General features: G+C 41.6%; 3 protein-coding genes across 5 annotated transcripts; 2 read left to right on the top strand and 1 right to left on the bottom strand.

Moving 5' to 3' along the window:
- Positions 1-35813: 35813 nt before the first annotated feature.
- Positions 35814-39481, top strand: LOC116223728 (E3 SUMO-protein ligase ZBED1-like). Of its 2 annotated transcripts, XM_031581543.2 has the most exons (3): positions 35820-36652; positions 38586-38795; positions 38998-39481. In XM_031581543.2, the coding sequence occupies exons 2-3, from the start codon at positions 38668-38670 to the stop codon at positions 39170-39172; spliced, it is 303 nt and encodes a 100-aa protein (XP_031437403.1). In that variant the 5' UTR covers positions 35820-36652; positions 38586-38667; the 3' UTR covers positions 39173-39481. The 2 variants fall into 2 exon arrangements, with proteins under 2 accessions (XP_031437348.1, XP_031437403.1); XM_031581488.1 differs by lacking the exon at positions 38998-39481 and having other exon boundaries at positions 35814-36652; positions 38586-38789.
- Positions 39482-45482: 6001 nt separating this feature from the next.
- Positions 45483-60130, bottom strand: LOC105899284 (interleukin-21 receptor). Of its 2 annotated transcripts, none has more exons than XM_031573322.1 (10): positions 59953-60130; positions 51759-51860; positions 51458-51566; positions 51146-51254; positions 50754-50929; positions 49739-49884; positions 49375-49555; positions 48671-48743; positions 48258-48345; positions 45483-47096 (listed from the first exon to the last, which is right to left on the bottom strand). In XM_031573322.1, exons 3-10 carry the CDS (start codon positions 51546-51548, stop codon positions 46491-46493), a joined length of 1470 nt encoding a protein of 489 aa, XP_031429182.1. In that variant the 5' UTR covers positions 51549-51566; positions 51759-51860; positions 59953-60130; the 3' UTR covers positions 45483-46490. The 2 variants fall into 2 exon arrangements, with proteins under 2 accessions (XP_031429182.1, XP_031429198.1); XM_031573338.1 differs by having other exon boundaries at positions 51464-51566.
- A 3655-nt stretch (positions 60131-63785) lies between these two features.
- baiap3 (BAI1 associated protein 3) lies at positions 63786-124690 on the top strand. The gene is made up of 34 exons (XM_031573309.2): positions 63786-65801; positions 76127-76289; positions 81973-82057; positions 83723-83805; positions 84044-84151; positions 84459-84518; positions 84739-84805; positions 89841-90054; positions 90178-90222; positions 90356-90433; positions 90551-90656; positions 90743-90850; positions 90926-91018; positions 91184-91287; positions 91612-91729; positions 91878-91999; positions 95406-95496; positions 96515-96571; positions 98957-99054; positions 100801-100852; positions 102713-102864; positions 102974-103097; positions 104925-105068; positions 106036-106131; positions 106361-106576; positions 113623-113691; positions 114681-114760; positions 115478-115586; positions 118397-118468; positions 118552-118635; positions 120488-120608; positions 120744-120867; positions 121009-121214; positions 121350-124690. The coding sequence occupies exons 5-34, from the start codon at positions 84125-84127 to the stop codon at positions 121451-121453; spliced, it is 3141 nt and encodes a 1046-aa protein (XP_031429169.1). The 5' UTR covers positions 63786-65801; positions 76127-76289; positions 81973-82057; positions 83723-83805; positions 84044-84124; the 3' UTR covers positions 121454-124690.
- Positions 124691-136501: the final 11811 nt, after the last annotated feature.

The raw sequence follows: 136501 nt of genomic DNA, 5'->3' as shown, positions 1-136501 counted from the left end.
CTAGCTAGCTTGCTAACACAGACGAATGCAGGGATTTGTAACTCGTGTTGGTCAGGTTGCAAACAAATGTCATGGGGTCATTTATTTGTGAATCACAAAATACATTTGTGAATCATAAAATACATTTGTGAATCGCGTTTCGTTCGTTTGAATCGCGTTTTGTTTGTTTGTGACTGGCGTTTCGTTTGTTTGTGAATTATGAAACAAATCTAACTCCATATGGATCAGCTGTGGATTTTTACAGACCAGAGTTCTACCGTGTCCTAGATACAGTAGATGCACAAATCACTGAGAGGTTTATGCAACCAGGCATTCAAACATTAAAAGAACTGGAAAACTCACTCCTGACTCCCAAGACTTACGATGCAGCAGTTCGCAAATATCCTGAACTGAATGAAGAAGACTTGAAAGTCCAACTGGCCTTGTTTTAAAAACAAGTACAGGGTCAACACAACTGCAGAGATGCTGTGCATGCTTTGAAAGAAATGCTCCCTGAAGTCCGTGGCCTGTTTGATCAGGTAGAGACACTAGTAAGGTTGCTGATGGTGGTGCCCATATCATCTGCGGAGGCAGAGCGCAGTTTCAGTGCATTACGCAGATTGAAAACATGGTTGTGATCAACCATGATTCAAAAAAGGCTATACTTATTTTTATTTATGTGAATCTGTTGTTTAAGTTTTTTATACTTCCGTTTTCATACACATTGTTATATTTGTAATAATTTACATGAAGGCACGAGTGTGAATCATTTACATTTTATTATTAATATTTGCACATAGGTACTTTGCTTTTTTGTCAGAATACAGTTTAAGTTTCTGTGCTGAGATTCTTCATCCTGCTGAGATCAGCAAATATTTCAATAAAACATTTGCAGAGGGCATGAAGTTTTGGCGAGTGATTGACATACTAATGGAGGGCAAAAGGCTGAGATTCAACCCACAACCTGTATACCTCGGAGTGACACTGGACCGCAGTCTGACGTTTGGTCCCCATCTCAAGAACGTGGCAGAGAAAACCTCTAAACGTGTCAACATAATCAGGAAGCTCACCGGAGTGAACTGGGGGGCAAACTTCACGACCCTCCGAACCTCGCCCTGGTATATTCGGCCGCTGAATATGCTGCCGCAGTCTGGGCCCACAGCACTCACACCAAGGCTGTTGATGTGGTCCTTAATGATGCCATGCGTCTCATCTCTGGCACCCTGAAACCCACCCCAAAGGAAATGCTTCCTGTAGTCTCAGGAATCCCACCTGCTAGCATCCGGCGTGAATACCAGGTCCTAAAGCTGGCAGAGAAGGCAGTCAAGGAGGATAGCCTGGTCCCTCCCGTACAGGACGACACCATGCCCCAGCGCATATCAAGGCAGCACTTTGCTACCAAAGCTGCAGCGCTCCGCAGGCAAGGCCCACTCTCCACCTCTTGGGTGGAGCAGAAATGGAAGGGAGAATGGAGAAGCTCACACACCACTCTGCACACCTTCTTCGAGTCCCCATCCACAGAGCCAAGCGGCCACCACCTAAGCCGCAAGGCCTGGACTCGCCTCAACCTCCTCCGCACTGGATGGAGAAGGACTCGGTCCTTTCTCAAGATGGTTGGCGCTTGTGAAAATGACCTATGTGAGTGTGGTGCCCCGCAGACTATCCCACACCTCCTTCAGGAATGCCCAATATTCAAGCCACCCAATGGGCTAGACTGTCTCCTCGCTCTCGACCACGCTACTATTAAGTGGTTGGAGAATGCAGACATCCCAGTCTAAATTGTGAAAGACAAAAAATTAAACGAACGACGACGACATACTAATGTTTATTGCAGCTTCAGTATATATATACACACACATATATATTACACATAATAACTAATTAAGTTGGAATCATTTGCTGACAGCTTGGTCCCATCTTTTTAGCATATGTCTTTGGGATTTGGTGGGGTCTGTCAACGTTGTCTGTGTGCTGGTATGGAAATGATGCAATTATTTTGTTCAAATTCAATTGATTGTTGTTTACTTTGCACATGAACATATTTGGGGCAAATAACCCACTATCTAGCTCTTTATATTCCTAGCCGCCAGCGCCAACACTGCAACTAAACTTGCTACTTGACAGCCAAAACGTGATTACTCAATTATAATTACAAAGAGGGATTGCTCCCGCAATTTTGTCGCAACAAACACCTAAAATACACCGCAACTTTCATCGCAATTATTCGGAAAAGCTCCCATAAAATCAGGAATTTTAGGCAGCAACTATCTCACAAAAGCCTGCGAAATCCTTGGGGGACTGATTAACGTTACCATAAGGGGAGTTGCCAAAGACGTTAGAGATCAGCTAACCGCACAATGAAAACGACTGAAAACCTTATAATTACCAGATAAGGACGCTTAGGGTTTACTAAAGTACACGATTACTAAAATATCAACTTTGGTCGACTCCTCTTCTACAGGAGAAATGTGCTTAAGAAGTCTAACTGATACTAAAAAATTATTAAGTCTGCCGTCTCCTTCTCTCATCACAAGATCTCCGCAATCGTGTTCTCTGATTCTGTTCTGAACTAGTCCTGCAAAGACGTTGATGACGTCAGACTTCATGTTTGAATGATCCTGAAAAAAAATATTAGTTATCAGGCAATGTTTACTCAATGTTTATTACCAGATTTAAAGTATTAAATACATAATGTTAATAAGTTAGTAGAACTGTTTGGGTTGAAAGTTTAGAGTATGAAAATCGACAGAGATTATTCAAGATAACCAATTCTCTGAACTAACTTAATGAGCAATGAAGTGGATGCAGTATGAAAGTGGAGATTGCAGGAGTCTGCAACCTGTTACAAATGCTAGCATAATACTCTATTACAATAAGCACGGCACAGCAGAGCACTGCATTAATGTGATGGAAGTATCCTCAATATACATACATGGAGGGTGGGTTCATTATGTATATTGCACCATTTTGTTTTGTGATATTAAATATGTGATGGACCACCATAAATAACTATATATGGGAAACACCATACAGTTACTGGAGTATCTATGCATCTTAAAGTGGCATTATGCAGTAATTGTACATTAGGGTTAGGATAAGCAGTTTTACCTTAAAATAACAGCTTTACATGGTTCCCGCGGGTCCTTTAAAAGTCTTAAATTAAAATCCGGGTAATTAAGGTCTTAAATTGTCTTAAATTTCATGTAAAGTTGCTGTAGGTATTAATTGTTTTGCCGGTGCGCTTAATGACGATGAGAAAGCACAGTGGCGCATCGTAAAACATCTAATAGTTGATTAATTTAGTATTGTGTGAAATGAGTCGCAATTTAATAGCTGTTTACAGTACGTCGGCTACAGACGCTGACGTCAGGCTGCGTGTCGCCGTTACGCGGTTGTCGATGTGAGGTTCGACACACACACACACACTTGGGTATCTCCAAGTAATCTGTGAACGCAAGCTGTCATGAATATTTCTTTCAAGCTTGTTTGTTTGGCCAACCAATGTCACCTTGACACGCTTTTTATTTCGAGTCTTCTGGTCTGTAATAGACAGGTGTATTACAAGACATGTCTTTCGGTGAAAGCGTTGGTTTCGAGCGGCCTTTTTAAGATGGAATTTACGGTAACGTTGGTACGCTGCAATAACGTTATGCTATCTAACGTAGGCTAACGTGCTAAAGTCAGACAGTTGGCTGACAGACGCCTCGCAAATCACATCAACCATTTTTGCTGGTTACAATAACGGTGCTATCGGATAGTACAGTGTCTTTTTCTCGGTAATTTTTGACAAATCTAAGCGTGAAAACGCCGAAAAATGTACATTTACTTAAAAGACATGGCCGTCAGGCGAGTTTGGTCCGGAGTTTAGCTGCTAAAGTTATCTTCTGTCCTGTGGTTTGAAGCAAACCTTTTAGCTCTGGCATTGGTCTCCCATTATGTATTTATCACTTCACTGGATTGGAAGACCATTTTCCAGGCTCTTGCATGCCCCGTTCATTGAGGCAGAGGTTAGGTTTGCCTCCCCTATGTGCTTTTTCACTGTGGTTTTATGACAGATCAGCAATACTAAATAGCTTCTTCACATACGTGAAATACATTACATTACCTATTCTATGGATACAAACGACATATAATGACAGTGTCTACAAATATTTCAGTGATGACAAACAATGAGAAAGCAAAAGCCATGCGCTCAACCCAGTGTGTGAGGGATTGCACAATCTGAGATGAGGCGCAGCTCGTTGCTGCCTCACCTCGCGAGTCGCCTCTGTTTGAACAGGACATGGTCAAATTCAGCTTTTTTGATTATAAAAATGATCGGAATCATACAGACATTTTATTTAAAGCACAGATCAGTTTACATATTAATATTTATTTTGTTTTTAACTTTTTATGAGGCTCTGCCTCCCCTGACCACACGTCCCTATGTAATCTGAAACACTGACCCGTTTTCTACTGCCGGGCGCTTCACTGCAACTGAACAAATTTACCACTCTCCTACTTCAGTTTGTTTTCAGAATGAGAGAATTTTAGGAGGAGGATGCCATTACTGTGGCTTAACTAGAGGCAGGTTGGGTTGGCCTGTGGCCCTGCAACATTCAACACAGGAATGTTTATGATTAAACTGTTACCAGAGCACAAAATTGTTTACAACAGCACAAAGCTCTTCATAGATTTAGCCTCATCATTTTGTTGTCAAAGTGCCCCAGATTGATGCATTGAACTTTAAAATGTGCAAAATGTTCTTATACTGTATATATAAAATATATTCCCCGGGGAGCATGCCCCGGACCCTCCTAAGGGGTTTGCATCGTTGTCACCTTTTTCATCCCTGATGAGTTTGCACCCCTGAATTGAGTATTCCAAAGAAATTGTGACATTTTTGGGTCTTAAATTATATTTGTTGAGGTCTTAAAAAGCATTACATTTTACTTTTGAAATGGTGCAAGAACCCTGCTTTAAAAAAAATTTAATATGGAGAATCGCCACCGTGCCATTGCCATACCAGGGTCCGTAGGCATATTACTGTTAAATGTAGGTTTGCCTGAAGCCGCCCCGTTTCTACTGTCTGCCGAACTAGTAAGTAGCTTATTTGCCGTCTTGCTTTGTCTTGTGTGTTGCACTTGCTTGATGTTTGACTGTGTTAGGACAGTTGTTGACTAACTAGTTTGTCATAATGTCAAAGTCAGCACATTTCAAGAGATTTCGTTAGCGATTAGCAATTGTTCCGTTATGCTACTTTAAGAGAGGCTGGAGAGGTTATGGCATTACAGTATCAACCTGTTGTGATCTTTAATTTCATTTTTCACTCTAACACAGGTACCGCTTGCATCTACTTACCAGTGGCTATAGTTTTAACTATTAAAACGATTTACATGCCACATCATGACAGATGAGTTGAACTCAGTGCATTACAATGTTTAGGATTAATGCAAATGTTGAAATACTCAGAAGGGAATTGTGAGATTACAATTTAGCTGAAAACAAACTGCTGCACTCTTCGAAATAATGTCTTTCCATTATTATGGTCATTTTTAGGGTTTACTGTAAGGGAAAGCTCCTGGAAATCCATTCTATGTAATGGGCTAAATGAATCACCTCCATGCATAAGAGCTGTGCTGAAAGCTCATTAGAGATATCTTCTAATGCAGTGTTTGGGTTGTGAGGGTTCTGCAGATGGCTGTCCAATGTGAAAAGCTGCAGAAGGGTTCAGTTTCCCTCTGAGGACATTGAATGATTATTAAACGCAGCTCCGAATTCATCTTATGTGCGATTTATTCTGGGGTTGTAAACATAATGAAGAGTAATTATGTCTGTCTCATTGTCCAAGTCTAGCACATTCATTGACTCCAGTTCATAAAAAATGGGTGAATAAACATGACTGCAATTCCTATTCAAGTCCCGGTTAAAACGTTCAATGCGCTGATTGTACAGAGCTTCCTGTTGAAACAGATTATTTTCTTCCCAAACAAGAACATTCTCTCCCCCCAGGTCAGTTCTAATATGCAAAGGTCTGCCAAACTGTCTTATCGCTGTACTGAAAAGCTGTTTAACGGTTTCAGACCGATTGTTGTTAGAGCACTGGAGAAACATGAGCATCCTACGGTAGCCGTCCATGTACCAACTAATTTCCATCTTATCAGTTTATGATTACCATCCAGGTGCCAGATGAAATTTGGACATGGCACAGATATCGTGGTTCTCAACCTAGACTCAATACCACCAGAATCAACACTTTTGATTGACTCTCTTAACCGCTTTCTTTGCACCACAATATCCCTGGAATGCAGATGTCCATTAAGCATGACCTCTCCCACATGGGGATGTTCTACTTTGATCTTAGATACTGCAAAATCCAGTTCCTCTAAACTCAATTGTAGAAACCTTGATCTTAACGGTGGGTGTCCACGGCACGCGTTATCGTGCTGCTCTCATTGGGATAGAATGGAAGCGATTTGCTGCCTGCTGAGGAAAAACTTGTCTTTGCTGCCTGCTGAAAGTTGGGCATTCTTTAACTTTATGCAAATAAGAGTGATTTGCTGCCTGCCGAGAGCCAATCAGTTCGGCGTGTGTGTGATTTGGAAGCCAATGTAGCTCATAGGGGCGGGAGTAATCAAAAATATCGAAACAAGATGGCGGAGTCTCGGGACTGTTACTGGGAAATATTTTATGTGAATAAAGGTTATCTACACAACGTCTGATCGACTCGACTTGTTGTTTAAATGCTACAAGAATGCTGTGAGGTCAAACAGAATATTGTAGGTCTTACCTGAAACTCTCGACTATTACTGTTAGCTTGCCGCTAACACTTCAACCGAAAACCCTTCGGAAACACATGGTAGCTAGCTGCTAAATAAGTTGCATATAACGTTTTCGTGATTTAACTGGCTGATATACATGAATTAGTGTTAAGTTATCTGACTTGCGCAGTCATAACTTGGTGTGAAAGTATAAGCGGAGCGTCTGTTTAATAAGTATTTATTCATTAACATGTGCACCGGCTATCTTCATCTGTCTCTGCACAGCATTCAACTGAACTAACGACATACATGTCATACACGCAGGTATGAAAAACCGTAACACCTCAAATATAATAGCCAATGCTCTTACCGTAATACATTGATAAGAGCGTCATCCATAATGATAATTTAACAATTAGATAGAATAAATGAACAAATTATAAATTAAATTAATCAGCCCTTGACTGACTGCCCCAACATCTATCATTATTTTTTTGGGAGTTCACAAGCTAATGTGCTACATTAGCGCAACACACCTTTGTAACTGAAAAATACGTCTGATAGGATTTTGCGAGGTGTGTGAGCACCCTACCTAATGTTAGCATGCTACTGCTTACAAGGTAAGCAGCTTGCTAGTGGCGTGATTGGTTTGTTGACCTGTCAATCTCACTATAACGTCTCTGGTATCAACAGAACCCCACGCGCCAGACTCCTCCTCCGCCATCCGTTGGCGCAACGCATTCCAACGCGTAGATTGTGAATGCTGCCTGATACCGCTCCATTGGGCTGTGATTATGAAGGCGTGTTTCAACCGAACCAGGAGAAAAAATGCCTCTTCGCTCAATTGGCCACTGTCTAGACACCCACCGCTTCTGAAATATGTAAGATTGATTGATTAAAGTTTTTTCGATCTATAAAGACGTATTTTTCAGTTACAATAAAGAGGTTTTTACATTGTACAGTGTCTATTTAACAACTTTTAGGTACAAATACGACCATCTACGGAGTTTGGTCGCCATCTCTTTTTTTTTTTAGCTTGCCGCTTTTTAGACGTGAGCATATACGGGATCTGATTGGCTAGCGCCTGTGCTGTCAGTTATGCATGAAAGGCAATTTAATTGGCTGACGCATGCATTGCCTCACGAAAAGTTGAACATTCTTCAACTCTTGCCGCAAGCAAAGCATGAAACGCAACGCACAGGAACCCAACGGAGCCACAATTCAGTTCGGCAGAGGATGACGTCACCCCATTCAAAGTGAATGGGGATCCGTCAACCCTGACGGATCAACGCATTCCAAAGCGTAGGTGTGAATGCTGTGTCAGACTCATATTCTGACCAGAATTATGAGTACGACATCTTCAGGCTATGGTGGATAGGCAGGTAAAGCTAATCTACAGGGAAGTAAATGTTGGAGAGGAGGAAAAAAAAACCTTCCCCTTTAAACCCTGCATACTTTACTCCAAAATGAAGTTGGAAAGCAGAGAACACACAAAGTGTAGCACTACACAAACTAATAGTCACGATGGAACCGAACAGAGAATAAAGTTTCAGATAACAACCGTCTTTGCCAAAATGCCAGGAAAACCAGCACTGTTTATTGTGTGTGTGTGTGTGAGAGAGTCTATGAGAGAGAAAAGAGAGATTGTTCTCCACATCACACGCTTCTGACACAGTCCTACCTGTTGATATTTTCTCTCAGGTCTTCACACCAACATGATGCGCAGATGTAGGAGCTGTACCTGTAAAATAATAATGATAATAATAATAAAATATAGCTGCAAGCAGCAATGGGGTGGCCAAGCAGGTCAGATGACCCAGAAGAAGACTTTCGACATCCCCAGAAGAGGGTTCCGAGTACACAGAGCAAGTTTGGCGTGAATCCATCAAAGATTTGCTGAGACACGACACAACTTTCTGTTTGGCGGCTCTGCTGCCGGTTTCGATTGGCTGTACCGGACAAACGGTTTAGAAAATCTAAAATGTTAGCAAATTAACTGGCTGGCTTGATAAAAAGGTAGATGACCAAGCACCGTATATTATTTAAGATGCTAGCAAATGAACTGGCTGGCTTGATAAAAAGGTAGATGAACAAGCACCATATATTATTTAAGATGTTATTAAATTAAATTAACTGGCTGGCTTGCTTAAAAGGTATATGAACAAGCACCGCAGGCCTACCGTATATTATTTAAGATGTTAGCAAATTAACTGGCTGGCTTGCTAAAAAAGGTAGATAAACAAGCACCGTATAGCCTATCACTATTTTCTCCTTTTTATAAAAAACGAATTTCTACTCTAAACAATTTCAATTGAAATGCAAATGATGATGTAAACGGCTAAAATGGAACACTTTATTTACCAGGGGAAAATTAGTTTAGTGTTGTGGCTGATCATTCCGTTCTTTTTCTATCAGAAGACTGGAGAGTGGTTGTAGAAATCTGAAGTATTTATTGTAATCAATAAGTCACAATAAGGAGATGTCCATGGATTCGCTTAATCTCAAAGTACAGATGTCTTGGTCACTGTTTTAAAGCCTCCACTTTGTGGGGTGGTGCCCTGTGTTAACTCCCCTAATCATCTTTATTTGGACGTGTATCTGCGCGCTTTGAGTGCCTATTTTCTGAGGCCACCTTTAACCTGTAATCTGTCTATGTGGGAGTCAAGACTGCTGTCTCTGTCTCCACCTGGTGTTGGATATTTTGAGGCTCTTTTAGGCCCTCATCATGTCCTTATCTGGCGCAAGCGTCCTGGTCTATTTCTGTGTGGTGCCTGCTTTTCAGAATGTCAGACTGTTGTACTAAGAGAAGCCAATCCACGTTCATCTTATCATAAAAATATCCCACATTAGCCACAATAAATAGCGATTCAAAAAGTAGTATTGACTGCAAATGTTAACGTACAGGATTACCGGCAGGTGTAGCTAAAATGGAATACTTCATAGTTTTAGGCACAATATTAAGCGACTAACAAGTAGCTGATGGCTTTCGAACGGCTCTTGAGACTGACCAAAAAGTGACCGGGTTACGTAGTGTCCGGGTTACATAATACCAGCGTTGGTATAGCAACTGTCACTCAAGAGTCGTATATACGTCACCCGGGCTCTTTTTGGCGCCCGGTCACTTTTTGCCATGACAGCTGCCTTAGTTGCTAACCTTGCAATGATCAATGTGGTCATTACTGTGTCAGGGATGTGGTTGAGGCGAGATGTTAAAGCAGCATATATTTTCACCAGGGTCTTCATAAAGGAGAGGGCTTGGGGGCTTGGTGAAAAAAAGGTGGGAAAACCTCGTTTACAAATATAAGGGGGCCAGGCCATCTGTGACCCCTCCAGTCCTCTTTGCCTCATCCAGCCGGGAAGTCCATCAGTGAGGTTCTGGCTAACAGCTGTCTGAAGCCCTCTTATTTACGTTGACACCTGAACACCAAGCATGCCAGTGAAAGTCAAAAGCCCCTTACATTTTTTAAATCAAAATTGGAGGAGTTACAAAACAGCCAAAACCAGATGCAGTCTCATTCATGTGTTGGGTCAACAAAAAACCCACTATGGGCTTCATATCGGGTCAGTTACATCATAGCAATAAAGGGGCTACCTCACACAATCGTTGAAGACGTGTGCTTGCCAGCTGCCAAAGAGATAGTGGAATGTATGATTGGAGAGAGAGAAGCGAATAAGTTGGACATGATCCCGGTGTTAAACAACACTGTGTCGTGCCGCATCGATGCTTTGTCCGAAGACATCTTGGCTACATTATTCGGTCGCGTGAAGAGGAGTGAGTTTTAGACCACATTTACACATACCCGGGTATTTACAGAAACGAATATTTCTGCCCCTCCGTTTTCAAAAATAACGTCGTACACACAAGATCATTTTAAAAAAAGTTTCTGTTTACATGAACCCGCATAAATACGCCCTTCTATGGAGGGATGCAGTAACTCCGAAAGAGTCAGTAGTGATGAGCGCGACATTCGGAAGTTCTCATGCCATTCGTCCGGGAGAACGTCTTCTTTCTCGAAGTTTTCCCACCAGACAGCAGTTCGCCCTGGTCGGATCCAAACCCGTTGGCAGGCAATGTAGCCTACGTCTTGGGAGTGAAAGCAGTAGAAAGACTGTTGACCTCCGTGCAGTTCTTCGCCTCTGCTCCTCCATATAGAAAAGCAGTTGTGTTTGTAAATACAAACAGGCGTTTGCATTAACGTATAAATGAGCACTACCTTAACAGCATCCATGATCAGGAAGCAAACTAACTGTAAACATAGCACGCTCACATGATGTGATGCATTTTTAGTCGCATACTGTGACGTTTGAGAACCTAAAACGGAGTTTTCAGAAATCTTCTCCACTTTGGCCGGAGTTTTTAGAAACTATCGTTTTCCGTGATAAAACCTCAGTTTTCGTGTAAATGAAAGGCCAAAACGCATGAAAATATATGCGTTTTCCCATCGTGTAAACGGGGTATTACTCTCTGCAAGTAGACGCGTCTACAGATCTTCTGGTGTACGTCCGTTACCTTTTTGAAGGCACAGTGCTGGAAGATTTTTGGTTTTGTCGGCCCCTTGCTACCCGAACAACAGGCCAAGAAATCTTTAATTTAATTGACAATTTTATGAGCACAAATGGGATTGACTGGACACACTGCGTGGGAATCTGCACTGACGGGGCAAAATCCATGACGGGGAAGCACACCGGGCTTATAGCTCACACAAGGAAAGTCTGTCCAACCATTGCAGCCAAAAGCATGCCGGCTGATCTGCTTGCAGTCCTAAATGATGCCGTGAAACTGGTCAACTTTATTAAATCACGCCCGCTTAATTCAAGGCGGTTCACCCTGTTGTGCAACGAGATGGGCAGCGAACACAAAGCACCGCTGCTGCATACCGAAGTGCGTTGGTTGTCCCGCGCCATGGTGCTGACAAGGCTGTTTGAACTGCGGCACTAACTGCAGCAGTTTTTTGAGGACAGCCAGTTTCATTTGGCCTCCAATCTACATGATGAGGACTTCCTTCAAAAGCTCGCCTATCTGGCCGACATATTTTCTGTTCTGAATTAACTTAATTTAAGTCGGCAGGGAGTCAGTGTTACTGTGTTTCACACACAAGACAAAATAGAAGCGATGATCAAGAAGCTACGGTTCTGGACAAGCTGTGTGAGTGGGAATACGCTCCTGTGTTTCCCTACGCGTCACGCGTTCTTGGAGGCAAACAGCGTGATCATGGGGGAACCTGTTAAAAGTCTTATAATTGAACACCTTAAACAACCTGCCGAGCAGCTACGGAAATACTTCCCCCCTATGGACACATCTCAGACGTGGATTCGCAACCCATTTGAAGTTTCCCTCCCTGTCCCAGTCATGGCAAAGCAAGCCTTGAGGGTTTTGATGCCCTTCGCCACAACTTATCTATTCGAGGCTGGTTTCTTATGGAGAGATATGTCTCAAAAGTATTCGTAAATGCAAGTACCATGATCCACAAATGTTTCACGATTTACAAATGTGTTTTGCGATCCACAAAAACAAAATTCTTATTCGTGATTTGTAAGTTGGCATTTACATAAATGTGCTATGATTTGTACACATAGATGTCCATTCGTAAATAAATCGTTTGTCATTTCTTAAAATACTTAACATTTCGTGTGTGCATTTCTCATGGTCTGTCATTTGTAAATCTACAATTCGCGTGTGAAGTGTTGAATCTGCATTTGTGGATCGCCCAATACACGCGTGCAATCCTTCTTCCTATGACATAATTTTGAGACATTCTTTTCGGTCTTTTGCGATCCACACACAAATAGCTTTCTGATCCACAAATACAAGCCTCCCCCTGTCACGAATTCCCCTGAATTCTAGTTTGTTTTCATCTGGGTTGTGTTCATGTCTTATCATCATCTCCTGTCATTTCAGATCTGGCCACGCCCACATGGCCGGCAATCTCCTCATCTCTCTCACCTGTTACTCTCCGCCCATCTCTGCACCTGCAGCTCATCTCCGCATTAGGTTCTGTGTATTTATACTTGTCCACTATCGTTTGTTCTTCGCCAGATTGTCTTGGGTGTTTTGCCAAGCTTTCCCACGATTGTATGTCTACCATAAACCTGATTACCCTGTGTTTAGACCTTGGACTGTATCTCGGATTCCGTATACCCTGCCTGCCCCTCGTCGGATTTGTCTGCTGTATTGTCTGATCTCCCGGTTTTGACCCTGCCTGCCTGTCCATCGATTACGGATTACTCTGCCTGCTCCTTGTCGGATGGTTTGCTGAACGGACTGATCTCCCGGTTTTGACCCTGCCTGCCTGTCCCTCGGATTCGGATTACTCTGCCTGCTCCCTTGTTGTATTATTGAAACACTGGGCTGATGTCCAGGGTTTGACTCTGTTGTGGTATAATGAAGTAAAATAATGCAATACTACATTCTGTGTCTGTCGTGCTTTTGGGTTCCTATTTTGTCTGTACCTGAAAACGTTACACCCCCCCCCTTTTCGACAGTGCCATCATATCCGGTAGGTGGCAGTGTTGTCCTGTGTCCTTAGCCGGACAACACTAGGATTGGCAGGTCCGCCATTGGCACCCTTTCTCTTCTATTTAGTCCATCGAGACCCGATGTGTGACTTCAGTGTTGTCTTAATTGTTATGAGCAATGTATATGATTACTTCTTTATAAATGTTACATGGAATAATGTTTTTCCCCACTTGTCAGATGGTCCTAGAGTCCATCACATGGCCCCCATCAAAACAAACATATGACATTGACGACAGTGATGATGAAATCTCAGATGGCACAGTCAGCCTCACCTCTGGATTTCTTCGAACCTTCGTTGAAGAGGGTACAAGTTCTAAAATATATAAATCTAAATATACAAATATCTAGCAGACAATCATCAAATCATATACATAAATACTATATGTAATAATCCTTGTTCTATTGCTTAAGCATCCCCAGACATTTTGCGGCAGCTTTTGAAGTTCTGGGTCGGTTGGGAGGTGCCATCCAATACCCTCAAGCTAGAAATTGTCAACTCACGTGGTCGTAACCACCTACCAACTTCAAGCACCTGCTATGAGCGTTTACGCATATCAAACCACTACACCAGGTACTCCGCTCTAAAAGCGGATCTAATTTTATGTCTTCAGTCTGTTGAGAGTGGGTTTGGCCTGGTGTAATAAGGTGAATGTGGCACAACTTCAAAAACATATTTTATTTTGCTTGTGTTATGTTAACCCAACATATAGCTTGGTTTTTCAACTTTTAAATCTGCTAAAGAAAATGTATTGTGTTTACCACCAAGACTTGGTGTATCCTCTTTCGTTTTTTAAATGAATGCAGTTGAACATAATTCAAGGTGTATATTGTAGTCTTTGTTTTAATTTTCTGTTTCAGAAAGCACAGGCCAAATATTGTCTATTGTAAGTGGTACAAAACTGATGCATACCATCTAGGTTACCATGTTCAAAAATATGTTATCTATTGCATATTCTATCTATCTAATGTAATTAAAGGAAGCAAACTAAAAAATAATCACTTGTGAGGATTTCGATTTTTACATGAAAGTAACATCTTAACGTTCCTGCAGCAAACCTTCAACATACTGCACAGTTGTCATATATATGTCAATACCATTGGATTCTGAAGGCTGCAGAGGCGGCAAAATCCTTGAACGCGCTGGCGTAAGAATCTGATAGCGCCCTAACAGCGTAAAAATCCTTGAATGCGCTGGCGTACAACCATCAAGGCAGAGGACCAGGGGTGCAAACTCGTCACCTTTCGGCGAAATTCGCCGTTTTTGATCGAAAATAGGTCATTTGTGTGATTCGTGTAGATCTGCAATAAAAATATTTTTAGGGGGGGGGATCTGCGAACGCGTGGGCCATCTTGTGGTTTTTTGAGGAATCGCATTTAAGAAAACGTTGGTGATTGCGTTTACATCAACTCTACAGACATCCTCAGATTAAAATAATTATAATAATTTACCTTGCTTAGTGTGCACACTGTTAGATCCAGTGGAGAACAATTCCACTGCTCATCTTGGTATGATGTTGTATGTGACAAATAAAACCTCTAACTTGCACTTGGACTTGAACATCATATAAATTCAACCAGGCCATCCAATTATCACTGATCACTCAAGCTATTTAAAGGGACGAGTGTGCACCATAGGCATACAATATGGCACAATTACTGTTGTCGAGCAAATTGCTGATCGTGCGCTGAGGAGGGAGCGCCTGTACCGCGACCATCTGGACCTTTTCGCAGAGAGCGATGAGTTTCTCATTGGGCGCTTTAGGCTGCCGAGACCTGTCCTCTTGGACCTATGCAACACACTGGAGCCAGCACTGAGGAGCCGGACCAGACGCTCCAACCCAGTGCCACCACACGTCCAGGTGCTGTCCGCATTGGGATTTTTAGCCACTGGGACATTTCAGAGGGAGCTGGGAGACAGGGTGGGCATTTCACAGCCATCAATCAACCGTAGCCTCCACAGGGTGGTTAATGGGATCGTCCAACTGGTCCCAGAATATATCCGCTTCCCGTATAGCGAGATGGAGCAGATCCCAGTGAAGAGGGCATTTTTGCTCTAGACTGCACTCACGTGCACATCACGGCACCCTCTCCAGATCCGTTCCCCTATTTAAATAGGAAACGGTATCATTCTATTAATGTGCAGATAATCTGCGATGGCCAGTACCACCTTCTGAATGTGGTCTCCCGCTTCCCAGGAGGTGCACATGATTCATACATTTTTGAAGGCAACAGTTTAGAAATTATGTTTCATTCATGCTCAAATTTTACAGCGTCCACCTCACCCTAATACAATCATATTTGTTGCATGTTAATTGTGGCAATTTTTTCATCGTTTCAGGTGTGTAGCATGATCATGGCCTGCTGCGTTCTTCATAATATCGCTCTGAAAAACGGTGTTCCTTTGCCTTGGAGCCACCTCACCAACAACCTGATGAGGGTCCTGAACCATTCCTGGGCCAGGAAAACCTGCACGCGGTCCAAATCCGACAGGAATTGGTTTTTAGAATGTAGGGCAAATAAAGCCTTTCAACATTCATTTGCTTGTCACTATTCTTTTATACAGTTTACAATTTATCTCAAGAACTAAACACAACACTTCAGTAATAATCAAACAAGGGTATCAGGGTTTCTGTGTGTTTATTATCAGGGTGTCGTGCATTTTGGCCATGGTTGAAACTAGGGCTTCCAGTGCCCCCGCGATTCTTTCCTGGCTGTTGGCCAATCTCTCCAGGCTGTCGGCCATTCGTTCCTGGCTGTCCAGCACCGCCTGTGTTATTACATTGCCACGGGCTGGGCTGGCGGGGCAGCGCTGGTCAGTTTCAGATGTGAATAAATAAGTGGGTGAATAATAGGGATGCACGATAATATTGGCACGACATCGGTATCGGCAGATAAAAGCTTTAAAACGTAATTATCGGCATCTGCAGGTATAAAAAAAATTCTGCCGATGTACCTGGCCGATAAGGTGAGCTAGTTAGCTTGCATGCTACGTGGCACCAGCGAAGTTGATGATCTCATTTGACGGATGTGAAAAGTTATGTCACGAGCCCACGCTATCTGTACATGGCTTACTTTTGCATATATGGAGTTTATATAGCTAACTTGACAATAACGTTACATAGATTAGTCTAGAAATTCTAGAAGGGATGTTATTAAACTGTAAGTCAGTTAACCAACATTAGCTTGCCAAGTTGCATTTCCAGAGTGTAGTTGTTCAAGTTCAGGGAGGTACTGTTCAAGTATGAAAATTGTGACGTGAAAATATAAATAAATCTGCCATATTTGAAATCATTTCAATAGTTTTCATGAGTGAATGTCAATTTCTAAAATGATACAAATCAAGTTTTTAATGTCGTGTATCTACAGCAATACCCTATCATAATAACAGATTAATTCTAGTACCGGAGAGACTTTTCAATAATTAAAAAGCAAAGGTGTATGTATCGGCATCGGCAATCGGCCAAAATGAGCTTGTAAATATTGGCATATCGGATATCGGCTAAAATTCAATATCGTGCATCCCTATTGAATAATTTATGGGGGTTGGGATCATACAATGCAATGGCACATGTTTAAATTGGATATCCATTCTGGGAGACACACTTACTGGCTGTATCCAAATGTTCAGCACCAGGCACCCCGGCGACTGCTGTGGTGCCTAAGATGGCCTGGATTCGCTGGTCCATCTCACCCAACCTTAAGCCCGCTGTTCCTCCTCCAGTGGCCATTATCTCTCTATTGACCTTGGCTATTATTTTTTTGGCCTCCGATTTCACATCGGCCCATTTCTTTTTTACTTCAGCCGATGTGCGCCCCTGCCCTGACACCACGTTAACCTCCCTAGTAATGTCCTCCCAAGCCTTGTTTTTTTGAGAGGGCTTGTACCCCTCGTTAACGCTGCTGAATAAAATTCCACATTTGGACTCCAGTCCTTGCAGCATCACCTCAACCTCTGCACCAGTGACGTTTGGTCTTCTCTTGCTCACCTGTGCACCGGTTGCTTTTTGCTTCGACATAACTTGCGTTCCTGTTGCTTTCCTAATTGAGTTGATTCTGACTGCTGCACACGTCACTGCTGTTGCGTGCCCTTATAAGGAGCTGTCGGGGCGTGTAAGTATGCAAATTCAGGGGCACGAGGACGCGCTTTCAATTTAAGAAAACTCTTCCGGGGGCCCGTAAGAAACATTTCAGAAGAAACTTCAGAAAATGTTCGAGAATGAGGCCCAATGATCATAACAACTAGCATCCAAACAAATCAGTAATTGATACAAATCTAGCCAGCCCGACTTGCATTTGGCTGGTGTCTTCGTGCCCTGCTTGCTAGCGTAGCTAACATTAGCTAGCTGGCTTGTCACTGATGTCAATAACGTTATCTAACAATATCTTTTGCTTGAGTAACATTATGCTCTTAAAATCCCGAAAATTGTTTATTTACACCTAACATTCACGATGTTACGTTAGCTAGTTGGCTTGCTTGCTAACTTTAGGTAACACACCTTTTGCTAGCTAACGTTAGATCTAGTTTTGCTATTACAGTAGCCTGTACACTATTGTCTTACCTTAAAATGCTGCCCAACATCTCTCCTTATTTTCATCACCCATTCTCGCCGAATTTCAGTATTGGCAGGGAAGCGGTGGAATGTTTTTCGTTTGCCAGACTCATTTCTTTTGAAGGAACTGCACTGGGCTATTACGCATATAACTTTTCCTAGGCAATATTTGTGAAATTAGCCTACTCTGGTTTTGAATACACTCGTGCGAAGGAAATCACCGGCAGATTGTCGCAGGACATTACGCAGATCTTGTCAAGCACTGACAAAGCATGCATGCGCAATGCACATCATAGGCCTGATTTTTTCAATCCAATGCCATTTTGGATAGTGTTATGTGTTCTGCTGGTAACAGGAGGTAGACTAATCAGCAAATGTTGCATTTGTTTCACCAACTTTATTAGGAGATGGGCAAATACCTGTCTCTGCGGGGTTTTTTTTGTGCAACCCCTGGCACAAATTTCAAAATCCGCCCATGGGCCCATGTGTTTATGTTGTGATGCCCAAAATAATAAAGGCTATACTATAAAACACACACATGTGATGTGGTCAGATAACTAAGGCCATTTGAGCGCCTAACTAATAGTGGACAATGCAAGGCTACCTTTCCATTCGGGATGTCAGTGGGCCGCACACGGCCAAACTTAACAAGATACTGTTTTAAGTGGCACAATTAAGGCCGAAATTGTAAGATAGGCCTAGCCTACTCTATGGCCCCATCTTCAAATCATTTTTAAATGTCAGACTCAAAGTTCAATGAGTGTGCACGCACACACAAGAGAAAGTGGAGGCGCCTGGAGAGCAGAATTGCGCGTCTCAAACACGACTAGAATCACGCATGCTGCCGGAATACTGGGCAGCAGTTCAGTTGTTGGTCCACAACTTTGTTTTACTTTTTTGACGTAGGCCTATTATTATGATTATTATTATTATTATTAACCTAGGCTGTTTAGAATGATGCAGGTTTTTTGCTCTGAAAGTTGGCTCTCATTAAGTTTTTTTTTTATCGCGATGCAAATGCCATGTTTGTAATATTCTGAATTAAAGTTCATAGTTGTGAAACAAATGCATTTATATGTTTATGATTGTGTAATCAATTAATTGGGAGCTATAATTGTTCACGTTGTTGTGCTCACAATTTCAGAACAGCGGACTGTCGGGGTAATGCCCAATTTATGGTCGTCCGTTTGGACGGAGACGGACACATAGCCACGCCTTGGCAACACCCTTCCCCGTGGTGGAACGCCCATCCGAGCCCTTCGGAGAGCTGGACGGACACCGACGTGCACCTCTCAATTTTTGTAACTTTTTCGGATAGCAACGGCTGTGATTGGTCCGCTAATGAAAACCATTTCCAAACGACATAATTTCCGGAATCTCACATTTCCTGTTTCATGCCCTATATCACAACACCGCCATTTTTAAAACTCATACACATTCGAAAAAAATGGAGAAGAGCACTATTGAAGAGCGAATCCTGAAAGAAGTGGAGAGATATGAAAACCTCTACAACCCAACTTTACGCGAATATAAAGACGCACAGATGACCAACAACTCGTGGAGGGAGATTTCGGCGGCGGTTGGTGTGGAGGCAAAGGAGTGTATTAAAATATGGAGGAGGCTTCGCGACAGGTTTGTCAGAGACAAGAAGGCCACCAAAGGCAGGAGTGGCGATGCAGGAGGAAAGAAGGTGTCGGCATTATATAACCGCATGTTGTGGTTAGATGGACACGTGAAACACCGTGAGACCACGTCGAACTTCGACAATAAGGTAAATATTTCCCGGTTTTTGAACAGCCTCTTTGTGCTCGAGCTAGAAGTGTAATCAGAGTGAGAGAGCCACACTGCAGCTAGACATTGCCATTGTATGCTTCAACATTTTCAAAACGGAAAACGGGATCAATGCTGGCGAGTGAGCCTGCATTGTAGATGTTATGCAATCGCTAAAAGACCAAACTGGCACACTAGCACTGCTATTAGAATAGAAAATATATATAGGCAAAAGCCGCCAGCTCGGTCAGGCATCTGGTCATAAACACCAACTGCACCAAACAAAGACCAACGGCATGCTCTTAAAGTGCCTACATTGTTGATGTCATGAATGCAGTTATGTTACTTTCATCACTGTAGCCAAATGCGAGTTTCATATTTGCTAACAGAGCAACTGCCTGTTCTAAACGTGCTTACATTGTTGATGTCATTAATGTAGTTATGTTACTTTCAACACTGTAGCCAAATGCGAGTTTCATATTTGCTAACAGAGCAACTGCCTGTTCTTTTATTATTGTGAACAGCAGACGGAGCCGTTATGCGGTGAAGGGATCCATCCATCCACCCCCGAGTCATCCACCTCAGCACCTGAGGCCTCCCCTGAGTCAACATCAACTGAGGCCTCCCCTGAGTCAGACACATCACCTGAGGCCTCCGTTGAGCCGTCCACCAGTTTTCGGACTCCGGCCACCCCTCCAGCCTCCAGGATACCCCCATCTCCTCGTTTGCTGACTGCCACCCCTCCAGCCTCCATGGTGCCGCCATCATCTCCTCGTCCACCCAAGAGGAGAAGACTTCTAGAGCAAGAACATGGTTACCTCGCAGAAGTGCTCTATGCGCTCGCGGAGCACAGGCAGAGCGTAGTTAGTTCCTGTCCTGTGGAACCTTCTGCTCCACAAACTGAATGTACTCTATGGGCGCAGAGCATGGCTTTTCTGGCCCAAGAGCTGCTGCCCATAGGAAGGCGACGGGCAGTCATGAACCGTTTAACGAGCCTGTTACAGGAGGAGCACGCAGACCACGTGCCTACTCTAAGTTACTGTAATTTGTAAATAGTTTTAGTTTGTATTTTGCATGCACCTTGTTGTTTTATTACTTATTCTGCACCTTGTTTTTTATATCACTTAACCTTGTTTGTTTATAGTACTTTATTTGCACCTTGTTATATCACTTATTTGCACCTTGTTTTTTATATCACTTATTTGCACCTTGTTTGGTTATAGTACTTATTTTGCACCATGTTCTATTACTTATTCTGTATGTTTCTTTGTTCAGTGTATTACTGTTTGTGTGTATATACATTCTAAGTTCTAAGTAAAACACTTAATTCAACAGTTGGGGATGTTTTTATTTACAACACCTATAGGAGTTCATACAGCCTGCAGTTTAACCAACTGTTTCTTTGCACTTTGTAGATAGTTATTTACATGGCTAAAAGTCAGCGTAACAGGTCATCAGGTATGAAAGAATATGCTGTTTGATGCTTGAACAGGGCCATATGGATGCAAATACCTTTGCCTTCAACCATCTTGTCGTGGCTGTAGACAAAAGCCATTTATCAGGTTAATAGCTCTAGCTCTGAGACACACAAAAGCCAGGAACCATGTCTGATGACTCTACATAGACAAAAGGCCAGGAGATATGTGAGATTAGGGTCTGATGTATGAAATTCACCGGAATGTAACAGGTAAGATCATCAGGTCTTCTGGGGTCAAGTGCCACAGGGCCGCTCCCCCTGGCGTCAAATAATTGCATCCAATCATTCCTCACACCTATAGCAGCTGCATAGGTGTCCATACAGCCTGCAGTTTAAACAACTGGGCTAATCATATGCCATGACACTATGCTGCTTCTTTGCACTTTGTAGATAGTACTCTAGTATTATAACTTACAAGAGAATGGTTGGACCAAGGCACTGTTCAAGAAAAAGCTTTAATGATGATGCTAGTTCATATTAGAACTCTACAAACAGCTGCATAGATGTCCATACAGCCTGCAGTTTAAACAACAGGGCTGATCATATGACACTATTGTTACGACTGGTGGGTGTTGTGCAGGACTCAAATGCACGACTCAGCACAGGAGTTGAATGAAAGGGTTAAACGTTTTACTAGCCGGGTTCGGTACACAGGTAGGCAGTCCAAGAATAGCAAACAAAACCAAACAGGGAATAGGCAGGATAATAGTTGTAGGACAGGCAGAGGTCAGAAGCACGAGTAATCACTTTAACAAGGCGGAAGCGCTAATCGCTAGGAACACGAGGCACAGCGGAAAAAAACAAGGAACATACCACATAACAACAATTTACGAAGACGCAACGAGAAACAAGAAAACAAGGACTATATATACACACAGGCAACAGATAACGAGGGACAGGTGAGAACAATCAAGGCGGGCCGGACAAAGACACAGGTGGACTAATCAAGGGGAATTAACAGGACACAGGTGAAACCAATAATACAAACAAACCGGGAGATTGGGAACAGGTGAGGGGTGGAGACACGGACAACAAGAGGGCACATGGCATAGACAAACAAACATAGGAAAGCACATGGTGGGAACAAGGAAGCACGAGGACAAGACAAGGGAACAAACATGTGACAACACAAGGGAGACAAACTCAGAAATAACACACAGACAGAACACAGACCTTACAACTATACTTTGTTAATAGTACTCTAGTATTGTTTGAATAGTTTGTGTTGTGCCCCTTGTTTGTATGCAAAGTGAGGAAAAAATAACACACCAAACAGGTTTTGAGACAGTTGAGACTTTTTATTTACAATTCTAAAAGCCAGCGTATCAGGTAAGATCAACTGGGGTCAAGTGTGCCACGTGACATTATGTCATTCTGCCATGCAACCGCTCCCTCGGGTGTCTGAAAGAACTGCATGAAGTCATTCCTCACACCCTGTGCAGCTCTGGTGGCACGGCTCCTTGACATCTGTGGCGTCTGTAACAGATTGGCGTCGCCAACCACCTCTCTGCGCCACTCTCCAGGCTGTACCGTTCCCCCAAGTCTGTATCTGAGAAACTGGGCATTATGTATCGGCTCTCAGGTGTGGTCGCCGCATCTGTGTAGGCCAGGTAGTTGTGGAGAACTACACAAGCCTTGACCACATCCTCAGCCTTTTCTGGCAAGAACTCAATCGACCTCCCAAGAATTCTCCACCGTGCCACCATGATACCAAAGGCATTTTCAATTACCCTCCTGGCTCTGGAGAGGCGGTAATTGAAAATCCTCTTCTCCCTGCTCAGATTTGCCCCTGATAATACCAAAAAGAAATACATGCAAAGTGTTAATGAATAGAACATGGTTGCACCACCATCACAAATAAAATACTATGTTCTGTCAAATATCTATGCAACTTGCAATGCACTTCGTTATTATGGTTTATGACATACCTGGAAATGGACGCATGATGTTGTTGTGCAGGGGAAAGGCAGCATCCGCAACTATCACGTGCGGGGCATCGGTCCTGGACCCGGGAAGAAACGCCGAAGGTGGGAGGTTGAGTTTGTTCTCGAGCAGCTGCGCTCCGAATGTGCTCTCCTTCAGAACGCCACCGTCGCTCTCCCGCCCGTAACCTCCAACGTCCACCATAGTGAACCGATACCTTACATCGCCATCAGAACGATGGAGTGAGCTCCTTTATAATTAAAAAAATCACTCCCGGCATGAGGTGGTGCCCTGATGTTAACGTGCTTCCCGTCAAGGCTTCCCACGCAGTTAGGAAAGTTCCAGAGCCGCCAAAAGTCCACTGCTATCGCTGTCCAGTCGCTGGCTGAGGGACAGGGTAGGTAATCTGGCTGTAGAGCTGTCCACAGCGCCTTACATACCTCGGACACAATGCCGGACACCGTGGTGGATGACAGCTTGTAGCTCACCGCTACAGCCTGTTGGCTTCCGCCAGAGGCTAAAATCCGTAAAACCACAGCGAGTCTCTGGGCGGCATTAACCGGCATGCTGTGTGTGCCCTGGTGCCGTATGTGTGGTTCCACACTACTTAAAAGGTCGTTGAATCGGCCAGCTGACATACGCATAGTGCATTTCTTCGTCAACATCCCTCAGAGGTCGAACAAGAGATGCATATTCTCCCGTCCTCAACCTCGATTGATTCAGTGGACGTACATCCCACCTCTGCCTCCGTCTCCTGTTCAGTTGTTGTTGTCGTCTAAAGAAACCCACTAAAAGCAAGTCCTCTGCAAAGTCAATCAGGTCCAGCTCCATCCTTTGTTGCCATCGTTAACTGTGAGTGAGGAAAGCCGGGAGGAGGTATTTATACAGTAGACGACTACCATACACAAAATACGGTTTCACTAAGGTCGTCTTCTTGAAAGCCATCGTTTTCGCAGGTGCTTAGCCTCTGGCCCAGTTTGTCGGTTTTGACGTTCATCTCCCTCCCCCAACCATCCAGGTTTAATCCGTAGAATCCGCATTGACTACTAAGCAGAAATATCTCCATACAGTAGATTCCCCCTCGTTTTGTATTGTTTTAAACTCTCCATATTTTTTACTTCTTCCCTGATACCAGTTTGCCTCCTGTAATCGCGTTGTCACAGCTAGGACATAAAAAAATCCCCGCACACAAGAAGAAGGCTATTATCCTAAATGTGATTTATTTTACTCTCAAAAACGAACTTCTCCATCACGTGAAGCAGACACGTTGACTTGACTACTTTTTAAGATATTTAAATATGGAATGTTCAATGCCTTATCACGCTTATGTTTGAAAGCCATTGTTTTCGGCTTGCAGGTGTGCTTTGCCCCTGGCCCAGTTTGTCGGTCTTGACGTTCATCTCTCTCCCCCAACCATCCAGGTTTAATCCATAGAATCCGCGTTGACTACTAAGCAGAAATATCTCCATACAGTAGATTCCCCCTCGTTTTGTATTGTTTTAAACTCTCCAGATGACAGTTTATTTTTAACTTCTTCCCTGATACCAGTTTGCCTCCTGTAATCGCGTTGTCAGATATTTATTTGCTCAGTCAGCTTGTTGGTCTTGACGTTTAGATGTTGCGCCTAAACTATCATATCGTCTCGTCACATAATCAAATAGAGACTTGACATTGGACAACAGCATACATATTACCCAGCAATCATCATTGCAAATCTGAATATGACAAAAATACCAAAGAAAATAAGATAGTATTCATTTCATTGAATCGTTTTTAATAGTTTCTATAGTGTATGTAAGATAAGCATATCATTTTGTTGTAGATTGCTACTATTTTTCACACAAATAATAACTACCATTATGGAGATAAGTTTGCCTTTTCAAGTGAATATATAGCGTTAGACATACTACCCATTGTAATGCAGCGTGTCTCAAAGACCCATCTGACTACACCTGTTGCTCTAAATCACGTGTCTTGCTAGTGACACCTGGGAGGTGGGAGATAAACAATCGACGAATTCTATCACTCAAAGAGGTCGCGGATTAGCTCGTCTGCGACAAAAAACCACTGCTCCACCTACTGTTCTGGCGGTGAATTGTTTTCAACACCCACAGCCGTCGGAGAAGTATAAATCAAAAACAGTACGTCCGAATCGGTTTCCCCTCCCATCCGTAAAGAGGACAGACACCGACGCAGAAGTATAATTCGGCCTTAATGAGTTGTGTGTTGTCGGGGTATAGGGCTACCATCATAGGTGGAGATCCCGGTGGAGACGTGTCCCCCCCTCTACCATAAAGTTGTCCCCCCCCAACAATCATTGGAAACAAAAACATTTTTTGGGAAAATATAGTAATATGAAATAAATGCACAACGACACAATCGGTGCTAATTATAAACGTAAAGCAATGTGTTTTTTAAGTGTTGAAAAATCATGATCCCCCTATTCCTCAAAGTGGTTTGTTTCACATGCTGTTTCCAACGGGCGGGACTCCGTGTTTCAGTCAATTAGCCAAGTACACGGTCAGACAGTGAGACTGTAGGGTCTTTTATACTCGTTTTTTACGCATAAACGTAAGCACGTAAGATACATAAGCGCAGTTGTTTTGATTTATAGTTCCTTTAGGTTCCCCAAGGGTTGTGCGTGTTGCAAAGCGATTCAACGCCAGAACAGTAGGTGGAGCAACGAACGAAGACGACCTTAGAGAAGTCGACTATCCCATGCCACCTGTGGGCGTGGAAGTCGGTCGTTGGCTTGTTTATTTACCCGGTCTTGTTGTCAACACACTCACTGAACGATGGCAACCTGGAGTCGAAAACAGTTGAGGGAGCTGCAGCTGATTAACATTGAAGAGCAAATGATCATATTGCGAAGGAGGATTCGGAGACGAGAAGAACTGCTTGCTCAAAGAGGGAGACGGAGATGGGATGTGCGTCCATTGAATCAATCAAGGTTGAGGACGGGCGAATATGCATCACATGTACTACCTCTGAGGGATATGGACGAAGAAATGCACTTCCAGTATTTTCGAATATCGTCATACAGGTTTTGATGACCTTCTTCGTCGTGTGCGACCTCACATACTGCATCGTCGCACACACAGCATGCCAATTGATGTCGCCCAGAGACTGGCTGTGACGTTAAGAGTTTTAGCCTCTGGTGGAAGCCAGCAGGCTGTTGCAGCAAGCTACAAGCTGGCTTCATGCACTGTGTCCAGCATTGTGTCCGAGGTATCCAAGGCATTGTGGAAAGCTCTGCAGCCAGAATACCTGTGTGGGATATTTTCATATGAATAAGGGATAGTTTTACCAGATACCTGTTGAATGAGTGTAAAGATTAGCTTTGGGTTACATTTCAGATGAGGTAGAGATTTAAAATAAGAGGGCGTAGCTTGGAGTGACCTAAAGTAAAAATGGGTGTGATATTATATACCATGGAAGTCTTTGATTTGGGTGGGGTCAGAATGGAGAGGTCAGGTTTAATTGGCTGGATTGGTCAACCAAGCAAAACATAGATGGGAGGTGCTAATTACAGGTTTAAAGATGTTGGCGCGAGTGTAATGTGGCAGATCTATTTCCGGAATACATCTCTTTGCTGTGGCTTAATGTACTACAGTAAATCCGTTGGAACAACACGTCCTTTGTCTTGACTTTCTGATTGTGAAAATAGTTTAAGACTTAGTATTGGCCACCACACCTGCCCAGTCCTTCAACCCGCAAGTGGGAAGCAATAGCAGAGGATTTCTGGCAAATGTGGAACTTCCCAAACTGTGTCGGAAGCCTCGATGGGAAGCACGTTACCATCAAGGCTCCACCTCATGTCGGGAGTGACCACTTCAATTATAAAGGTAGTCATTTCATTGTCCTGATGGCGACGTGCGATGCTCGTTATCGGTTCACTATGGTGGACGTCGGGGGATATGGACGGGAGAGCGACGGCGGTGTTTTTAAGGAGAGCGCATTTGGGTCGCAGCTGCTCGAAAACGAGCTGAACCTGCCGCCGCCAGCTTTTCTTCCCGGGACCATGATCGATGCCCCCCACGTAATTGTTGCGGATGCTGCCTTTCCCCTGCACACGAACATCATGCGTCCATTTTCAGGTATGTCACAAACCATAAGAATGAATTGCATAGATATTTGACAGAACGTAGTATCTTCTCCATGACTGTGGTGCCACCGTGTTCTATTCAGTAACACTCTGCATGTTTTTTTGTTTTGTTATCAGGGGCGAACCTGAGCAGGGAAAAGCAGATTTTCAATTACAGACTCTCCAGAGCCAGGAGGGTCATCGAAAATGCCTTTGGCATCTTGGCAGCACGGTGGAGGATTATGGGCAGGACAATGGAGTTTCAGCCAGGCAAAGCTGTTGGCTGTTGTCAAGGCCTGTGTTGTTTTGCACAATTTCCTGGCCTGTGCGGATGTGTCATCTGGGGGCCGCTACATACCAGACTCGGATGCAGAGTCAGGAGGATCGGTAACGCCTGGTGAGTGGCGCAGAGTGGTGGCTGGTGACCTCAACCTAGCACAGACACCACATATCTCCAGGAGTCGTGCCACCAGAGCTGCCCAGGTTGTGAGGAACGACATGATGCAGTTCTTCCAGACGCCTGGGGGAGCGGTTCAATGGCAGGATGAAATAGTGTCCCGTGGCACACTTCGCCCCTGATGACCTTACCTTATACACTGACTTAAGGAATTGTTAATAAAAAAAACTGTTTCTATACCTATTTGTTGTGTTGTTTTATCTTGACTCTGCAAACAAACAAGGTGCCAAACACATGCTATTCAAATAATACTAGAAAACAAAGTGCAAAGAAGCAGCATAGTGTCTTTAGGCATATGATCAGTCATGTATTTTATAAAAGCAGTCCGTATGAACACTTATACAAAAGCCAAAGTAGCTTTGTCAATTACTTTGCATGTCAAGACATACAAAGGAATTGATAGGATGTTTCCCACTCTCCCACGGTGAAACAAAGTGCACAGGCACAACAGATAAGACAAGACATTTTCTACATATAGATATAAACATACACGTACAGCAGCATACATTTTTTTAAAGTGAGGTTATGGTAGTGCAAGAGGCAATTTGGTAATGGCAGCAAAAAAACATCCTGTAAGATGTATTTGCTACATTAACAGTGCAAGTAGAACAGTAAAGTGGTTATGGTAAACGTAAGTGATAAAAGTGCAGTTTTAAAAGAGGACTGCAACAAAACTGTCTGAGTGATTTTAGGGGTTGGGGGGATTTCAGCCTCATGTCAGACTGACTGATATGGCTGGGGGGAGTGAGGAGAGAGAATTTAGCTGCTATAGGTGTGAAATGATTTGATGCCACTCTTTGACCCAAGAGGGAGCGGTCCTGTGGCACTTGACCACAGATGACCTGATAACGACCTGGTGATCTTACCTGTTACATTTAGGTGAATTTCAGCCATCAGACCATCATCTCACATATCAACCTGGTTCCTGGGCTTTTGTCTATGTAGAGAGTCGTCAGACATGGTTCCTGGCTTTTGTGTTTTCTGAGCTAGAGCTAATTAGAACCTGATAGCTGGCTTTTGTCTAATGTCTTGACCCTGGAGCACCTGTACTTAGCAGTGTAAATAGATTTGACAAAATCCTGCTTCACAACCAACCAATTTTTTATTATAAACAGACAAGAAAGGTAAAATAAACGTGCAAAATATAAAAGTACAAACAGTGCAAAAACTACAATAAAAGTGCAAAATATAAAAGTACAAACAGTGCAAACAGTAAGAAATCAAGATAATAATATAAATATAATATAAAAGTGCAAATTATAAAAATAAAAACCAGTCCCAAACACCACCGAACCAAACAATAGCAAACTATTTACAAGGGCCTTTCATTTTCCTTTTCCTTTTGTTGTGCTTTCAACAAAATGTCCACCACCGCCACGTACAGGGTGCGCCTGGCCTCGTGCTTAGTCCCTGGCGGCATGTGCCTCAGCACGTCAACCAGCGTAGCGGCAAATCTGGTGTCCTCATCCTCTTCCTTTTCCCTTTCTTGAAGGAGAGCAGTCATGCTCTCTCCAAGCGTATTCAACTTCGCCCTTTCCTGCTGGTTCTCCTCCCACAGCCTTGTCCTCTGTGCCTTGCGGGACAGAGGAGATGGCAGCATGGAGGCTGGAGGGCTGGACATAGCAGGTAGATGTACAGAGGCCTCGTCCTGCTGGTTCGGCGCCCACAGCCTTTTCTTCTGTGCCTTGCGGGACAGAGGAGATGGCAGCATGGAGGGCTCGACATAGCCGGTAGATGTACAGATGTTGAGGTGGATGGCACTGGGCAGGCCTCATGTGGTGGAGAAATAGTCGTCTCAGGGCAGACATCAGGTGATGAGGCCTGCCCTGAGACAACACTTTCCTCGGTGATGGGATGAAATGCACTGGGCAGGCCTCCAGTGATAAGACAATGGTTGTCTCAGGTGATGAGGTAGATGGCATTGAGATGGAAGGCGATGTGGTTGTGGTTGGGGCCTGTTCATGATAACAAAAGAACGCAGTCTGTTAGAAATATGGAAATTGCATATGGCTACAATGGTGAAAGTAACATTCCTGCACTCCTTACATCAACAGTAAGGGCACTTTAGGAACAGACAGTTGCTCTGTCCATGCATTTAGAGTATATGACCAGGAGTCTTCGTTTATGGAATGGAATACTAACGACAATGACGATAGATAGAAAACGTGTGTAGGCAACACTCGCCCACAGTTCTTTAGCGATATTTTAACAGTCTGTAGCTACAATTGCAAGGTCGCTAACAGTAGCTGCTAGCTAGCAAATAAGCACACACAGCGTGATGACACAGCGTCATGTTGCCGTACATGCTATCTTAATAGACTGTTCGAAATCAAAGGTTTTTGAGATACCTTCCCCCGAAAGGACCGGTCTTGCAATTGCAAAGGTTACAGGCAATTGCATTACATCTAGGCTATATGTTGAGCAAACTCCGACCAAACATGTGAACTCTACCACTCTGATTACAGTGCTAGCGTACTAACTCGAACACTCAGAGGCTGTTCAAAAACCAAGAACTTTATATTTACCCTTTCGTAATTGGACGAGGTCATCCGATGTTTTATATGTGGCCCCAACCACGACAGGAGATGGTAGATGGCAGGGACTTTCTTCCCCCCTCCATCGCCACTGCTGCTTTTCATTGTCTTCCTGGCACGGACAAATTTGTCACAAAGTTTTCTCCACAGCTTGGAGCAGTCCTCCACCCTCAGCCCGACGATCAGCGAGATCTCCCTCCAGGAGTTAATTGCCATCTGTGTATCCTTATACTCCTTCAGTGATGGGTTGTACAAATGTTCGTATTTACAAACCTCTTCGGCTAGCAGCTCTTCAATTTCGTCCATCTTTCGAATTCTTTCTTGGGTTCTGACATGGCCTTTTAAAAATGGCGGTATTATGCTATGAAACCGGAAATGTGAGACTCCTGAAAGGATGTGGTTAGCAGCCAATCACAGTCTTTGCGGGCTGCGTGGGGACACCGTGGTTTTTGTTGCATAGTCAGAAATTTTGGCGGACGCACTTACGTGTTACGTCACTGCTTAAAGGGGCTTACAACAGCGTTTATGTAACTTACGTGTTACGTTTCTGCGTAAAAAACGAGTATAAATTGCACTTGAGTCCTCCTCTCTCCCACTGACGCAGTTAAGAACATGTAATGAAGAGTTTTTTATAAACTCCTTCTACGAAGTTCCAATCGATATGCACGAGTATACATAAGTTTAATAATAGATTGACATGACAACGTGAACGTTTGCTGATAACACACGCATGCCAGTAATTAACACCGTTAAGATAGCTAGCTAGACAGTTAGGACTAGGGATGTCACGAGAACCGATACTTATGATACCTTTCGGTACTAAAATAACAAAACACCGACGATGCCCATTTTTTTTAAGTACCGTAAGCACCGTGAGCGCAGATACCAGCTGTTTTTCACATGCATATGTCATTTACTAATGTAAACGATGAAACTAGTGGAGGCGGCCAGGTGCGCAGTGTTGCCAGACTGGAAATGGCGTATCGTATCAAAGGCTCAGTTTGGAGGATAATTATCTTATCTGGCAACACTGGGAAGGCGGTTGACCAATGACAGTCCTCTCCACAGTCAGAGCTCTCGCAAAAAGGTGGAATGTAAGCGAGATACCCTTTCCAAAACTACGTAATAACTAGTTTGTGAAAGACGCAGAGAAACACAAATATCCGACGAGGCAAAATCCCGGACGCTTTTGGAATCCCTGCCGGACGCATTTTTTAGGTCTCGAAAAGAGAACATGTCCGGGTAAAAGAGGACGTCTGGTCACCCTACCAAACAATGCTACCGTGTTCTTCAGACCAATACTTCCAATTTAGCAAAGCACCTGAAAGACCGTCATCCGGATTTGTTTAAAGAATTCAAGGAGAGTTATCAGTCAGATAGTCTCAAGAGTTGTTCGAAAGGCATCGGCTGCTTTTTAGTCGCTTAATATTGGCTGCCAGTCTCCTGTAAGTAAGCACATAGGTTTAGCCACTAGCATCTCGTTAGCGATTAGCAATCCCCCCGTTGTGCAACAATCTTAAGCGACTAAAAAGTAGCTGAAGTCTTTCGAACGACTTGAGACTCACTGACTGATAGCCAAAAGTCTAATCTTAAGCGACTAAAAAGTAGCTGATGGCTTTCGAACGACTCTTGAGACTCACTGACTGATAGCCAAAAGGGGTCCGCGTTACGTACTGTCCGGGTTACGTAATGCTAGCGTTGGTATAGCAACTGTCACTCAAGAGTCGTTCGAAAGCCATTGTGACGTCGCCCGAACCCCTTTTCGCAGCCGGACACCTTTTTCCATGACAGCTGCACTGTTATATCTACTGTTTTGTTTTGCACTGTTGTTGTTTTTGCACAGTACCTTTTGAAAAGATGCCTGGAAGTCTGGAATGTGTCTGGGGACACTAGTTGTTGCACGATGACCATAAATTGCACTTTATTATGTTGTGATATGCTCTATTGCACATGATTTGTATGTCTTATGACATTTTGCTATCAAATATTTTAGTAAAGAAGTTCATGTTTCAAGTTCAAGTACATGGAAAATCCTTTTTTTTTTTTTTAATTGTGGTATCGAAATTGGCATCGAGAATCGTGTTATTTTACTGGTATTGGTACCGACTACTGAATTTTTGGTATCGTGACACCCCTAGTTAGGACACTGTCCTGTCAGGGGCAGGTTAATTCAAATAAGGGTATATTTCAACTCTATTACACCCACCCCCTCTGAATTCTGGACAAAATTATATTCATGCTCACAACACTACACTATGACTCCGGTGTCATGGGACTACACACAGGAAAACTGTGTATCCCTCAAGGATGCAGTGGAAAGAGAGCCGGACATAGAATGCCATACACAATCTACACTTGCCCAAAACTGTCAATACACACATCAGTAAGTGTTCATCTCAAAATAAAGTATGTCAAAGGACATCAGAGAGAAAAAAAATATAGAGGAAAAGACCTGTGCCATCAGGCAGCATTCAGATGTGCACGTTGGAATGCGTTGCGCCAACGGATGGCGGAGGAGGAGTCTGGCGCGTGGGGTTCTGTTGATACCAGAGACGTTATAGTGAGATTGACAGGTCAACAAACCAATCATGCCACTAGCAAGCTGCTTACCTTGTAAGCAGTAGCATGCTAACATTAGGTAGGGTGCTCACACACCTCGCAAATCAGACGTATTTTTCAGTTACAATAAAGGGGTTTTTACATTGTACAGTGTCTATTTCTCTGTACTTTAAAAAAATCTAAGCAAAAAAAAGTCAAACAAACAACTTTTAGGTACAAATACGACCCATCTACGGAGTTTGGTCACCATCTTCTTTTTTTTTAGCTTGCCGCTTTTTAGACGTGAGCATATACGTGATCTGATTGGCTAGCGCCTGTGCTGTCAGTTATGCATGAAAGGCAATTTGATTGGCTGACGCATGCATTGCCTCACGAAAAGTTGAACATTCTTCAACTCTTGCTGCAAGCAAAGCATGAAACGCAACGCACGGAAACCCAACGGAGCCACAATTCAGTTCGGCAAAGGATGACGTCACCCCAATCAAAGTGAATGGAGATCTGTCAACCCTGACGGATCAACGCATTCCAACGCGTTTGTGTGAAAGGTCTGTAAGCGCTTGAACTACTGAGCTGCAGACAGTCTGAATATTCTGCCTGCAGCCGTCTGGTGACATCTTGGTCTAGCTATAGTGTAAAGTAGCCTGTTAACTGGACAACACAACCCAGCAAATCTGGTGCTTTTTCAGTCAACACGTCATCAGTCAAATCAGCATATGTCTCACTGGCACTTCCATTGGGAGACTCAGGCTGTTGATCTGGGGTTTTCAAGTGACTGACCCATTCTCAGGTTCAGGGGCGCTCACAAGACTGCTCATCTTCCACACCACATTGAGTGACATCCCGCTGAAGAGACACCTTATCTTCAATGTGCTTGGATGTAGCTTTATCTGAAGCCACAGAATATACAGAGGCAAAAGACGGGACAGAGGACATTGGGCCTCATTCTCGAACGTTTTCTTAAATGTCTTCTTTAATATCTTCTTCCGAACTTTGAAAGACCAACGTAAGAAAAGATCTCCGCAGGATTCATGAACGCCTGGAAATGGGTTCTTACACAGCCAAAGTGTTCTCAGCTCTGACCACCCCCCCCGAATGAGGATTCTTAAATTGAACGCGTGTTCTCGTACACCTGGATTTGCATACATACACGCCCCGCCAGCTCCTTATAAGGGCACGCAACCGTAGTGACGTGTGCAGTCAGAATCGAGAGAATCCACGTGAAAGCATCTCGAAAGCAACACAATCGACAGTCATGTCAAAGCTGAAAGCAAACAGCGGTGGTACACAGGTCTGTAAATGCAGACCTAACTTCACCGTTGCAGAGGTGGAGGTACTGTCGCAGAATATAGATGTGTCCATTCTATTCCACTATGGCTATATCCACGTGATTTAGTTGAGTGCTTATTTATTTATTTACATTTGCAGTGTTCGTGTAGTGCTTTTATTTATTTTAGGACATCGCGATGCCACGTAGAATCATGACTATAAATGTGAAACCCAATTGTTAATGATACTGTGGTGGCCAATTCTAAGTCTTAAACTATTTTCACAATCAGAAACTCCGACTCAGGACGTAGTGTTCCAACAGATTTACTGTAGTACATTAAGCCACAGCAAAGAGATGTATACCGGAAATAGATCTGCCAAATTACATTCGCGCCAACATCTTTAAAACCTAACCTGGCACTCCCACTCCAGCCCTGAATGGCTGACCCTGTAAACCAATCAAATCCTTTACCTCTAACCTGACTCCATCCAATCAGAAAGCTTTCATGGTATACAACACCACACCCATTTTAACCTTAGGTCACCAGGCTACACTCATTCAACAGGTATCTGGTAATCCATTCCTTATTCATATGAAAATATCCCACAATACAAATATTCTCGTATTTATTAATATTATAATTATTTAAATCCGATGTCTGTAGAATTGATGGGAACGCAATCACCATCGATTTCTCACAAATTTAGCCCTTAAGAAAAATCTGGCCGATTTACGACTGCTATTTAGCGTTCTTAAATTCTGGTCTAAGTTAGGAACGAGTCCCAGATGAGAAAACTTTTATGAATGCCAGATTTGTCCCGAAAACCTCGTAAGTGGAGTCTAGAAGAAATGTCTTCCTAATTTGTTCTTAACTGCGTTTGAGAATAAGGGCCCATTGAGAAGAAAGACTGAGAAGATCGTGGCATATCTTGAACATTCACTTGCATGAGTAGATTATGATGGACTACCCGCTCACATCCTGTGACAGTGTTCTGTATCTTATATGCGTTTGGGGATTCATCTCAGTCACTGTGTAAACATTAGACTCCCATCGGTCAGCAACTGTCCTCTCTCTTTCTTATTAGCCACAAGCACTCGATCTCCAATTTCAATCGTTATAGTCTTGTCTGTCCGTTCCTTTGTTGCATGCTCCTGAGCAATTTACATGGCTTCCTTCAAGTCCTCAGACAGCTTTTCGACGTATCTGCCAAAGCTGGTGACATCAGGGTCAGCCAAGACGTTTCCAAACAGGATGTCAACTGGAAGACGGGGCACCCTCCCAAACAAGTTAAATGGTGCATATTCTGTTGTTTCATGGGCAGTGCAATTGTACATGAATGTGACAGGAGTTTGTAGGTGTCTAGGCCAGTCTAGCTTTGATTCTGGGGGAAGAGCCCTGGTCATATTGCCAAGCGTTCAACACTGCCATTTCCCATCGGATGGTATGGAGACGTATGGGACTTTTGCATACCCTATAACTGTAGAAGTTTAGCAATCAGCTCGCTTTTGAAGCTTGGACCCTGGTCACTGTGTATTCTCTCAGGGAATCCATAGACACAGAAATACTTCTCCCAGAGGACTTTTGCTGGACGTTTTTGGTGGACGTATTCTCTCACATCTCACACATTTGGAGTGACCATTGTCATTTGGAAAACGAAGAGACCAGTGGCGTAAGGTAGTTACGACGGGCCCCAGTGCATGCTATTATGACGTGCAGTGCGCGCTATTATGACGGGCCCAAGTGCACGCTAGTTACTAGTTATGAGGCACACACACAACATTAGGCGTACATACGTGGTAATGTAAACAGACGGTCAAAGTGCTGAAGCGTTCTTAAAAACGTGATTGTGAACTGAGCTATCATCGTAGCACATCCAGTTTGAAAAACCACTTGATGGCCAAGCACACTGCTGATGCGAACTCTCCGCCCCCTCGTCATAGCCAGACAAAAATGGATGACGACAGAAAAACATGGATACTGTCACTAAGAACAAACTTATTGCAGCCATAGCTAAATAGGTGGCTACTGCGTGTAGGCCTGTTAACGTTGTGGAGGACGAGGGTCTAGCTGATATCATACACATCGCATCCAACGACTGGACCTACGAATTGCATTCGAGAGCCACCATTACAAGCCACGTTCAGAAGTTGCACAAAACTGAGAAGGCTAAGGTACAGCAGGCATTGGAGAAGACAAAAGCAGTCGCGCTCACTGGTGATTACTGGACGTCCCTCAGTAATCACAACTACCTCGGGGTCACAGCCCATTTCTTTGATCGACAGTGGAAACTTGAGTCATATGCTTTGACTGTTATGAAGACAGAAGAGAGGCACGCTGTTGCAGAGCACTTTATGAAAGTAGCTGGAGAGTGGGACATCGAACTGACAACGGATAGTGCACGTAATATGATTGCAGCAGCCAGGCAGCTCCCCTTTGAGCACATGCCGTGCATCGCACACAGTGTGCACCGAGCCGTCACGGTTTCTCTAACCAACAGCCCGTTTGACAGTGCATTGGCAAAATGCAGAAGAGTTGTGGGTCATTTTAAGCATAGCCCAGCAAACCAAGCGGAGCTCGAGCAGCAAGAAGTCACACATCATCAAAAGACAGAGTCACTCGCACAGGAAGTGTCAACTAGATGGAATAGTACCCTGGAAATGATCAAGCGTGTTCATCGGAATGCTGAACCTCTGAGAGATGCACTGGCCCTGCACACAACCAACGCCGCCATGCCAACAGCTGCTGAGCTGGAGCTGAAACTGAAGAAGCTCGAGGCTGTGCCGGAGCCTTGCAGGTAATTTATTGTGTATCCGTGTCGTGTGTGTATATCTATATGTTTAGTAATCAATATAGGTCTGTGTTGTAGAGTAATGCTATAGATTCACTCGGAGACGTAATATATTTTAGTCACTGTGTATGTAACGTTTATTCAGCGTTGCTCTAGTTCGCCATACACTATATGCTAGTGTTTATGCAACAACTCAGGAGTATCCTTTCGCGCATAGAGGCATGGACGGATTAAGAAACCACGGGCCCCTTGGCCTGGACATGTTAAAGGCCCCCCCCCCTTCACAAAAAAAATAATTGCGCTCGCAAAACACGCACGCACACACAAACACCATTAGGCGTATATATATATATTTTACCAACCATGTGTTGTATTTAACGGTCAAATTAGATACTTTGGCTATTGTATTGGGAAAGTAAACAGGTCAAAGATTACTCCATAACATCCACCTTCGGTGCACTGCCCTGCTATTGTTTCTGACATTACATGTGACAGGGCAACAGCCAAGTGATTCTTTTCCAAATTGAAACGGACCTACCTGAGCAGCATGGGGCAGGAGAGGCTGAATGGGCTGGCTATCTTGTCCATTGAAAGAGCAAATCATGCATTACCACTTTTATGTTTGAAAGGCGTCGTTCGGCAAGTATACTGTGCCTCTGACTGTGCTCAGTCAGCTTGTAGGTCTTGACGTTCAGATTCTGCACCTAAACTAGCTATATCGTATCGTATTTTCTTCTCCACATCAAACCGTGAAAACTATGTAATACACGGTATCAAACACGTAACACACAACGTTAGCTAGTTAGCAAACACAGCATCAAAAACAACACAAAGTGCAAGTAAATAATAAATAGACAAAATACCTTGTTGGCTGCATGATCTGAAAGGAAATCTTTTGATCTTCTCCTATACCCCTTAACATAAGTCCTTTTCATCTTTTAAAGGCATTAATATCTTAATGTGATGTCTCTTAACTAACGTACTAACTAACGTGTGTGCAATGACATCAGCTTGCTTCTCTGTGTCTCACGCTCTAACCAGCAGCTCAGTGGAGGCGCCAAACTAAAAGTCTTATCTGTTATTACACAGTAATGGTACATAAAAATACAAAATATACTCTTCTGGAAAACCTTTACAAAAGTAATATAGTGGCAACAGTTACATGATCAAATAGAGACTTGACATTGGCGAACAAGATACATATTACCCAGCAATCATCATTGCATATCTGTATATGACAAAAATAACAAATTAAATAAGAAATTATTCATTTAACTGAATCGGCTTTTTTAATAGTTTCTGCAGTGTATGTACGATAAGCATATAATTGTGTTATAGATTGCTACTGACGATTTCCCCCCAAAAATTATGAAAACCATGACAGAGACAGGTGTGCCATTTTGAGGGAATTTATAGCATAAGGGATCTTTGTTAGTCCAAAAAAAATGTATCCTTGATCACTGTTGCATTAAACTAGCGACACTTTGACATCCATATGTTCGGAAAAATTTAGGAAGCAGGGTCTGCTTTGCCTACGAACCTTCCACGCTGGCTGCATTGTCTATAGTTACACCCCTGGTGCACATGCACATTTTCTAATACAGCACAGGTACACTCAATTAAAGCCATTAGCAAATTAACAAAATACACCTTTTTCAACTACAAATAAGAGATACATAACAGCAACTTCACGCAGAGGCTCTGGCTTAGGGGGCCCCTGGGCATGGGCCCGGTAGGCCAGTTTGTTAATCCATCCCTGCATAGAGGAGATAGTGCCATTACAACACATGTCTCAAAACAGTAATGTTAATGATTAGGTGTGTGCGCAAAGGCTATGCATGTGTGAAAGATTGGAGTGTGTGTGTGTGTGAGTGAGATAACTTTTTGTAAATTACAGTAGGCCAGTTCCCCACTAAAGTGCTTCCCTTTATTATTGCAGGTATGTGTCTGAACTTCTAGGAGGAGAGAAGTTTGTGTCGTGCTCAGTGGTGCTGCCATCGTTGTGTCATCTGTCGTGAGTGATGGAGGTCACTGAGGACGACCCAGCTTACATGATCAAGTTCAAGGGAACCTTTACAGCAAACATGGAGGGTCGTAAAGAGAAGACTAACATCACATGGCTGAGAGTTGCAACAGCACTTGACCCAAGATCAGATTGCCATGCTTCATTCTTTATCATACTCATCCTCATTCACATAATTGTTTTTCGCTCAGTGTGTTTCTATTGTTAGGTTGCTTGCTTCTTTACTTTGTATTTTTGAAATTAGCATTATAAAGATAGGGGTATTGTCGCAATTTTGTTATACCTGCTCCTGTACTTGTGTTAAAGTTGCCTTTAATTTCATTTCAAGGTTTAAGGACCTCAAGTGTCTGAACAAACCTGACAGGGCTGAGGTGTGGGGTAAGATCCGCGCCCTGCTCCAGGACATGGAGAGGGAGAGGCCTGCACAGCCGGATAACCAAGTCACGCCTGAGCCTCCTACGAAGAAACCAACTCTCATGCTTGTGTCACAGGTTCAGTTTTAGTTCTTCTTATCTTTATCCGGTACACTGTATTATTCACAGTTAGCTTATCAATATCCTTTGGCTGTGAAGCACCCCTTCCCAACATACAGACACGGATGCAGAAGTAGAGAAATTACAATGATCTTTATTTAATACATTAGCTAATAAATATGTAGAAAAGGTGCAACAAGTAAAAGAGTCCAATTCATTGGCTTAAGCAGTTCACTCTCCTCCTACGTATGGCTGGCAGGCGTGCCGGTCCCACACTATCTCAGCTGGGCTTCACTAGGAAGTGCACGCACGCACGCACACATCGTCAGGTAGGCAGCCACTTGTAGATGGCCTATAGGCCTACCGAAAAAATGTCCGAAAATGTCAACAGGCTTGTTCACAGCATGTTCTGCTATGTTCACAGCAAACTGTCCTTGTTTACCTGAAATGTGCACTTTATAATTTTATTTTGTACCGCCCTGTTTGGCAATGTTGTTTTTCAATAAAATAAAACATTTGCATAAAGCAAGCCAATCCACTCTACAAATTTGCGATTAATTGTGATTAATTTTGAGTTAACTATGACATAAATGCGATTAATCGCGATTAAATATTTTAATCGTTTGACAGCACTAGTTTTTATCTCTCGATGCAAGAAAGATATAATACTCTTGGGAAACTAATACCTTGGTTTTGTTATTGTACTAAATCATTTTGAATGTAAATTCCAACCCATTAAAACAAACGCGATAGGGCCAACGTTAGGCTGCATACCTTGCAAGTATCCAACATAAATGTAAGTTACCCAAAAGCCTGCCATATGGTTAGAAGATTAGCTAGCCAATGTTCAAACCTATCTGGTCAAATGGTTGTTAATGTTAGCTAGCTGAGTGTGAGCCTTTTCCTGAGGAGTTGAATGAATTTGTTCAGCTGGTTAACTTTATGGATATCGTGTGGCAAAGAAATTCCTATGTCAATGACTTGACCGTTAATAGTTAATTGATTACTGGTAATTGTTTGGTCAGCTCGAAGCCCTTGACATTTCATGTTAGCTAACTACAGTTTGCGATGTGGAAATAATGATAACAAGCCTGACTTGCTGTTTAACTGTTCGCTGTTGCTCAACACATATTTAGGACTCTGACAAACTTTGGAGTGTGTAAAAGGTAGGGGTGGGAATCTCTTGGCACCTCACGATTCGATTCCGATTCTGTGGTCAACGATTCGATTCTAAACCGATTATCCATGCATGTCGATTTTTAAAACATTTTAGTTTGCTACTCAGAGTCTCAAATCACTTCCTACTTTGTGTTCGATAATTAAAGAAAATCAACAGATAAATTACTTTCTCTATTTTTTTATTAGAGAAAAGGCTTTTCCTTGTCAAAATTATGACTTTCAATGAACAATGCAATAATCGATGCAGCTTGCATTTCAACACAAAATGTATGTGTAAAAAAAAAAAAAAACTACTCCCAACAGTTTTGTCACAATAGGATGTTTTAGGGGGGAGGGGGTGCCAATACTTAAGACGCTTTTTGAGCAGCGTTTTCTGAAGAGCCATTTTCAAATTGCTATTACTAGAAAAGTATTTAAGCTAGTTCCTTCAAACTTTCTAGGCTTAAAAATGTGCTCGAAAATTGTACACTATGCTCTGTCGCAGCATCTTTGAAGGCCTGTGGAAAGCTCAATGTTAAAGCTAGAGACTTAATATTATACACAGATTTTATACACAAACGCAGTTTAAGCTCTGTGTCATAAACGTATCTTTTGCTACCATTTGAATGTGCTTCCATAGGCCATTGAATGCTGGACGTGTACAAAAATCCCATATTTTCCAAAAAATATTTTGAGAAAACGAGGCAGAACACCATCACAAATTTCTAATCTTTCCAAAAAAATGATGTTGGTAAATGCTGTCATTCTTTTGCTATAGCATGCCAAAAATTGCACAAAATGGGTTTTCATCCATTTTCAAGCTTTAATATCTTCCAGACCATTTATCACACAGGGACAGTTTTTTAATTCAACATACAAAGCATACATAGGAAGGTCTGTGTATAATATCACAAATATTCTCTAGCTTTAACATTGAGCTTTCCACAGGCCTTCAAAGATGCTGCAACAAAGCGTAGAGTAAAATTTTTGCGCAAATTCAAGCACCCCGAATACTATGATATACCCAAGCCACACCCTTGGAAGTCCATCATCTTCAAGTAATGGTATCATATTTTAAGCCTAGAAAGTTTGAAGGAGCTAGCTTAAATACTTTTCTAGTAATAGCAATTTGAAAATTGCTCTTCAGAAAACGCTGCTAAAAAAGCATCTTAAGTACAGGCACCCCCTCCCCCCTAAAACATCTTTTTGTGACAAAACTATTGGGAGTAGAGAGCTAATATTTTGGACTATACCTATTAAGAAGTGTATGAACAACCTTTTCAGCCAAATCTGACTGTAATAATGTGCCCTAAGTATTTGGTACTTTTGGACACCCCCAGAGTTTGCCCAGAAAGGTGAAAGGCAGGGAACTTAATATCCATGTCATCCTTAGTTCTACAGAGCATTACTACGCTCTTCTTGGCATTATATTTAACATCAAAATCGACCCCATAATTAGCGCAGATGTTAAGCAGCTGTTGAAACCCACCTGTACTCGGGGATAGTAAAGCTAGGTCGTCTGCATACATAAAGTGGTTGACCAGGGAGTCACTCCTCATACAACCTGTACTGCATCCCCCCAGCTGCCTGGAAAGGTTGTCCATATATATATATACTGTATATTGAAAAGGGCTGGGGATAATATACCCCCCTGCCGGACCCCGTTATCAACTTTAAAAGGGGTAGATAAGATGTTCCCCCATCTTACTCTCATACTCTGTTTCGCATACCAGTAAGCTAGGATGCGTACTAAGCTACTGGGCACACCCCTAAGCTTGAGTTTATTAAACAGCTTAAAGTGGTGGATGTGGTCAAATGCTTTGGATGCATGAATAAACCCTATAAGCATAGTAGAGCCCTGCCTTCTATATGTGTCTATTGCCTCTTTCAGAGCATAAATACATAGGTCGGTACTATGCTTGGACTTAAAGCCAAACTGATTGTCAGTGGTGGTTATGTATTCACTTATCCTGTCAAGGATTCATCTTTCTAGCACTTTGGAGAGAATACTGGCAAGTGCTATGGGTCTATAGTTATCAATACTTCCGATTTTACCAGCCTTATCTTTGATAACCGGGACAAGAACTACTGACAGCATGGAGTCTGGCAATATACCCTGAGTCATCATCCCAGTAAAGCAGATAGACAATAGCACTGCCAACCTGGGGCCAGCTAACTTTAGGTGCTCTGCTGTGATGTTGTCCAGGCCACTAGCTTTCTTGTCTGCAAGTTGCCCTATGGCACTGAGAACATCATTGGGGTGAAAACAAATACTTTCCTCATCTATTTTGCCAACAATTTCATATTTAATATAATTGAAGAGCTCTGCATAATGCAGCCTCAAGAAGAGCTCTAACTATGTTGTTGTACATATCACACAAACATGCACCATGGGAGGAGTCATCACAGTTCACATTAGTGCAACATATGGCATTGAAGGGCAGATATACTTTACTCAAAAGTTCATCAGACCTGAAGCAATATTTGAGGACATCATCATTAGATAGTTTATCCCAATCTATCTTTACATCGGTGTTGTCCTCATGCTTAACCAGCCTGGGAACGTTGTCCACATTTAATACCATGGCAATGGGGATATGGTCAAAGGTGGCTAACACATAACAAATCTCAATATTTTCCAATGAAGCATGAGCATCAACAGTGGAAACAATGTGATCTAGCCACGACGTCGTATTCCATGCTTCACTAACATAAGCGTAGCTTGAGTCAGGCAGGAGCACTTTACTTGATATTACTAAGTTAGTGTCTCTAGTGAACCTTAACATGTGTTTAGCAAACAGAGACTTATTATCTGACAGGTCTGCATTATAATCACCCAAAACATAAATGCAAGATGAGTCATTATCCTCGATAAAGGATTGTACAAATGCAAGCCTGCTCACAAATTCATCAACATGATCATAAAATGCATATGGAGTATAAATATTGAGAATAATAAAATGATTTCCATTACAATTAAACTCTAGCCCAATGGCCCAGTCTACATTTAAATGTAAAACTTTAACCATGGAGTCATATTTCGTATTCCATAGAATCGCCACTCCTCCAGCAATCCTACCTCGGACGATTCTTGTTCACCAGCACCATGAAATACCCTCAAATTAAAGCTGAAAATCTGCACTTCAATTGCATCTCGATTATTTCATTTCAAATCCATTGTGGTAGCGTAAAGGGCCAAAGTTATGAAAATTGTGTCACTGTCCAAATATTTCCGAACCTAACTGTATGTGCAATAAAGCTTGAATAATAGAGGGTGACCTAGTATGTGAAGTCAGATACTTTGGCACTTTGCAAGATCTTCTGGATATTGGCAAACCTAGAGCCTGCATCAATGGGGCATGGGTATAGCTGAGGAGGCCATACTTAGAGCCACCTTAATCTATGGGGCATAAGTGCAGTTTATGGGTATAGCTGAAAAAGCCAGGTGGACTGGCATTCTGTTGTTGTGTGGAAGTCTCTTACTTATGCTTGGGTGTATCATGAGGTTTATTGGTTGTTATGTCTGGTATTGACATGTGAATGACATGTGGATTGACTTCTGGATGTGTTGTGGGACTATTTCAATGAAATACTGATGAAGGAAGGTGCCCACTTGACAACAGCAGTGGAATGCTCACAAAGGTGTCTTTGTTGTTGTTAAGTATCATTAAGTATGGGTATGATTGTTGTAGTGCACCCTGCTGTGTTACTTATGCTAGTACTCTACATTTAGTAATCTAAATGGCTGTGGCATATTTGGGTTTTGTCTAGAGCAGCAGAATGGCTCGTGCCAGGCCTGAATGTAAGCTATAAACATTAACATTTTAGTAACTCATGTTGCTATTGGCTAAGTTAAGTTACCCTGATAGCTGTTGGCTGGGGCTAGTTGAGTGGCTACGTAGATATTAAGTTACCTTGTCACTTTGAATTAGCGCGTGCAACATATCATCTGAAATACAGACTGTGAGCCATCTGAATTGGTGGTGGCTTCATTTATTTGAGAATTACAGCAGATGAGCAGTAATATCTTTGGATGACTCAGTTTAATGGCTCAACTCGCTCCGGAATACAAACATCTCTCCCATTACCATGGTATCTAACATTCCAGAAAATAACTAGCCAAATATGGAGGGCTTCTTGCTCTATCAGTTACTAGTTTGCCAGCTATGCCTTAATCTGGTTTGGTAAAATCTCTGATAACAGGCCAGACATGTAAATGTAATAGCATGGTTAAAATGAAAGTCTATAGGGCCATCGGCACCATCGGTCTAACTAGTGTCTAGCTTGCAGAGCAAGTAACATCACAATAGGCAAACGTTCCACCGTTCATTTAAATGGGAAAAAAGAGCGAAGAAAAGTGACAATAACAAAAGAACAATATGGAGCATTACAACCATTCTTACAAGAGCACTGCACGGGATCAGGACGGACTTGTCAGAATTGGAGTGGTGTTGATATCTCAAAAGTGCTAGGAGCAAAAGCGGCACCAAACAATAGGTAGAATAATGAAAAGAACTAGTGTTGTCAAACGATTAAAATATTTAATCGCGATTAATCGCATTTATGTCATAGTTAACTCAAAATTAATCGCGATTAATCGCAATTCTAAATGTCCCTTCGTTTATGTATTTTTTCCATCATTTTATTTTTATTTGAATGCCCTTATCAACATGGAAAAGTGTATTGGCTTGCTTTATGCAAATGTTTTATTTTATTGAAAACCAACATTGCCAAACAGGGCGGTACAAAATAAAATTATAAAGTGCACATTTCAGGTAGACAAGGACTCAGCCTATAGTGCAGTTAAACCATGGCTTAATATTTTCTTTTTTCCAAATTTGCTGGGAACATAGCAGTCAGGCCTCTTATTTCAGAAACAATGAACTGTAACAGTTAAGTTACCAATAAAAGGTAAGCCTACTACTTCTTTGCTTTCAGCCAGCTGCCTGTTGACATTTTCAGACAACAGTGAAGCTCGCTTCTTTTGCACAACACAACTTTTAAAAGTAAACTTTCCATTCAGAAGCTTTTTATCATCCATTTCGCCGTATCGCGCTCACCATTCACTCAACCCGTAACGTCAGCCTACTACACAGTTTGCGAGGCCAAAAAGAATGTTAATCTTAAAAAATTTTTTTTTTAAAAACGCGTTAATCTTGTGATAAAAAAATTTACGGCGTTAAAATGGGTTTGCGTTAACGCCGTTAATAACGTGTTAAACTGACAGCACTAAAAAGAACAGAAAGAAAACCTAAGAACAGCAATAATTATGTGTCAGGTGTTGCCTGTGCCCATATTTAGAGTTAGGGTATACATGATATAAATTTGTAAAAAAAACGGCTGTCATGTGGGAAATGTTCCTGGTTTTAGGTGATATGGCACGTAATGACCCAGATATCCTTCCAAACCATAAGTCATTTTTGTTTGTTTTACTCGGAATTCAGAACTAAAACTCATAAAATGGCAGAGTGTGATTTGCCTCTTGTGTCTAAGCTCCTACATGTAATTTATTCACAGCTTACCTCTTCCACTGTGACCAGATACCTTGTCAAACATGCTTCCTGGTCACATATTTAAGGAAACTAAGAATGCCATTAACATAAACAGTAAATGCCCGAACCCTCACTTAATATACATATTTATCAATTTATTTGTTTACAAACAGAAATATATTTTATTGTTGTGTAAAAATAGATTGTTTTCTAGGAATAGACCAGATCTAATGGCAATCCCAGAATGCACTAAAAAATAAGATATTGTTGTAGATATATCTTGTAAACGCAGTACTTTGAAAAACATGGAGTGCATACTGCCTTTGAACTAATATAAACGTTAATTTAAAAGAGTCTGGGTTAAGTACTACTCCCTCTGCTCAGAATTCCATATAGAAGTGAATTGACATGTTGTGTATGTGATATTTAAACATCATGAAATCACACTTAAATGATCTATAGTTGCTATATAGTTCAATTCAAATAGTGAAGTTTATCAACAGTATATTTAAATTATGCTTAAATAATACAAGACACTTTTGCATTACATACTTACATTAAATGCACACTAAAGTGGCATTTAATGGACTTATGGACATACAAGCACCACTTAAAAGCACTTATTTTTCACAAGAGCTCTAGATCGAGAGTAAATCTGACTGTGTCAGAGCTTACTGTTTCACTGTTTGAAAGGAGGCTTACTGGCCACTTTGCACTATCCACTGTTTTACATAGTTTGAATGGGGGACCTCTCTTATACTAAGTGGATCTGTCTTTATCTGTTCACCCTGATCAAATACAGGGCTACTGCAGTTGGAATCAAGGAAGCCACTATCAGCTGTGTCAAGGTCAAGTCCCATATGTGGGTATCCATCCTCAGAGTACCCAAGGGAGCCGCCAAACGAATCCAGTGAGATCTGTTCCATGTCAATGTTTTCCACGGGGTTTAGCCAGTGCTCGTTGCTATTTCCCCCTTGCATGGTGACTAATATTCCACTAGCCTCTGGTAGCATTTGTTTAGCAACCTCTTCCTCAGGGACAGTCACTGTATCAATGGAGATGTGTTGTGGACAGCTGTTAGTGCCATGGATGGTGTTCCCTAATATACCGAGGGAATTATGGAAGCTAAGATCCTGCAGAAAGAATGACCCGGAGCCTTGGATATTCACACTGTTACAGAGGTCCTCTGTCTTCCTGCCATGTAGTTTGGGAGGTATCCTATTCTTCTCACACATCACCTTTAGGGATGTGCTCTTCTCCTGGAGGTCAACGCTGCTGAAGATCATGACTGGACCGACCCATCTCTGATACAAATAAGAAATATTATGAGGGCAAACTGATCACAAATCACATCTGTGAACCAATATTGCAAGACTAACCTGATTACATGGCTACTAAATGGCTCAAACAATGAACACATGTTTGGAATGTAGCTGAAAGCAGCGATGAGGGGGGCCAAGCAGGCCAGAGTTGCCATGGAAACTTGGACATTGCTGTAAGCACTCACAGTAAGTTTGAAGTCAATTGGCCGAGATATGAGCTCACTTGATGGCTTCGCTATTAGGGACGAATGGTTTTCAAAAATAAAAAAAATTGTCTCATAACTTTTGTGAGACTTTGTCTGAAGCTGATTTGTGATTAAATCCAATAGGTCAGCTACATACATTTGGAGAATTTTGAAATGGTAATTTGGGAATTGTGCCAAATTGTGGTAATTTTTTAGATGCCGTTTTGTAACTACTCTCAGTAACTTTTAAGTATCTTTGTTTTTGGAGGAGAAAAATGGACAATGTACGTATGTAATTAGTGAAAAACATATCATATCGCTATATTGGGTATATAATTACAAAAGTCCAATGTCACAAATGCTTTAAGATATGGCTACCAGAGACAAAAAGGAGTTCCCCATAATGACACATACATGATACATATGTACCATAACATGCCTTTACCCACTTTTTTTCTTAATTTTAATAAATCATTATTATATTATTAAATCATTATTCCTTTTTGCCAAATGAAAAATGTTTCTAAACAGAAAAAAATACTTTCTAAGTATACATTTTCTCAGTGTTTTGGTTCAAAATTTGAGTCAAATCATATCATGTTTTCGTATCATCATGCTGTATTGAAGTGCACTATATGATTATTCATTTAGAATATGTAAAAATAAAGAATTTCTTGTATAAACTTAATACAATACAAAGGATTGTTGTATTATTAAGAATAGATTCTGTAACAGCTCTATAAGGTTCCCTGGTCTCTCCGTTTGTGTTCAAATTCGCTTCTATGCCGAAGCACAGCTCCTCTAGTGTACTGTTAATACATCCTCCCATCACTGAACAGTTCATTGTTTCATATGTTTCAAACATTTAAGTCTTCACATAATGTGTCATTAATGAATTATATGAATCTTGAATTATATCCTGGAGAAGACATCATATTTAATTTCACTGATGATTTACCTTAAAGTCCCCTTCATATGTATGATAAAGGGGTTTGAAGAAATCCCTAGGATTTGGGATGCTACTGAATTGAAGTTTATTTGCCCACCTGTTGCATAACATAAAATGACAAAGAAGAGTGTTACAAATAAACATCTCATTATAAGCTAATTTAGAACATGGTAAAAGAACCTGTCTTTACTATACATGACTACTAAAGACAAAGTTCAGACTTCCTTCAGTTTCTCAGCGGCTGTATATATCTAGTGCAAAACAATTACTTTGCAGTCAGTGTGTAGGAGGCCAAGACAGGAAAACAACCTCTGCAACTAAGAAGGCACTCATTTCTTTGCTACTGTGGAGCACTAGGGTAAGAAGATGAATAATGATTCAATAAAAAGGAAAATGTCAAAGTATAAGAAGGTAATGCTCACATTTTTGTACAAATCAGGAACACAACAGGGATCATCATCAGTAGTAAAAGGCAGTACCATCCTTGAGTCTTATCTATAAAAAAAAAAAAATCAAAACATTATTACATTGGTTAGCCTCTCTCCAATGTCTGCAGTGCTGTAGCTCTGCAATGATATAAAGCTTAACATTGATTGCGTTTTAACTTTATGGCTGAGAGAGTCTCTCTCATACCAAACATTGACAACTCTTTGTCTTTTATTATGAATAACCAAACAGAAAAATAACTACAGACAAATACAATTAGGAGTCAAGGCTCTTTGACATAAGGAGCATTTGTGGTGGGCAAAAAAATTTAAATTATAAATCCCACATGGACCCATTGTGTGTTAGGCCATGATGAGCATTGGTTGGGAAGAACCAGGCTTCCTGCTTCTATTTTTTTCGAGGGCCTCCCCCTCCTTTTTTAAACTAGGTCTTGCTGGGAATTTCACCTTGACACTGTTGCCCGTTTCTTACTCTAAGGCATTCCATTACTTGTGTTCTATAGAGTACCTTGAAACAAGGCACTCATTCCTAATGGTGCTCCATAAATCATTCAGACTGAATAGAATAGCCTTAATATTCTTTGTTGTCAAATAAAATTGTAGTACTAGTAAGCTTCAGTAAGGTATTATTGTCCACTTTTACTGTCGAAAGGTGATATGATGAGAATTGTCATGCTTACCCAAAAAACCTCCCTCTGTCACCAGTTTAGTGGTGGGACTCCATTCACTCCATATAGCCTGGAATGCCTCGGGATTCACTCTGGTTTGAACATCTATTATATAGGTTTCACCTTTCACTAAATTCTCTTTTTGGATCAATTGGGATAAACGGTCCTCTTTCACCTCATAATATATGGGTTCCTTTAAAATGACATGTACATTAGTTACCTGAACAAATAGGACATATTAAGAGGAACAACTATTAACTGTAATAGTGTGGTTGGTGAGAAATTGTATCAACATCACTTTAATTAATCAATATCTAAATATATTTTGATGTTTTTGATTCACACAATAAGCAGGATGGAAATTGTGTGTAATTACCTTCATACTAAGAGGTCTTAGCCTCACCCGATATATTAAAAACCGGTTCAGAAAGTTGTCCTCGTCTGAGTAAGCCGTGCTCCATGTAAGAATGAAATCCACACCAGTTTCTTCCAGAGTTATATTGAAGGGAGGCACAGGTTTAACTGTGGAAACAGCAATGATGCAACAGTACAATGACAAAGTGAAAAAAGCATAATATGTTAGAATTAATAAGTAATACAAATGAATGACTTGATTATTGGACTCTGGGCCCTAGTTTGACGGCGAATACTCAGCAAAAATGGACTATACCGCCCAGGCGGGTTGTGTTAAACTTGATAAATTACAAATTGGATATAGGTGTGGTGGCATATTCTTCTCTGACAGGGGAAAATCTCGACATTAACACATATCCTAAAAAAGAATCAAATGTTAGAAAAAGAATAAACACCTTTAAAGACTTGAGCATCTAAGAAGATGTAGTCACATTTTTCTGACTTAAATAAAGTGCTCAGTCAGCAGCAAACAAATGTCATGTAAATACAAATAATAACTTTTCTTCTTATTTTATCTCTGCTAATGTAGTCTAATTAGACAGAAGCAGAATAAGAATGATGGTACCATGAGTGCCTTTTCAACAAATGGTGTCTTTTCTTGGCATGGCACAACAGAATGCAGAAAAAGATTGCATAGGTTGGGTCAAGTGTTCAAATTCATCAACATAAACATAGTTCACAATATCCTATGGACTCCCCATTCATGTACTGGTAACGGCTGCTCTTGCGTTTTATGCATCGAGTTGAGATCTCCTCTGACACATTCTGTTTGAAGGGATTGCTCAGCAATGCTGTTGGTCAACTTGAACCAAACCTTTCACTAATGAATTCATGCCTGCCTCTGACCACACCTTTAACTGTTGTCTGAAATGTTTTTTGTGCAACAGTGTGCATACATCTTTAGTTTCCGCCAGCCATTTTCACTGTCAAACTAGAGGCCCCCAACTGAAACAACATAAACATTCATCAACACGTACTGAAGCTCAGCAGGGGCCAACAGGTTTCCTTTGTTTCTGTTTCATGCATTTGCTTCACTCTGGTAGTGCAGTTAGTGTCAATGTCAGTCATGATATCAAAGTCATATGGTTTGATAGTGCACCAGTGCTCTGGGTGTCTAATTTCACAACTACCATTGCTCTGATCCTCCCCATTGCTGTAAAGAACATGAACAAAGAACAAAACTTTACAAAGTTATATATAATTTATATAATTTCAATTTCATCTCATTTTGAAAGACATGTAATACATTTCTAAAATAGATCTGTGAATTTTTTGTGAACTCTCACATCATACCATTCATTATCAATTGGAGGACATTTCATTAACTGAAAGTATTATTTGAGAAACATGAACCATCGGCAGCCTGTACCTGCACTCAACCTCAACAAGGCAGGAAGTTGCTGGTGCCAATCCTGTGTTTGAGCAGTTAAGCTGAGAGATATAATCTGTGGTGCAGGACACTTCACTGACATTTGCAGCTGCAAGCACAGAATATGGAGAAAGCTTATTATGAAGTAAACTACGTGCTTTTTAAACATTGATTATGATTGATTTGTTTTACATCATGATGTATCTATATTTTGACACATTATCTTTGACAAGTTGCCATAATATGTTCAAATATTGTAATTCTGATAAATTATCTGATATTTTAATATTTTAATCATAAATGATACACAACTCTTACTGCAATGAATCAGTCCCAAAAAGGAAACCAAGGTAAAGGCTTCCTTTAGTACAGCCATAACAGCAGACCGAATAATATGGTTCATAGAGAGATCCAGGCAGGTCTGGAGAAAAGAAACAATAATATTAATAATATAATAAATCAATAATATAATATATAAATATAATTATAAATAATATAATCTAATAGGTGAGTTTTGTTAAGTGATTTTCTTTTACATTTTTTGAAGATGACATTTGACATTTTAACAAGTGGGAAGTTTAACTAGTGTAGTGCTTCCCAACAAAGTACTTACCAAGGAATCAGTTTCTCCTAAAATTCACAAAATTATGCAAATTAAACGATTTCCCGCATCATTTGCAATGCCTTGCAGTTTTCTCTTGTTTCTGCAACATATCTGCAAAACACAAAAACTCTGGTCATGACTGATACAACACTCTGCTCACATAATTGATTAGTCATGACTGATACAACACCAACACTCATAATTGATTAGTGTGGGCTCAGTTGCCCACCACATGCACTAAATGACCTTCCAGGAAGGCCATATTTGTGCCTGACTTACCTTATAAAATTAGAAAAGGATAGGGCAAAATGGAACCCTCATATTCTACACCTGAGTAAGGCAAACTGTGCCTGTGTGTTTGTGTATCGCCCCCCCCCCCCCCCCCCCCATACACATACTGTTAATTTGTCTGTCTATTATGTCTCTATCTCTCACACCCTAGCTTTAAAGTTCTTTATAAAATTACAGCTTGATCCATAAGCTTACCTTGAACAGATACTGCAAGAAGTCAGAGCTCCTTACAACAAATGCATTCTGCACCAGACACCACCCATTTTGCCCCATTTTCCTCATACCCCTGTTTTAAATTGCATACATTTCAATATGATTCCTTCCTCCTGGTTAATGTTACACTCTGGTTCGAATGGAAAAGCCTGAACAGAAAATATTGTCTTATATTAGAGTGAAGTTGAACAGAAACGTCTCACAATCCTGCCCAAGATCTCCTGATCCTGGTTTATGTGTTCCCTTTGCCCTGCCATGTTGTGTGTTTCATGTTTCCCCCTGTACCTTGTCTTTGGAATCTCGTTTTGCCCTGTGTTTCTTTTTTTTTTTTTGCTCCTTGTGTTTGCTTCCTTGGTTTACTTCCTGTATTCCATGTGCCTTCGTTGTCTCTTGTACCCTTGTTCACGCCTGTTTCATTACTGCCTGGTATGTTTCATTGTTCCCTGCCCACTTTTGTCTTGTTTAGTCCTGTGTATTTAAATCCTTTGTTTTAACAAACATCTTGTTTCCTCAGTTCTTGGTCTAGCTTTTTCCGTTGGAAGCTTTTTTCCCACGTTGTTGATCCCTGGCCTGCCTGCCCCCTTCCTAGCACAGCTCCTGAATCGTCAAGCTCATGGTTGGCCAGCCTCCTGTCCTATTCAGCTCTGGAGGGGGATACAACGGGGCTCTCCTTTGCTCCAAGTCCGAAAATGGGGGAGATATTTGGGGGGGCGGCTATCATCTGTAAGATACATTTGAATTATCAAATTAAGTATATCAAATGAAAAAATCAGTCAGAGACTGCATATTAAATTCACGTGGAAAATGTAAAGCCAGACGAGAGAGCAAGTTAAAACTGGGACAGAGGGCTGTGACAAAGGGCAGCGAAAAGAGAAATCATAAGTGGTCAGTCTGTGGCGCAGATAAGGCAACGTTTTCAGACGATAAAGATGTGTCAGCAGATGAAAAGCAGAAGTTCTGTAAATGGAAAATACCACAAGAATCATGTGTTATTACTATGTGCAGAGTGGACGAGACAGTATTTCATAAGATCGATAGATGGGCGGCCCAGGGGTCCTGTGACATCACTGGATTAGGCCTTAAAAGTTTGAGCATCCCCTGTATCAGATGAGAATGCATTCTCCAGCTTGCTTGACTGTACTTGATTGTCTGTTGGGCGAGTTATATTGTGTCAGTATCTACCAGTAAAACTTATCTTGTTACAACAAATTGCTTCGTATGGTGGTTCCTCTCCAAAACAACACACAAGAGTGAAAATAACTCTTACACATCTCCCAATTCAGTCACCACGGGAAGGGTGGTGCTGTTTCTGGCTGTGACAGAGGCCATGCCTGCCTCTGGGTCTCCAGTTCCTGTTCCTACGTCTGATCCTGGTTCCTTGATTCCCCCATTTTCCCATGGCTCCTGTTCCCAAGAAGATTTCTGTTCCCATGGTTCCTGTCCACAAGGTGGTTCCTGCTCCCATGATTCCTGTCCACGAGGTGGTTCTTGTTCCCATGGGTTGCTGTTCCTGAGTCCGTTCCAGTGCCTGTCCCCAGAGGAGTTCTGCCTTCGCCGCTGACCTCTAGCCCAGCCTCTGGAGTGGTCCCGCCTGTCTGTCAGGCCTCCCAAGCGGCCACATCGGTCAGTCCTGCCTCCTGGCCGTCCTCCCGAGTGGTTCTGCCTGTCTGCCCCCTGCCACTGGGCCATCCTCCCAGACTCTCCATGTTTAAAATCTCCAAAATTATTTCTATTACTATTTATTATTATTCAAAATGATTTTCACAGTACTGGCACAGGGGCCTTCTTGGAAATACACATTAAGGTGTATGGAATTAAATAAATGGAGTACATAGCCTAATAATAATAGCAGCTTTGGCCTTGGCCTGCATTTCTAATGGCAGAACAGGTAGGCCTATTTAAACACCATGATGATGACTTATCAGCCATTTCAGATTTCCTATTGCTTCTTCCAGCTATCCTCTTTGAATTATGTGCTACACTTTATGCACACAGGCGTTCCTCATGTGCCCCCCTGCTGTGTCCATGACCCTTCAAAGCATTATACTACCCTTATAAAAATATCAAACATGTTTGCTTCTCTTTGAGGGAGGTCTCTGAGACAGATTTTTTTATGGCTCTCAAGTGCAAGGAACAACCAATAAGAACAATGCAAATAATGGAACAACCAATCAGTTACAGTTGCAGTCTGACTCTAAAAGGCCATACATGCCACCACATTTTGCAAGCAATTATAATCATACCGAGAGATGCATTTCAGAAAGCAAATGCCAAGTCTGATTTCTCAACAGCAGCAGAATCATTATACAACCCTAAGACATGAGCAATAATCCGCAACCTACGTGAACACAGCTTCCAATCAATCTGTAACTGTAGCCTGATATCACCTAGTCACGTACCTACGGTCTCTCTTACCTCCCTGTACTCTGACAGGAGCGCTGCACTCTTCTCTGCACGCTCAGAAGAGCAGGCCCTCATACATACATTGGCCTTAACATACACACACACACACACACACACACACACATGAAGAGAACACTTAAACTTCTCACTTCACATAGGCTTGTTTGTTCATCCCAAAAGTATGTTCATGAAAGTGCACACACATGCACAAGGAACTACAGTGACCAAACAAAGGAACACACACACATTCTTTCTGACGCGTACCTGACAGCGCAAACTCGAGCACACAAGCTTGCGCGCACGCACACACACACACTCACTATCTTTCACACCCACGTTCCCCTTTAGACTTTAGTTGCATACATTTAGTTCGATTAAATATCGTGTGTTTTATTTCTGATAATTTTGTGAATAAATGCTTTGATTATATACACTGGTCTATTTAATGTTGCACAAGAATGAATGCTGCCAACCTCTTCTATTCAGAACTCCAAAGACCTTCAACCTTTACTTGCTATTAATAAGATAACTTTGATTAATACTTAAATGAATAACTACAACCAGAGTTCCAAATTGATAGTTTAATATATTTTATATATATTATAATATATAGACTGATATATTAGATTTATTTCTGAGACTGATTTGTGCCTAATCTTTATTTCAAAGTCTTTATTTCCCCCCTGTGTGTTCAACTTAATTGATCTGCTGCTGTGTTGAATGGCTGATGCCTGCCCAATCAGGTGAGATCACCAACATATTACTGCTCCATATTGCTGGTGCTGATGTCAGGATAGTACCAATCTTGGTGGCCTTCGTGAAGACAGTATCACTATTTATGCACAATTGCACCCACATTTATTCGGTGCCCGCCCACAAGGTAAGGTACCTACATTATTCTGGTGCCCATGTGAGGCTGGTACCCATTTTACCAGCAGCATGATTAATAAAATAGTATTCAATGAGTTGACATTCTTCATTTATTGTGTGCATTAAGCTACATAATGTACCCACATCAAGGCAACATTGTTATCCAGGTCAAATGTGTTAAAGACTAAAGTGTTACTATAAATGACTGCTACTATCATCACATTTAAATTGTTACTATAAATGCAATTGCAATTTTTATAAAAAAAATGTACAGAAAAAGTTTACAGAATGAATTTATTCCCGCAGCAATCAATGTAATTTGTTTATGTTACCAGCTGGTGAAATTGACTTTGGTATATTTTGATCATGATTATTTAATGCTTGCTAATTTCCAGAGTAAGGGATCAACAGAGGAATTATCTAGTTATGAATAGTGAGGGACCGATATAGGTTTTTCAATGGCCGATTCCGATATTTAGAGGGCATTAACAGGGCAGCCGATGGCGGATATATAATGCCGATATCATGTTGGTTTTGGGGTTGTTTTTTTGCATCTGCTAAAATAAAACAATTTTATAATAATACCAAATGACACACAAAATTGCTGAACTTCAATTAACATTTATTTAACACTGTTATTGTCTGCATTGTCTCTGTTTGCTTATGTAGATCTGCACTCTGCACTCTACTTATTATTAAAAAAAAACAAGGTCAGTATTTGGGTTAAAAATAAAACGACTATGTGCAAATGTTTAATGTCTTCAAAATAGTAGACCTAGAGAAAGCGGTATTTTTGTCTGCCACATCACTTCAACCAAGCTGATCTTGCCGTTCCTCAATTTCTGTTCAGTAATAAAACGTTTGCAAACAGAATAAATCACCAAACAGAAAAAAAACACACATTTCGCTATGCGTAATGTGGGCATGCTCCAATGGTCAAAGTGTGCACGGAGCTAGAAACATGTCTTTATGTAGCTCAATAAACTTCAGATAACTCTTGACATATTATTTACTCTCTGAAGGTCGCTTCCATCTTTCAGTAGATGTCTAAATGCTCAGGCCACAGCATAGATCTCTCCAATCACGTTTGTAAATTGGTGATACACCATTTTGCAACCGTCAGTGGTTCAGCTCTTTGCGCACCACCCAATAACACAACTTGTGATTAGACGAGAGAAAGTCAACTTTGCTCCCAGCGATCTCATTCCCCAAAACAGTAAAGAGTTGTTTGTACAGTTGATAAAATAAGTCGCTTTTATCGCTGCAGTTAGTTTCTTATAACTATCAAATCAATCGCTTACGATAGCAGATTGTTGATTTGAGACGAGAGAAGAGGTTCATCTATCCTGTCTTCATTCTCTGACTCAGCTGACAGCAGGTGCGGCTGGCTGCTAGCTGGCTATTAATGTTACTCTACTGCTGGCAAACATGCTTAACAGCGGCAGACCACATGCTCATCAACAATAAATAGCTTATAAATGTTTTTATAATCGGCCGATGGGAGCGCAGGCATCGGCCAATGCCGATTAACTCAAAATGCCAGATACCGGCCGATTAATCGGTCGACCACTAGTTTTAAATGACTAGAAAGAACTTTCTTCTTTGTATCTTCAATGGTGTCAACGAACAGACAGCCTTTGAATTGTTTAATGAAAACAGTTTACATGCATATTTCAATGAGTACAACAATAGGCTATCTGTAGCTGTTCAAACCTGTGACTGTAAAATTACTATTTTTACAGTAGTTGGTTCAAACAACAAAAATTATCAAATGAACAAAATTATCAATGCATCCCGGAAGAATATTTACATTACCATATTTTAACTATGAACCGCACTGTATATAAACGTTGTGAAGCAAAAGGTTTCTTGGTCGCTATGGTTGTCTAGCTGCTATACTAGCTAAGGACACTTTTGGAGTTCCATTTGCATTAAATGATAATTAGTTATCTAGTTGATGTTACAGTCTCCTCTATTTAAAATTATAATAGGAAAAGGTAGAAACCCTCAGGCTGCGTGGGCATCTTCAAATTAAAGTCCATATTAACACATGCTAGCAGCTGTCAACTGTTAAGATGGTCCCCTAAGCTAGAGATAGCTATGATAGGATAGTTATAAAGCTACAATAGATAGAAACCCTCTGGGTGCCTGTGCAGCTTCATATGAGAACAAGTTCCTATCCTTTCATATGACACGCGCTAGCAACTACCAACTGTTAAGATGGTTCCTTAAGCTAGAGATAGCTAGGTTAACTGGCATGAGACCTTGTATGTTTTATACCTCTCACGCTCTGTAGCATTCCGTTCAAAACAATCGAATAGATAGCAGGGCTGTGCTATCTGTGCTGTGCTGTGCAGTGAAATAAAGCCGAACAGAGCATCAGGCCCAGTAGTTCCCCCGCCCTCACTGGAAAGAGTTGAAGAGCCTGAAGGCCCTGGGGACAAACGATCTCCCGAGTCTGTCTGTTGAGCAGCTCTGTGACAGCAGCCTGCCACTGAACATACTTTTCTGCTTCATGCCACTGAACACACTCTTCTGCCCAATTATGGTGCTCCGCAGTGGGTGACTTTCTATGTCCATGAAAGGCAGCAGTTTGCTCAGGGTCCTTCTTTCTGCACTGTCCCCATATTATCTAAACCCGTATTAATTTATTATTAAATAAATAAATATCATTTATTAAGTCTTTTTTTCTCAGCTACACTAATTGAAGGAAATTAGTTTTCCTTATTATACTATGAAAAATATGCCATGCAACTATATGCTATTATTAATTGGATATCATAAGATGTTATATTTAATATATTGTATTATGTAAAGATCGTATTGATATACCCTTGTTCCAAAAATGTATGACTATATTATTGTGTGTGTAAATTGAAGTAAAAAATCTTATGCTCATCTGCCCTGTGCTGTGGGCTTTTGGACTCAAAAAGTATTTGCTCAAACTCCTTGCATGAAAATCTATTTTAAGGCCACCCAGTGTATGAATTAGGCCCAAAGCCTGTGTGTATGGCATTGGTGTGCAACTATAAGCGCACCTTCACACCCCAACATGTACATGCCAAATCCACCTCTCACTACAGCACTTAAAGCTTTTTTTCACCGCCTTGAGAAGTGTTCGCCAATCGACCAATTATTGCCATTAACATCCTTGTAAAATTTTAATTGAAAGTTGTTCTCGACTCTTCCTACTTAATCTGTTTATCTTCAGACAAATGTTCTGATACTGTGAAGTGTTGCCATTATTAACAGGAAGCGAAAAAGTGCCTTAAGAACTTAAATACAAGTGCCTATACAATGTCCAAAATTATTTTTGCAATCAACTGTTTAACATAATGTTCTGAACTTCTGAACTTTAGTTCCCTAAACTATATTATATCACCTCCCACCACGATGTGGTGGAGCAGTTTTCCGATAGATTGCTTAGACCCATCGCCACCACGTGCAGCTATGTTCTATAGGCCATGTTCCATTTTGTTTTTGGCCATTTCAAATTGATTGTTGGACAACACATGAAGTAGTCGAGATACTTAGAATAAATATACTGAGTACTGTCTGCAGCAAAGATAAAACGGTATACACAGCAGGACAACCATTATGGACTATGGAAAGACATAACATCTTGCAATCTTTTTATATTACAATATAAAAGTGTCACACTTTCCCATACTCTTTATCACAATGTATTTATTCAGTACAATATTACATTGACTTGCCAAGATCAATGTGTACACATTTGTACATTGTACTTGGATCAAACTATTTGAGTTTTCTCTAGTAAGATAGCCAAAGTATTATTTGGCCCTCATACCATGTTGCAAGGTGTTATAAGGAATCACAAGTAGATCTAACTTTGTGTTAGAAGCAAAAAGCACCTTCAGGCAGGTGACATGATATGTTTTATCACATACTTGTATGCCACAGCTTTGTTTAAGCACATCTTTACTACATTTCGTTTCTAAATTCCCCTTGACACAGTTAGAAGGCTTATCTTTAAAATGTCACTTTTTGCTAACATAATTGTATAGTTTCCTCTTCAAAAACATTTGAAATAATGAGTAGAATTTCTTCACAATGAATGTGAGTTTAGTTTTTAAGCAAAGCAAAATGAGGAAGTGAGCAAATGATCAGGTATCTCTACACCTCAAAAGGAAACTCACATAGCTGAAAGATGTTTTCCTTTTTCATTCTAAATAACATCATGTGTTGAGATAGTCTAGTTTAAATACTTCAATACTAAGTTCTTTGACATGCTTAGTTTAGTGTCTGTCAGGGCACCAATATACCAACATCAATTTCATAAGAGCTGACTGAGACAATGAAAATATCTTGCTTGTAATTTAACTCAAACATAAAAATGATTTAGAATGAAATAATTTTTTTACTGGATTAGGAATTTTGACAAACATAATGACTTTGAACGTACCTTATTGTTCCATCAAAAGATTCTTATTAAAATCCTTCTGTGGGGTCAAGATCTTTATCTCATTAATTAAAGCTGAGATACATCCTAAATTCTGTACAAACATTTAGGTTTGACTAGACTAAATGTATGCATTTCCTGTCCCTGTAGAAGCAGGCATAAGTTGATGTCATACAGAGGTACAGTGGTAATGAGCAATGTGACGATGGAAATAACAGCAGGGGTGACACACAGGATGTGGTTTCTCACTGAGTGTGCTTTCCCTGACAGCCTTGGAGGCATACTGAAACTTGCATCAGTTATTTTGTCTAATGTCTAAAGTTCATTTGCACACATTTAAAGGTCATTGGACTAGTTGGACAGATTGAACAGTACTGATATTTGAAACACATTTCAAAACAGAAACACTGACATAATCATACTATTCATCCCTTCACACTGTAGGACAATAAACAGATCTGAATCCCCTGTAGTGATCTTAACTCTTAAGGGGTTTAAAGCAGTTTTATCAGCAACCTATTAAATCTTCTTTGTAATACTATAATGAACAAATGAAGAGACAGAGAACAGACTCAAAACTCACCACTCAGATCTCATCCTCTCACTTTCTCTTACGACTAAACAGACTCACAGCATAGAGGGCAACCTTTTCTTGTACACCAACCAGGAGGCTTATTTCTCAAGGCACTTGAAACCTGTTGCCCTATTACATCTACCCAAAATTGCTGAGAATATATAGTTCTTTGTTGGTCTGTTGTTATGTTTAAGTAACTTGTATGTCTCACCATCTGACATGTTTTGTACACTGTGGTTGATTTCTGTTGATAAAACATTCTGCATGTCCTTACCTTGATTTGGTTTTGGCTGTGGTGTTGTACATGAAATTCCATCAGAGTCCATCAGTTAAGACCCTTAAATAGTGTTTGATAAAGGCATGGTTTCTTTTTAACTTTTAATTAGGTAGCATCATTACAAGAAAGTAGATTAGACTGTGAGCCTAAATTGGTCTGGTGGGCCAGGAGAACTGTTTCCCCCTGGCTGAGACTCTCTGGTTGACTGTCAGTTGTCTCGGTTTGAGTCTGAAATGTCCCTGCATGACTGGAATCTCAGTTCTCTCATATTCTTGTGTATGTCATTTTAGACAACCTAATAGTTATGCTTAGAGTGAATATTTATAGCTTGAAGAATGTGCATAAAACAGATGTTAGTAGAATGATTTACCTTTTAAAATGGCAATGTCTGTGATTCTGGCAAAAGGTTGTTAATATTTGAGCTCAACAGTCAACCACATTTCACCTCTCCCTTCTGAGCAGAAGAAACTGAAACAGAAACTGACTGGCTGGAATTATTTATGGCTTGGTCCGAGACACTATGTCTGCATACCAGTGCATCAAAACCCGGCACCTGACGAAACATGCTTCTTACTTCTTGTCAGCCATGTTGTGTTTAGCAGCAGACAGCGCATGGTGTACTGTGTAGGAAGGCCTGATTTGTCGTGGCTGATCGTTTGTAGTAAAGTACTCTTGTAGTAAAGTACTCTTCTTTTCAGATCTGAATAAAACTTTGTTCTTGGTTGTTCAGGAAAAACTTAGTTTTAGCAGTTTGTCACACTGTCATGGTGGTTATACTGATTGTTGATTTTCTTCTAACACAAATTATTGAGATTTCATTCACATGTTTTTCACCACAGGCCTTTGCGAATCCCATGTACAGCATGCGTCACGTGTTACACCATGTCAGCCAACATAACTAAACATAATTCATCAAAACTAAACATATATAATTCCCAACATAATTTAAATTGGGCTACAGACAGCCCATCTTGTGCTGTGTAAGAAGGCCTTTACAGATCCCAGGTACAGCATGTGGCGCGTGTTGCGGCTGTCACCAGCCAGTTGTGCATTGTTGTTGTATACTGCCACCCTTGCTGTCCTTGTATATTATTATCATGCACCATGTCAGACAACCACAAAAAAACCTCTTTATCTGTTTATCAAATCGATGTTTACTAACCAAATCTTATCTCTCTTATAGCGTGACCTTTGCCCTCTAAAGCCAATGGCTAGGAAAACATTGTTCCTCATCACCATAACCATTAGGTACATGTAGACATATAAGACCGCTGAGCCACTCACTTTGGCTCTTTTTTTCCCCTCCTTGTGTTAAGTCGTCCTATCTCCTAAGTTATGTTTTCTTTATTTTATCATATATTCTTCAGTTCTGTGTTTTGTTTGAATACTCATCTCTCCTCTCATTTCAGACACCTCCCTCCCTGCCCTTGTATGTGCCCCACCTTTGGTGATTGTCTGCCCCGCCTTGATTGTTTGCACTTGTTCCTAATCACCTTGTGTATTTAGTTTGTGAGTTCTTGCCTCTCAGTGCCAGTTCGCCTTAGTTTCCTCCGTGTTCCCAGCGATTTCTCCTTGTGTATTGATTCCCTAGTGTTGACGACCTCTGCCTGTTTAACGAACCCTGCTTTTGCCTTCACCCTACTGGATTTATCTGCGTGATCTTCAAACAGCTTGCCTGTGTACCGAACCCAGACCTGACCCACACCGAACCCTGTCGTCGCCTTCTCCTTGTTGGTTTTGTTTGCCTGTCTTTGGACTGTCTTTCCGTCTACCGCACTCTCAGGTCATTGCTTATTCCTTACCCCTGTTTCCGAGTCGTGCCATTGAGTTCTGCTGTCTGTCACTACACCGCTCGTTACACATAGTCTCCGCTGTGGGATGCTGCTGTGGTCTCTCCACCTGATCTACTTGCAGAAACCCTCTGCTTACCCATGCCTACCCATCCCCACCACAGTTTCAAGCATTAATTCTACCCTGCTCATGATACATCTACATACTCTGTGATAGCCTATTTACCCGTGATGTAAATAATTGCCACCATCAACATAGTTTCTGTTTAATTTCTTACATGTAATAGCCCTTGTAATAGTAAGCTTACGAGCACACTGTATACCCACTAAGTTGTTCTACAGTACTTGAATGCTCTCTCCCCAACTTATCCACTATTCATTTTGTTTGTATCATGTATATACCATCTTATGTTTGTATGTATCGTGTATACGTGTATGAATTAATCTGCCATGTTTCTGATTCCCTCCCTTCCCTTCTGACTTTTCCAGTACCAGTTTCAGGGCAAGTTACATAAAAACACTTAATTTAGACACGTTTGTAGAAGCAAATCTGGTCAATATACACACTATTAGACCAGAGACCATAGAAATCTGGTCGATATACCCACTGTTAGACCAGAGACCATAGAAATCCAGTGGGGGAGATTTTATTGAAAACATGGATCATTTGGGATCTGATCAAATAGACGGAGAACTAATGAAACCAGTTTCCTAACTCCTAAAAGACACCTTCCGTCACCTGAGCTCAGAAGGAATTACTCCAACATCGTGTAATGACCAAATTCTATTCTGGTATTCAGGTGGTCATAAACATGTATCAAAAAGCAAGTTCTGAGATCTTTAACCTGCATTAATCTATTTTCTCAGTCGAAACGACCTTAATGCATCTTAATGGATACTGGTGCTGCATGTACCTGCATAAACATTCCGTCACACCATTCAAATTGATCAATCAAGGCATACCAGGCCACACCAGGTTGCGCAGACCAAAACAACCAAAAGGCCCATGATAAAACCTACAGATGGATTTCATTGGTCCGCAACCCAGTACCAAGGGTACCAGTAACAAAATACTTTTTCTAAATGGGAAGACGCCATTCCTACTTGCAACATCACAGCACAAACAGTGGCACAGGTGTTGGCGAACCACATCATCCCTCTTTATAGCGCACCAATCCAAATTGAATCTGACCAGGCAAGTTATGAGTCATGGGCAAAATTCTAAACATTGTACAGAAATTTCACATTCCATACGGCCCACAAAGATCTGGGGTGAGTCCATATGAGCTAATGACAGGGCGGGTTATGAAGCTTCCAATTGATCCATATATTTTCCCAGCAGACCTTGGGCCTCTAACTGTTGCCAAACAGCAGACTGTGCTGATGCAGCTGCAGGAATGCATTAAGGTGCTTTACGCACAAGCAGCATTAAAACAGATAATTAATTAAGTCAGATCTGGTCAGTGATGCACAATTGAAGCAAATTTGCAGAGGGAGATGGTGATGATGTATGTGTTCACAGCCGTGTGACCGTGACCATATGAGGGTAGCTAAGATGGTACCACATGTCACAATGCAAATGGTTTAAGGGCCATTAATGATTAACTGTGTTTTGTTTTGTGATTACAGGTCAACCAGCGGTATACGATGGGTGCCCGACGTCAGGAAAGTGTCGGGGCCAGAATGCATTCAATCGGGCCAGAGGGTCCAACTCGCACATAATTTCAGGTGTGGGAGATGGATGTGGAAATATTCAAAGGGGCCATACACACCTCATATTCCAATTCCACCCAAACAGATAGTTACATGGCCTCCTGGATTAGCACCTGAACCCAATTGAGACACACAATTGGGTTGTAAAACAGGATCCACCCATCTTAATCTTATTCTTATTATTACAGTGCATGCAAAGCATTTGTATGGCTAGTTATCTAGCTGATGTTACAGTTTATTTAATTCATTATTATAACAGGAAACCCTCAGTGCCTGGTGCCTGGTCAGCTTCATAATAACACAAATTTGTATTCACACATATGAACATGAGTTCATAGTAACACACGCTAGCAGCTGCCAACCGTTGATTATCTGGCATGAGATCATGCATGTTTTACATCTCTTGTGGATGTTTGGGCTCTGTAGCATCCCGTTAAATACAGTTGGGTGGAAATACACAACACCCATTACTTTATCGTTATGGAAGACTGAATGTAACTAATGTGAATGAAAATGTGTTATCGAGCCCATGTTGTTTTTTCCCGATATGTATGTGAAAGAGGGAGAGAGAGACAGAGAGAGAGAGACTGCTTTGCCTGGCAGAGTTACTGTGCTCGTTACTAACTACCAAGCAAAAGAATCTATCTTTAACTCTATCTATCTTCATGTCCTTATCCCCTCCCCAGTCTCACACTCCATAATGCCTCTCTTTCTCTATTTATCACTCTATCTTTCAATCTATCTTACATGGCCTAATCTATAGTCTTTACCCACCTCTCTGTTCTCTTCCTTTTTACCATCCTTCTCTTTTGCCTATCTATATGCCTTGAATTGTGTTAAATGATTTTTTTTTTTTACTTTACATGTATTTAGAATTTGTGTTTGCTTCAGACTGCTTTGCTCTTCCCCTCTCTTTCTAATCTTTAACTTTTTTTATGTCACATTTTACATTTTTTGCTTTGCATGAAGTGGTATTTCCTCCAGGAAAAGCATATCTAGCTAACATCCTCAAATCTCCATGAACTGTATTTACATCCAGTTTTATTTCAAATGTAATGTATTCCTGAATCTATCACGGATGTATGTTTCATAATGTCGTGTAAAGCCTCCATATTCTAATAGGTCTTCTGGACGTAGCCAGATAAAACGGTCATCCTAATGAAATGCCAGTTTGATTTGATTTGGATTTTCACCAATATTGCTACCTGCCATGTTGATTTCCCACAACTGTCGGCACCAGGCCGTGAAGCAAATGCAACAAGTCTTCCCTCCCCCCGGCACAGCCTGACACGCTCTTCATCAACGCAGAAGGCAGGTGGAACGGGAAACAGAATCCTATCTCGGCGGTCTTATAGAATTTCTATTGTGAACTGTAGAGATTCTTAATTTATTCACCCACGGATCTAGACTACATCTATTTTTATCGTATGCAAAAAAACCTGAATGCCAACAGTTAGTATCCGCTTCACCAAGGAGTAGGCTACACAGATATCCACAGGTGAGCATAATTAGACCACTCAACCATGTTGATAACTGATAATGTCAGTACATGTTATTGTTGTTGTATTATTGTTGTTTTTTTTCCGTAATTGATCATGACGTGCAACAGGTAGGATGTTCTTTATTTTCACTGGCATGCGGCTGACGAAGCACATGAATGTTCGCATGGTTAAGCTGGATACTCCTAAACATTTAATGTTGTCGTCTAAAGCAGTCGGTAGATTAATGTGTTAAATGTGTTTTGGGGTTTGAAAGATGGTTAGGTAGGCTGCTACAGTTTCGAACAGTTCAATCAGTCAATTGTATGCAGTTGTGCATTTTTTTATGACTAGGTTGTCAGTTTTCGATCATCGGTGCATCGACAGCATTCACTACATCGGTGCTACCTACATCACATTTAGTTGGATAAATTAGTTTGAAAATGTTCAGGTAAATCAAAAATATGATTGTGTCGAATAAATATCTGAATTTTTCACATACCATTTTGGATCACTGTGAGAGGCATCATGAACTCTTAAGATTCGTAAGGATCCACGCCTCTGATATAAACCCCGCCTCACTGATATAAACCCCGCGGACAATTGCGATTATGCTTTATTCTGTACGGTTACGTATCTAACAATTTAGTTATTCTTTGTTTGCATACGGCAACTTTGAATTTAAGAACATTTCTCAGATTCTATAAGGCTTTTCCTAAATTGGCTCATTAACCAAAAAGTGCATCTCAGTAGGCTATGCCACAGACATCTATATATGTCCATGGGCTGTGCTGTGGTGTTGTCTTGGAAACCGTCAGTGGCAGGCATCCCTTAGGCTACATTGGTGAAGAGGCGGTTGCAATTAGTCTGTTTGTTTGACAAAATTGCCAGGCTGACACACTGACCAGACATAGTTTGGTAAAAGGTGACTAATGTATTGCCTGTTATGTTCCTTTTAAAATCATATACTGGAAATTCACAATAACATCTTTCAGTACAATTTACCCCCACCAGTGCATGGATATAAATTTGGCGATTTGCCATGGGGTAAGCAGTGTTTTTGCCTTACGCCTACATGCAAAATTGACCATTTCTGTCAGTGTTTCTATTGTGTTCTCATTGTAACAGGAGCTGTAAGGGGGAGCCCCACAGCCCTGTCCAAGTAGCCAGACTATGCCACCCAGAGAATGTTAAAGTAATGTTTTATTAGGCACACCAGCCTCTGAAACAGGTTCAAACCCACCACACAAGAGTCATGAATCCCATAATCTGTTTATTAGAAAAATTACTTAAATATGATAAGTATGCTTGCTGATGAAGAGGTGGACCTAGAAAGACAGATTAATCAAGCATAGAAATGTTTTAGTACCAGAAGTTTCCCTCATAAAAACCAGGGCCAAGACAGACAGCACAGTTATATTACTGCTGGCAAACACTCTAGGGAGGGGAATTAATGAAAACGAAAGCTATAGCAGGCAGGGGCTTACCTAAGGGGGGAGGCAGGCTAACTGGGAGGTGTACTCCAGGGCTCACACCAACCTTGTGAGAACAAGCACACACACACGAAAAGTGACCAAAGTGACACAGCAACCACACGGTAACCACACTGTATTATTGATCAGCTTTGAGCATGCACTGATGGGACTCCACCACCAGGTGACTAGCCCCCCTCCAGGATAGCCCAATGTCTGCTTACACAAACAAAAAGGGACAAAGACAATATGAAAACCAGTTGACCACAGCTATAAGGCAAATAATCCACTCACACAAGTCCACAGTGTAAAGTTTAAAATTCACACAACTAGCTAGGTGCGAAGAAAACCTACCGAGGCAGAAGCAGGAAGCCACACTGCACAGGAGGTAACAGTTCACAAGCTAAAGCACCACAGCAAACTCGCAGGCCTTTATAGCCACACCCAAGCAGTGCCCACTAATTAGGCAATTGTTGATTAGGTGGAGCTAAATGAATACCGTAATGAGTGACACAAGAATGGGTGAATCCCACTCACTACATCACCATTATTGTTCTTGTAAAGTTGTATGTGATTGTGCCAGCAGTACTGTTGTTAAGTTTTAGGATTGTTCTTTTTTTTACCGGTGTGACAGACCTTCTGGCTTCAGTGTTAATTGGCTGCGATTGCTGATGTTTTAGCTGGATACAGCCTTTTCTTCTAAAGATGTGGCCATTCGCAGGTTCGTCAGTTCCTGATATAACCTTGAACCAGTGGCGGCTCCTGAAAAAATTCTCAGGGGGGGCAATTTTTTTGATAATGATTTAGTAGGTACATTAAGCAAGACAATTGTATCAATTTGTTGTTAACTCATACAGCAATACCTTTTTGTCCACTAGATGGCAGCACACAACAGAAAGATTTCCCGAGTAGCTATAGTTACAGGTGGAATAATTACATTGCCCTCTTCTCTGGATACATGACCTTAACAAGGTAGCAATATAACCGTTAAGGAAATACACCAACACCACAGCCAAATTACAACATTAAGGGGATGTAAGCTCTCTTCCTACCAGTGTCCAGTGGCTTTTCTCACACCCTTCCCTGTTGTCGTAGTTGTATTGCAGTGAATCAAGCAACAAAAATGAGATGGTCGTTACATACATTCACTTGCAATGATTGCCAAAATAAAAAACCTTTCCTTCCTCAGTCACTTTGTAGCTCCTTCCTGTGGTCATCTGGTAGGAGTGAATGAGGAAGCCTCTCCTTCCACAATCATCATGAATTTTGAAAGGAAAGCATTTATCACCTTAAATAAATGTTATATATAAACACACCCGATAAATCCCATCATTACATACATATACATTTGTTAACATGCCAAGAAAGGAACACGTTAAGGTGCCTACTTCACTTTCAAGGAGCTTTCCAGGTCCTTCTGATCACCTAATATGGCCCCATTTTGCTCCACAAAAAGTAATTTTTTTACCTGCCCAGATGTCACATACTGTACCACTGGATGAAAGACAAAGCGCATATCAACTGTAGTTCATAAAACCATTCCCAAAACCTAACAAACAGATACTCCCAACTTTCCAAAGGATGGTAGGGATTCCCAGTATTTGACTGAGATAAAGGGGTATGAGATGCTTTACATTTCCATAGCATTTAATGAATGCTATACAGGCATAGAATATTATAAACTGCTATACGATTTTATAGTGGACTTTGTCAGCTTTAAGTAAAGTGATCCTTCAGTTTCAATTTTATCATTGCAATTTCATTGATGGCCGTTGGAGCAGGTGCATCTGCAAAACAAATTAGTTCGCTCTTGGACAATTCTATAAAGTAAATCTACTATTTAGGCGTAAAGTAGTGGTTCTGACCAGGTTCACCCCCTATCCCCCAGCACGTATCACTCTTTGGGAAACCCGAGTCCAATGCCTAAAGAACAGCTTATCTACAGTTCATGTGGTTTTATTTTTCAACAGAACCTTGTCGGGCTAACCTGTCATTTCATGAAAAAGCACAGCAAGTTACTTATTTTAAGTTAAGCTTACCCTCTCGGTTTGGTAAAGAGGTCCACTGAGTTGTCATCAGATTGGTCATCAGATGTTGCACGCTCCAGCTGGTCGACAGACTTGCCTTCTTCTGCTCATTGCTGCAGGGGCAGCATAGTTCATGCTATTATTATCTAGCAGATCAGATCAAGCCCAACACTTTTCATTCCATGAAGCTAGTTTGCTACATACAGATATAAACCAGAACATTAATAGGTATGTTGAAAACCACAATTTGGCGATTGATAAGTCAATCAAACAAGGTAATTATATCCGATAGCCTACTGCACTGAGCAGCATCTATTATAAGCTAGTTACTGCGTTCATCAAAGATTTTTGTATTTGTCTGTCATTCAGAAATAAAAGCTCAAAGCACCGCAGTGTCCACCAGTCTTTTGCTTGACCGCCTAGAGGTAAAATGGCTAGCAAGTTTCCACCAAGTAATGAGTCTGAGCTTAGTCACTTTGGGGTAGGGGTGTAATGGGAATACATTTACAGCCCAGTAGGTGTGTTGGGAGGGATGTGGGTACTTTGCCTGTGTTGCCTGCTAGAGATAGGGACTTAGGATCATGTCAGGATCTAGGTGAGTCACCTGTGGGGCAGAGGGCACTAGGACAACACCTAGTGGTGAAAGTGGAACATTACACCAGTTCAGTGATGGTATAGGTGAATCGATTTCAGCCTCACTCATGTCTAGAGGTGCTATTGGTAGTGCTAATCAAAGTAGTGCTCATTCACACAACGCAGATTACCAGAACACTCAGAATAGTGGCAATATGAATACAGTCAGGGCCTCATTTACTAACAGGATTGCGCCCATTTCAGGCGTAAAATAGCGGGTAAAGACATAAAACCCTATTTCCAAAAGAGGAGCACCTGAGTAAAAGCGCAGATTACCGCTGCTAGGAAGTGGGTGTGGGAAAGTAGGTGTTCGTCGCAAAGAGATGGGAGGAGATGCGTAAATAGAATAGAATAGAATAGAAAAGCCTTTATTGTCATTGTATTCATACAACGAAATTTTGAGTGCTTCTCCTGTTGGTGTGACGAGGGACAACATATAACACAACAACAACATATAACATAACAATACTACAACTATCCAAAAACAGTAGGAACAGCCCCCCCAAAATATATATATACATTAAGAGTAGAACAAAGTGCGGTGGCATAGACTAAAGTACTTCAATAAATACATCAATTAATACAGCTTTGTTTATGCACATGTGTAAGGTGACTGAGATGGTATGTGACTTGTAGTCAATAAAGTACTTAGTGTTTAGTGCATGTCGGTATTTAGAGTTCTGATGGCTGTCGGGAAAAAACTGTTCTTAAGACGCGTGGTCCTTGCTCTAAAGGATCTGTACCGTCTGCCTGAGGGCAGGAGAGTAAACAGGTGGTGGCCTGGGTGAGAGGAGTCTTTTAAGATGTTATTGGCCCTGCTAAGGTAGCGGGAGCGGGCAATGGATTCCAGGGAGGGCAGTGAGCAGCCAGTGATTTTTTGTGCTGTGTTGATGACCCTTTGGAGGGCTCTCTTGTCTGCTGCGGTGCAACCGGAGTACCACGCCGAGATGCAGTAGGTTAGTACACTTTCGATAGTGGTGCGGTAGAAGGCCACCATCAGTTTACACTCCAGGTTGTTTTTCCTGAGTACTCTCAGGAAGTGTAGTCGCTGCTGTGCCTTTTTTACTGTCTCTGAGGTGTTGACAGACCATGAGAGGTCATCTGATAAATTGGCTCCTAGGAATTTGAAGGTGTGGACCTTCTCCACACAGTCCCCGTTGATGTAGAGTGGGGCCGGAACTGCACTTTGCCTTCTGTAGTCCAGAATTAATTCTTTCGTTTTTGTGGTGTTCAGTGACAGATTGTTGTCTGAGCACCACACTGTCAGTTTCTGTACTTCATCCCTGTACGCTGATTCGTCATCTTCTGATATGAGCCCGATCACGGTGGTGTCGTCAGCAAATTTAATGATGGTGTTGGTGGGATGGGTTGGAGTACAGTCATGGGTGTACAAGGAGTACAGTAGTGGGCTCAGCACACAGCCTTGTGGAGAGCCAGTGCTTAGAGTGATGGTGGAGGAAAGGTGGGGACCGAGTTTTACAGTTTGTGGGCGGTTTGAGAGGAAGTCCTTTATCCAGGTGCAGATGGAGGGGGAGAGGCCTAGTGCAGTTAGTTTGCTGACTAGTATGTCAGGGATGATAGTGTTAAAAGCTGAGCTGTAGTCAATGAAGAGCATTCTTATATAGGTTCCACGGAGTTCCAGGTGGCTCAGTGCGGTGTGGAGGGCTACGTCGATGGCATCTTCCGTGGACCTGTTTGCTCTGTAAGCAAACTGATGCGAGTCAAATGTGGGGGGAAGGGTTGATTTGATGTGCCGTGAAACCAGTTTCTCAAAGCACTTCATGATTACAGGTGTAAGTGCAATCGGTCTATAATCATTCAAGCTGTTGATGGCTGGTTTCTTAGGGACGGGGATGATGATAGCTGATTTTAGGCAGGGTGGGATGGTGGCTAGAGTGAGAGAAAGGTTAAAGATCTTAGTGAAGACCCCAGCGAGTTGGTTGGCACAGGAATTGAGTACCTTTCCAGATACTCCGTCGGGGCCAGCAGCTTTTCTTGTACTCACTGATTTGAGCACACATCTCACCTCGTGTTCTTGTAGGGTGAGAGTGTGGCTGCTGGGGGTTGGTGGAGTCAGTGCAATTGTGGTGGGCCTGTTGACCTCAAAACGGGCAAAGAAATGATTAAGTTCCTCTGCCAGTGAGGCATCAGCGTGGACAGTGCTGGTGTTGCTGTTCTTGTAGTTGGTGATGTTTTGAATTCCCTGCCACACTCTCCTTGGATTATTATTAGTGAGATGGTCTTCGATTTTTTCCTTATAAGCCTTTTTGGCATCTTTGATGCCTCTCTTCAGGTTGGCTCTAGCAGTACTGTAAAGGTTCTTGTCACCTGACCTGAAGGCGGAGTTCCGCTCCTGGAGTAGGGTCTTGACCTTGCTTGTCATCCAGGGTTTCTGGTTAGGATACACCCGAATCCTTTTGGCTGCAGTCACAGTGTCTGTACAATGATTGATGTAGGACAGTACAGTTCCTGTATATTCCTCCAGGTCCTGTTGTTCGAATATGTCCCACACTGTATGTTCAAAGCAGTCCTGCAGTTGAGAGAGAGCTCCCTCGGGCCAGATTTTTATGTTCTTAATGTAAGGTTTTGTCTTCCTCCTGAGCGGTGTGTATGCCGGGATGAGGAGCAGTGAAAGGTGATCTGACTGTCCTAAGTGGGGTAGGGGTGTGGCTCTGTAGGCATGCTTTAAGTTGGAGTATACGTGGTCGAGTGTATTGTTCCCTCTGGTAGCACACTTGACATATTGGGTGAACTTAGGTAGCACTGTCTTCAAGCACGCTTGATTAAAGTCACCTGCTATGATGTGCACTCCGTCTGGATGAGCCTGTTGATGTTTACTAACAGTAGCGTACAGCTGAGAGAGTGCTGCGCTAACGTTTGCATCCGGTGGTATGTAAACAGCTGTTACTATGACAACCGTTAGCTCCCGTGGCAAGTAGAAGGGTCTACACATCGTTGATAGCATTTCTAAGTCCGGTGAGCAGTGACTGTCTATTGTGTTGCTGTTGTTACACCAATCATTGTGTACATAAATGCAAAGTCCCCCTCCTCTGCTCTTACCCGAGTCCATGTTCCTGTCCTGCCTATGGATTGAGCGGTCCGCTAGTCTCACTGCAGCGTCAGGAATTAACGGGTGAAGCCAGGTTTCAGTTATGATCATCACGCAACAATTCCGAATTAAATGGTTTGCTGTGACATGTAGCTCCAACTCATCCATTTTATGGGTGATAGATCTAGCATTGGTGAGAAAGATGCTCGGAAGCGGTGGTTTATGGGGTTGTTTACGTAGCCTTGTAAGCAGACCTGCCCGGCTTCCTCGTTTTTGCTTCCTGTCCCTACGCCGCCTACGTCGCTTGCTAGGTCCGCCAACAATCCACGGAGACCCCGGTAATCTTGCAATGTCCTCGTATTTTGTGGGTCCACTGAAAATTCCGTGTTACGGATAGCTTCTGCTGCCATCCAAAGTCAATTAAGTCCTGGCGGCTATACACGTAATTTGCTTCACAAATATTGACTAACAAACAAAAAAACAAATACAAAAACATAAAAACAAAACACCAAACTGGAGAGCTAGAAGCCGCTGCGTCCATACGCGCCGCCATCACCATGACCATGTAAAGTGCGCCTAATTATGTATTAGTAACGAAACAAGAGGTGTTTTAGCATGACATATCAGCTGCTAAATTAAAACTATGTGCCTGCGAGAAATTTGAAAAATGTTCATATTTGATATATCATTTAATATAGGCATACAAACAAATAGAATTACAAACTGTCCCACCAGCTAGCTGTTCGGGAAAAGTTTGGCCACGTCTTACCCAGAATCGCCGTTCATTGTATGGTTTAAACGGTATTTCATAGTTCAAGCACACTGAGTACAGTGCACACCTTCTGCGTAGGAGTAACACGTATCTATTCAGGAAAAGTACTTGTACTCGAAGTACATTAACTAAACTACCGGTAAGTAAATTGTAGAGACAGAGCAGCATATTCATTTCACCTTCCATGTTTATTTTGATGTTATAGCCTCTCAAGCGCAAGCTACCCCCAGTGCCATGGCAACCTACAACTACAGTTTTCAAATTTATCTGCCTAGGGCAGCGTTTTTGAAAAGCATGGTTTTCAGTGTTGGAATACGCCGTTTTAAAGTAAGGGGTGTCGTGTATTCCTACCAGACTATTTAACAGGATGCTATGGAGCAGTTAACCTGGATATTAACTATCCTAGCTATCTCTAGCTTAGAGACCCATCTTAACAGTTTGCAGTTGCCTGTGTGTGATTAACTCATGTTAATATGTGTGAATATGAACTTTCTTGTGAACATAAACTCGTTAATATGAAGCTGCACAGGCACCCTGAGGGATAACCATAGCAACCCAGACACTCAATGTTCGCTGAAAAGTTTAATTTCCCCAAATCAGCTCACCAATAAAAGACAGTCTTGAATATAAAGTGATCACAACTTTTAATGTGGACGGAAGGGCTAAACGGAGAAATATTTATGAGTTTCTATATTTACCTGGGTTAGTTTGCTGTAACCTTGTGAACCAAAAGCTCTAATTCTAATTTTAGCTCATCATCCACGGTGGAACACACAGGCTCTTTCTTCCCTATTTTCGCGGAGCGCTAAATAACACTAATGGGCGGTGTTAGGCGCAGATGACGCGACGAGGGTTCTTGTTTGATAAATAGGATGCAAAATACCGTGCGTTATTTGCGGGTTGGCAAAGGCGCAAATTAAGCTGCGGTCGCAATGTTAGTAAATGAGGCCCTCAGTGACAAGCCACACAATAATGTTATTGTCAAATCTGACAAGGAACCCGTTATTGTCAGGGGTGATAGAACTGACAAATATACTGACTAAATGGGTTGAATTGATGAAATCTTACCTCAAGAAACTGAAATATGGTGTCTCGTCGCAGACAGAGGAGGTGGGGGGGGGGGGGGGGGGGGGGGCTGATGGGGGAAGCCAGGGACGTAGTTAATAGTGAGGAGCGACCCCTCGCTTGAGACTTCTTATACCCCAGACGTAAAATATAACATACTGAAACAGTATTTCAGTGACACATCTTCATGCCTGCACCTACAAGACTTTTACTCAACTCTGCCAAGTCACAGAGAAAATCCCGACCACTACTGGATATGCCTCAACAAATCTGCGGACGGTTTAAAGCATCAGGGCAGACAAGTGGAGATGGGGGGAACATGGGGGGAAATTGCTAAGATGTTTGTGAAGCATTGTCCAGATCCAGAGCTTATGTCTGTGTTTAAATACAAGCAGATTCATGAGTGGACATCACAGGAAATACAGGAGATGATACGTAGATGAATATCAACGGGAGCATGTGTCTTCTGTGAACATGCACGTAAATACGGTTCCATGTCTTTCCCGCAATTTGCGTAGAAATTACGCCTGAAGTGGGCGCAATTCTGTTAGTAAATCTGGCCCTTGGTGTCTTCAGTCCCTAAACGTCTTTTAAGTGCTGTGAAAAGGAATGGCAACATTACAAAGTGATAAATGCTTTACTGTCCCAACTTTTTTTAAATATGTTTCAAGAATCGAAATTGAATTAAGTGTTTATTTTGAAAAAACTATAAAATGAATCAGGTAAAACATCAAATAATGTGCCGTTGTATTGTTTTCAATGTAATACAGGTCAAAGAGAATTTACAAATCACTGTTTTCAGTTTGAATTTTAATGTAACATACCATCCCAACTTTTTCTGATTTGGGGTTGTAATATTTTAATAGCAGAGTGTGTGATGTCTGCCTATGTGTGCCAGAATGTCAGCGTGTCATTTCAACTGCTGCCTAGGGGCTTGTTAGATGATATTTATTGCTCATTAAACAGGTGGTAGGAGAGCCAAACCTTTTTTTCGTGATAGCATCCATATAGTTGCCTAGGTAATGGTTTACAGCAGTTGACTGCTGCTGCGCCACAATCACATTAGCATTTTCTTGCGGAAATGGCTGGTGGCTTTTGTAACATATCCACATTGTTCATTAAATTCAGGGCAATGCTATAAAGTGCCATTCCATTACTTATTTATCTGACTGCCTGCTCATACATCTATGGAGACATTGGGACCTCCTCTTTCTAAAATGTACTAGACCAGTGGTGGTGGTTATTTAGGGTTGTGTATGTATTCTTGCAATGTTAATGTTGTCAGGAAGTATTTTGACAAAAAAAAAAATATTCTTTGTGATTTCAGTCTTACTGTAGGGTAGGGTTTCCATCAAGATGTCCGCCCTTCTGGACCTCAAGAGCAGTGTGCTTAGGCAAGTGCAGAGAAGCCAATCCTTGCGGGGACGTAGGGAGCCACCTTCCCCCACTGGTGGCCCCTTGACTAAGGCTTCTGACACTACTACTCATGGGTGAGTCTCAGATTGTGAATACCATTGTCCGTGGTTGAAACACAGATTTGTTATCTATTATTCATGTCCATAAAATGATGCATCACACTCTCAGGCCGGAGTCAAGGATTGAACCCAGGCTTCTGGATTGCTAATCCAGTGTGTATTGCGCTGAGCAATGTAGGATCCAAGTGCAGATATAGTGTGTGTTATGTATGTACATAATTACAAAGAATACGCTTGTGAGACAGTTGACATGAAAGCCAACGGCTACGTTTACTGCACGTGAAATCCAAGTAACAACAGGGATGAGCAATCACATAGCTAGGCATTACTAATCCTAAATCCTAACAGAACTCCAATACTATAGTGCCATCATGTGGCTGCTCGAAATACTACAATTCCTCCCACCTAGATTTCTGAATGACTGAATGTCAACAACAGCTTTTTTTTGTTCTGTTTTGTTTTTGTTTTAAATACAAGTAACTGTAAACTGTACTTAAGTAACTGTAATAAACATTGTTCAATATTAAAGATTAGAAATTAGCTTGGTAGCTGTAAAGTCATTCTTCTATCAGTCTTTGCGGAGGCCTATGGACACGGGTGGGGTAACGTTCCTCTTCACCAGACGTGTCCGCCTGGTTACCCCCTGGGGCACTGGTGTCAGTGGTCGATGCAGGAATAAAGACTGATGGACAGTCCATTGCAGAAGACTCAGGTGCCGCTGTCTGCCCTCCTTTTTCAGCACTGGTGGACACCACGGACAAATCTTCCTCTAAGGTCAGTCCAGAGCTTCTCAACTGATCAACATGGCGCCGCCAAACAGTACCTGATGCAACTTCGACAGTGTAAGACAGAGGGCCGCGTCGTTCTTTCACTGTGGCCGGGACCCATTTATGATCTCCTCTGTAACTTCTAGCTAATACAGTCTGTCCAACGGCAAAGTGACGAAGTTTCCTGTCACAGGCCCTTTTAGCCTGTTTAATTTGTCTGTCTTGGACAGTGCGTTTGTTGTTCGGCTGAAGAAGATCCAATCGCGAACGAAGCCGTCGTCCCAGGAACAGCATAGCTGGTGTCTGGTTGGTGGTGGCATGTGTGGCATTTCTGTAAGCAAACAAGAGGTTACACAGCTTTTGGTGTAGGTTGATATGGTCATCATTCATTGCTTTGAGGCCTTGTTTCAAAGTCTGAACAAACCTTTCTGCCTGGCCATTGGTAGCTGGATGCCAGGGAGCTGAAGTAATGTGCCGGATCCCATTGTTCCTCAGAAATGTTTGGAAGTCCTCACTCGTGAATTGGGGCCCGTTATCACTGACTAATTGCTCTGGAACTCCCGTTCTGGCAAAGAGCTCTCGAAGCACTGTTATTGTTTGGTTTGTTGTGGTGGAGTTCATGGTGAAAACCTCTGGCCATTTGGAACATGCATCCACTACTACTAGGAAGTTTGTGCCCATGAAAGGTCCTGCAAAATCCACATGAATGCGTTGCCATGGGGATGCAGGCCATTCCCACAGGTGAAGTGGGCTACGTGCTGGTTCATTTTGCACCTGCTGGCAGCCAGAACATTTCATGGCTACGCTTTCCACATCCTGGTCAATTCCGGGCCACCACACAAAGCTCCTGGCTAGCGCCTTCATTTTTACCACCCCCAGATGGCCGGAGTGCAGTTCCTCCAAAACCTTAGTTCTGAGGTTACTTGGTATGATAACTCTTGTTCCCCACATAACACAGCCGGTATTCAAGGTAAGTTCATTCCTACGCTGGTAGAACGGAGCTAGGGTGGTTTTGTGGGCTGTAGTCCAGCCAGCCTGTGTGGCCAGGTAAACTTGAGACAATATCTTGTCACGTTTAGTCTCAGCCTGTACCATCTCAGCGGTGATGGGTGGGCTTTCGATCTGGCTGAGGGTGAACATGTCCAGTGCACAGCAGTCGTCCTGCTTGTTGTTGATATCATTCAGAGGCAAACGTGACAATCCGTCTGCGTTAGCGTGGTCTCCAGTCCTCCGGAACTCTATCTTGTACTGATGTCCTCCAAGAAACAATGCCCAGCGCTGCATACGAGCAGCAGCTGTCACTGGAACCCCCTTTTGAGGACTGAAAATCGACATGAGGGGCTGATGGTCGGTTATGAGAGTAAATTCTCTTCCAAACAAATACTGGTTAAAACGCTTTACTCCCCACACCAAGCTCAGTGCCTCTTTGTCAATCTGGGCATAATTTTTCTCTGCCTTAGTAAGGGACCGAGATGCAAAAGCTATTGGGCGTTCACTGCCATCATCCATTACGTGAGACATCACTGCCCCGATGCCATACGGTGAAGCGTCACAGGCCAGCTTTACTGGTAGAGAAGGGTTGTAGTGGGTTAGGACTGTGGGTGATGTCACAAGGGTCTTTGCTTCCTTGAATGCACGCTCGCAGTGCCTGGTCCACTCCCATTTACGTCCTGTCTGGAGGAGCTGATTGAGGGAATGGAGCGCAGTTGCCAGGTTAGGCAAGAATCTGTGGTAATAGTTCACAAACCCCAGAAAGGATCTCAGCTGTGACACATCTTCGGGTCGAGGAGCCTTTAACACTGCCTGGACCTTCTCCTGACATTTGTGTAGCCCGTTTGCATCAATGGTGTGTCCGCAATATGTGACGCTGGATTTGAAAAACTCACATTTGTCTCTCCTCGCTCGGAGTCCATACTCTTGTAGCCTCTTCAGGACTTGTCTCAGGTTCTCTAAGTGCTCCCTATCAGTGCCTCCTGTCACGATGATGTCATCGAGGTAGCATTGTGTGCCTGGTACCCCTTGTAACACCTGGTCCATGGCACGTTGCCATATTGCTGGAGCAGAGGCCACTCCAAACACCAGCCTGTTGTAGCGATATAGGCCCTTGATGGTATTTATGGTCATAAATGTCTTTGAGTCCTCTTCCATTTCCATCTGGAGGTATGCGTCTGCTAAATCCACTTTTGAAAAACGCTTTCCCCCAGACAGGTTTGCAAAAATGTCCTCAATCCTCGGTAGTGGGTATTGCTCCACTTGAAGTACTGGGTTAACCGTGACTTTAAAGTCACCACAAAGTCTCACTGTGCCATTTTTCTTAACGATAGGAACCACAGGGGTCGCCCACGGGCTCCAGTCGACTCTGGAAAGTATCCCCTGGGCTTCCAGACGGTCCAGCTCCTTCTCCACAAGAGGCCGGATGGCGTAGGGAACAGGGCGTGCCTTGTGGAATGTTGCTTGAACACCATCTTTGACTGTAATTTTTCCCTTGATGTGTTGCAGCGTGCCGATTCCGTCCATGAACACTGGTGCTGCTTCATCTAGTATCCTGTCCAGCTCAGCCTCAGTGGGCTGTGGTACCTTGGACAAAACATGGAGACTTTTTATGGCGCTCCAATCAAGTCTCAGCTTCCTCAGCCACTCACGTCCCCAGAGTGGTGCGCCTCCTTTCTCTAGAACATACAGGTCTAACACATCTACCTGTTTGTTATGTTCCACTTGTACAGACAGTACCCCAATAGGGACAACTTTTTTCCCTGTATAGGTCTTGAGGAGGATGGAAGTCGGTTTCAATGTTAATTTTCTGAAAAAGGAGTCATAATCTTTTTTTGATATGACTGAAACAGCTGAGCCAGTGTCAAGTTCCATTTTAATCTCTTGTCCGTTAATTTTTGGAGTGAGCCAGATCATCTGCTTATCTCTTCCATGCATACTGTGCAGTTCTAAACTGGCTAATGCATCCTCGCTCTCACTATCTGATATTTCTGTAACATTGTGCACACGTCTGTTTCCTCTGCGATTATCTTTAGTGTTGGTTCTTCCACTGCGACACACTCTCTGGATGTGACCTGTTTTCCCACACCGTCTACAGAGCTCATTTCTGAATCTACACTGTGATGATGAGTGGTAGCCACCGCACCTGTAGCATTTTTCTTGATCTAACTGCCTCTGCATTGTCCCTTGCGTGGCCAGCTGATTCACACTTTCGGTTTTCATTCCATCTTGTAATTCTAGCGCGTCTTTGGCAGCCGTTCCCATCGACACCGCAATTTCCAATGCCCTTTTGAACGTGAGAGCCGCCTCTGTCAAAAGTCTTTTCTGGATTCCTTCATGTCTAGTACCACAGACTAATCTATCCCGTAATGTATCGTCCAGGGCAGCCCCAAAGTTACAATGTTCGGAAAGTCTTCTAAGCTCAGCAACAAATGCCATTATTGTCTCTTCTTTTGTCTGGTTTCGTTTATGGAATCTAAAGCGCTCTGCAATTTCAAGCGGTCTGGGCGATAAATGTGCCTGCATTACCTTCACAATCTCGTCATAGCTCTTACCGGAGGGTTTATCGGGAGCTGTTAGGCTTCGAAGAAGGCTGTATGCTTTTCCTCCCATTGCGCTCAGCAGGACAGGCACATACTTATCTTCCTCCACTTCGTTTGCGGCAAAGAATTGTTCAAGGCGTTCGATGTACGTGTTCCAATCCTCCGTGGAGCTATCGAATGCATCAAGTCTGCCTATGTAGTATGCCATGCTAGCTTGATTCACTCACGCCAGGCGTCGAATTCTCTTGTCTTCTTAACTCCACGTGTGTAAAATCCAACGTTGTAGAGTCCTGTATCGTGTGGTCTTATCTTCTGAAATTCACTATTTTTGTTTTATCCTCGTCGCCACTGTTATGTATGTACATAATTACAAAGAATACGCTTGTGAGACAGTTGACATGAAAGCCAACGGCTACGTTTACTGCACGTGAAATCCAAGTAACAACAGGGATGAGCAATCACATAGCTAGGCATTACTAATCCTAAATCCTAACAGAACTCCAATACTATAGTGCCATCATGTGGCTGCTCGAAATACTACAGTGTGCAAAAACTTTGTTAAGAATAAATCCAAAGCTCAGAAGATGCAAACAAAAACAAAAGGTAAGAATACATTTAAAGCTCAAAAGATACAGTCAAAAACAGAAAGCATCTTGGGGAAAAATAGGGGAGATAGTAACTGCAGGAATTCTGAACATAAAACAAGCCAAGAAAAACAGCTCAAGCAGCGAACAGCACAACCAAAAACGTACAGGTAAGATGAAAGGGTAATTCCAGTGTGCTGAATGACTGATACACAGAACCCAAAGACTCAGTGATGAATTTGCAAAAAGGCCAGGTATAAATACTCTGAGTCCAGTTCTCGTGCTTGCAGAGCTGCTGTTTTTGCAATCTCATCTATCTTAGCGTTACCTTGGGTGATATAATCATTTTTATTTTTATTCACTTTACATTTATATATAGCCAGGTGCTTAGGGCGCATCATGGCTGCCAAGAGTAATTACATTTGTTCTTAGTGTTGGTTCAGGGAATCATCTGACCCTAGGCCCTATATACATGACACACATTGTGGCTATATGCCAGTACAGATTGTATAGATCGTAGATTGACTTAATTGTAAGATTGTACAACCCCAAATCAGAAAAAGTTGGGAAGGTATGGAAAATGCAAATAAAAAAACATAGCAGTGATTTATAAATGTATACATTGACTTGTATTTCAATTCAATTTTATTTATATAGCGCCAAAACGATTCATGTTCATGTTTCTCAACTGAAAGCCTGGTGAAAGATGTCTGAATTTAAGATCATAAACCTGAAACACATTAATTCCCATGTATAATAAACGTTTTAGGTCATAAAAATACTAACATCAGGTTATCATGCTTTTGCTTCTTAGAATTACAGAGGGTAAGGAGTTCCTTATGCGCATGAATGAAATCCTCCTAAAACAAGAACATATGATGGATGCTGGACACACACAGGTAAATCACCCTTTGGGTCGCAGAAGCCCCTTTGTCTCTTTCTCTCTTCATCATCCTCTTATGTAAGAAATAATAACAACAGTGGTGTGTGTGTATGTGTGATTAGTTGAGAAAATATTAAAAAATGTTGCCTACATTGTAGTAGTGTATGAGCCAAGTGGATTTACTGGTTTACTGAAACATCGAGAACAACTGTATAACAAATCCAGTGGAAACTTGCTATTGATGGCCTATGCTCCTCTATGGAGTGAGAAGGCGAACAACAACAACAAACAAATGTGTCTCTGGAGTATATTTCTGCATGAGAGCAACTTTGATCTGGTAGCTTAATGATTTTACAGCCTCTTAGATATACCTCCTACTGGGACATGCCATGTCAAATCAACCAGGGGTTTCTACCCAAAAAAAAAAAATTTTTGGTGGAAGATTTATCAATATGATTGAGAAATACCAAATATTTGTATTTACAGCCACTTTTATATATATTTTGACTAAATCATAGCGCATGTTTAGGGGTTTCATAAGTTACTTAGAAATGTGACTTCAGACAGTGAATTTGTATTACATTTAATCCATTTGATTTATTGATGGAGTGGCCTTCACCAGATTTGAACACTACAGATATCTTGTGGAAAGAGCCTCATCTAAGGTCAAAAATGCCTCATAAGTACATTACTCCTACGAGAAGAGCTTCAGGAGGTCTAAGTTGACATTTCCCCTGAACATCTTCAAAAACTGACAGCTAGAATGTCAAAGGTCTGCAAAGCTGTAATTATAGCAAATGAAGGATTCGTTGAACAATAGATTGGTGAATATTTCTATAAACTAAAATGAATTGAATTGAATATGTATTGAATGATAGAAGTTTAAATACACGTGTTTCATATTGAGAGAGAGTGACAGTCTTAACGTTAGTCATAATTTAGATTTTAATTCGACACAGACCAATTATTGTCTTTCAGAAGAAAGCTGTTGGGTCGGTGTGAAACAAAAATGTGTAGTATGGAAAAACAAGTAACATGTCAGTTGATATGCCATAAACAAAAATGTGTAGTATGGAAAACCAGGTAAAATGTCAGTTGATATGCCATAAACCTATGCTATTGGTACACGACAGTGAATGCTTTGGGTTATGCAGTAATGCTCAGCAGTGGCATAGTGTGAATTTGCCAAGTGGTGAGGTGGCTCGTTGTTTATACATAAGATCAGTAGATCTATACATACACAGAGTATGTACTTACTATGGCTAGACTAGTCTGGTATGGTTCCAGTTGCTTATTATTAAGATTCTCTTGAAATGTTCTTCTCTTGAAACATGTTTGGAGAAGTACTGAAATGGACCCGGCAGTGTTATCAGCTTCCTAACGGACACCTTTTTTTCTGCGTAGATTAGTGATCCAATATGTAGAGAGATTTGATGCAATGTTAGCTTTCTCATGTGCCTGCCACCTAGCCAATCATAAAAATGGTGTGTGTTTTGTGTGTTTATTTGCCTGGTAACATCTACTCAGTTGGTCAAAAGCAGTGTAATCAAGGCCAAACGAGTGGCTGATATGATTCACTGATAAAAGTCCTGACAATTTCATGGAAATATTTATACTGAAATAGTTAGTTACTACTCTTTGCTTAGCTGGTGTCACAAACACATTTTTTCTCTTCCATTAGCACAAAGAGAGAGTCTCTCTTTTTCACCTCCTGTGGAGCATTCTGGCACAGCTTTTGTCACAGAAAGGGCAACCAGACAAGAGGTAGGTAGGCTGAAAGAGCTACAGAGAAGATTTCAAGGTGTTTTTTTTTTTTCTATTTGCTCGTTCCCTTTCCTGCATGCAGAAAAACAAATGGATGTTTTCTGTGCCAGTTACTTTGAATAATTGCATGTCCTCACACCACCAATTAAATGTATAAGTTGTGTAGTATCAGAAGTGTTTATCGCTTAACAGAGGTTCAGCACACATTTGCTAAGATGTGTAAAATCTGCTGTTGCAGTTGGATGTCCTCTATGAAGAGGCTGTGTATACCATCATCAATCAGGTTGGGGTTCCCTCTCAAGACCATGTAACCAATCAAATGGAGATTTTCAGCTATCTGCAGAGGGTAGGTATTTTTGAACTGATCTATTGTTTGTCCCTCCCCTTACCAGCCTTTATTATATGATGTGAATGATGTATTCAATGCCTTTATCATATGATGTGAATGATGTATTAAATGCCAAGCTTGTTCTGAAATGTTCCGCACTACTTTAATTGAAATACCTCAAAGTATTACTTTGCTACTGTCTATTGAATTCCTTTGTTACACCTCTCATCTCTTTTTTCTTGCATCTTCTCTTGTTTCACGTTTTCCTCAATCTTCTTGGCTTCCTTTCTCAGTCCCAGAATTGCCTTTTTTTCTGTATTTGCAGGTTTTTGACATTGGCCATGAAGAGCATGACATAATATTGCAGAAAGTCAAAGAATCCAAGGTAAGACCAGCTATGCTGTGTCTCAGTCATCTCTCTCACTCCAGGCGTGTGCTTTGAACCTTGCAATTGGGCAAGCACTATGTAATGCTTTTTTATGCAGTCATTATATATTGCGTTCACCTCTGCAATAGTCTGCAATGCCAAAGATTTAACATTGGTGCAAATTGCTGCCATGGGACCCGGATCTGTTTTTTCCTTATTTTTTTTCCCCTTATTGCAGAGAGCAAGTTTCTCTCTCAGGGTATCTGTCATGAAGGGGAAGAATCTCATGGCTAAGGATGCTAATGGTAAGGTGTTTTGGTAAAAATTGATAACAGTTGTTAACAGTGTAATTGTCTCTAACTATTTTAATCCTCGAAGATTAAGAATAGTGTTTTGCTTTGCAAGCACAATAATAAAGGAGGTATTTCAATGGTACAGGGTTCCCATGAAAGTCCTTTAGTATTTGTAGAGCCTGATCTACATGGAGCTTGGGCAGTCCACCATCTACACGCACACCCCACCTCCATGCCACTTTCAGGCATATTTTCTTCCGCACACATCAGTATGTCATGCTATGTATGTTTGTGGGATCAGATATCATCATGTCCCCAGCTTATATGGGGACATGAAGATTGGATATGAAAAGGATACTTGCTCATGCGGCACTTGTGTAACTGTTGAACATCTTTTTCCTTATAATTTTGCACAAATTGGTACAATTTGGTTCTAAAAGCAACACTATCAACCAATGTGCCACTTTTTGAGGTATGTTTTTATATGCAACTAGTTGTGGTGTCATCTTAAAATTCATTTTCATGGTACATGGTCATGTAAAGGACAGACAAACGTTCCCACTAGCCATATAGGATATGCACAATGGAGTTCTGTCTTACGGGCCAGAACAACCGGCGAAAATTTAAGAAAAGCTTCACAGCACAACATTGCAGGCAACAGTGCCCATAAAAAATATTCACCTCTCTTGGAAGTTTTCATCTTTTATTGTTTAACAAGATGGTACTGATCAGCAGGAGAATAATCATTCATGTCAAAGTGAAAACAGATCTCTCCAAAGTAATCTGAATTGAATGAAATATGAATTGAATTGAATTAAATGGCACTCAAGCCGACCTTACATCACATTAGATCAGTAATAAAATATAGAAGAAACAAAGCACCCAGTAAAACATCAGTACAGATAACAAAAAGACATTACCGTATGTTATTTGAAAACTCCAGAGTTGTGTATAAGAATTTTTGTATTCAATATGCATATTGGGCTCACTCATGTCTTGGCAAACGAGAATGAAGCACGGGCCAACTCCAATCTTGGAGGATGACAGTGAGAGCCCGGGCTCACTCCCAGACTGTAGCAGATGAGAGAAAAACAAAGTTAAACACATCACACAAGGTTTATATAGGTTGAAGTGAGCCTTTCTCTGACGCCAAAGCATTATGTCAGCAGAGATAACCACATGGTGGGTTTCCCACGTCCGAGGTCATCTTGCTATGCTTTTTGCAACGTAATGCATCAGCAAGGCAGAAAAGAAGGTCCTAGGTCTTCTTATCAGCCCTCGCTTACGCACACACTTTCTTTTAAGCACACATAAAGAGTTAGAAACGTCAGCACTTAAGAATCAAAGACATACACAGACAGAAACTGTGTATGTTTCAGCATGTTTCAGCTCACAAATGCATATAATTAACACACATACATACTTGATTAAAGTCAGAGTTTCACATTTCTCTATCACATGCAATACACAACAGAGCATAACTCAGCAATGAGTTCAAATCAATGTGGCAGTATAAAATAACAGGCAGTTAAAGTGAGTAAGCTAGTTTAAGAAGATGGGTTTAAAGAGTTCACCTGAGTGTCATCAGCATAACAATAAAAGTGAACACCATAATGCCAAAGGATGCAGAGTGGGAGGAGATAGATAATGAATAGGAGAGCCCCCCAGAATTGACTTGCACCTCATTATTTGGACAAACTATGTCCTGTCAGTGGATTCTAATGTTGGCTAGGCATTGTAGGAGAAGCCAGTGAGAAATGGTGTCAAAGGCTGCACTGAGGTCCAGGAGGGTGAGTATGGAACGGAATCCAGGATTTAGTAGATGCACCTTTCACAGCAAATCCAGTTTTGATCCTGTGTGGATAGGTCTTTATTAGCTTTGCACGTCTGGACACAACCATTGTTACCCATTCTTCTTCAAGCTCTGTCAGGTTGCATGGGGATTGTGAGTGAACAGCCCTTTTCAAGTCCAGCCACAAATTCTCAATTGGATTGAGGTCTGGACTCTTACTCCACTCCAGAACATTTGAAAAATATTTCCCAGAGTCGCACTTCTCTTGCAGACTGCGTCAGGTTTTCCTCCAAGATTTCCCTTTATTCTTCTGCATTTATTTTATTCACTACTTTAACGAGAAGCATCCCCACAGCATGATGCTGCCACCACCATGCGTCACCGTGGCGATGATGTGTTTCTGATATGCAGTGTTTGGTTTAGACCAAAACATGGTGATGGCCAATAAGCTCAATTTTGGTCTCTTCAGACCACATGAAAGTGTGAGTGGTGAAGTTGTTGTTGTGTGAACAGTCTCTCCTATCTCAGCCACAGAAGGTTGCATCTCTTTCAGAAGACTCATAAGTGAGTTTATGAGTTTCTTGCACGGCCACTCAGTTTTTTAGGGCGGCTTGCTCTAGGCAGATATAATCTCACATATTCCTTCAATGTGGATTTAACCCTATTTATCTAGGGGATATTAAGTGACTTAGAAATGTTATTGTATCCATCCCCTGATATAAACTTTTCGCAGAGTTGCTTGGAGTGGATTGGATTTTCCAGAGACAGGTATATTTACTTAAATCACTTGAAACACATTGACTGCACACAGGTACATTTAAGTAATTGCGTGACTTCTAAAACCAATTGGCTGCCCCAGTGATGATTTAGGCAAGTCACTTCCAAGGGGGTGAATACTTATGCTATCAATTATTTTGTGTTTCATACTTTTAATTAATTTAGACCAACACTTTGCAGTTCTGTTTTCACTTAGACATGAAAGAGTGTTATTTTACTGTTGATCAGAGTCAAAAAAACTAAATGAACTATGATTTAATGGTGAAAACTTCCAAGGGGGGTGAATACTTTTTTTATAGGCACTGTATATTGACAATAGGCACCATTTAGTGTGTTAGCAAGCTTCTGGGTGGTGTTCAGTGGTGTTTTTGCATGCCTTCTAGGTCATTAGCTCATTATTTCAAGACCAAAACTCCTTTAATATGCTTTTTAAAACAAGCACTCCATGGTGGTCCAATATGAGTAACCATGGTCACCATGGACATGTAGGTCAGTTCAAAGGTGCGTTTTAGACTTCAAGTGTAAATGCAACTACATAAGTCATATAAAAGTTCAACTCAATTTTATTTATATAGCCCCAAACTATAAAACATTCTCAAGGTGCCTCACATAGCCTAGGTCCTGGGGGTAGCCACTCTGGTTAAAGAATCTTTTCAGTGCAAACTGTCACCATTTGGGGACCTATGTGCTCTCATTAAATGTTCTTCTGATATTTTATTACTAGCTATTTACAGGCCACTAAAGCACTGGCCTAAAGTTTGTGCCAATTCATTCTCTTGGTCATACCTTGGACCTTGTCATCACGAAGGGTCTCAATATCTCTACAACTGCCAAGGACTTGGCCTTATCGGATCATTTCTATATGTTCTGTGATGTGTTTATATTCCCACACATTCAGAACAGATCTATAAGATATATATAATATCTATTAAGAAAGAGACTCATAAATTAACACATGAGTGCCCTCTTCGAATGGGCATTTTCAAGGACCTCGAGTCAACTGTCACACTCTGTAGAGGAATAGCTAAATAAGTGAAATTCAAAATTGCTAAATATTATAGCTGACATTAGAAGTAGAAGTTAAGACAGTCACTGACAAACAGAAAGCACCATGGTAACAAAATCCAACTCCTAAAAAGAGAGTATAGGAAGACGGAAAGAAAATGGCGCAAATGCAGACCTCAGATCCACTATCAAATCCATCAAAGACATGCTGAAATAGGCAAAGCAAGACGGTATTTCTTCTCTAGCATAATCAGTAGTAATATTAAAAATACTTGTGTGCTTTTCGCAAAAGTTGAGTAGTATGAAAAAGTACTAACCCCCCTTCTCAGTTGGCACCTGAACGTCTCTCTGTTTATAAGTTTGCGTCTTTTTCAAAGGTAAAATTTATATAATTAGGCAGAGCATATCCTCTCAATTACAAACAGGCCAAAATTTGGGATTACTAGCAACAAAGAGACTCATTTTGATGTCAGAATTTAGTTTTGCTGCTAAGATACCTACTAACTTTTTTCAAATGTTTGTCACATCTTAGCAGTAGACATGCTTAAAATTGTAAATATATCACAGTTCTCTTGCTCATTTCCTGTTTGGTGGGCAAAGCTACATAGACCATATCCACATGGACAGCCACATCCTCTCCTGACCCACAGTGCAGTCCTGGACACCCTCATATTTGTGTTCCTGGCATGTATGTGAGCTCATCATAGCTCTGCACTCGCCAAACCAGGGCACTCCTTTTCGATTTACGGGTATCTGCACTGTGGCCGTCATGAAGTGTGACACATACACCACTGATTGCCATGCTTCATCATCTTCCTGCAGGAAAAATAGCCCCAAACCATCCTTCCGTTCTCTTTTAGGGCCAGAAAAACGTCAGTAGAGGTTTGCTTGCTAGAACATGTAGCAGCCTCTTTCATTCCATGTCCATATCCCCATTGGAAGTCTGTGTTTTGATGGATCCGCTTTCTAAGGTTAGCAGTTCTCACTATCCAGAATGATCAGGTGAACTTCAGTCAGAGAATCAGGAATGCTTTTCACAAATGTTATCTTCATTTTTCTTTGCAATTCATCATACAGGGGTTGATCAGAGGAATATATCCAGATGATATTAACCAGCCTTTGAGATAATACATGGTCACAATTGTCCAGAGCCACTAGGGCCCTCCACCATAGCGCTGAAAGGTAATTGTATTTCAGAATCAAAGCCCAACTAAAATTAATTTGAAAATGACCAAAACAAGTCTATAAAAACATACCTCAAAAAGTGGCAAATTGTTGCATACTGTTATTTTAACTAATGGCTAGCTTTAGTTATTTGCCCCATAGCTTAGCCCTTTAGCATTAAACTATAAGACTATATATACTGGTTTAAATTCTGTTCCTGACTTCACAGGTGTGAACATCTTTTTTGTCAGTGTTTACAATGTGTGCTTAATTTAGTTTTTTTCTTGTATGATTTCCCTGGAATTTCAGGATATAGTGACCCCTACTGCATGCTGGGTGTCCTTGGCAGACAAAGCCAAAAAGAGTCTGAAGAAAAAAGAGAGCGGAGGTTTAGTTTCCGCAAACGGCGTGAGAAGCCGGAAAAGTGCAGTAGCCCTAAAGAGGCTCCGGCTACACGTTGTATTCAAGTGACTGAAGTGAAGCCTGAGACCCTAAATCCTGTCTGGAATGAGCATTTTGTTTTGTGAGTTTCTGCCTTCTGTTTAATTTACCGTAAAATTTGAAATCAAAGCATTTTGTAGTAGTTTTGTGGAAACAACCTTTTTTTGGTCCCATCTGATATGAGTGTAACACATATTTTGCGCAGTGATATTGATGACGTGTACAGTGACCTTCTTCACTTAGACATCTGGTAAGACACATTAGACATGTTTTTTTGTGAATTTCAGGAGTTTTGTTAATGTACCATTTTTCATGGACTACTAAATAATATTGTCTGATGAATAAGCCTCACTGTAATCTCTATAAATTCATCTATAATGCAGGGACCATGATGATGATGTCTCTGTCGCAGAGGCTTGCAAGAAGTTAAATGAAATCAGTGGTATCAGAGGAATGGGCAGGTGAAACTCAACATTAGAGCACAAGTGTTCTGAAAGAACAACTTAAAATTTGTTTGGTAAAAACAACAAAAGAAAATGTTTGGTCACATATTATTTAATTTTAATCTATCTTCTCAGGTACTTTAAGCAGATTGCCAAGTCTGTGCGTGCAAATGGGGCGGCAGCATCCGGAGGAGATGAAAAAGCTGATGACTTTCTAGGATGCCTGAACATACCTTTAAGTGTGCGTTCAATGCAGGTGTTATTTTTTAAGAGTATGAATTAGTACATGCCAAACATTGTGTTTATCCTTGTTTCCTTCTTCTCCAGGAAATACCAGTAGTTGGTTATAATCAGTGCTTTAAGCTTGAGCCCCGCTCCACTGCCTCCAAAGTGCAAGGAGAGTGCCACCTCATTCTGCGACTCTTCACCAGTCAGGTACCTTATATGCACATTCTTTCACATGTCCTGCCACAATTGTTAGAGAGACTCACCACTGTTAACTCTTTCTAGAGGGACACAGACCTGAGTAAGACTCAGTCCAGCGTGATAATCCACAAGATGATGCTTTGTCAAATTCTGGATTATGAACACTCTCACGTTCAGGTGAGCCATGTGTATACAAGCTGTAATATTAATGGTGCAGCTTGTGATATATGAATAAAGTAAATATGCATTTGTTTTCACTATAATATAGTAAATATACATTTGTTTTCACTATAATATAGTAAATATACATTTATTTCCACTACAATATCATTTCCTTTTCAGGTAGAGCCTTATAATTGGAATGGCAAAGTGAGTGCCCCAGCAGGGACACTAATTTCCCATCATGCCATGCAAGCGGACCTCTCTCTACTGCAACAGGCAATCATGTAAATAACTAACTAACATTGTCTACAGTTTTTAATAGAATGTATTTTCTCGTGGCCCTTACAAGGTTAAGGAATTATCATGGTATGTATAACCCATACCATAGAGTTTTTCCCGATTGCATGATTGCACCTAATGACTGTGGTCCCTTAGAATGTCTTTCTCAATGCATTGACCAAATTAACAGCTGGAACACACTCAAAGTTTCCGCCAGCTGAATATATATTATTATGCTATTATGTATTTGTGTGTGTGTGTATATATATATATATATATATATATGTATTAAGCTTTTCCTCATTGTAACCCTAACCCCATCTTCCTAGACTTTGGCAGGGCTACAGCAGCCACCATCGGTCACAGAGAATGTGTTATTCTTCCCTCCTCGAACTCCTTAAGACCATTAACACAGAATGGGACCCATCAGCTGTACATGGAGAGATGGTATGCCAATATATTAATTCACCATAGTCACCTTTCTTCCTCTTGTACATTTTTACTGTATATTTTTATTTGGCAGCTACTTTGACTCATTGTGGCCCTGCCCTGTAAATGTATAACATTAATTTTGTTTTGTTTTTTTCTTATGTAGGAGATACTCAGAGAAGGTTTAAGGCTGCACAGTGAGTACTGCCTATTTCTTATCACAAACCTGCGCCAGGTGTTCCCCTCGTCCCACCCTGTTGCTGTCACTCGCTGTGAGCTCATGCTAAGGTAAGATCCCATATCCATACACTTCCATACATTATACAGGTTTAATTAAATTTTTCGTGCATGTAATTTCTTTGCTGTTAAGCACTTCGAGCTGCATTGTTTTGTATGAAAGGTGCTGTACAAATAAAGTGTATTATTATTATTATTATTATCCATAACAGAATTTAGGTTCTGTTCTTTTAATATTAATTTAAAAGTTTCCATCACATTTTGCCACTTTGCCAAGGTGTTTTTCACCATTAAGCAAGTGCTGCAGTAGATAAAGAACCAATTTTTGAGAGTCAGACAAAATATCAAATGTTGGATTATATACCCTGGTGGAACATTCCATTTGTTGTTGCAGGATGAATATGGCATTGATAAAAAAATAAAACTGAAAAATAGAACATTGCCGTTGAAACATTGACATTGATATTGACATTAACTTTGGGCACTGAAAACATGCTTAGATTTTTTTTTTGTTCTTTGAAATTTGCGTGGGGTGCAAAAAGTACTCCACTAGCAGGCTCAAGTTGAGTATGCATTATGAGCGGCACGACTTTTCTCAACGGTTTCTGGCTAATTTGACCCTGAGGAACAAAACTAGGGTGCTGTCGTTTACTGTAACCCGAGCGAACATCGAGATTTTGCCACGACCTTTGAGCACGCGTGTGCGTCCGTCCGAACTCAACTTGAGCCTGCTAGTGGAGTACTTTTTGCCGCCCCACGCGAATTAAAAAAAATGGTCTTTTCTTGAATATCTCGAAAAATAAAGGTTTTAGAGCTTAGAAACCTCTATAGTGCATATATAAGTATGCGTATTCCGGTCATTTTGAGACCCAATTCAAGTGTCTATGTCCTTCAGAAGCTGAGATACAGATGCGCTGGACGTGCGCTAAAAGGGCGTGGCAAAATCTCGATGTTTGCTCGGGTTACAGTAAACGACAGCACCTTAGTTTTGTTCCTCATGGTCAAATTAGCCAGAAACCGTTGAGAAAACTTGTGCCGCTCATAATCCATACTCAACCTATAGCCTGCTACTGGAGTAAGTAGGGTTTTCTCTTCTTTTTTTCACAATCCCCATACTTCCAGGCAAGCCCACATTCAGTGATACATTGGCCACTGGATGTATGCAAATCATGTGTCCCTCCCATTAAACTCCTCCCCTTCCTTGTCAAAACAGAGACAGTAAGTTGACATTGAAAAGTACCGACATCATAAAAGGTCCTGCTGCCTAAAAAACACACACATAATATTACTGGATGCAGCATGTAGGGTAGAATAGGATCTCAAATATTTTTTATGATATGCTGCGCCAAAAGCAGAGCTAAGAGCTTAAAGCAAAGTACTATGAATGCAGAGGCTGTGCATCACTTCAGAGGAAGAGAGATACATTTTTATATAACTTTCTTAGATAGACTATTTCAGTTGCAGAGCTGATAAGCTATGGGCTAATCAACAGCATAGCACCAGCAGGGAGGATGACACTTGTGAAAAGATGACACTGGTGGTGAGGGTTCTCTCACTGCACAAAAGAAGGCCAGAAGTGACGCCAAATGCACTGTTTGCTGCTGTGCCAACAACTACTGGCTAAACCTCTGTCAGAGCATCCAGCACTCTTAAGATAATGGCAACGCCCCTGGCATGTAGGAGAGCATGAAGAAGGCTGTTGGACCATCCATCACCAAGGTTGCGCCGCTCAATGTAAAATAGCTTAACAGGACACATGATATGTCCAGTAACAACATTAAAGCAGCAATACAGAGTTCTGTTCCAAAACTAGTAAGCTAACTACCTAAAAAGGCATGCAAAAACCGTGCAAATACCACCAACAGCCCAGCTGACACTGATAGAAGCTTGCAAACACACTAACTGGTGTCTTTTGGCAGTATAGCTGGCAATGTCCATCTTGGATGGCTAGTGGTGATGACACAGTTTTGTTGTCCTTCACATGACCATATGCTATCAAAATGAATTGGAGGATGGTACTAAAACTAGTTGCCTATAAAACCATACCTCAAAAAGTGTCAAATTGTTGCATAGTGTTACTTTAAGAAGGGGCAACATATAAGTAAAAACCAACAATATCTATTAAATGATCTTGAAAGTATTGGCTTACAAAAGCAAAATAAGTCATCACATAGAAAATAACTCAGTGTTAGTGCAAGTAGCGAACATTCACACTGTGAAACCTATGAAAAGTGATAGTGGTATATAAAAATACAGACCGCTTAAGCCACTTCACTGCCTGCCAGCCACGATTTTCTTTCCTACCAATTCTTGGATGTAAGATTTCGCCCCATTTGTAGAAACCTGTTGAATGGATACATTTGGTCTAGGAGGTCCTAATTGTTTTGTTGTCAATTTATCTTCATTAGTACGCCGACTAGAAGGAGTTTCTTTCAAAGAGCAAATCGAGTTGTTGCACCGAATGTTAGCCATCTTGACAGAATGTGACTTGATTTATAACATTTTATTCAGTCTTACTGATTGTCCTTTTGTAATACCAAAAACAGGAGTACTTCGTTGTTGATAAGTAAAGCCTTTTTTGCTACATTTTTGTAGTCATGGTAATCTTTTGTTTGGCATGTTGGTTATTTAGAGGACCATTTCTCAGTGGTTTTGTTCTTTAATTTATATTTGTTTATTAATTACTTATTCTTGAACAAATTACTCAAATGTAACTACAAAGAGGGAAATTCGCAACTTTTTATCACAACTTTCACTTGCTCCTGCAATTTCATCGCAATAAACACCTAAAAAACGCCGCAACTTTAATCGCAATTGCTCCCGCATCGGAAAAGCTCCCGCTAAATCAGGAATTTTAGGCCGCAACTATCTCATAAAAGGCCGGCGAAATCCAGGGGGGACTGACCAGAGGCATTTGGTGGTCGTCTGGTGCAACCAAGAGTGCTGACATTTAAAGGTATCAGCAGAGGCATCAGTCCTTGTGTGCACCCTTGTTTGAGCAAAGACCTCATTTGTCTGGTTACCTTTGAGTGCACTTTTGTGAGTCCACTAAGCTATGGCCCCAGCAGGACCCTTTTTTATTTCATGCTTAACTCTCCTTGTTGTTCACAGGAAATGCAAGATCACTTCCTCTGCATTCAACTCCTACTTCAAAACCTCTGTTCCACACAATGGGAATTTATTCCTCTCTCACTTCTAAGCAAGACTACCATTTTGCTTTTTGTATACCCTGGATCATGGATAGTGTTTCTGTTTCAATTCATTTGGTTCTCATGTGTATGTGTGCAGATGTGTGTGTGTGCAGATGTGTGTGTATCTGTGTCAATTTTTGGGTCAGCCAGTGGAGGGATGTAGACTGCCATACCAGTGATGTTGCAGACATCTGCGGATGAAATTAAACAAAATATCAGTGTGAACTTCCTGTTTTTGAGATTGTGTGTCCTTTTCTACAATCTAGGGGCCTATGTTACATGCAGGGAATGGAGGCCTTCCAGGAAGTGTTCCCTTTATGCAATGAAATACAACTGGAAATGGCAGCTGCCGTAAAGGTAATGTAGATTATTGAGATAATATACTATGTATAAGATTAATTTTCCGGATGTGGATGTGCACAGTTTGGGTGCAAATCCTCTTGTGACTTGTTTTGAAGGTAAAAGCTGCCTATTTTTATTTATCTGAGTGTGTTTAAAAAAAAAGAGAGAGAGAAGCACTTCAGAATGGTAGGAATATTTGGAATCAATGAACTGGCCAGCATTAAAGTGAAAGGAGTGATACAGTAGTTGATTTAAGCAGGAGGACATTTTACACTTGTGACATCATTTTAGGATAAGCATTACATATACATTTATTATCCACAGGAAGGTGGTTATTTACATTCATATTCACATTCATATACTGTATATATATATATATATTTGTGTGTATATATGTATTTATTTAGCTGTTGGTGTGATAAGGTTTGATTTGCATCACAAAATGATATAGTGTAGGTTGAAAGTCAAACAGCTAAATTGTTAAATGTCAACTAATAAACTGTTGAAATGTTACAAATACTCTGTATACCCTCTGTAGGTGGACTGTGCAAGTGTAGCCCAAACAAGGCTGTTTTAGGGATTAAAATGTTAAAAATGTATTTCCATAAATTAATATAACGTGCGACAACTCTTGTATAAGGGATAACGGTGTTCAGGCAGCAGAGAATATAAATGTACGTGCTTTTGTTTTGCTACCCAAAATACCATATTGTCCATAAATTAACTCTCCATAGCAAAAAAAGATATAATAATTTAGACTGATGTAGTGCATAATATAACAAATCTTACATTGTGGCCACATTACCACCTCAAATGTGTTATTTTCTGCTATCTGAATCTGCCATAATGCCTTTCTTCTTTATAAATATGTAGTTACTTTCAAATTTTATAGGTTTTCACATAATTTAGATTGTTGACTGGTGGTTAGAACATAAGGGGAATCTCAATATATCAGAAAGACTTCTGTCAAATGGAATGTCATGCTAAACCTTTGTTTCTATTATTTAATACAAATTGCACTATTCATTTACAGAAAGGGACAATGGAATGGTATGACAGAATGACTGCACAGTTTAAACGTGATGAAGGGGTAAGTTTGTATATTACTTATTCAATTCAATTAAATTCAATTTTATTTATATAGCGCCATAACAATACAATTGTCTCTAGGCGTTTTACAGAGCCCAGAGCCTGAAACCCCCTTAGTGGAAGCACAATGGCAACACGGGCAAGAAAAACCTCCCTGTTAGTCAGGAAGGAACCTTAAGCAGAAGGGGAACATAAGGGGGAACCCATCTGCTTTAGGTCGGCCGGGTGGAGATAGGAAGGGGGGATGGGGGAGGGTTGTGTGGCAGAAGGGGAAAGGAAACAACAGGTGTTGTACATAGCCTGCATTTGGTAGATGTACATAATATATATACAGACATCCGGTGGTAAATACATAATACAGACAAGACCAGTTTAGTGGGTATACACTGTGCTCATATCCCTTTCAATTCTTTCAATTCAACTTTATTTCGCCATGTATACAGATACTAGGAATTTGTTTTGGTATTCTCCATGCAGGCTATAGTATCACCAAACTATCTCCTGCACGAGATCTCCACGGCCGCTACACAAGCGCCATCGGACAAGGGGGTAGACAGGACGGGAAGACAAGGTTGAGGGAAGAATTGCAGCATAACATGAGGAAAGGGAGGAGAAAAAAAAGGCGACCCCCAGACTATGCTCCTAGAGGAGTACAGTGTGGGAGCAGGAAAAAAAACACCTCAGCACATAAGCACATACATTTTACAACATGACAGAACTCAAGACTTGCAACGGGGAGGGGGGAGGGGGGAGGGGGGATGGAGGTAAGCCAGCGCAAACAAGCAGCAATCTGGTCCAACAGCCATATTCGGCTATGGTCACAGACCCGCCTGTCACCCTGGGGGTACGAAGCAGGCGAAGGCGTGGGATGGGGGTCATGGGGTGGTGAATGCATATCAGTAATGTGTATGTGTGTATGTATGCATGTAGAAAGTTCGAGTATGAGTAGGCCTGGATTGTCGCCTTCCCCTAGGCCTAATCAGACAGATTCTCAGTCCGCAAGATTGTCGTTGCCATGGAGACATCCTTGAAAAGGTCCTGGACTGAGACAACAATCCACAGGTGTCTGTGGAAAGGGGGAAGGGAATGCAAGAGAGTCTCACTGCAGCGATCTTCAGGGGAGTTGTTGTTCCAGCAACAGCCTTGGCCAAGGCAGTGCTGGTTGAGGGGGCCGAAAGCAGATAAGATTGGGGTTGTTTGGTCTTGGGAGTAGGCGCCAATTTGCTCGTCTACTCCTATTCCGTCCGGTCTCCGAATTGCTCCAATTTCCTTTGCAAAGCCGTGAACTTCTCCGTGTTGTTATCCATATCGCGGTTAATAGCCGCCAGGATGTTATCCATATCGCGGTGTATAGCCACAGTCTGAGTGCCAACAGCTCTGCCCAGCGCTTCAATCATGTCGGGCAGCCTTAGTGGGCTTTTGACAGCTGTCACCGTTTCATACATTTTCCGATAAACCAGGGTTCCGCCTAATCCAATCAGCAGAAAGCCTGTAATCAAGGTTCCGAATAGGTAGATGTCTTCAATGTCCTCCACGGAAAGGGCCGCCAGGCACACGACTCGCCACTTCTCCCACGCGTCCATCGAGTAGCCAGCTGCGAACGTCCCGGCAGGACAGTCAGGTTCCCCCGAACCCAAGCTTCTCATCGAGAAGATGGTGTCAATTTCGTTGAGAGACCAGTTGATCAAATCCATGATTTTTAGTTCGAAGAGCGGTGCGGAGAGAGTCTCTCAAGTATAGGACAAGACAAGACAAGACGATAGAAGCCAAGCAGGGAAGGTCAGGGGGAGGAGAGGGAGAGAAAATGCGACCGCCTTCGAAGAGAGCCAAAGAGTGTTTTATGGTTACTGTTACAGGGGTAAGGGGAGTAGGAACATGGAAAACATGGAAACATGTCGATGGTGGCAATAATATATATATTGTATATAAATGCTAGCATAGGGTATGAGGTAGAGTAAGTGTGCAGCAGTGCGGTGGCGGTGGGTGCAATTGGCCGAGGGTTTCTACAGGTAGACCGGGTGGAGAGACTACAGCAGCGTCCCATAGCGAAGATAGTCTAGATTAGGAGAGAAAGAAAAAGAACAGAGTGGGTGGGTTATTATAGGCACTAGCAATGTGATAAGAAAGGAGAGGGAGAGAGAGAGAGAGAGAGAGAGAGAGAGAGAGAGAGAGGCTGCCTGCCTGGATGGGTGTATGGGAATGTTATTTAGTATTTAGTTGGCTGGTGACAGTCGCAAAACGCGCCGTGTGCTGTACCGATTTTAGTCGTAAGCTTTGTTAGAGCTTATCAATGGTAGAAGTATTTTGACCAAATCCAGACATATTTTTAATCAAGTGCATTTCGTACAAATAGAGAACAGATTATCTTCCCTTCCTGTTTTGTCAGACATTGGAGGAGGAGCTGAAGCAGCTTGTTCAAGTGGTGGATGACGTGTGTGCTGATGTTCAGAAAGGATACCATATCTACAATACACTCTTCCACAGGTGGGTTGCAACTGCAGCAGTCTCATATCTCTGGAAAATTAAAGCTAGTATTTCATGATCCATTTTACACACTACAGTGTGAGAAATTCATTATTTGTATGAATTAATAGCATTTTAAACAATATCATTATAACATAGCTAAGATCTACCTGGGAAAATATTTTGTCAGAAACTATATTTTTTACCACTGCTTCTGCAAAAATCTTATGAATATGAAAGAACTAGAAGAACCTCTTGATTTTCTTTGGTAAGAGGGACTGATGATGGTTTGCTTGGTAACGTTGAAAACTGTGATGAGTGTAAGAAACATGTTTTTGTCCTATTTCATAACGATGTTGGATAGTATCATGTTGTGATTTTTACGGGTTAACTATCTGCAAAAATGTGCAGGTTTTAACCATGTTTCAAGATGTGCTTTTGGAGACAGCTAGTTTTTGTGACATCCTGAAATTAATCTATTTTGCACCTAGTTGGGATTTTGTGAATGCCAACTGCCCACCCAGCCACTGATCACACCACACATCACTGCAACTAGCTACCTTTATTTCTCAACTATTAACCACGGTTTAGACATAACTATGAACTATACCTGCTATCTCTAGCTTAACAGTTGCTAGTGTGTGTGATATGAACTCATTTTAATATGAAGTGAATATGAACATGTTAATATGAAGCTACACAGGCTTGTTGCAGCGAAACCCCGTCGCTCTATGATTTTTCAATCAGAAGACCAGAGACTGGATGTAGGAATCTGGACGTTTTATTTAAATCAATAAGCTACAAAAAGGGGATGCCCATGGATCATCTCATTGTGTGAACGTCCTGCAGGCCTTTTTAAAGGCCCCTATCTTCATGTGGTTCTTTCTGTAAGGCTGCTTGCCAATGCCAATCAGAATGATCTATCTAATATTATATACGCAAGTCCTTAGTGTACTCCCTGTGGGTGTAACCCCCCGGTGTGGGCCATTTTACTTTGGGCTCCTGTGGCCTTGAAAAGTTACTGGAGATCAATGAATCATTTTAACAACTGCACACAGTTCTCTCCAGCTGCTCAGCCTGCTCACTTCTCCTTATATGTGCTTTAAATGAAGCCTCTCATACTGATGAGTTAATCCATGTTCATCTAGTCATAGAAAAATATCCTACACTCTCCTCTCTGCACTCGAGCTAGAAAACATGAATATGTTTCACCTTTACTCTCCTCTCTGCACGGGCTCCCTATCAAGAGTAGAAGTTATTTCAAAATACTCTCCAAATTAACTGTCACTTTAATAGTCCCTTACCTCCCACCAAGCGCTCTTCAAGTGCAAATCTTGTAATTTCAAGAGTATCAAAAAGCAGAGTAGGAGGCAGAGCTTCCTCCAATGGAATGATCTTCCTTTCTTTACCTGGGAATCGGACACCCTCTACATCTTAAAACTTAGAATTAACACTCCGCAGTTTTGCCTTGGTGGGGTCACAAAAACAATAGGATTACCATTAGACTTTCTGCTTGGGCTCTTAAAAATATGTATCAAGCCCCTTTCAGTGCATGAAGTTGAGGTTCCCTGTGAACCTGGCAGGCTCCATAATAGGTTGAAATTGTAAACATTACATGAGTATATATCGTTTTTAGCTGTACATGTATTGATGTCCAATAAAAGTAAAAATGTACTGATTTGGCGTGTTTGTTGTGGCTAAGGAGCTGTCATTATTTATTTACCTTCCTCCTCTTTTGCTTGAATCTACTGCTGTTCGCTGAACCAGTACAGTGAAGGTGGATTTCTTCAGCATCTCCTATCGACAGTTAGACAAATTGGTGAGTGTTATCCACTGTATTTCTTCACTTATTGTTTAAAAGGTTTTCACATATCAGGTATTTATCTTGATGATGTTGCAGGTACAACTGAGATTCCTCACATGAATTCATTAATTTTGTGATTTAAACTTTTACTGTGAAATGTGAGCTATTAAGTAAACAGACATGCCTCTCTACTTCCTTAATCACAACCTCATATCACCACTGTAACCTGATATCACCTAATATCTTGTGCTCTCTTATGCTGGGAATCCTGACTCCCACTCCAAACTCTATTCTTACGGCAGTGATGCAGAGATTTCACATTAGCCAAGTTATGCAAACACAGTACACACGTGTATTTTGCGCGACCAGCTACGACAAAAAGTCTCCTTGATGAAGCAAGTTAGTTTCGGAGATGACCCACTATTCCTGCAAGGAGAGCAAGGGAGTGACCAGTTTCCTCTATTCTCAACATTCTCAACACTGTCAAAGACTGCATGCAACATCGTATTAATGTCTCTCATTAGCTATAAAAAAAGAGCCAGAACTCACTGCTATCATGAGTCTTTTGGTTGGCCATTCAGATTCCAATTCCCCTAAACTTGACTTTTTTCTTTCTTTTCAAGACACACAGTATGTGTAATAGCACTTCATGTGAGACTGTTTAAGACAGTTTTATAGATTCAAGATAGAGAAGTGTCAGTCAGATGCAAGAATAGAAGTTTTAAAGCACATATTTAACAATAACACCCACTTCCCTGAATGGAGGAGGAAGTGGGGGAGGGAGTGGGGAAAAGGGGCAGGCTTCAGTACCAGATCATTGACTGTTATTAGCATTTGAAATGCCAAGCCATCAGCTAACGGCTGTGGTAAGACGGGTTCCTGAAAACCAAATACATCCGCCAAACAGCAGGTTTTGACAGGCATTTACTTTGTCCTAAAACCCCAAGTTACACCTATTTTCACGCAGTGCAGATTGTATAACTTTCATCATTGAAATGTTTATAACGTCAATTTGATTTTGCATGCAAACTAACCATCCTTCTTCTTAACAACATTATTTTACTCAGATCACAGAGCCTAAAACCTGGCTACCCTTATTTATCAACAGCTCGTAGGAGGGAGAAACTTCTTCATGAATTTTCACATGCAAACCGGCCTTGCCTCTCACAGCAATGCCTGGTCCACATCACCCTTGCCTGTTGCCCCAAGGGCTGCATTTACATCTTTGTTGAAATGGTGCGTGTGTGTGACTGTGTGGGCGTGTGCGTGGGCGTGGGCGTGGGCGTGGGCGTGAGTGTGTATGGTGGTGGTGCCCGCTCTCACTATCATCCCTTTCTCTGATTCCATGACATTTTCATAGCGTTTGTTCTCATTGTCTCACCATCTGTCTCTGCCAGGGCAGATAATATAGGAAATATTCACACCTCTACTAAGAACTTTATAAAACTGATAGGTGTAAAAAGCTCTGAGTAAAAAATTTACATATTCACAAATAGTAACCTATTGTGCAGGTAAAACAATGTTTTTTTAAGGAAGTTGCAAGGACAGAATCAGCTTCATCAATGGAGCCTGGAGCCAGTCACACATCCCTGCCATTGGCTCCAGGGCTGACACCTGGAACCTATCCCTGTTCAGTACATAGTCATCCTGCAACAGTCCCACAATATGTGATACACAAAATAAAAGGCGAACACATGATATAAAATAGAAATCAGCACATATCACATTTATTGTTTTGACAGAAAAAAGCAACAGAGACACAAGAGATGTGTGATGTTGACTGGAACTACTGCAGTAGGCTGCCACTAGCGTCAATGACACATTTTGATGACAAAACCAAACAATTTTAATATGAGCAACATTTGAATCCTCCAGGTGGCAGATCATGTAAGTGTTGCTATGGAGAAAGTATGTGGAACCATGGAGCAGGAGAACTCAAGGATGACCCAGATGATGGGAGAAACCCTCTTTGAGCTTTACATATCTCTGAAGACACTCAAGAGCTTCAGGGAGTTCCTGCCTCTTCGGTGAGAAGGCCTTTTTTCAGTCTTCTTTTTTGTTTGATGTGCCTTTTGTTAGTCATTACCTGAAGTGGTTCAATGATTTTTGTCTAAAAATGTTCTAAATCTTTTGTAGGGACACAAAAATGCTGGCATTGAATGGATTTCACAACTGGTTCAAATGTGCTGTCCATAAATGGCTTCAAATCGTTCATGAGCAGTCGTGTGACAGAATTCGCAGAGCTGTTGAAATGGATCAGGTAAACTGACTTTAGAGCTCATTTTAAGGTACAGTTAGTGATTCTAATACAATACACTTTTTTTTACAATACACAATACACACGGTCCTCTAGCTGTCCATTCTGTGTGTGCTCAAACTAACGGTGTGCTCTCTGTTCACACACAGTTCTGGCTCTAGTAATGGGAAACTTTACGAGCTATACACTTTTTAAGCTAATCAATTTGATTGCCCGTTGAGCTCCAACATCAACAACCTTTTGCCAAAATTGTTGACTGTACCTCTCATTGTTTTGACTTTCCTCAGAGCTTTCAACAGAGCTTCATTCACAGTTGTCCTCAGATTTCAGCCCAAAGTTCTCTCCAGCTGATCTTCCTCATCTTGACATCATGCCAGTTCATCCCTTGCTCTTGATTTGCTTGAGAAGCTGATACATGCATACATGCATTAATATGTTAGCATACATGCAGCATATAGACATCTAATTATACATATAAAACTGCCAGTGGGTATTTATTGTTACACTAGGTCTCTATTGCTCGTAGCTTGACTGTTCTCTCCCTTGTACGTCGCTTTGGACAAAAGCGTCTGCTAAATGTAAATGTAAATGGGGGAAACCAGCTATCCAGCTATACCAAACCCAGCCACTCTTATCCTGGCAGCCAAAAGAATGCACCAAATACAGTACAATACAGTTGTAGTGGTTACTCCCAAAACAAATCTTGATAAGAACTAGAATAGAAACAAGACAACAGAAAACACAAATACCACAACACAATGTCACTTTCACCTCACACAGACATATTCTGGACCATATTCTGCACTCTCAGTATGAGCTGTTACCGTCAAGCAGACGATATAGAGTGCAAACTGAATTGGTTTAAGAGCTCCTTTGTGCCTGTATCAGTCAGAATTTTAAACAGTTGCCGACAGAGGCTGTACTGCAGAACAAAACCACACTGATTGATACCTGTGGTTGAGGTTTCTTTTTTTTGCATGTATGTGCATTTTGTGTGTGTCTGTGTGTGTTAGTGTGTGTGTGTGTGTGTGTGTGTGTGTGTGTGTGTGTGTGTGTGTGTGTGTGTGTGTGTGAGAGAGAGAGTGTGTGTGTCTGAGTGAACTCTAAAACCCATAATGGACTGCTGAACTGCTTAGATTTGTTGGACTATTCAGAAAATGTGATCCCTGATGAAACTTGACTTGTTATATGGAATCAAATAAATTATATCAAATGTGTGTGTGTGTGGGTGTATGTGTGTGTGTGTCTGTCTGTGTGTCTGTGTGTGTGTGTGTGTCTGTCTCTGTGTCTCTGTCTGCTTGTGGTGTTGTGCCTGTATGTGTTGACAGGTCTAAGTGGAAAACCAGTGTGGTAAAGAGAGATCTTGCTTTATTCCATAATGACAGATTTGCTAATGGGGAGTTAAATATTTATTTTCTCTGAGCAATTATGTACAAACAAATTGGAATGCTTTTATTCATATTCTGACCATGGGGTGCCTGCTTAAATTAGGTTTCCACAGACACCGTAAAGGTTATACATTAACAGACATTTACATCCAATTACATCATTAGATTTGATAACATTTCATTTGGAACCTGCTTTTCATGTATTATTGATAGTAAATAATAACAAACATACAGTAATTAACACATCTATCATGAATAACACATCTGTCATGATTAACATATCTATCATGATTAACACATCTGATCATGATTAACATATCTATTTTGTTCTGTAACTGATTTATTTTGCATGGAGAATTTTGCATGAAGACGGTGTTGCATGAAGAATAGCGATTAGAGGATTGTGACTAAATTAAGCACTTTGTTTTTATGTCTGCTACAGTTTGAGCCAATTCAGCAGAAAGCTAAGCACAGTTCCTCAACCATGGATGTCATGACCTGCTTCAGCCAGGTGCAGGAGTTGTGGGCTCAGCTAGCCTGGCCTGACACTGCAGGAGCCAGCATTTTCATCACACACCTCACAGATGTAAGTGGTGCATTGCAATGACAACTTTTTAATCCAATCAGTAGGAAAACATACAACCACCAAGGGTGTTAAACTTTTCACATGTGATTAGTGATGTAGGGTGCTTCCTGAGAGCCGAATTACTTCTGCTTCTATATACCTCAGTTTGGAACTATATCCTCCTTGGAACCTCGTTTTTTGTGATTTCCTTACTAGTTAGGGTTAAAAAAAAGAAAAAGTCAACTACAGAGGACACAAGTCTATGGGTTGGTTCTCAGGTCTGAGTCAAAGAATCAGTGTGTTTATGATAGTGGACATGAATTTAGTTTTAAAAGGGGCCATAAAACATAATCTCCTGTATTTGTCAACCCTGTTCCTGTGAAGGTATTCTTCAGCACAAACAAGCCTGTAAATGAGAAAAATATAAATGAAAGATACATGCTCAATCTGCTAGTACTGTCAATGTGCAAAAAAGAGTATGTGCAATGTGCAATGATATTATAGTAGTCCAAGAATAATGTGGCTTTGTTGATGAGGCCAACTGCAGACGGGAAGAAGCTGCTCCGGTGGCGTGAGGTTTTGGTCCTGATGGGCCGCAGTCTCTTGCCGGAGGGGAGTGTCACAAAGAGTTTGAGAATGAGTAGAATGAACCGAAGAAGATTTGAGGGTTTTACTTTAGTAATTTAAGATACTAGAACTAGTTTCTTCAAATTGTAAACAAAGGACTGTAGTCACACACACTATATTCTACACATAGTTTGGCTTTCTCAGGTTCAAGACTTAGCTAGTCAGCACAAAGCATAGGCTTTAAATAGTGCGATCAGAGACAACAAGGTAACATTGGGGTGTTGCTTCAATATTCCCACTGTTTATGGTTGGGACTTAAAGTGTGTAGAGGAAATCTAAATGAACATATTTTAATGCTAGTACCACAGGATTAAAATCACCTGGAAATGCTCTAATCTTAATCCTTATGACCTTATTACAGAACATTTGCAATGAAGCAGTATATTACTCAGAGCTGCTGAAGCGGAAGATTGAAAGAGGTCATCTGGGACCAGACCATACGAATCTGATCGTGCAGGTAAGGCTTGTGTATGTGTGTGCATGGCTGCTAGTCTTAAGTAATTTTCAACACCGTATTCTTCTCATGCTTCAACATTTTCAGCAGTGTATTGTTATGCCTTTGTCGTAATTCTTTCATTCTATGATGATTTGTTATACGTTTTATTCCACTAAGTCTTCTTTTTGTCTCTCCTCTCCTTTCTTCTTTGCTTCCATCCTCTCCTACCACTGGCCCTATGTTGGAGCAGTTGTGCACCGCACTGAACAACATAGATCATGTGGACGTGTACTTATGCAGACTTCCACGTGAGTTGGACTGGAAGTGTCTAGAACAGGCCATGGAAGAGTCTTGTGGACTAGAGGGACGAGAACAGGTCATCAAGGCACTGAATGGTCGGCTGCACAATGCAAACCTCGAGCTACAGAGAGAATCCAGGCACATTATCACACACCTCACTGAGAAGGTATTTGTATAAAGAAAACAATTTAAATATCATTTCACCTCACCACTACCACAGAATATTTTTCTGAAAGCTATGTATCTCTGGAGTATATTTCTGCATGATAGCAACTTGGATCTGGTAGCTTTACGATTTTAGTAGTAGACCTCCTATTGGGACATTCCATGTATAAATCAACCAGGGGTTCCCACCTCATTGTTTTTTTCGGGTGGAAGATGAATCAATATGATGGAGAAATCCCAAACATTAGTAGCATGAGGGAATTATTTATTAAGTATTTATTTATTAAGTATTTATGTATTCATTATTTATTTATTAAGTTTATTATTTATTAAGTTACCCCCTTCAACTTTTACAAAGTTTGTACAGTTTGGCACATTTCATATGGATTTGTGTCAGATACAGCCCCTCAACAATGGAAAAAAAGAGTTCACTGCTCAAAAGGTATTAAATATATCAAACTATTATTTGTCTTCCTGCTGTAACACAAACTTTTGTGGATCTCCATGCGGTTTTAGGCCCATAGTTGATTTAATCTGGCAGAAATTCAAAAATCAAATGTAGAATAAATCATATCAATTACCATTAAGAATGCAATCTTGTGTATAAATCAATTTTTCGACTAAATTACATTTTTCAAATGCATCAACAAGACAAATATGTAGAGAAAAGTACAGAGGAAGTTAACAAAGTTCTCCTTCATGATGTACTAAAATTCAAACTGGTAGGGTACTTCATTTTGCACTAGCATAATGGAAGGTTCTAGTTTAGTACAGTTGACCATCTAGACAGTTCCCAGCACCCTCTGTTGCTGACACTTTTTAATAACAAGAAAATGTATCTGAGCTAACATCATCCCCTGCTCAATACAAATAAAGCTGCTTCTTACTTATTTCAACACTCTTTCTGATTTAATTGAACATACAAAAACCTCTGGTCCTCTGGTTCTCTCTGCTAATTCCTTTAAAGTGATTAACACCATTGTTCAGGTAAGTGGTTCCCCCTCCCATAGACTAAGCCTTTCACAGGCAAATGTCATAAGAAGACCAGGATTAGACTACATCAAAAACAAAAACCTAAATGAAACTGTTAAAAAGGCTGCTTCACCAGCTGCATCCAGCTGTGCACCCCCACTGTGCCGGCCACTCACGGGACCTGGGGTCCATGAAAGGTCAGCCTATCAGTTGATCCCAGAGTTCCGTGGGGCTCGTGCACAGTGGAATTTCACTGACCATTTGGCCACTTCAACAGTTTCTAAACGGTTTCAAGGCTCCCCTTCATCTACACTATATAAGGCCGACCCTCCTCCGGCCAAGTTGTGGGTCAAGTCAAGCGGAGTTGGAGTCCTCTTCAAGGAGCACATCGGACAATTCAATTCATTCAAAAACATTCGCGATCATTTGCCGTGCGTTGTTCAAGAATGTAAGTGTTGTTATATGTATCATTTAGCTCTGTAGTCCGTTCAGTTCATTGTAAATAGTATCTGTTATTTACAGTCATCATTATCATCTGTAGCATCCACATTTCACCCCGAGGCCAGTTCAACCAGTTACTTTTGTTACGGAGATATGGAATGTTCGCCGTTACACGGCACGGTATTTTAAGGGACAGATCCGTATTTACAGTATAGCCGTAACATTCATATTGTATATATTATATTCATTCATCTTGTATATAATGGTTCATCTTTATTGTATTTAATTGTATATATTTGTCATTTGTGATGTTTAATAGAAACCACGGTTCATGGTTCTTCAACTCAATCACGGTTCAAACACGGATTATATCAGTCAGTTCACGGATTCAAATGTGGATATAAGTCCCTTTACACGGGATAATTATATTCACGGGCATCATTCATCAACCACTTCATGTCTTCACTTCGTGTGTGTGTGCAATAAATCAGACCTCATTGGAACATTGGCATCCGTTATTGTTCTGACCGGACAAACCTGTGGCGATTGTCACCTATTTCAAGTACACCAGCATATAGTCCTTTTGGGTTTCATTCCATCACTATCACCCTATTTTATATGGTCCTTCTTGCCGGAGATTACATTTACCACAGTAAAGATGTCAATGCCAAGAGACAACACTCGTGCTCGCCGTGATGGTTATCAGCCCAGCTGCTTGGATGACTACTCGGTGAAGCTCTCGAGGCCTCATCTACATCAGGCACACGCACTCCCAGACCAAGCCGTTGGTGGAGCCATCAGTCCCAGCCATGTGGACGCTCTAGCACCACCTGCTGGACAGAAGTAGTCAAGCCCACTCCCAGAGGCATTCCTCTCAGCTCTCAGGGAGATGCGGGAGGACAATCAGCAATTAAGGCTTGATATGCAGCAAATTGTCCAAGCCCTCTCACCACGTGAATCAGAGGCACCACCAGCTCCAACCACCAGCTTCGCTGCCGCATCCAGAGGACGACCCCACGTCGCAGACAGTGGGGTATCCTATTCAAGGCTTCCCTTCCCGGATTTCTCATCCACGCCGCTGACAACCAGGCAGCCCTTCCTTCAGCCAGTGGATGACCTGCAAGGTGTGCCGTGGACTACGTCTCATCATTCTCAGCTGGTGGTCCAACCAGATGATGACACGTCTCCGTGGCAGGTGCCACGCCCACATCATCCACCTCAACAGTTTGTGGCTGAGCTGACTGATCATATGCGGAGCATGCATATGCGTCCAGAGCACAGCCCAGCTGCTCACGCACCGCCATCTCAGGTACCAACACCGCAGTACATGGTGCCATTCACCCCTCCTCGCACCTCATCAGCTCGTCCTTACAACCCAGCATCATACCCGGTTGCTGGACTGAGGCCACTGGGGCAGGGTCCCTACGACGGGCCACCTACTCCTCCCCGACGAGAGAGCACCTACAGAGGACCAAAGCCTCACATCCCGTGCTTCACAGATGAAGACCCCCGCCAGTTTGCCCGCCTGAAGCTGGCATTGGAGAACATCCTGCCTGCGGATGCGACTGAGCGGTTCAAGTACCAGATCCTGGTCGACCACCTGAAGCTGGAGGATGCTCTGCTGATAGCAGACTCCTACTGCAACAGCCGGTATCCTTACACCAACACCATGGCATCACTCACCGAGCTGTATGGCCAGCCACACAGGCTGGCTCTGCAGCGCATCAACGAGGTCCTTGCTGAATCTCCAGTCAAGACGGTGACAGCAGGGGGTTCCGCCTGTTCGCACTAAAGGTGCGGGCCCTTGTGGGGATGTTGGACCAGCTGGGGAAAGAAGGGCGAACAGAACTGGAGTGTGGGTCACATGTGTCACGACTGCTGTCAAAGCTTCCACATGACTTGCGCATCCAGTTCAAACGCTATATCGACCCCATTCGGACACCAATCCCCACACTGCTGGACTTTTCTTACTGGCTGGAGAAGGAGGTCCGTGTTCAGCAGGATGAGGTGCCATTCATCCACTCCAGAGCACCGCTGGAAGAGCCACCTGACCGCCAGAGAGGCGTCAGGGCGAATCAGAGCCCAGCCGTGCATTCCACCACTGTCCTGCTTGGGTGTGACTCACCTGTTAAGGCAGTCGAGCCCACCAAGACAGCACAGCCCTCACCATGCAAGGCAGAGCAGCCGCAGAAGTACTGCCCGTTCTGCAACAACAATCAGCACTATTTCAATCAGTGCACAACATTCAAGCAGCTGACCAAGGATCAGAAGGTCAGCTGGATCAAGAAAGGGAAACGGTGCTGGAGGTGTGGAAGGGATCATCAAACAGTGCAGTGCTACCTCAAGGCCAGATGTCAGACATGCAATCTGACGCATCTGGAAGTGCTGCACGAGGTGAACGCCAGACCGGAGAAGCCAGCCCCCAAAGCCAGTCAGCCGGTGACGTACTACCTCGATCCTGCCAGGAGGGGTGGTAGCGTACTGCTGAAAATGGTAAAGGTGTGCCTATTCAATGGCAACAAGAAGATGGAGACCTACGCCATCTTGGATGACGGTTCCGAGCGCACAATGCTGCTGCACAGTGCTGCTCAGGAGCTGGGTCTTCACGGACGAAGTGAGGAGCTGGCACTCAGAACCATCCGTCAGGACGTCAGGGCTGTGCCAGGGAGGTCAGTCTCATTCTCTGTCGCATCAGCCATTCACCCTCAGAAACGGTTCAGGATAGAGCAAGCTTTCACCTCAACAGAGCTTGGTTTATCCACTCATTCATATCCAGTCAAATCCCTTCAAAAAGCCTATCACCACCTCAGAGACCTGCCCCTTCATTCATTCAGTCAGGCCCAACCACTGCTCCTCATCGGGTCTGACTACCCTCATCTCCTCACCCCAGTTGAGCGAGTGCACCTAGGCCCACCAGGTGGACCGGCTGCACTGCGCACACGCCTCGGTTGGACACTGCAAGGCCCTTTCAAGGTACCCATGCATCAGTCCTCCACCCCTCAGTGTCTACTCACTGGTAATGAGACTCCTTCCACTGAGCATCGCTGTCAGGTGACCAAACCTAGGCAGAGGGATGTCATCAGGACACAGCTGTGTCAGGAGTCCATCCGTGCAGAGGCACACAGCAAGGAAAGGAAGAAGCCTTCCCAGCCAGCAGGGAGAGACGGGTCATCCTTCCACGAGCCTGTTGACCTGCGGAAGTCATCATTCTGTGGTCACGTCTCTGTGACCTCTGCTCAGTCACTTCCCGATCCTGGAGGTTTCAGCAGCTACCAAGAGCTGCTGGAGGCCTCTATCAGAGCCTGTCATGGGGCGGCCACGCCCACAGACCCCGCAGCAGAGGATGTCAGGCAAGCTGAGCTTGCTCTCATCCGGACGGTGCAGAGGGACTGCTTCCCGGAGGAATTTCTTCTTCTGTCAGGAGGGAAACCTGTCTCTGCATCCAGCAGACTGCTCACCTTGGCTCCTGAGTTCGACTCAGGGGTCCAGCTGATCCGTGTGGGGGGGCGGCTCCGCAGGTGTGAGTCCCTGGAGGAGGACGCATTGCACCCCATAGTGCTGGATCCTCATCACCCCATCACCAAGCTCATCATCCAGGATGGTGACAGCCGGCTCAAGCATTCAGGCCCGGACAGGGTGTTTGCTGAGCTACGGCGACGGTTCTGGATCTTGAGGGGGAGACAGGCCATCAGGAAGCACCAGCACGGCTGTGCTGAGTGCCGAAGATGGCACAGCAACCCAGTCATCCCCAGTATGGCTGACCTTCACCCATCCAGCTTGCGGCTTTCCAAGCCCGCTTTGCATTCTGTTTCCACAGGTGTGGCTGTTTCCTCATCAGCACACGGACGGCGCAGATCCAGGTCGAGGACCGGACCTACACGCGGCCCGCAGCAATCCGTCTCCCATCATTCCTGCAGGATGCAACTGGCTCATTGCAGGAAAACACCTTTGCTACGCAAAGTTGAGGGCGGCTGTTAAAAAGGCTGCTTCACCAGCTGCATCCAGCTGTGCACCCCCACTGTGCCGGCCACTCACGGGACCTGGGGTCCATGAAAGGTCAGCCTATCAGTTGATCCCAGAGTTCCGTGGGGCTCATGCACAGTGGAATTTCACTGACCATTTGGCCACTTCAACAGTTTCTAAACGGTTTCAAGGCTCCCCTTCATCTACACTATATAAGGCCGACCCTCCTCCGGCCAAGTTGTGGGTCAAGTCAAGCGGAGTTGGAGTCCTCTTCAAGGAGCACATCGGACAATTCAATTCATTCAAAAACATTCGCGATCATTTGCCGTGCGTTGTTCAAGAATGTAAGTGTTGTTATATGTATCATTTAGCTCTTTAGTCCGTTCAGTTCATTGTAAATAGTATCTGTTATTTACAGTCATCATTATCATCTGTAGCATCCACATTTCACCCCGAGGCCAGTTCAACCAGTTACTTTTGTTACGGAGATATGGAATGTTCGCCGTTACACGGCACGGTATTTTAAGGGACAGATCCGTATTTACAGTATAGCCGTAACATTCATATTGTATATATTATATTCATTCATCTTGTATATAATGGTTCATCTTTATTGTATTTAATTGTATATATTTGTCATTTGTGATGTTTAATAGAAACCACGGTTCATGGTTCTTCAACTCAATCACGGTTCAAACACGGATTATATCAGTCAGTTCACGGATTCAAATGTGGATATAAGTCCCTTTACACGGGATAATTATATTCACGGGCATCATTCATCAACCACTTCATGTCTTCACTTCGTGTGTGTGTGCAATAAATCAGACCTCATTGGAACATTGGCATCCGTTATTGTTCTGACCGGACAAACCTGTGGCGATTGTCACCTATTTCAAGTACACCAGCATATAGTCCTTTTGGGTTTCATTCCATCACTATCACCCTATTTTATAGAAACAAATAACCTTACAACTCATCACATAGCACAGTAAAAAAAACTTCAGTTTGTTTGCGACATTTATTAATTCTATTCAATGACCCTTTCTCATTGGGATCATGGACATTAGACAGTACCATGACAGTCTTGGTTTCCTGCCAAATACAGAAAGTGAGGTCATCCATTTGTCAGAGTTTGGTGGTATGGCATAGCGTGCAGGAGAAGGAGTGTTGTAATTGTGTGGCCTGGAATGGTGCACAGGAGTAGCATGCTCACCGTTGAACTTGTTGCGATGCGGATTAACATCTTCGTACATCAGTGTTGTTCTGATGCGGATAGAAAGGTCTGGCTTCCGGCCACTCAGTGCGTCCTTACTGATGCAGTGAGTGGGCTCTCCTTTGGCTGCGTGGTGCTGGAGATGCAGCTCGGTGACACTGGGTGGAACATTGCACTCCAAGATAACTTGGTACCCACCGCATTTCTTGATGCCACACATATATTCAAGGCACCCACTACCAGAGGCTGGAGCTGAAGCTCCTCCATGTTTGACTGTTGCGAAAGTATTCTTTTCTTTAAAGGCTTTATTTTTTATATGCAGTTTATGTGATTTACCAAAAAACTGTAATTTCTCCTAGAAGGATTTTGGCTTGTTCAGGTGGGTTAAATATGTGAAAACCAAAATATGTATTCATTTTGCCGGTATTTATTTATTTCTGTTTTTTCCTCAACAGATGCTGTATGAATTCAACAAGTGTGTGCAGCACATCGGTCTCTCTCCAGATTCAATCCAGAATGATGATGTAAGCCTGCTATACGATACAACACATTCAATTATGGCACCCCCTAACAGTTTTTTTTGGTCATCATATCTGCCCCAACCATATTACCCACAGTTCTCTACTATAGGCTATTTGCAATGGCCAGTTTTTCTTTTTCTTTCCTATGATATTGATCAAAACCAGCTACATTTTAGTTTCCCAAGCAGGCTGTTTGACAGTTTTGATGCGATGAAATGATAGGCTAATTTGAAGCGGGCCCCTGTTGTGAAGTTCCTATAACCTATGGCGGGTATGTTCGGACATGATCTATTCTTGTTCAATTGAAAAGCTCAGGTTGGGTGGATGCAAAAATTATGGATTTTTCAGTATCATGTTCACATTACACCTCAACATGAAAACATAACCTAAACCAGCAGATTTCTCTTCTTAAAGGGGCAGTGCACCATTAATCAATGCAGGCCGACATCAATGTACAATACTTTTATTTTCAACTGAATATGAAAAGAAAGTACACCGTAATCTAAAGATTATTTTTAAGAACATTTGTCTGTATGTAGTAGTCTATTTACAATATCTAGTAAGTAAAGAAGACAAAATATAGGTATGGCTTATGTGCCCAACAGTACCGCTTGTGGAAAAAATTGTACTCTTCCATGGATCGACGGCATTTTAGAATTAGGTCTTGTTGGGCAGTAGGACACAACTAATTACTTGAGGTGATTTGGAGCTTTGTATGTTGAGTACTTTGAAATCGATTCTACTTTTGACAGGTGTCCAATGAAGAGAGGTGTAGTATTTATATAGCGCCAAAACAATCAAATTGTCTCAAGGCGCTTTACAGAGCCCAGAGCCTGAAACCCCCCCCCCAATATATGTTTTATTTACTTCTGGTAAGTGTGCAAGCAGCAGCTGTATCAGTTGGAGGCTCTATACTAGGTTGTTGCTACATTCAATAAGATTCTCAGAAGCATGTAACATTGTCTGTCTGTGACTCTTCTCATGTTTTCTAGGCAGTATCTCCCTTAATGAAATACCTAAATGAAACGTTGGTCATCCTCAGAGAAGCCCTGATCAAGCAAAATCTGGACAGGTTACTGAATGTTTTCATTACTCCTCTTTCAATGCAGAAAGATACATTCTGGCCTTAGTATACTATATGGACAAAAGTATTTGGACGCCTGACCATCACACCAACAGTGACTGTAATGACATTGTATTCAAATACATATACTTTGATATGGAGTTCGTCCCCCTTTTGCAGCTATAACTGCTTCCACTCTTCTTGGAAGTGTTTCTGTCGGAATTGGTGCCCATTCATTCTGTAGGGCATTTATGAGGTCAGGCACTGAGTTTGGACGAGAAGGCCTGGCTCACAATCTCAGTTCATCCCAAAGGTGCTTGATGGGGTTGAGGTCAGGGCTCTGTGCGACCAGTCAAGTTCTTCCACCCCAAACTCATCAAACCGTGTATTTATAGTCCTTGCTTTGTGCACTGGGGCACAGTCATGTTGGAATAGAAAAGGGCCTTCCCCAAACTGTTGCCACAAAGTTAGAAGCATAGCATTGTTCAAAATGTCTTGGTATGCTGAAGCATGAAGATTGCCCTTCATTGGAGATAAGGGGCCTGGCCCAAACCCTGAAAAACAGCCCCATACCGGTGTGGCCAAATACTTTTGTCCATATAGTGTATCAGTGTCTTTTTATGGGCTTCACAAGATGATACGGTTATGGTCTTCTTCTGGTTTTCTTCTGCCTCAGGATTCTTTTTAATCAATGGTCTTTTTATTGATTTCTCATCTCTGCCTCAGGATTCTAAGCACTTTGTGGGAACTACTCTTAAGGCTGATTCTGGAGACTGTCATGGACAACAGGGGTGTCCAAGTGGAGTTCTACACCCGTTTCCAGTACACTTTGGAGGTCTGTTTTCATTTACATAGTCGTGTATATTAACCATGTTTTATGTATAAAAAAAAAGTTGCATTCCAGAACTTATTTTATATATTTTTACTTATTTCCATGGGTGGAAATTCAGTTTCACTGTTGGGGGGAACAATAAACAGAAAGATTTCTCAAGAGCGATTGTATTTATATAGTGCCAAAACAATTAAATTGTCTCAAGGCGCTCAGAGCCTGAGCTTAGTGGGTATACAGTGTGGTCGTAAGGTTACTATTACAAGGGTGAGTAGAGCAATGAAACAGAAAACTGTGAAGATGGTGGCAATTATTTACATTACGGGTAAATAGGCTATCACAGAGTGTGTAGATGTATCATGAGCGGGGTAGAATTAATGCATGACAGTGTGGTGGAGTAGGCAGAAGGTTTCTGCAAGTCGATCAGGTGGAGAGACTACTATGGAGCTACTGTAGAGACTTAAAGTAAAAACAAAATCAGCATTGATAAAAAAAAAACTACACTAAAAAATATTACACTAAATATATTATTTGTTCCTTCCTGTCAGCCTTTTTCAGTGCGGGTTTTTTTTCCGATATCAGTACTTTTCAATGTCAACTTACTGTCTGTTTTGGCATGGAGGGGTCATAACAAAGTAGTAAGCTAGCTAATAAAGATGGTTACTTAATTGTATAGTTATATTGATATAGCCATTGTAAATGTAAAGTGCACTGAAACATACACATATTGTTAAAGTCAATTTATTTATAAAACACATTTAAAATGACAGCAGTTGACCAAATAGCACCACCATAAACACAACACAATAAAGACAGAGACCAGTTGAAAACGAAACAAAAAAAACAATAGATCAGAAGACAATGAATAAAAGCAATAATAAAAAAACAATAAATAAAAGAAATAAAAAAGACCATAAATTAGACCATAACAATAAGGCGAAAAAAGACAACTCTCATACGGAGCTAAATACCAGGGAATAAAACTGTGCTCTAAGATAGGAAGTGTCAGAGAAGGAGAGAGATGGAGGTAGAGAGAGAAAGGGAGGAAGGGAGGGAGAGAGAGAGAAGGGGAAAGAGGGTGAGAGAGATAGAGAGGGAGGGTGAGAGAGAGGGAGAAAGTGAGAGAGAGAGAGAGAGAGAGAGAGGCAGGGAAGGAGGAAGTGTAAGGGCCAACATAGTGGCAGCTTGTTCCAAAGTTTGGAGGCTATAACTGCAAAAGCAAGATTACCTCGGTCTTCATTTTGGGACAACCTGAAGGTAGTGGTCAGTGGACCTAAGTGCTCTTGATGGAACATATGTGTAAAATAGGTCGGAGAGAGTAAACTAACCTCAAATTTAATCCTATAGCGTACAGGAAGCCAGTGGAGAGAGGCCAGCACAAGTGTATAACAAGCCATTTCATGAAACATTCTGATTGTTTTCAGCTAAACAATAATGGCTTTGCTCGGGACAGCACTGCTGCTATTAGAGAAGACGCATCCATGCACTATGAATTTTTTCTTTACTTAAACAACTGACTTTTCAAGGTTTCCTGGGGTGTCATTTTTGTTTCTAGGACAAAAATGTTTTTGCTTTTGAAGCAGTTTGGCGAAATTTCAGTTTTTTTTTTCCATGACCCCTAAGTGTTAACTGAACCTAATTGTCAATCTATTAGCCAACATATTTGACAGCACATGAAATAATGAACAAGATGACATTACGAAGTTGCATGTTCCCTGTTGCCAAGTATCTCAGAACTGCTAAGCACTTCATTTAATTAATACATTTAATTTAATTACATTTTGACTCTGATTGGGTTGTTTCAGTTGTTACGACTGGTGGGTGTTGTGCAGGACTCAATCGCACCACTCAGCACAGGGGTAGATTCAGAAGAATAAACGTTTACTAGCAGGGTTCGGTACACAGGTAGGCAGTCCAAAAATAGGCAAACAAATCCACACAGGGAATAGGCAGGAGAATAGTAGTAGGGCAGGCAGAGGTCAGAAGCACGAGTAATCACTTGAACAAGGCAGAAGCGCTAAACGCTAGGAATACACGAGGAGCAGTGGAAACACAAGGAACATACCATCAAACACAAACTTACGACGACACAACGAGGAACAAGAAAACAAGGACTATATATACACACAGGCAACAGATAACGAGGGACAGGTGAGAACAATCAAGGCGGGGCAGACAAGGACACAGGTGGACTAAACAAGGGGAATTAACAGGACACAGGTGAACCCAATGACACACACAACCCGGGAGATTGGGAACAGGTGAGGGGTGGAGACACGGACAACAACAAGAGGGCACATGGCACAGACAAACAAACACAGGGAAAGCACATGGCGGGAACAAGGAAGCACGAGGACTAGACACGGGAACAAACATGCGACCACACAAGGGAGACAAACACAGAAATTAGACATGGACAGAACACAGACCTTACATCAGTTGGTAGATGACATTATCGCATCCCGTACAAGCTCCACAAAAATCATTCCTTCACAATTGAGGCAGTATCTTTTAAGTAATTGTGGGTGATTTAGTGTTTCCAAAACATTGCACATGGAATGACATTAACCACAGGTTGTTATGGCAGTTAGGGGTCCTCTCAACAACTACTCCATTTTTCCTAGACTTTGGTGCTAGTTTTAGCACTAAGAGACCCAAAGTTAGGACTGACATGCCCATTCTTTTTAGGGGTTTGTCCTAAATCAGCTACTCTGGAGCTAATTTATAAAAAAAAAATGTTTTGTGAATATATATATTTTTTTTATTTACGTGCAACTACTGCTGAAAAGCATTCTTACGCCTTTCGTCTCCATCAGGTACTGCTAGAATTCTTTAATGCTGAGGGGGAAGGGATGACCCTAGAGGACCTAAAAGGTGAAGATTACAAGGTAAGTGGTCCATACTTCAAACCACATCAGGCATGCCCACGTAGGGTTGGCATGTGCTTATCATTTCTCTGGTGCCCCTCTAGGCCGTAGAAGAAGAACTACGACTAAATAAGTGTTCATCCTTTGAGCTGATTGAACAATATTTCCTGGAGAAGATCACACAGCAGGTAGGGTTTTTCTCTCAGTTCACCCATGCAATGATTTCACCAATTCAATGAGCAGCCACACACCCTATTCAGTTCAATTTTATTTATATAGCAATTGAAATTGTCTCTAGGCGCTTTTCAGAGCTCAGAACCTGACCCCCTGGAGGAAGTACGACTATTTCATGTTTTCATTGTTCTTGTGTGATGTAAGGTGACCTTGAGTGTCATGAAAGGCACCATTAAATAAAATGTACTATTATTATTACAAGCAGTGAAATGAAGCAGAAAACTGTGTCAACTATGTCAATGATTGCCATTTGTTGATTTTACAAGCTGGCATACATTATTTGCAGAAGCAGAAGAGTAGAGTATTTGTACATAAGAGTTTGGTGGGAATGGTCAGCTGTAAGTAGGGTTTACTAAGTGATTCTTCTACCCACAGAACCACTCTCACACTTGTCATAATATATACATACATAGATATCGCCCCATACACAGCTTCTTGTCTTGCTCTCGCAGCGGTGGCAGTGTTGGATTTTGCCATGATTATGGTCTTGTATTCTTCATAAGCGTTCATGATCATTTCCTGCTCGCCAGCGGAGAAATAAAGAGGCTCTTTCTTTGAGTTTAGTAGCCATTGTACCATCAGAAAATCATGGTTTTGGTGATCGACGCTTCCCCCTTTTGACGTAGGACGGGCACGCGCATTTGCCCTGATAAGTTTAGTCTGGTTCTAATTAACGACATGGCTTGACCGCGGATCAGTCGTGGACGAACCGATATTCCCTGTCCTCAATCATCTCGGTAATTTAAACTGGCTAATGGGACAATTGATCGACTTAACTCAACCACTTACGACGAACGGGGCCCTGGTCACCTTAGGCAACCGAAGAGAACAATAAGTAATATGGCCACTTCATCACTATCAACGAAGTACAATATGACATAGAAAGAGTGGAAGAGGTAGAGGTTGTCTGGCATGGTAATTTTAAATTTGAGTTATACACAGGAAAAGATGTTCAATTATACAACTTGTAATACTTTTGATAGGGAGACAGTGCAGAGGCAAGTACAGGTGAGATATGTTCATATTTTATTTTGTTCTAGTAAGTGTGGAAGCAACAGCGTTCTGTATTAGTTACTCATCATGGAGGCTGTATGAGTTGTTGGTACATCCGTACAGGAGAGCATTGCAGTAGTCTAGTCACAAAGAAATAAATGTGTGGATTTGTTTTTCTGCATCTTTAGGGGATAGGATTTTTGTGATTTTGGCAATATTGCGTAGAAGAAAGAATTATGTTTTCTGATCTGTTTTATATGTGAGTTGAATGAGAGGTCTTGATTTGATACACAAAGATCTTTGACGCTTGTGTTGGATGTTAGTCAGATGCCATCGAGTGTGGGTGGACGGCTGGATAGTGTCAATCTCAAATGTTTAGGGCCTACAACCACAACCTCAATGTAGTTTATAGTTTCGGTATTTAGCAGACACTTTTGTCTATAGCGACTTACAATATGCGAAATTAAAAATAATAATAACAAGCAGAGAGAATCATTATAAAAAATGCTACATAAAATGTAACAATACTGAATGGAACATTTAAAAAAGAAATGTATTTAAAATTTAAGATTAACTTTTTAAAATAATATTATTAACTATACAAACTACACCAAATACCAAAACTATGGCAAAGACAAATGCCGTTCAAGAGCAAGGCTCTGTAAAGCACCTTGAGACAATTGTATTGTTTTGGCCCTATATAAATGAATGAAATTGAACTGAATTAAAAACATGAGATTTCATAGGGGATGGTGACAGTGACAATGTCTTGTTTTTAACCTACATTTACATTCATTAATCTGTGTATTCCAGAGGATATTAAAACATACTAAATTTGGACGCATCAGTTTGAAGTGCTATTATGATGCACCCGAGCAAAGACTTACGGTCGAGATCCTTCATGGTGCCGACCTCATTGCCCTCGATGCCAATGGTGAGAGAGGAAGTGATTTGTGGAAGGTTTTTTAGATTTCTTCAGACTCGTAGAAAGGTTAAGCCTAAATGCTGTACTACTGTGGGTTCAACGGTTAAGCCTAAATGCTGTACTACTGTGGGTTCTAATACACAGGCTTGAGCGATCCCTTTGTGATTGTGGAGCTGTGTCCCCATCACCTTTTCCCCTTTGCTAAAAGTCAACGAACTCAGGTCAAAATGAAGACTCTGCACCCGGTCTTTGACGAGCTCTTCTATTTGTGAGTGTCAAACCGTGTTTTGTCATACATAGATATGCGAAATTGGCCTGTGGCATGCAAGAGATATACATGAATAGTGGCCATAAACTGAAATATGGATCACTACAACATTGTCACCTCTATTTTTCTCTTATGTCACAGCCATGTTACCCCTGAGCAGTACAGACACAGATTTGCCTGTGTGACTTTCACTGTGATGGACTACGATTGGCTGTCCACAAATGATTTCGCCGGAGATGCCGTGGCCCCCCTGAGTGACTTCTGCTGGCCTGGCAGACCCACCGCCAGTCCTGGTGGCAAAAACCTGCAGCCATTAATTCTTCACCTGTCCCGGGAAAAACCTAGTGGTATCAGAAGTACTTCACATATATGTGGCAATGATGGGGGGCGGGGGTATCAGGACATTTCTGCTTTAACTAGTTTGTGAGATTGATGTTGCTTTTAGTTTGTTTTGTCCTTGTTAACATTTTTTTTCTCTACAGAGAAGCCCATCATGAAGATGCTGGATGCCAGAACAGGAGATCGGGAGGCACAGGAGTTTATTAAAATGTTGAAGGAGATTGAAAAATGTATGGAGGAGGAATAGATTGTAATTCTTTGTTTAACAAGTTGTTATTATTATGTATTTCATATGTTCTATGTGTTCAGTTTATAAGCTCAGTTATTTATATGCTTGGTTGGGTTGAAAAATAGTACTAATTGAATTGTGCATGCTGTTCTGTGTTAAAAACTGTATTACTGAGAAGAAAATGCTTTTAACAGAAGATAATTCTATGTTTAAATCTCTGTTTAAACTATGTATTGTGTATTAATGTAGCTGTAAACATAAAAGGTGTACCTTCGTACAAAAGGTGTAGAGACAGTAAGGTGATATTCTGGGCCGGTATTCACACAGCATGTTAAGGCTAAAAGTTGCTCCTAACTTGCCAGTTTAGGAGGAAATCATGAAAATAATGGGTTGTCACAATTTTTTTTACTAAGAGTAATTCACAAAGCCGCTTAGCGCTAAAACTAGTAAATCTGGGAGAATCATTAAGACCAACTGCTGAACAAACATTTCTATCTTTCCACATATTTTGGAATGCAGATGCAAAATTGCTTCAAAGATACTGTCTCAATCTTGAGGGAATAATGGTAACGCATGTACGAAATGAACTAAGAGCAACCAAACAACCAACCAACCAAAATAATCCATTCACCCTTTTAGCATCCAATCTGTAGTGTGACAGGAATACTCTTAGCGGTAAGACAAAATGCTTTGTGAATATGGGCCCTGATGTTCAACTTGATAGGAAAACATGGTAAAAAGAAGTAATTGTAATGAAATTTTCATGTTCAACTTGATGGAAAACTTGGTATATATATAGTACTTAAACTATTAGAAAATTGTTGATCATTGTCATTCCAAAAGGTAGGCTTCGGGATCAATTTGGAATTCGTATTGGAACATTCCTTGAATGTTTGATTGTCCTGTGGTTTGCCAGGAAAGTGTTCTTATGTACATTAATGTTTTGACAGCACATTTTTGTTTCTGGAAGGTTCCTCTAGGTTATTCTTAGTGAATATCCCTGTTTGGTTGTGTTAAAATTCCCCTTACTGACACGTACTAACCTTGGCCCATATTCACAAAGCATCTTCAGGCTATAAGTAGCTCCTAACTTGCCGATTTAGAAGAAACTCCTATAAATAATGGGCGTGTCAGTCCTAACTGTGGGACTCCTCGTTGTTTTGACTAAGAGCAATTTACAAAGTCCATTAGCGCTAAAAGTATAACCTAAGTCTGGGAGAACGAAGAAGTAGCCTAGTCGAGAGGACTAAGACCAATATCCAAACGAATAGAAAACGGCAGTTTATCATTCCACGTCATCATGTTTTTGTAGCCTATACAAATGCAGCATTACTGAAAAGATACTGTCCCAAATGTGAGGGAATAATTACAGAGTCTATAAGGAGTATGTGAAGCGTGAATAGCGTGAAGTGTTGTATAATCTTTCATTTCAACCACGCCATTACGCTTACATAATTGGCCACTTATCAGATATTTCCCAAACTTTAAATGAAATATTATTAAGGTTTCTATTTTTCTTTTCAACCACGCTATTAAATGTACATATCTGGCTGTTGTCAGAAAGGTTCCCTTATGTGACATGGTAATGGGACAGATCGTTTATTTTCCGCGGCGAGCAAGAAACCTCGGAGAGGATTTATGCAAACCAGAGAAAACTCTTGCCCCATTGAAGTCAAGGGGAGACTCGTGGGATTTCACCAAAACATGCTCATTATTTCTCTCTTGAGTGGTTAAGGGTCTTTTTGGAGTCATTTATCATAATCCACAAGTGGTTTTGATCATTTTGCACATAAGACTACAGCTGTCAGTGAGTTTATTAGGAAAAAATGACTTAAATCACAACCTATGGTAACTTTTTAAATGTTGAAGAAGTGTATGAAATGATAACTAGCTAGCTGTCATAACTGGTGTTAGTTAAAACTGACGTTTGAAACTGATCAAGTGTACTTGCATTATGCATAAGTCAAACTAAAGTCCTTAGTTAGTCCTTACTTGTCCTTATCTGGTTGCTGGTTAGCTCACGTTAACACACATTAGCCACGTTGCCATGGATACTGCCAAACATGTATGGAAGCACGATTTTCCCAAACCATTTAAACATTGAAATTAAATATTGAGATGTGATAGTGGAGACTTGCAATAAGGGAATTACGATATTTTTAAATCGCAGATTCAAACAATGCCATCAAGTTGGCTGATGTTTAAACTAAAGCATGATGGATTTGGAAGGGGAAGTCCTGCCCTGTATTATAAATTATAAAGAGCCAATCACATTGTTGGAAATGGCATGAGCGACGATTCTCCTCCCTGCAGGTTCTGGTTAGTTCCACTGTTGTCATGACAACTGTGCCGCGACATTTGGTGCATGCGCGGTGAGCAAGTCAATACAAAGAATACATTATTTTTTACGATTCAAGCTTTATTTGAGTGCTCTCAACATTCATTTAGATAGCAGCCCGGAAGCATTGCCAAGATGGTTGCCGAGTGGCAAGACTTGCCTACAGGGATTTTGACTCTACCACTGTTGAGCAATCACACTTCGAATGTATCTCTAGTTATGTAATTTGAAGCGTATGTCAATTTTTTTTTTTTTTATCAGTCTTTGGTAGTCTATCTAATTGAAGTGGTTAGCGTCACCACTTTGCTGTGTATGTCGCTTTGGATAAAAGCACCTGTTAGGTACCAGTCCTTTACCTTTACATCCCTACTCACCGGCACAGACATGTCATTCATCAACCAATCACAGAGGTCATTGGAAGCAAGCTTGTGCTTGCGAATTGATGTCAGCCATAGCAACAGTCTTTCTCTTAGCTTAGAAGTTCTAGCTTTTCCTTAGTAAAAGTAAGTCTAAGCAACTGTGTGAATAGGATTTACAAGAAAACCTTTAGTTAGAAACTTTTAGTGCAACCTGAAAGTGCTCTTAGTGGTAAGATAAAAATGCTTTGTGAATACAGGCCCTGTAGCAAATGTTCTCAAAACTTTGGGAGAAGGTTGATGTAATACTATGAATAGGAGAACTATAGGCTAACATTCATTAACATGTTTGCTGGGTTGCTGTGTTTGTTGGATCATTGGTGCACTGGGTGACTAACTGTTAATTTAGCTAAATAGTTAGTGATAGCTTACAGTAGCAGCAGTTGACAAAATGTTGGATTGCCTCTATCTTTTAATTCTGTACAGCCCTGTGATCTCTGTTGGATACTATCAATGCACAATCCGGCATTGTCAAAATAAAATCTCCTGGGCAGGATTTGACATTTGAATGTCATCTGTGGCTGTATAGATGCTAACCACTTGTCAAAAGCGCATTAGGCACAGATGTTTAGTTTTTGCTTGCCTAGGTATCTGTCTATAGAGGATTAACACAAATTAACATAATCTTTCTGTGTTGAAATAAATAAATAGGTCAAATGTGTAACCTGTATAAGAAGCTGATTTCCCGCCATGGATTCGAACCTTGAACTCTTGAACACTCCGAGGCAGATGTGCTGAAAAGAGAGCCCACAAGAGGTTGTAATAGTCCTTTGCACATCTCATAAAGGGTCGGAGCGAGGTTTGCCTACTGCAGTTCTGTACCTAACAGAAAGCCACTGTTTAAGTCTAATCACTCAAATGAAAACATTTTCACTAACCTACACCCCTCACTATCACAGCTTGTGACACCCCTGTTTTAATGTGTTAGTAAATTAATATTTAGGATAACTATAAGTTAATCAGTCAAATGAAAACGCTTCCATTAACGTTCATCCCTGGGTGTAGCTAGTAGTCCTAAGTGACGCCATAAGTAACAACCCAGAAAAATAAACAAAAATTGTCAGTTGACAAACCTGTACATTTCTTGCTCTACATTTGAGTGAATTCCCCCCTTCAGCTATTGCTTGCTTGTGTATATGAGTATATGCTGTCCTTCAGTACCTCAGTCTGAATGACTGATAACAAAGTAGCAACATATTTAGGTGAGGTGGAAGGTGTAATAACACTCCATCAGGATGAGAGGAGTCTCGTGGCTCGTTTCTTTAGGTAAGGTCATCACTATGCCAGTAGTCAGGAGGAGGTTTGGTCTTCTCTGGAGAAACACTTTGGGGTCCTCAGATGGCTGAGAGCAACACAGTAGAGACTAAGGGTAGAACAAAATTAAACCACAGGCAAATACATTTTGATATCAGTTTAATTGATACTGACTCAAACCCGCCCCAAGAACATGGAGCAGTGCTCATTCGCCGATCCAAGCTTTTTGGGTGGGGCAGTTGGGGATGGAAACATTGAAGGAAGTGCATTCAAAAAAGCAATGGCTTGTCAAGCTGAAAAACAGTATGGATACATCAAATGAAGTGTTTTGTTCGTTGTCTTTGTTAGGCAATTTGACTGTGATTAAGTGTTGTGTAATTTAAAAACTAAGCACAAAAGCATACTATGCTGTTTAACCCTCCAGGGGCTGAGGCCTATCAGGCCCCTTTGAGGTAGTTTGACATGCTTGACATTTCTATATTTACCCCCATCTAAGAACCAGTATCCATAGCAACATATCCTATCGTTTAGCACAAGCTCAGCAACAATAATCTGACAGCAGTAAGAATGTAGTTTTTATAAAAACAATTTAAATCAACACTAAACACAGTTTTCCAAAACCTGATTTTCAGAGGTGCTGAGACATACTTGTTGTAGACACAAAGTGTTAACTACATATAGGTATTTAAAGCCTTCATCAGTTTTAAAAGAAGTGAGCTCACATTTACAAAATTAGTTGCTTAGGTTTGATATTGCAGGGTGTTGCATGTAGGGTAGAGTAACATTTGAAAATATTTTTAAATGTTGAGCCAACAGCTTAAAATAATTTATTCTGAATGTTTCTGTAAAATACTAGGCAAATCACAAATTTTGATCAATGTTTTTTTTACTGTAAGGGAAATTAAGAAAGCAGAGATAAAAACTGCTAAAACAAGGCTATTTTGTAGCCTATATGAAGCTGACCATGCTAAATTAATTCAGAGTCTACTGTGTACTGTACCAATCTGGAGAGAGTAAAAACATCTCATGAGTTGCAGAGTTTAGACAAGCTATAATATATATATATTATTATATATACATACGGTATATATATATACAAGCTATATAGCATGGGCAATAACAACATAACAAGCTAAAAACGTTAACGTATACAACAAGCAAATCTCATTGTGTGATGTTAGGAAATTTAAATGTACCCATCCTGTTCCTGCTCAGACAGTAAGTATTTCCGATAATAAGTAGTTAATGTTATATTACATTTTATTATCCTTGGAATTAAAAACCTTGGTCAGAAAAAAACTACTCCAGTTCTCTCCATATCTCACCTTACACAAATGCGAGAGTGTCTCCTTCGAATGGAATTCCATTCAAATGGTAGGACTTGCCTCAAAATAAGGGAATTATGTTTCGACCTGAGTAGAGTTCTGTTCTCAATTAACTTTCTGCCACATGGTCTAACTCTTCTCCCAAAGGCACAGGTAATGACGAAATCTTTAGCGTGTGAATATAGCAAGAACTATATGGAGCAGGGGCGTAACTATAGGGGGTGCAGCAGGTGCGGCTGCACCTCGGCCCGTGGGGTGTCGGCAGGGGCGGACTGGGGGAAAAAAGTGGCCCGGGAGTTACTGTCAGACCGGCCCACGCAATACACGGCGCGCGGCCCAGTCAGTACACGGCGCGCTGTCCAGTCAGTACACGGCGCGTTGCCCAGTCAGTACACGGCGCGTTGCCCAGTCAGTACACGGCGCGCTGCCCACTCAATGCATCGCACGTATCGACCAGTCAGAGGCCTACTTGGAAAAATACTCATACACTTAACATTATTTTGGATGATTACAAAGCAATTACATCATATATGTTTGTTTTTTAATAACATTTGGATCCACCAATTTGCCTGGATGGACACATGGAATAAAATGATACTGGCTATTGTAACACTCCAAGGTAGGTATAGTTTGCTAGATGAATATGCTTAACTCTGGGCTAGTATCAGATGGTTATACTGTACGTACGGTATAACTACAAAGCCTTAAGGAATCTGTCAAAGTCACTGTCATCTTCAGCCTACATGAGTGGTAAATAGGGATTATTATGTAAGTATGTTAAACCATTGACACAACACTATCAGCAAACTATGGTAGTATTTAGTATTAGTGCCCCAGGTGAAAAAAAAACTACACTTAAGTACATTACATTAAAGTGTACTAAGTATACTTTTTTGTATTTAACTTTCCACTATTGGTTAGTACACTCAAAGTGTCTTAGATAAATATACTTTAAATACATGTGCTGAATTGAAATACCGGTACACTATTTTTGTATATTAAAGTGTAACTTAGGTGTACATTGTACCCTGGGTCTTATCTTGGCTCTGGGGCCCCTGGCTGGTGCTTCTAGCAGCAGAATCATCAATCTAGATACCATATTAACATTGTTTATAATGTATGTGTTGTGTGTAACACGGTGATTTTAGCATAACAAGCTAGCTGGTTAACTTAAGTTATTAGAAATGATAAGATTTCCCTCTTTACAACTACCACCATGGATAGCTTGCTCATCGATTGTAAACAAGTAACTACGGCTAACATGTTAAATAGATAATCTCGATGATGACAACAGCGCCAGCTTGCTTATTTTACCAGATCATAACGGTCTCAATTTTGGACATTTATCTACCTAACGTTAGCTAGGCTAGCTTGTAGGGAACGTTACCTCATCTGTGAAAAGCAAGCTAACATTGACCAAGTCAACAACTTACCTTCTTATCACTGTCAACAGTCGGTGGTTTCCCAAATAAATCAGAGATTTTTGCATATTTTGATGCACCTTCCTCCAGACATCTTTTTTTCTTCTCCCTGCCACCTTTGCGTTTTGGTGCCGATGATATGCTCACTCTCAAAAACAACTTTGTCTGCTAGCGAGTGACGCAAGTGTTGAGTAGGCAAGGCAAGGAAACTTTTTTAATTTATTTATTTATGGAAGTCAATGTGCTTTACATATACAATAACAGGAAAGGCCACAAATAATTGAAATAAATTAAATTAAATGTAGACTAGAGTGATCGACATTTAATAACACAAACCAAAGTTAGACTGACGGAAGAGATTAGATGAGTAAAGCTTTCTTTTGAACTCCACTTATGATGTTTTAGGGCATTCATGAAAGTTTTCTCATGTGGGATTCGTTTTGAATTTAGACCAGAATTTCAGAACGCGAAATAACAGCCGTAAATGGCCCAGAGTTTTCAATCAGGCTAGGGCTGACTGCACACTTCACTACGGTTGCGTGCCCTGGCTGGCCGTGTATGAATGCAAATCCAAATTTAAGAATCCTCATCCTCAATCCGTACAGCTGAGAACACTTTGGCTGTTTAAGAACCCATTTGCAGGCGTTCATTTATAAGGTGGAGATCGTTTCTTACCTTAAACTTCCAAAGTCCGTAAGAACACATTTCAGAAGACACTTCAGAATTTTTTTGAAAAATAGGCACCATGAGTGTGAATACAGATCGCGAGGAGGAGTATAAAACTCAGTCAGTGCTATTAATTTGGTGATGTTCTTAGAGCTAACTATACGTGTGCTGTGTAATAGGGAATCCGTAAATTTGACCGGCCATTTAAGAGGGTGGGCCGGTTGAAGAAGATAACGGTGGGCCGGTATTTTGGACAATCCCAACCCCGTCGGCCCACCGGGTATTACCCCGGTATCCCCGATGGCCAGTCCGCCCCTGGGTGTCGGGGCCCGTAACCGGGCTCAAAGATATACACGCGTCGCTCAACAGACCCCCTCTCTCCAAGTACGGCGAGCGACAGGCGAGCGACAGGCATCGCTCAGCGGGCCCACCCTCAAATTCAGAGTCAAATTTTCTCGGATATGCTTATGTTCAAATACGCACTATTTACAGACTAATTGCTGTGCCAAATGCTATATATAAACTTGAAAGGGCAAACTTATCTCAGTCATGGTTGTTATTATTTTTGGGGGAAAAGTAGCAATTTATAACAAAATCATATGCTTATCCTACATACAGTATAGAAACACTATTCAATTAAATGAATACCGGTAAGTTCTTATTTTCTTTGGTATTTCTGTGATTAGCAATGATGATTGCTGGGTAATATGTATGTTGTTGACCAATGTCAAGTCTCTATTTGATCATGTGACAATACAATACGCTATAGTTAAACCAATTCTGATAACCTAGGTCTGAAGGTCTGATAACCTAGTTAATTGAGCACTGCACAGCACAACTTTACTCGTAACAATGCCTTTTAAGCACAAGAGTGGAAGTAGAAAAGGGCAAGAGAAAAAAGAACAGGAGGAGAAGGCGGCAAAACTGCCTAAATTAGATTATTTTGGCTTTTTAACTAGCCGTCAACTAGTCGCCAGCCCACGGAGTCAGCAGTGCAGCAGTTCAGCTGGGATCAGAATCGCTGCTTCTGCCCTCAGTGGTGTGTCAGCAACCATGCAACAGTTAACAATTTTTACGGTAAGAAATGTTCATGCTGAGAGTCAAACAAGACTTAGTTCATTGTGTACACACCCATCGCTTCTGAAATATGCGAGGTTGATTAATTAAACACTATTTATATCGATAACAAACACCTTTGATTAGCGGGTTTTTTAGACGCGGTTGTGGAAGTAGGGAACGCTACGATTTAATTTTTTTTTTTTTTTAGAGTTCACTAGGGGGGCCCATCATAATATCTTGCACCTGGGCCCGTCGTTACTACGTTACGCCAATGATATGGAGTTAGAATAGTTTAAAAATGTAAAAATGTATTTTCTGATTCACATATATAGTATGTCACGGCATTCACAAATGTAAATGCTGTTACATCTGTTTACAGACTAATGAACGTGCATTTACAAACCACATGCCATTTGTGAATATCCCTGCATTTATTTGTGGATTTTTGAGACTTCAAAGGGACATTCTTTGCAGCCTATCAGATGTCTCTTAAACGTTCAGTCAATCACGTAGATTTATTTGATTATTTGTTATTAAAATATCCATATAAAAGAATGCCCTTGATATATATAAGAAGCCGTGTGACACTGAGAGGGAGAGGACAGACACGCTAACATTAGCAGGAGGGTGACACAGAGAGGACAGGAATGCTAACATTAGCAGGAGGAAGACACTTAGAGGACAGGCATGCTAATATTAGCAGGAGAATGACACTGAGAGAACAGGTATGCTAACATTAGCAGGAGGATGACACTGAGAGGACAGGCATGCTAACATTGCATTTGTGATTCAAGGAAAATCAGAAAAGTGTCAATGGTATTGCTATTATAATGTAGATGTGATAATCTGGTGGGAAGATTGGATTCGAGATTCCAGGAAAAAAACGATCACATTTTTCTTGGCCGATTATGCCATTGTCCCAAAAGTACAATGGCCCTCATTCTCGAACATTTTCTGAAGTTTCTTCTGAAATGTTTCTTACGGGCTTCGGAAAAACAACGTAAGCAAAAGACATCCGCCAAATTCATGCACGCTTGAAAATGCGGTCCTACGCAGCAGAAGTTTTCTGGGCTGTGCTCCCCCGGAAGAGTTTTCTTAAATTGAAAGCGCGTTCTCGTGCTCCTGAATTTGCATACATACACGCCCTGCCAGCTCCTTATAAGGGCACGCAACCGTAGTGACGTGTGCAGTCGGAATCGACCGAATCTACACGAAAGCAACTCGTAAACGAGTCATGTCAAAGCGGTTTCGTGTACATTACATTTAGTCATTTAGCAGACACTTTTGTCCAAAGCGACGTACAAGGGATAGAACAGTCAAGCTACGAGCAATAGAGACCTAGTGTAACAATAAATACTACTTTACATAAGAAATAGAAAAACGAAATAGGAAATAAAAACGAAGTGCAGGAATGTAACTGCTATAAGTGCAAGTTAAGCACTAGTCGAAGTGCCAGTTAGGAAGGGAGGTGCTCTCTGAAGAGTTGGGTCTTCAAAAGCTTCTTAAAGGTAGAGAGGGACGCGCCTGCTCTGGTAGTGCTAGGCAGTTCGTTCCACCAACGTGGAACTACTTGAAAATTCTGGATTGCCGTACTTGCACAGACGGCAGTGCCAAACGACGCTCACTAGACGAGCGCAGCATTCCGGTGTAGTCCTTTTATTTATTTTATGACATCACGGTGCCTCGTAGAATCATGACTATAGGCCTACATGTGAAACGTAATTGTTAATGATACTTTAATCCGAGGATCTGTAGAGTTGATGTGAACGCAATCACCAACGATTTCTCACAAATTCATTAACACGGAGAGTTTTCTTAAATGCGATTCCTCAAAAAACCACAAGATGGCCCACGGGGCCATCTTGTGGTTTTTTAAGGAATCGCATTTGAGAAAACTCTGGCCGAGTTACGACTGCTATTTCGAGTTCGGAAAGTCTTCTGAAGTTCAGAGCAAATCCCAGATGAGAAAACTTTCATGAATGCCGAATGTTGTCCTAAATCCAATTCCTCTTAAATTCCTCTTAAATTCCTCTTAAATTCTTCTTAACTGCGTTCGAGAATGAGGCCCAATGACCCTGAGAACTCAACACACTACAACTGCATTCAATTCTATTAAAGGTAACGTTATTTATTCAATGCCAAAACAATAAAATTGTCTCAAGGCGCTTTACAGAACTGAGGGCCTGAACCTCCCTGGAGCAAGCACAAAGGCAAGGAAAAACTCAGGCAGGATAAAACGGCTAAGGCAGCTAACAGCAAAAACGAACCAAAAAGAAAAACAAGAAAGTCTAAAGACTTACGGGTAAGACAAACAGGGTAATTCCAAGACCAAAGACTCAGTGATGAGAATGGCAAGAAGCCAAGTAAAAAATACCTTGAGTAAATAGTCACATGACTGTCTGATGAACATGTGACTAAAGAAAATGGCGGGAAAACAAACAAAGGCAGGAAGTAAACATAACAGGTGAAAGTTTGGGGAAAAAGCACATGGACAACAAAGCACATGGAGATACAACCATAGGCGATGAGAGCAGTGGTCGCAACAGGGACACATGACATGTGGGGTTAATTCTTAGCGAACGGGGCAACTGGAGCTGTTAGGTAGCAGGATTGATCCTGCAAACCACCTTAAAAGGGCCAATATACTGGGGGGCAAGCTTGCGGGACTCCACCCGGAGAGGGATATCCCATGAGGAAAACCAAACCCTGGTTGAAAAGGCGGAGATGAACTCTGATGCCAGTTGGCCTGGTACTGGTTAGCCCTGGAGGTCCGCAGCAGTGCCTTGTGAACCCTTATCCAGGTCCTCCTGCACCGTCTCATGTAGTGCTGAACCGAGGGAACCACAATGTCATCCTCATATTCAGGAAACAGAGGAGGACGAAACCGGAACTGGCACTGGAAAGGAGATGCTTGTGGCAGAGGACTGCAGAGTGTCATGGGCATACTCCGCCCATGGCAGCTAAGAGCTCCACGATGAAGCATTGTCCAGAGCCAATCCTCTCAGGGTAGCCTCGAGCTCCTGGTTGACCCTCTCTGTCTCCTCATTGGACTGGGGGTGAAAGCCAGAGGAGAGACTGGCAGTGGCACCAATGAGCCTGCAGAACGCCTGCCACACCCTGGAGTTGAACTGCGGGTCACGGTCCAACACAATGTCCTGGGGAAAACCAAATACTCGGAAGACATGGTTAAACATTAAGTGGGCAGTCTCCAGAACAGAAGGGAGTTTAAATAAGGGGATAAGCCGACAGGCTTTTGAAAACCTGTCAACTACAACAAGAATAACTGTATTACCTTTAGATTTGGGCAGACCAGTGATGAAGTCCACGAATATGTGGGAACAGGGGCGACTGGGGATAGGCAGAGGATGCAGGAGCCCTTGGGGTAGTTGGTGTGTGTTCTTGCTCCAGGTGCACACGGAGCAGGCCACCACAAAGTCTTTAACGTCTCTTGCCATACCTGGCCACCAATACCATCTTTGCAGAAACTTTAGTGTTCTTTGGGATCGAGGGTGAGCCGTAAGGTGAGAAGAGTGCCCCCACTGAAGTACCTGGGAGTGCACTGCTCGAGGGACGAACAGGAGTGTGGCCCGGCCTAGTCATGGCTCTGGTTTGTATAGATGAGGGACTTGAGAAGAGGCAGGTGGCATGACAGGTAGGACCCCATTCAAGAATACGAATGGTTACCCAGTTGATGTGGGGGTTGTGAGGATTGAACCAGGGAAATCCCAGAACTACTGCGAACTCTGGTGAATGGATTAGGTGTAGGGAAATTTCTTTGCGGTTGTCTTGGGACTGCAAACGCACAAGAGATGTTGCCAGGGTCACCTTGCCATCACCCAGTGCGCGACTGTCTAGGGCAGTGACTGAGAGTGGGGTTTTGAGAGTTAGTTTAGGAACCTTCAGTCAGTGGTCTAAGGTTAATGTCCATGAAATTCCCTGCCACCCCAGTCAACAAAAGCCTGGCAAGAGTACTTGAGCACCCCCCAGGAGATGGTGATGGATAGGTAGACTCCAAGGCCAAGAGACTCAGAAGACTAGGTAGCGCCCGTCACAATCAATCATGTCCACCTTAAAAATCTTAAAATGGGAACTCTCTGGACCCTGTCTATTCCAAATGGCAGTCGTCCAGGGGCCAGTCGTCCAGGGCCTTGTCTGTCTGGGTTATTATATAGGCAATCCTGGATCGATCAGAGGGAAAGGCTGTAGTTCAAAGGTGAGGTTGCACTGGGTGAGGAAACCAGATTGCCATCATACCTTTGTGGCGATGGGAGTTGGGGTTCTGCAGTTGAAGGTAGAGAGGCTGGTGGTCTGGTGAGTGTGGAGGCTCAAAAAAAGGAGTGTTGTCCTGGACCTGGGGAGCAAGGCTTGTTTTGGGACGTTTTTGGGAAGCTACAGCCGCTAATCATGACAAGCCAGAATCTCCTGCTGGCTTGTCAGAGCCTGACCGTGATGATCCATGGTGGATCCGAAGCTGCTCAGGGCAGCAATTATTAGTTCACAGCAGCAGATGTATCCGCTGGGTCCGTCATTACTGAGTCTTTCTTGTCAGGCCGGAATCAGTGCAGATACTTCCAGGAATTCTGAACAAGAAAAAGGCAGGAAAAAATGGCTAAGGCAGCTAACAGCAAAAACGAACTAAAAAGGGAAACGATAGACTTACGGGTTAGACCAACAGGATAATTCCAACGCTCTGAATGACTGAAAACTCAAGACCAAAGTCAATGATGAGAATGGCAAAAAGCCAGGTCTAAATACCTTGAGTAATTAGTCACATGATAGACTGATAGTCTGATAGACATGTGACTACAGAAATTGGCGGGGAAACAAACAAAGGTAGGAAGTAAACATACTGATTTATCATTAAGGTATTAAACTTTGACTTGCAAGTTTACAAATTTACGTGTTTAAAATACGTGAATGGGAAGTGCATCATAATCAATCAACAATCAATTTATATCTTAGCAAATATCTAAATACACTTGGAAATGACAATCAGAGCTGGCAAATATTTCCAATAATTGCAGCTCATCTGCAGTTGCGCTTTATATTTTAAATATATTACATTTGATTAAAATAAATGCAGTAATAATAGCATTGGCAATCTGTTTGGAGACACTTGTTCTTGCAGTCTGTCATCCATGTGACCATTTAACACATTTAACTTCCATTGACACAGCTCTCTCACTGTATGGCTCAGGATAGCCTATGTAAAAGTACTACCAGGAATGATGTTTACATCATTAATTCCGGCATTAATTTCAACCTCTGTCCGATTTATTAAAGACGTTTTTGAACTCATCTCTTTTCTGCTTTTATTATGCTGACTTTTGCTGTTCATGTCCAGTCATCATAGAGTCCAAATAATACAGATTATCCAGGCATTATTAAATGCAGGGGTCTGTGTTTATTAAAAAGTTGCATAGAAATCATCCTTCAATTATGTGCCATTTCTCAAAACGTGTGGACGTTTAATTTACAAATAAAAAGAATGTTCGTACAGTACATTCATGCCTTGTAAAAGCAGCTTAATAAATTCCACTAACATACAAAATAACTTGAATACAGGCTTTCACTGAACTATAAAACAATTTACATCACAATCCAATTCAGATCATCGAGTTCATCCACTTACATCTTTTCCAAACTAATTTTCATTTTCCTTATAATCCTGCAGGTCCCTTGTTTGCACAACTTTACATATCTTTTCTCTACTACAGAAACCTTGCTAATACTGCTCACCCTTCTATTAGGTTGTCCACTGACCTGACATTTTTTTGTTGTTGATGAAAGTATATCTTTTCACGCATATTTATTTTGCATGAGACTGAACCAGTGACTGCAACATCTCACCGAGGTTGTGGCCAGCATGAAAACCCCACTACCAGCCTCACAATCTAACAGGTAGGTTATCACCAGGAAGCATTACCCACTCATAAGGTCTAAGCTTAGACACAATTCAAATCGGTATTTCAAATCATTCTATTCATAATAAACAATTTTGAAATAATTTCAATATTAAAATATATGTTGATTTGGAATGGTTCTACAAGACTTACTATAATTTACTTAATATAGCAGCAGACAGGTGTGACAAAATGTAATGCATGCTGTATTTCAATGTGCAAATGTAATTACTGGTCCCATTCATTGTTCAGCTTACCTTACTGCAGAACCCAAGACTATTCATTAAGTCTCCCCTTTTAATTACCATCCAAACATCTGTCACGTCCACAGTGTTGTGATGAGTTTTATTTTAACTTGCCTGAATAGAGCAAACCAGTATGCCTGTTTGTGGGTATGAGCATGCAGGTCAAGATTGTGATACTGTTCAGTTATCAATCAACACCATTTTACTTCATTGTGTTAGCCACGTCAATCTAAGACTGTCTTTTCATTTTTAAGTAAAACAAATAAACCCTCAGTTCAACAGTAAATTAACAGATGACTTTCAGATTTGTACAAACACACTGTGTAATATTCTATACTGTTAAGTAGTAATTCTATTCGAAGAAAAATACAAGACCTTAATGGTTTCCTTTTAAAACATATTAAAACACTAAGGGCCTCCTTTACTAACAGGATTGCGG

Source organism: Clupea harengus, chromosome 1 (genome assembly GCF_900700415.2).
Source record: "Clupea harengus chromosome 1, Ch_v2.0.2, whole genome shotgun sequence".
Lineage (NCBI taxonomy): Eukaryota > Metazoa > Chordata > Actinopteri > Clupeiformes > Clupeidae > Clupea > Clupea harengus.
This window is presented reverse-complemented; position numbering and strand designations above follow the sequence as displayed.

Bases quoted from the DNA above. Each gene is read 5' to 3' on its own strand.
- LOC116223728 (XM_031581488.1), top strand. From the start codon at position 36,171: ATGAAGACAGAAGAGAGGCACGCTGTTGCAGAGCACTTTATGAAAGTA. The intron at 36,653-38,585 runs GTAATTTATTGT...TTATTATTGCAG, and splicing joins GCTGTGCCGGAGCCTTGCAG to GTATGTGTCTGAACTTCTAG.
- LOC105899284 (XM_031573322.1), bottom strand. From the start codon at position 51,548: ATGAACCATATTATTCGGTCTGCTGTTATGGCTGTACTAAAGGAAGCC. The intron at 51,255-51,457 runs GTTGTGTATCAT...CTGTGCTTGCAG, and splicing joins ACTGATTCATTGCAGTAAGA to CTGCAAATGTCAGTGAAGTG. The intron at 48,346-48,670 runs GTGAGCATTACC...GTTATGCAACAG, and splicing joins TTCCTGATTTGTACAAAAAT to GTGGGCAAATAAACTTCAAT.
- baiap3 (XM_031573309.2), top strand. From the start codon at position 84,125: ATGGAGATTTTCAGCTATCTGCAGAGG. The intron at 106,132-106,360 runs GTAAGGCTTGTG...ATGTTGGAGCAG, and splicing joins ATACGAATCTGATCGTGCAG to TTGTGCACCGCACTGAACAA. The intron at 114,761-115,477 runs GTTACTGAATGT...TCTCTGCCTCAG, and splicing joins ATCAAGCAAAATCTGGACAG to GATTCTAAGCACTTTGTGGG.